At 41.4% G+C, this 144,179-nt stretch overlaps 2 long non-coding RNA genes across 2 annotated transcripts; both read left to right on the forward strand.

Moving 5' to 3' along the window:
• Positions 1-20,933: 20,933 nt before the first annotated feature.
• LOC142108494 (uncharacterized) lies at positions 20,934-73,609 on the forward strand. Its single transcript, XR_012680164.1, has 3 exons — positions 20,934-21,014; positions 21,721-21,793; positions 73,475-73,609. It is a non-coding gene; the product is annotated as an uncharacterized LOC142108494 (long non-coding RNA).
• Positions 73,610-80,273: 6,664 nt separating this feature from the next.
• On the forward strand, positions 80,274-82,629 carry LOC142108713 (uncharacterized). Its single transcript, XR_012680204.1, has 3 exons — positions 80,274-80,361; positions 81,050-81,826; positions 82,339-82,629. It is a non-coding gene; the product is annotated as an uncharacterized LOC142108713 (long non-coding RNA).
• The last annotated feature ends 61,550 nt before the right edge of the window (positions 82,630-144,179 follow it).

Genomic DNA, 144,179 nt, shown 5'->3' on the forward strand with positions numbered 1-144,179 from the left:
CAGTCTGAGTTGAACAGTTGCTGGAAAATTAGTTAGCAAACAGGCAGAGTTCACCTCCTGATTTTAGCTTTTAGAGTCCTGACCCTCCTGTTTTTAACCCTTTCCACTCTTATTTGATGTCACAGGGTCCACAGATGTTTCACACTTCCTCTGAGCTGCCTTCCCCTGAGCCCCTCCCTTTCTAGACACCACAGCAATAACAGATCTGGGTACCCTGCAGCATTTAAAAACATATTGGCCCGTGGTTGTTCAATTGGCCCACTGATGACAGACCAGGTTGGCACGATATTCCCAATGTAAGAGCCCTATACTGGGCCCTATACATGACCACCCCCCCTCCCTATCTCATGATTTGATGTGTAGGTCTTGATGGCTGATCCTGTAGTTACTGATGCATATAAAGAGTATAATTCCACCTAGTTAATAACTCTTACTTCAGTTGGCGGCATGGCAGATGACATTTTTTTTCAGCTGCTGCAATGTTCTACAATTGGTCGTTGAATGTGGAAAATGCACAGATATTTTACGGGCCACAAACAACAACATCTCCTGCACTGAACTCTCATTTTTTAAGAAATTCTGCACCGCACAATTTATTGCGTGTGCAACGCATGGAACTTGTTGAAATTCACTCAGTTGCAATTGTCGAAGTCAACAAATTGGTTAAAGTAATTTCAATTAATATTGAGCAAACTTGGTTGTCTTTGTCTAAAATATGCGTAGAGAACGCTATGGCGTGTAAGAGCGTATCCAGCCGCAACACGTGGCAATAACAGTTTTTACACTTTTGTATACATTAGCACAAACACACATTTGTAAATAGTACACATTAATCGTAATTGCAACACATAGTTATTTATGTCTAAATATAGTAGTGTTTATGTGTAATATTATAAGTTATATGCATATTAGTGCTACATATGGTTCAGGTTAAAGGAAATGTGTCATGTCTGATATCATATTAATCCCCTTTACATCAGCAGCTGTCCGGTGCATTCGGCGAAGATATCGCACATTGCATACTCTAGTTATTGATGTTAGGGAATAAACCTTTAATATGATGCTGACTATAAAATGCTAATAGACTAGTTGTAATTGGAGTCTTGGCGGGAAGAAAGGATCACATCCCCTGGAGAGATGACCCCCACCTTTCGATTCTTTAGTTTGAACTAGCCTATGATCTGCAACCCCATGGACCTTCCTGAAGCCTGGACCAATAGAAGCAAGCCATACCATCTGCATTGTTTTACTGTATTTCTGTTTGCATATAAGCAGTAGCTTTCATCTAGTGTTCAGTCATCTTGACCACAGACTTCAGACCTGAATGACTGTTCACTGGATCCAGAGCGCCTGCGATAAGTAACGGCTGTACTTATTATTATTTCGCTTGAATTATTCTGCTACTTTTTGAGAATAAATATTTATGCGTTGGAAACACAAATCGAGATTCGACAATCGTTATTGAATAGCGACAAAATGTGCATAACAATTTGGGGGCTCGCGGCAGAGGTTACGTTGCCGGACGATACGCAAGACCAACGGATTTCGGCTCCGCAACAAAGGGTTGAGGCGCGTCATATACGGGTAAGAACGCAATGTGTTCAAAACCTGATTTTTACTCTGTGTTGTGAAACCGAATGGCCATTTTACATAGGACAAAAGAGAAAACTGTTTCTTTTTATTGTCATATTGCGTTTTAATATATTGTATTGCTTAGCGTATGTGTACTTCCTGCCTAGCGTATGTGAACTTCCGGTAGATTTTCCACGTTGTTAAACAATCGTTTTCGCAACTTGGGAGCACGGGGAGGAATTAAGTTGGTAAGGCTGGTAATTGACTTTACCGGATGCTGCCAGTTGTAATAAACTCAACAGATTTTGTTGGAGAGTCAGGGGTAATCGAGGAGCTGATAACCCTTTAGTCCGCATTGCTATTTCTGTATTAGGGGTCCTTGTTTATGACGAGAGGAAGCGAGTGGACATGGCTTATAGCAAATACGTCCACAGGCCGGTAAAATATCTCTAGCGGTAGATTGCAGGTGGCAGAGTGTTGAAAGTAGAGGCAGGATATTGTGATATTTCTGGAACCCTATTTTGTGGCAGGATATTGTGATATTTCTGGAACCCTATTGTTCAGCATGGGTGCTAAGCAGACACTAGAGATAGCCAAGGTACTGCCTAAGGAAGGGCCTATTGGTTCAGCGAGGTTTCTCATGTGTAAGAAGTATGGTGCATACGCAACACGTGGGTCAAGATGACCAAGGATTGAGTTAGGCCTTTCCCAACAATAGGGAGTTTTAATGCAGAGGTACTAAATAACGTAAAAGATAAAGTGTGGGTGATTAAGTCAACGAAAGTGAGAAATAAACATAATGATTGTTTGAAATTGTGGCAAATGGAAGGCAACACGAGGCAGGGAAGCGAGTGCACAGCGGAAGTAGGCGTGCGAAAAGCGTGCGCACAACGAAAGTAGCCGTTGAGAAGTGTGGAGAACTCAGCGCAAGCGCGCCCCCGCCACCCTATGTGGTGGGAGGAGTAAGTACAGCCGTTATTAAAAATGAAAAAAAAGGAAATTGCTAAGTTATATCCTGTTTTAAGTCAGTTTAAAGCAAGTGTTTCTGAAGAAGAGGATGAACCCACTGTAATTTCAGCCATTGCCCATGTTGTTAATATGCTAGAGGTTCAGCGTAAGTATGGAAAGGGGGCAATGACTGAGATAGGTGAGAGTAGAGTGACCACTAGGAGGGAAAACCTCCAAAATATTGAAGTAGTTAATCCTGAAGATAGTGAACCGGTGGGTACGTATCCTGTCCACACAATATCAGTTCCCAATGGGAAAGCGGATAAGGATGGTGTAGTTCCTTTAAGAAATGTTACAATGCATTGTCCTTGGACTAGATCAGAATTACGTTCCATTATGACTGAATTCCCAGATCCTAGAAAAGAGTTGGCTAAGTGTCAGAAGTTTGTTAAAGACTTAGGAAATGCACACGAACCAAGCAATAAGGATTGGCGTGTGGTGATGAGGGCATGTCTTCCTCCTAATACTAACATATAAAAATTTATTAAAGATTGTTTGTTGGAGGAAAACGACACCATGACAGATGAGGTTAATCAAAAGAATATAGAAAAAATTGTCTCACATTTAGCCATCTATTTTTTCAGTAGTAGTAAATTGGCGTAAAATTTTCACCATTAAGCAGAAAGATAGTGAAACTGCAGCAGACTATTTCGCTAGAGCTCTTGCATCAATGGCTCAGTTTACTGGGATATCAGATATAAAGGAGCAGTGGCGGGCTGGCCCGGGGGGCAGCAGCCGCTGGGTTAGACGCCTATTAGGGCTGGGGGGTAGGCCGGCCGGCCACCCCCCGGATGCAAAAAAAATAGTATCTCCCCCAGCAGCCGCATCCGATGTCATCAGATGCGGCCGCGTCAGCGCACAGGCGGCCGCATCACATGACAGGGGATGCGCCACGCCTCTCCCAGCCTGCGCCTGTAAAGGAGAATCCACATCATAGGGAAGTAGCTGTAACGGTACTGATGGATGGTTTAAAGGAAAACCTAAAGACAAGGGTACAGACCTTAACACCTGGTTAGAGGGGTAGCACGGTAGGTTCTCTTAGAGCAGGGGTGTCCAACCTTTTAATTTCCCTGGGCCACATTGGAAGACGACGAGTTGGTTTGGGGCGCACATAAAATACACTAACACTAACGATAGCTGATCATCCAAAAAACAATAGAAAACATAGTTTACATATTAAACTTACTTGGAAATGAAGTTAGTGAGATGTTTGACATTGTTTCTGAGCCACCAATGCTTCCATATTTGCTTCGATGGAACTTGTTGCATTTCTCAGTGAGTTCTCAAGGTGCTCATCAGATATTTTGGTTCTAGTTTTATTCTTCGTGTGCTTCATCCTTGAAAATAGTTGCTCACAAATGTAGGTGCTTCCAAATAGCGATGACATGAATAAGGCATGATTGTGAAGAGAGGGATATTTTTCTCTGGGTAGATATATGTTATAGAAGTCCATTAAAGAGACGTGATCAAATTTTTCTTTCAGTTGAATGTCAGATTGGAGCTCTATGCATTCCATTTGAAAATTGCCAGGTAATTATTAGGAACTCCCAAGTCAGTACAGTGAAACTCGGGAACTACTCAGAAGGCCAGGTGTTCGCTGGAGCCCCTAGTGGTGGGGACAGACTGAGCTGCGGGTCGACCGAGGGTCGAGTAGCGTATACTGACTTAAAGGAGTTTCCCAGGAGTGATTGGTGGACGGTATATAAGAGAAATCCAAGGTCAAAAGGTCACAGGCACAGATGCAATATCCAAGGGCAAGCGAAGGGTCAGTCAAACTCACAGGCAAAGAAGCAAAATCCGAATTCCAGGCAAAAGGTCAAGGTCAGAAGAGAAGGTTCACAGGTCCAATAACAAGCAGGGGTCAAACACGGGTGGTCAAATCTAAGGTAGCAGGAACCTAAACAGATAGTACAAGCAGGCAGCAGGACTGAGGACAGAACGCTATAACCGGCAATGAGGCATCAGCCCTCATTGCCTTAAATGCAGCCCAGAGCCAATCACAAACAGAGCCACAGTTGCAGACTAATTGCCAGATACTAAAAGGCCAATCAGGGCTTAGCCCTGAATCTCACACCTGCATGCTAAAGACTGCTAATTCAGCCACAGGCTGAATCTAACTATTAGTCCCTAATGCGCGAAGGAAGTGACGTCCCGGTCGTCATAGCGACGGCCGGGACGCTGGGACCGACAGGATGCGAGCCGCGGCGGCTGTGAGTACCGCCGCGGCTCGTGACAGTAATATGTTCATGTCAACTGAAAATGGAGTTGCAAATATCAGAAAAAATTATTCATTTTTTCTAAAATCTTGAAACCTGTTCTCAAATTCATGTACCAAATCGAAAAGCAAGGCTGCATATTTTTTGGTGTTCACATGACCATGTTTAGCCAATGTGCTGAAATGCATAAAATTGCTTGCCTTAATTTGAGAGTGCAATAGTTTCAGTTTCATTTCGAACGCTGTTATAGTTTGAAACATTGTACTGATCAATTGGTTTTCACCTTGAAGACGCATGTTTAACTCATTTAAATGAGTGGTCACGTCGACTAAAAATGCCAAATCTGTGAGCCAGTTTTCATCGTCAAGTTCAGGCACACCTTTTTTTTTGGATTCCATAAACGACTTGATTTTATTTCGCAAACCATAAAATCTTTCCAACATTTTCCCTCGACTTAACCATCTTACTTCAGAAAAGTAAATTATGTCCCCATACTCAGCATCCATACATTTTAGGAATTCCTGCAATTGGTGATGATTCAATCCCTTGGACCTTATGAAATTTACAGCCTTGATGACAATCTGCATGACGTTAGCCATCTTTAAAGCTTTTGCACATAAATTTTCTTGGTGTACTATGCAGTGATATTTCATCATACGGTAATTTTGGGAGGCAATTGCATCATTTTCTATCAATTTTACAAGTCCATCTCTGTTACCTATTATTGCAGGGGCACCATCAGTAGCTATGCCAGATATGTTGTCAAAGGACAAAGAATATCGTTGTAATGTATTTTTCACTGCTTCATATAAATCTCTTGCTTTAGTTGTGTCTTTTAATGTAACTAAAGAAGCCATTTCTTCAGTGATATTATATTCGTCATCAATGCCTCTAACAAAAATTGCCAATTCAGCTATATCCGTTGCATCTGTACTTTCATCTATCGCCATAGCATAAAATTTAAAAATAGCAGCTCTACTCTTTAAAACTTTTTCGATGGATTTTCCTATATCATCAATTCGCCTGGCTATAGTCTGGTGAGACAAACTGATTTTTGAAAAATCCCCTTTTTTATTCGGGCAAATTATATCAGCCACGCTTTCCATACATTGCTTAATAAACTCACCATCGTAATACGGTTTCGATTTTTTTGCTATCAGGTTTGCAACCACATAACTAGCTTTTACAATAGAATCACTTTGAATCAATACTTTTTTTAAATAATTTTGTTCAGATGCTAGTTTTTTTTGCAGTTCAGTGATTTTGGGCTAGATTTACTAAGCTGCGGGTTTGAAAAAGTGGGGATGTTGCCTATAGCAACCAATCAGATTATAGCTTTCATTTATTTAGTACCTTCTACAAAATGACAGCTAGAATCTGATTGGTTGCTATAGGCAACATCCCCACTTTTTCAAACCCGCAGCTTAGTAAATCTAGCCCCTTGTCTTTACACAAATTCCTTCATACACACTAAATTGCGCAGCATGTCTTGTCAGGTAATGCCTTTTCAAATTGTAGTCTTTGAAAACTGGCACTAATTCCTTGCAAATTAAGCAGATTGCCTTACTATTTGACTCAACAAAGAAGTACTCACCTGTCCACTTTTCTTGGAACACTCTTCCTTCATCTATAATTTTTCTTTTTTGGGGTTTGGTTTTCTTTTTTGACATGTTAGAAGCCATGCTGGAATTTAAATGAAAAAAAATACTTTTAGAAACCATAGTTTCATAATCAATGTGATTACTATGTGCACTATGCTGTGGATTTCCCTTTCAATTTAATGGAGCTATGTGGATGGAGGTGAGCGACAGGAAACTACCAGAAAGTGGCTTACCTGGGAGTAAGGATGCTGGAATGAGGGCTGTCTGCCTTTAAGGATGCTGGAATGAGGGCTGTCTGCCTTTATGGATGCTGGAATGAGGACTGCGGTAATGAAGACCTGGAAAGAGAGAGGATCTTGGTTAAATAGGGAGCTATGTGGATGAAGGTGAGCAACAGGAGACTACCAGAAAGTGGCTTACCTGGGAGTATGGATGCTGGAATGAGGGCTGTCTGCCTTTAAGGATGCTGGAATGAGGGTTGTCTGCCTTTATGGATGCTGGAATGAGGACTGCGGTAATGAAGACCTGGAGTGAGAGAGGATCTTGGTTAAATAGGGAGCTATGTGGATGGAGGTGAGCGGTAGGAGACTACCAGAAAGTAGCTTACATGGGAGTAAGGATGCTGGAATGAGGGCTGTCTGCCTTTAAGGATGCTGGAATGAGGGCTGTCTGCCTTTATGGATGCTGGAATGAGGACTGCGGTAATGAAGACCTGGAAAGAGAGAGGATCTTGGTTAAATAGGGAGCTATGTGGATGGAGGTGAGCGACAGGAGACTACCAGAAAGTGGCTTACCTGGGAGTAAGGATGCTGGAATGAGGGCTGTTTGCCACACACACTATTAGCCACACACACTATTGCTGTTACACTCAGCTGTCATATAAACCTGCTTTTCAGTTGGCAGCAAGATGTGCACTAGCACATAAAGTACTTGTAACTACTGTGAATATATTAACTCAGATTAAATACTCAATTTAATTAATTCTGTCTTTTAGCACTGATTTAGAACCTATGCTAAAGAATTAATCTTGCTCTCAATTATTGATCTTAGATATTGGGTTGGTGAGGCGTATTGGATTTATTTTACTAAACATCTGGCTTTATATAAGTAGTTTAAATACAGATGACCTATGTCTCTATAGTTATATTTTCATATAAAGTAAAATGATGGTGTTAGTAAGTTAGGAGTGGGTATATTTAGTGATTTTGTATTTGAGTAGCATACAAAGTAATGAGTGGCATTAGCCTTTTTTTTATGAACTAATGTGCAGATACCCAATGATATCAGTTCCTTTCTGATCGATCAGGCTCAACTGTGGCACAGAAGTACTCAGAGGTTAAATGGCACATGATCAGTTCACATCTGAGTAAATGCAGAGGACCAACCCAAAGGAGTTAATAGTAAAGCACAATGTTAATGAAGGTAGTTAATTATAATAATAATAATAGTAATGTATTTAATACAGTAATTGTCCATTAATTAATTAATTACCTGCTGGCTGGCATTAAAGGCACCCGCGCTGCTGGAACCGCTCCTCCTAGCATAAGCGTGCCCGTGAGTGACGTCATCGCGCCCCTGAGCATTCATGATGTCATCGCGCCCCCGCGCCGTCATCGCGCCCCCGTGCCGTCATGATGTCATCGTGCGCGTGCGCGATGAATGAAAAAAAACATGCCGGCGCTTCTGTGCAGGGCAAACGGGCGGACCAGCCCTGCCGCAAGTTAAGCATTTTCTTTTCTTTTTATTTTCCAGGTTTTTTTCTCCCATTGACAGCGCTGCCCCTTGCCACAGCTGGGCCACATTCACAGGCGTGTTGGGCCGCATGCGGCCCGCGGGTTGGACAAGCCTGTCTTAGAGAGATTGCCGTGGAACACGACAAAAATATTTTTAGGAAGAGGGAAGAGAAGAGTGACAGGTTGATGACGGTGAGTATACAAGCGTTAGAGGGAATACATACACGACCACCAGCATATAACCCAAATGAAAGGAAACCTAGAATGTTGAGATGTTATAATTGCAAAGAAGAAGGACATATGAGGAAAGATTGTAGAAAGGGAAGATACAATTCTAATGGAGTGTCACATAGATATCCTCCAAGGAGCAATTCACATAGACTAGAAGACTCACATCTACCCGCACATGTAATAGCAGCAAATGCTGCGTGGGTAAGATATAGTCAGCGCTAGGGGTCAGGTCATACTTGTAGTCTACAGCCAGTGAGGTTAACTGAGAGTCTGAGAGAAGAACCAACAATGATAGTTGACATAGCTGGTAGGAAACAAACTTTTCTTGTAGATACAGGGGTGGCCAGATCTGTGATAACCTCTCCTTTCAATCTACAGGTGACCAGTAAAACTATTTCAGCTATGGGGGTAACGGGAAGAGTGTTACATTTTCCTTTAACTAAACCCACAGAAGTTACTATCGGGCCCCTGCATGCCAAGCATTCGTTTCTCTTGGCTGCAGCGGCTCCTACTAACTTGCTGGGAAGAGACTTGTTATGTAAAATGGGATGTGTCATATACTGTACCCCATATGGTGTATTCCTAGATATACCAGAGAAGGTCGTGCATGAGGTATAGGATATTTTGGATACCCCTCAAAGGTTAATGTTGCACTCTACTGTTATAGAACAAAGTCCATCTCAAGTAAAGGGGATGTTGATGGAAATACCGGGTTCCCCATGGACCAGAGATGGACAGGACACTGGATTGATGGCAAATGTAGCTCCTGTGATGGTAAATCTAAAAAGTGGTAGGAGAGCTCCAAAAATTCCACAGTATCCATTAAAACCAGAGGTGGAACTAGGGGTATATCCTGTTATTGAGAGGCTGTTGCAACAAGGGATTTTAATTTGTACATCCAGCACAGCAAAAAGTCCCATTTTCCCTGTGAAGAATAGTGGGGGGAGGGACTATAAATTAGTCCAGGATTTAAGGGGACTTAATAAAGTTGTTGAGAGCCATTTCCCTGTAGTGCCCAATCCAGCTGTCATCCTCATGCGGATTCCACCGTCTGCTAGTCATTTCACTGTCATTGATCTATGTTCTGCTTTCTTCTCAGTCCCTCTTCACCCTGACTGCCAATACCTTTTTGCATTCTCCTACAGGGGGGTGCAATATACAGGGACCAGACTTCCCCAGGGGTTCAATGACAACCCCAGTATTTTCTCTCAAGCCTTACATGACTGTTTACAAACTTTGCAGCCTAGCAATGGGTCTGTTCTAATTCAATATGTGGACGATTTGTTGTTGTGTTTACATGATACTAAATTGTTGTTGCTCTATCTCTCACAAACAGGGCACAAAGTGGCAAAGGACAAGTTACAGCCATGTCAGACTAAGGTCAAATACTTTGGACACTGCCTCACCAAGGGGCTAAGACACTTGACGACCGACAGCATTAAGGCCATACAACACATGACTCTGCCGCAGAGCCAGAAGCACATTTGTACCTTCTTGGGGATGTGTGGATACTGTAGATCCTGAATCTCAGGTTTTTCTATTCTGGCATTACCATTGCAGGAGCTAGTCTCTTCCTCAAAACCAGAACGTGTCGTACACACAGAGGAGTCAGAGCAAGCGTTCTTTAATCTCAAAGATAGTCTGACTAGAGCACCTGCATTGGGAATACTTGATTATGAAAAGCCTTTTGAGCTATACTGTACTGAAGCTGATGGTTGTGCAGCAGGTGTCCTCACACAGAAACATGGTGATGCTAGCAGACCGGTAGCATACTACAGTGCACAATTGGACACTGTGGCAAGATCACTCCCAACATGTCTCAGAAGTGTAGCAGCAACTGCTCCTCTGGTAAGTAAGAGCAAGGACGTAGTATTAGGACATAATTCAACTGTCTATACACCCCATGCTGTATCAGCTCTGTTAAATTCAGCTCTAACCAGACATGTTTCTTCAGCTAGATTCACAAAGTGGGAACTAGCTCTGATGGCACCCTCAAACATCACCATCAAACGATGTAGCACCTTAAATCCAGCTACATACCTTCCATATATGTCTCTAGAGACACAAAGGGTGGGAGGTGAGGAGACACTTGGTGATGATGAGTTTGGCAAGAGTACTGATACGCATGACTGTATGGAATACCTGAACCAGACCTTTACTGCGAGGCCCGACATACGTGACACCCCCTTAGAAAATGTAGATTTTACATTTTATACAGACGAGAGTTGTAATAGACAGGCAGAGACAGGAGAACTATGTACTGCTTACGCTGTTGTAGACAATCAGGATGTTGTAGAAGCTGAACCCATTGGCCCACCTCACTCAGCTCAAGTGGCTGAACTAGTAGCATTAAGGAGAGCATGTGAGTTGGCAAAGGGTAAGTTAGTTAATATATATACAGACTCTAGGTACGCCTTCGGGATAGTGCACGATTTTGGGGCCCTTTGGCATCTTAGAAACTTTACGACTGCAGCAGGCACGCCAGTGGCACACTCACAACACATAAAAGGACTTTTGACAGCGATACAGTTACCCAGGACAGTAGCCGTCATAAAGTGTAAAGCCCATACCTCTGAAGAAGACCCGGTGTCATTGGGCAATAACAGGGCAGACGAAGCTGCTAAATGGGCAGCAGTGCAACCTATGACTGTATCGACCGAGACTATGATGGTTTTTCAGACATTAGACATGCAGAAATTAATTGAAATGAAAGATTTGTGTTCCCTGCAGGAAAAGGCGGTCTGGAAGGCGAAGGGATATGGTCAAGAGTCCTAGGACTCTGGAGAGATGGACAAGGTAAGCCTGTAGCTCCCCGAACATACTATCCAAGCCTGGCTGAAGCAGCACACGGTCTGCCTCACCTGGGTAAAGAAGGTATGTGCAAACTGGTGAGAGCATACTGGTGTACTCCTGGATTTTCCTCTCAGGCTGGTAAGAAGGCAATGTCATGTCTTACTTGTTTGAGAAAAAATGTCGGGAAAACTATTCCAACTGAGCCATCCCACATCCCTCCTATAGACGGACCTTTTCAGGTAATACAAATTGACTATATCCAATTACCACCTTGCAGGAATCTAAAGTATGTGTTAGTATGTATTGATGTGTTTTCCGGTTGGGTAGAAGCATATTCGGCAGCCACTTATTCTGCTGTGTTCACTGCAAAGAAAATTGTACAAGAGTTTGTGTGTAGGTTCGGTATCCCTAGAATCATTGAAAGTGATAGGGGTACCCACTTTACTGGTGATATCTTCCAAAATATGTGTAAGCTCATGGGAATCAGTAGCAGACTTCAGACCCCTTACCGACCGCAAGCCAGTGGTAAGGTGGAAAGAGTAAATGGTACTATTAAGAACAAGCTTGGTAAGATAATGGCTGAAACAGGGTTGGCGTGGCCTGAAGCTTTGCCAATAGTCCTCCATAGCATCCGAACCACTCCTAGAGCTCCTCTTAATCTGTCCCCCTTTGAGATACTGTTCGGCCGACAACCTCATTTGATCGTGAGTCCGCAAGACGACTTAAAGTGTTTTAATGAAGTGACTGTACAATATCTTATAAAAATGAGCAGACAGCTAAAGCAACAACAACAAAAACTAAAAATGTTGTTACCTGGTATGCCAGAAACGAACTGTCATGATGTTGAACCTGGGGACTATGTTATGATCCGCAATTTCTTACGCTCAGGTTGTTTAACAGACCGTTGGGAAGGCCCGTACCAAGTGCTGCTGACCAGTACCACATCACCGAAGGTTGCAGAGAGATGGACTTGGGTCCATTCCACCCACTGCAGGAAAGTCAGTAACCTGGAGAAAGTGCGAGTTAAAGACCGATGACACCGATCTGTCACTCATAAACCTGTTCCGGAAGATCTAAAGCCTGCAGTCAAGACACCTGAACCAGAGACGTTGCCTCAGAACTATGGGCCCGATACCTCAAAGTACGCAAACGCATACGCATCTGCTAATTGGTTGTGCGCATGCGCGAAACGACACATGAGATGCGCAAAACGCCACATATGCTACGCAATCACGGCAGATACTACTCTCAAAGTCAACGCAATCTAAAAGTTCAACGCAAATAGATATGAGATGGCTGCTGACCACTTGAGAACAAAGGGGTGGGAATGGGCGGAGAGTAGGCGCGGACTGGGCGGAGATGAGATATCATTTTAGTAAGGTAGGCGTTATGCTTTTTCATTTGAGAAGAGTAGGCGTTCCCTCTGTGCAGTTAAGTGAAACGGACGTCACTCCTGTCTCAAATCTTTCACAAAAGTTAAGGAAGGCCAGGGTCATGTTTAAATCCAAAGCACCTAGCGCAAACAACTGTTAAAAGCCTTTAGAAGCATACTCTGCATATGAAAAATAAAAAAAAAATATGCTAAACAAACACACATATTAATATTTGGTATTTTATTCACAAATGTAAAAAAAAAAAAAGAAATATATAATATAGTGCACTATGCTGCTTGCTGCCTCTTCAGTAAAGAGGCCTGGCTTTTATAGGCCTCTACACTGCAGTTTGGTATGCTAGGCAGATATATTTTCTACTATCACTCCCTATTCATTCCGGCTGCCAAAATGGAGTGCACACTCCATTCCCCATTTATTGCAGTTTCCAAAATGGAGTGCACACTCCATTCCCCATTCATGACAGTTTCCAGAGTGGAGTGCACACTCCATTCCCCATTTATTACAGTTTCCAAAATGGAGTGCACACTCCATTCCCCATTCATGACAGTTTCCAGAATGGAGTGCACACTCCATTCCCCATTTATTACAGTTTTCAGAATGGAGTGCACACTCCATTCCCCATTCATGACAGTTTCCAAAATAGAGTGCACACTCCATTACCCATTTATTACAATTTCCAGAATGGAGTGCACACTCCATTCCTCATTCATGATAGTTTTTAGAATGGAGTGCACACTCTATTCCCCATTTATTACAGTTTCCAGAATGGAGTGCACACTCTATCCCCCATTTATTACAGTTTCCAGAATGGAGTGCACACTCCATTCCCCATTTATTACAGTTTCCGGAATGGAGTGCACACTCTATTCCCCATTTATTACAGTTTCCAGAATGGAGTGCACACTCTATTCCCCATTCATGACAGTTTCCGGAATGGAGTGCACACTCCACTCCCCATTTATTACAGTTTCCAGAATGGAGTGCACACTCCATTCCCCTTTTATTACAGTTTCCAGAATGGAGTGCACACTCTATTCCCTATTTATTACAGTTTCCAGAATGGAGTGCACACTCCATTCCCTATTTATTACAGTTTCCAGAATGGAGTGCACACTCCATTCCCTATTTATTACAGTTTCCAGAATGGAGTGCACACTCCATTCCCCATTCATGACAGTTTCCGGAACGGAGTGCACACTCCATTCCCCATTCATGACAGTTTCCAAAATGGAGTGCACACTCTATCCCCCATTTATTACAGTTTCCAGAATGGAGTGCACACTCTATTCCCCATTTATTACAGTTTCCAGAATGGAGTGCACACTCCATTCCCCATTTATTACAGTTTCCAGAATGGAGTGCACACTCCATTCCCCATTTATTACAGTTTCCAGAATGGAGTGCACACTCCATTCCTCACTCATTATAGTTTCCAGAATGGAGTGCACACTCCATTCCCTATTTATTACAGTTTCCAAAAGGGAGTGCACACTCCATTCCCCATTCATGACAGTTTCCGGAATGGAGTGCACACTTCATTCCCCATTTATTACAGTTTCCAGAATGGAGTGTACACTCCTTTCCCCATTCATTGTGGCTTCCGGAATGGAGTGCAGCGTGCATGATTTAAACATTTTTTATTTTTTTTTATAGCACTAATAGTAAACGTTCGCATAAATATTGATGTTAATTCTCTTTACAATCACCACAACCACCATTCTAATTACTGTCAATGTGAAATGGATAATGTGACACTTGTTGATGGTGCTTTTGCATGCAAAACCACTATGAAGCAAAATTACACGCAGGCTTGCAAGGTAGAATAGGTAACTGCTACGCCAATGTACAAGTGATGAAAACAACATGTCAAGGAAATGTCATAGAACTACAAGCTGACTACCTACTTCAATCATGAGTTGTTTTTCATAAAACTTTGTTAAAAGGCCAATACTTAGAAATATTAAACACATACAGATTTAGTACATGCAGAGTGAAAATGTCTGCATATTGAAATGTAGCCATGTATATTAATATAAACCCAAAGTATAATAATATTGCTAGCACTTCCAATTATTCCTTTGGCTCTAAGGTGATTTTGGACACTTAGGTTTTCCCACTTTTGCCAGTAGAGATTTCCTATGTCTTTACAATCATGTAATTTGCACCAACTGCTTTTCTCTGTTGTAGCTGACCACACTGTTCAACATGCATATTACACACTAAAACATACTAAAGCACTCTTAGACATACTTACCTACTTTCTTCAGCTCCCTTCCGGGAGCCAGCCAGTGGAGGGGGGCGTGAAGGGGCGGGGTGGCCGAAATCGCGTCATTTCGGCCCCGCCCCCTGTGACATCATGACGCAAATTGCGTCATTTGACAGCGGGGGCGGGGCCAAATGCCGCGATTCACCGGGAATCGCGGCGTTTGGGATCTAATTCTGCCCACTTCACTAGGAAGTGGGGCACTTCCTAGTGAAGTGGGCAGAATTCGGGAGATTGCCACACTCGCCCGGGAGTCCGGGAGACTCTCACAAAATGCGGGAGTCTCCCGGACATTCCGGGAGAGTTGGCAAGTATGCTCTTAGATAAATGACAGAGTGTAGATAAAGTGAAACATGGAAAGAGACAAAGTTAAGCCACGTACAGGCATCACTCAGGGTTCACACTCTTTACCTTCTCATTGACAGCTCGTTTCTTTAGCCACTAAGGCAGTGATGGCTAACCTGTGACACTCCAGGTGTTGTGAAACTATAAGTCCCAGCATGCTCTGCCAGCTATCAGCTAGTTATCTACTAGCAAAGCATGCTGGGGATTGTAGTTTCACAACACCTGGAGTGTCATAGGTTAGCCATCACTGCACTAAGGTATAGTTCAGATGGAAATACCCACACCAAACTGCACATGAACTATTTGCACACAAAAATGTCCTTCAACAGAATTAATTGAACACTTGAACACACCTTCTTAGTAACAGACAGAAAGGATCATGTTTGGTGATGTGAAAATCAAGAAAGCAATGTGTAGTCTAATGAATATCAGATATTTATACTATAAGAACTAAACACAAACTTGTTTTAATCAGTATAAAATAAAAGAGAGTTACTCATAACCACCATTGCATAGACCCAGCATCAGATCTCGTCAGCGGATACCTGGCCTATACACCTGCATATACTTAGCTCATTACAATCACCTATAAAATACACCCTCATGCACACTAAAAGTTTGTTAGATTAGAAATCAATAGATAGTACTGTGTTTTGCAGCAGCTGCAGCAGTAGCATGCACACCGCTGCTGCTGCTTTCCTTAATTGCATTTTATTTATATTGAGTGTTATTTAAAGTTACTTTAAATGTTTTCAAGATGTTTGATGTTACACAATAACAGTGCATTTTGTATTGCTGGTTTAATGAGCATTTTAATGTGTCTAATTTGACTATTGATTTGTAATCTTTTTTTAGGGGTGTGGTGTTGTGAAGCATTTCAGTCTTATACCTATTATTTAAACTTATGTGGTATAGCAAAATTTCCATGGTGCATGTTTATTCAACAGATCACCATCCCTCACGAAAATGTGGACCCTGGACACCTAACTTTCAACATTGGTTTGCAAGGTAAAAAAACAATCAAATATAGCTTGTCACACTTGGGGTAGTATCTGTCAGTCCACACAAAGTATTGTATTGTGATTTATCAAAATGGATTTTTATTTTTAATAAACAAATACAAATGTTGGACGAGATACTTGGGAGGGAATCAAGTGTACCTTTGATTTCTGCTAAATAGAAATGCTGCTGAAATTATGGAGCTTATCAGATGTGCCTTTTATAGGCAGAACAGTTTGAACAATAATGTTGATGATTGTTGTGTTTATAGCAAAACTAAAGGCTTTCCTTTGTGTACTAACAGGCCTTGGCTGGGACATGTCTGCCTCACCTGAAAATAATAATTATTCAATTGCAAATGTCCATTGCATCCAGAAGGCAACTGACATGGACTTGTAGGCTTTTTAAGCTTGTAAGTATATATTTATGGTCCTATTATGTCATTTGTGGACTTGTGTTACAGTTAAGATAACATATTGTAGATTTTAATGCTTGAAAGTACAGGTGTGTACAAAGAACACAGGCAATGATTTTGTTACTTTAAATTGGCCCAAGGTTGTTTGCTTTCTATCTGATATTTGAAACATAGAAGACAGGCATTATGGGTTCCAGCATGAGCTGCCTTGCTACACTTCTAAGCATTGCTTAGAAAGGAGTTGTTAATAGTTTTTAATGTTTCAGTTGCTTACTGTAAATGTATTATCCCCATTTATAATGTAGAATGTTTTGGAGATACTCATTCAATTGTAATTCTCTGCTGCTTTGGACACTGATAAACACGCTACACATCCTTTACTCCATTGTCCATCTAGACACAGGTATCTTCTGGGTCACTTGCTACCTAGATAACTGCTCCTGTACTATAGGCACCTGTTTAAAAATCTCCCTTCCAATATCGCTCTCTATTGAGGTTTGGCAAGAATTAATTTTGTGTACAAATGATGTAGATTAATATGGAACACCAGCTGTCCCAATGTTTGGGAATGCAGTGGATGAATGAAAGTATCTATAGTGTTTGGAATAATATGTAAGAGTAAAGGGTTGTTGCTGGTTGAAATGTTACTGTCACAGAAACAGTACTTTGGTGAGGGTTATTTGGTGCTGTGGCTTATGCACAATCAGAGCTGGATTAAGGCTTCGGGGGGCCCGGGGCACTTAGGGGCCCCCCTGTCTTAAGATCTAAAATTAAGGGCATAGTGACACATCCTGCATTACATCACGTACAGCCCACAGTATGACACTTACAGCTCTCCCAGAGGGCTCGCTTAGGTTTTCTGAATAAGAAAAATCATTGCTTCCACAAACTAAAATACTGTACATTAAAACAATCATCAAAACACCCTATTAAAATGGGTATTGACACCACACATTAAAACTAGCAATGATCCCGCAAATTAAAATACCATTGATAATGCATCACTGGGCAGTGCCAGGCCATCCTCCTACAGACAAAAAAAACTGCATTGTTGTGTACACCATTGAACGGTCACCAAAAATTGGGATTGTCCCACTAGAATCACAACATTTCACAGACTTTGCTGCTCTCTCCTACCTGTTCTTCTCACTTTCACCACCTGTGCTGCAGGTTTCTTTAGTTGCGGCTTGTCTGGATCCTGGAATGTTAGGGGCCCTATTTGGAGAAAAAAAATGGGTACATTTAGAAAATTACAGCCACCCCCGGCGTTAAATCAGTACCACCCATGATTAATAATTAGGCCTTCCTCCAGCCCTAGGATTAAAATAATAGTATTCACATTTAATAAATAAACCTATTTCCTGCAACCGTCACTGACATTAAATAATTCATAGGCACATTTAATAAAGGGACCTCATTCTCCCCAAACCACCCCATCTTAAATTAATTGTCCACCCTATTGTGTCTCTCTCTCCCCTTTTTCCTCATGCTGTGCCTCTCCCCCTTTTTCCTCCATACTGTGCCTCTCTTCTTTCCTATTTCCTCCATACTGTGCCTCTCTTCTTTCCTATTTCCTCCATACTGTGCCTTTCTGTGTTATTCACTTTTTTTTTTTTACTTACCTTTCTGTTAGCTTCTTTCTTCTCCTCTCTTCTGTCTTCTTTTTTCTTTCCTGGTCCTCTCCGCGCTGCTTCTCACTAAAGGACAGGCGTGACTTGATGACATCACGCCTGTCATTCAGTATCAACAGTGCAGGGAGGAGGGACGCCAGCGCCGCGGTGAGGTGAGTAGTGTATCTTTTTTTTTTTTTTTTTTACTACCCGGCTCCCCCCACCAACGAAGGGAGCCCCGAACCCCCCCCCCCCCCCCCCCTCCAGCTAAAAAGAAAAGTGTAAAAAAAATAAATAAAAAATCAGTAGAAGTTATGCGCGCGGCGGGGGGCCCTTTGGAGAGAGGGGGGCCCAGGGCACGTGCCCCCTGTGCCCCCCTTAATCCGGCTATGTGCACAATAGGCAATTTGCACATTTTGTAACTTTATTTTGTGGTGGGACTTTCAAGGCACAAATGATGCAAAACACACAGCTAAATCAAGCTATATTAAAAACTCTCAAGGTAGTATTACAGAGAGTAATGTGTTGAACCTTACAAGACACTTTCCAGGTTACATTACAGGGGACACCTTCATGTGCACCAAGGCATATACTAAGTACATTCGTATACATTGTACGTGAGCTAATCTTGCTGAAGCAATGTTTTGTTTTTACATTCAACAGGCCAAGCTGGTGTGCCTTTTGGAGTTCAGCAGTTCGTGTGTCACTACCCGATGAAGTATTTCTCCAATGCTGCTTATGTTTCTTGACTTTGCCCAAATTGTCTACTCTTGATGCAAGTAACTTGGGCACACAGACCACTGTCTTATTTGCTATGTATTCTGCTGCAACTATAGAATCATGTTTGTTAACAATAAATGTGACAATGCATGAGTGTCATCAAGCACTCCCAATCAAGTATCTGCTGACTACTACACTGCTGTGCTTTGTATTGTCATACACAAAGCTCCATACATAGTCCTTTGGGGCATGTTTAGGCACATGTCTACTTGCTCAATATATTGAGGGCATGTTTGGTTTTTGGGCCATTAGCCACATAATGGCCCTCCCCTGAATTCACACTATATGTAGTAGTTTTAACCTTTAATATTAGAGATATTTGTGTATTTAGTATAGTCTCTTTGCGTGTTGCACGTTTTAGAATGTGGGATTGTGCACATTCAACATTGTCTGAGTACTTATAGAGATGTCCAAAACACCTCTGTCAGTGTTTCTTAAATGTTGATGGCATTGGCTGCCACACTTCCTAGACTAGGACCTATTGAAACCAACAGGCCCAAAAAACACTTGCAACTCATAGTAACATAGTTGATGAGGTTGAAAAAAGACACCAGTCCATCAAGTTCAACCTATTTTGGATCTCCTGCAATCCTGCACTTATATTTGAAATTGATCCAGAGTAGGCAACTGCCAATCTGTTTCAATTGTGAAAATCCCCCCAGACTCAATATTGTAGTCCTATTTTTACCCTATATCCACTACTATCCTAAATTTTAATTAACGGTCGTATCCCTGGATACACCTTTCCGCTAAAAATTTGTCTAACCCTTTCTTAAACATATCTATTGAATCTGCCATCACAACCTTCCCTGGCAATGAATTTCATATCTTGACTGCCCTTACTGTAAAGAACACCTTCCTTTGCTGGTTGTGAAATTTCCTCTCCTCTAACCTTAGGGGTTGACCACGTGTCCTGTTTATAGTCCTTGGGGTATAAAGTTCCCATGAAAGCTCTCTGTATTGACCCCTAATGTATTTGTACATAGTAATCATATCTCCCCTTAGATGCCTCTTTTCTAAAGTAAACATGCCTAAACTGGCTAACCTTTCCTCATAACTTAATGACTCCATACCCTTTATCAATTTTGTCACCCTTCTCTGAACCCTTTCTAGTTCCAAATTATCTTTTTTATAGAGTGGTGCCCAGAACTGTATTGCATATTCAAGAGGAGATCTTACCAACGATTTATACAGTGCATGCCAATACTTTGTTTGCCCTTGCAGCTGCTGCTTGACATTGAGCACTATTGCTAAGTCTACTGTCTACGAGCACTCCCAAATCCATTTCCATTATAGATTCTCCTAAAGTACTCACTATTTTTGTATCTAACAAGGTTACCTATATATATATATATATATATATATAAGAGAGAGAGAGACATGGGAACTCCTTTGGTAATGCACATATGAACGGCTTCTTGCCTTGTACTTTGCTTTATTTGTCATATATGTAAGTCACATCACTCTTGCACCCCATTCTTTACATTAATTAATTACAACTTATGTCAGTTGAGTCCCAGGTCCCCCATGACTGCTAGTGCTTGGGATAGACTTGCCTTTTAAAGCTGTGTGCAGGTAAGCCTTCAGCCAGTCCTGGCGCTTGCATTAGGTAACCTTACGTAGTTGCCTAAGGCGCAGCTGACTAGATTTTCTAATCTAGTCAGTGGTTTGGGACACAGAGGTACAGCGACGGAATGGCGCCTGCTGTTTTGGAGTGGCTGTCCTGTTGTTCAATAGATGCGCCCGGCCCGCGCCGCCCCCTGTACTCACACATGATCACTGACGTCAGTCAGTGATCACCCTCTACAGCACACCTCTGTCCAGCAATGTGCTGGTCCCACCCCCCATGTTCTCAAATTGTCTGTCACCGAGACAGTGTGTGTAAAGTTATTTCCCAGAGCCCCCTCCCCTTCCTGCATGCACCACTCCGCTCCACCCCCCTCCTCTGTATTTTGGAAGCCAAGGAGCATTTGGGCAGCCATTGCAGAGGAAAGAAGAACTTTGAAGAGCCCCCTGCATCCTCTGACCAGTCTCTTCTGGAGAAAAAACAGGAAGTAAATACAATGTTATTTTTTTTTTTTATTTATATTTTTTAAAAAAAGGGGTGCACAAAGCCCAATGCAGGAAGTGGATAGTTTAAAAAAATAAAAATGAGGAGGAAGGGGGGAAGGTGATTATTATTTGACAACTCATGCTGTTTATTTGATTTTAAAACTATGGTGGAGAAAATGATTACTTTATTGGCACCTCATGCTCTATATTTGACTTGCAATTGTCAAATATAGAGCATGAGGTGCCAAATAATAGTAATTTTTTACCCGTATAGCTTGCAAATGAAATATAGAGCATATGGTGTCAAAAAAAATCATTTTTCTATGGTATAAAAATTACAATTTGCCACCTCATGCTCTATATTTGATTAGCAAACTATGGTGGAGAAAATGACTAAAATGACTTTGATTGGCACCTCGTGCTCTATATTTGACTTGCAAACTATGTAGTAGATTTTCTACACCATAGTTTGCAAGTGATGCAGAGGGGGGTGCAGTGGTGTGATGCAGAGGGGGAGCAGTGGTGTGATGCAGAGGGAGGGTGCAGTGGTGTGAAGCAGAGGGGGGTGCAGTGGTGTGATGAAGGAACATATGTGTGATGAAGGGACATGTTAGGGCCGCCCATTGCCTTTAACAAGTGCATAATTCATAGGCTTATTGTGTCAAGTTTTTTGTTCTGAAATCTGACACCTGGATTCCTTCCCTCTAGAAATCCTGTGTCTGCAGTGGTGTCTGGACAGCGTTCTGCATCAAACCTCACTGTATCTTGACCGCTGGAGGAGGTAAGGCTCATCTTTTTTTTTTGTTTGTAAACACAAAAGCACAAAGTCAAGTATGTAAGGGTCTGTGAGGCGGGTATTTGGTGTGTTCACGGGGGGCAGTATTTTAAAATTTTGCCTAGGGCGCAGAGAAACCTTGCACATGCCCTGCCTTCAGCCCAGATAAAAAACCATAGCATTTGATCATGTTAGGACTGACCAGAATGGGAAGACTCTGACGTGAGTTGGTCAGCTTAACATATATTGCAATATGTGGAACTAACATTCCCTATATTTAATATAGAAAAGTAGTTTGTACAGCATTAATTATGTGTTTGGAGAGTGCAGAGTATCCCTGATCTTTGTATCTAAATCTATATCTATATTCTACTTTTTTTTAGTGATGTTGGGAAATCTCATGGTACCATTCTATAACTTGCAAAACGAAATTATCTGTTGATAACAAGGAGGAGACATCAACAGAACCCAACATTTTGCACAATTTGTTATGATAACTGGCCCAATTCTTTAGCTTAAAAAGAGAATAAGGATAAAATAAAGAGCCAGTCCTCCACATATCTGATTGTAATTTAATCCTTCAATTTAATCATTAGCATTATGGATTATAAATCATATGTCTTTATGTGCGCCATTTTAGTAATATTCTCCAAGGGGGTCACAAGCTTGAAGGTATTGTAACAGAGGGAGGCATTTAGCTGACAAGATGCAGAGAAAGTATGCAAGCAGAGTAAAACATTGGTGCAGTTATGCGCCTAGATTGATGATAAACCAGGTAAAGACTTATGTGTGACAAACAGTAGTTTACAGTTTGGTTAACTCACATGGTTTGAAAGCTCCTTCCTCACAGCAAACAAACAGGGTTTGTCTGTGTCAGTGCAAACAGAACCATTGATGGGAGTTTCCTCTTAAAGGGAAGGTGGGTGTGTGACCTGCCCATCAGGCTAGGGCTGGGGGAGGAGTGTCATGTCTAAAAGCTTGCTTGTATCTTTTGTTCAGTGAGACCAACGCTGGGGAAGCTGGCTGGTCCTTGTTTAGCTAGTGTGTAGGGTGTCCAGAATTGCTGTGAAATCTGTACGGTGTCAAAAACATTCATCATCCTGACAATAAAACTACATAAAAAGGAAGAAGTTGTTTGCGTGTGCTTCAGCAGTAGCGGGCTCTTGCCACAGTATGTTTACTATAGACCTAGGCAAGGAATGCTATAGAATAGTGGGAAAGCTTCTGGGAAAGCTTCCTTTATTTCCTGATAATTTCCCGATAATGGAGCATCATGCATAAGTCTATGTAAGTCATCCTTTATAAGCATAGAGAAGCACACACTTCCCTACATTTGCAGTGATTATCTTGCCTATGCCTTTTTTTTTACAGTATTTACCTCTAAAAGATCTTTTGATAATCACTGTTCTGTCCTCACTATAAACTTCCCTTTGGTCTGAGTATAATCAGACAGACGGCATAACCATGCCTACTTCAATAATCCAGTCTAGATGTGAAGAGCTGAAGAATAGTGTTAAATGTAGTAGAATGCAATTACAATATGAACAAATATGATGCCATGAAAACATGGCATAACTATAATTTGACAAAAAATCTTACCATCGAAGCTGTGCTGAGGGGAGAATATACTGCAGCTCTGACTTAACATGTTAGATTTAAGACGGTGACCTCCTGTCATTTACCCAAGGTGCATTGGAAACTAACTACGGAGGCCTGAGTGTTCAGTTAAGCTGATGCAAGGCTGGTCACTAGATGGAGAAATAATACATATGTAAAACAACAATGCTGGAGGCAAAGCAATCACCTTGATTTTGTTTATGACGTTTAGGCTCTGGCACTGTTTTAGATTGGCAATCCTCAAGGGTAAATGGTTTACATTTGGTCATATAAAATTAAGCCTGTGATTAAAGACTATGGGCCTGATTCATCAAGGTACGCAAACGCATACGCATCTGCCTTGCATACTTTGAGTGACGCAAACCGATATGCGAGTGAAATAAGCACCTCAAATACCAAAAACACACCCCCTTGTGGTCCATTACAACTAAGTGACGGAAATAAGCAGTGCAAACGTTAGAAAACACACCCACCTGCGGATCTTTAAACATGCTACACGCACAAGCGACGGCTCTCAACTGATTGACGGCAAGCTAAGCAATGCATACTTCACGCCCACTGTGGGAGGGGCCCACAGTTTGTTTGTACATAACACAACACAAAAGTCTGGGGCTTATTTTTAACAGATAGCTGTTTACTCATTAATCACTCACAAATAACAATGATGTGGAACACTCTGAATGATTGTTTTTCCTTTGCTACTAATTAGTGTAATACACACTTTTAACAAATACATAGCTCACGATCTTTCTGTGTTGAGGATTTCAAGTGGCCTTATAGTATGCAAAATGCATGGACATGGCTACATTAAAAACACAGGAATAACGAATGTATTAAAATGTATGTTGTGTAAATGCATCTTGCTTTTTCTGCAAAATGCATAGCATACTCTTCCATAAAGGATACACACAAGAGTGTATACAACCTCCCCGCAGAAGAAGGGTTTCTGTCTGGATCAGAACTCAGAAATGACTGTATGCAAAGTGGGACAGCTACCCACTATCCCAACCTCAGATGTTAAAAAACACACACAACACCAAAAATAGAGCATGCGTGCTACACAGACACCTCACACTTAATACTACTCTTAATTATTCACACAAATTACTCACAAATTACGCATTAAAATACTCAGCTCACTGGTTAGCAGTTTGGACTCACAACACAGCAGACATGAGTTCAAATACCAAGCATACCCATAACTAATGTGTGCACTGGAATCATTATCCTAACAAGAAACGCAGGTATGTGACACAATGGTTTCATTTTTTATTTTGGATTTTTTTATACACGCTCAACCATATTGTAAAATATGCCCTCTGATTTATCCAGTATTGAAAGAAAATCTTTATTTCGAGGGGAAATCCGAGAAGCCTCACGGCCTACACTTCACATGCACATTATTAGGTGCATGCTGACATTGATAATTCTGAATGGACTAAGAGGGGGGGGGAGTTGTAGGGGACAGCTTCCTTGAAGTTAAATGCAACATTGTCAGCAAATAGACTTTCATCTAGATCCACGGCGTACACGTTATGTCATGTACTCAGGCCGCTCTCCACACTCCAGTACCATGGTCCTTTGCTTCGCTTGCACTTCTGCCTTACACTATTGACGCCACTTCTGGGTACACTTTCGAGGTTCTCTTCAATGTGTGACTGGCTTTGCTCTGATACTTGCACGTTACCTTGGACTATCACTACAATGACATATGTATTTGAGGGGATTGGTAACTAGCTAGGGCGTTTCACCTTTTTGGAATTTTCCTTGCACACAGGGCCTACAGATGTAATACCTCTTATAGGGGTGGCTTGCTCGTGGAGGGCACATGTTTATTTGGGATTACATGCAAAGAGCAAATCACAATCTTTTATGCTAGTGAAATTATGATGGACTTCAAAACAAACCTTCTTATTTAAATGTTAATCTTTTTGGATTCTTATATACAATCTCTTTTGTCCTTACACCCACATGTAGGAGAATTAGATGAATAAAGACACACAAACCAAGGTTGTTTTTTCTTAAATGTATATAAATTTGGATATAATAACAAAAATTTACATATTTACATGAATGTTTAAAACTATTTACATTTAACATTTAAGGGAAAAAAAACACCTAATCATACAGGGTCGACCAATAGGCCTTTTTCTGCTCCAGCTCCTCCATGCATTTTTGCTGCTCCTTTTGGTGATGCTTTATTTTCTGGAAGGATGCAGCAATTTCCGCCCGCATCTCTGACAAGTTTGGTGGGGGGGGAGGCCAATTGTAAGCTTCCTCCATGTGTGCTGAAACAAATCAGAAAATAAACATTACATACATGTATACCTATTTTGACAAACAGACTGGATTTACTAGAGATGTGTACTGTTACATTACTTTCAAATGATAGGCCTCTAGGTACAAATGCATTTTGGCGCACAATAGACGTTGAGAAGGCTTTGGTGTTGCATTTGGATAGATGTTCTACATTCTGGTGTGGCCCGGGGAGAGGCCCGTGGACAGGGTGGTCTTAACAGCATTATAGGCCTCAAGGCAAACCACTACAGTGGCCCACTATCTACACAACCACTTACAGGAAGTTACAATAATTTGGTTTAGATTTCAAGTTAAAAAAAAACCCATTCATATACTGACACGTTGACAAGGCTATCGGGCACATTTGTGTTGCCCTGCCCTGCGTGGCCATGTGTTATGATGGCTCTGTCTGTGGTTTGAGTGGTTAAAGACATTGACATTTGTAGGGCCATTTAAAAGTGTGACATTTAGGCTACCATTAAATCAACATGTGTGAAAGCAGGTTTTTTTTTTTTCAAGGATAATGGACATCTCAATGTTATCCAATTATGTCCAGCACTTATAGCAAATACTTACTATCTCCAAAGGCCTCTGGCTCTTGGCTGGCCGATGCTGCCTCCTGCCGACTCTCCTCCTCCAGCACCACCACCGGCAGACGCAGCTGGTCGTCCTCCTGCTCCTCCTCCTCTGCCTCTGCCTTGTCGAAGTCGTATAATTGGATGAACGAAAGTATATTGGTTAATATTGTTTTATTGGCCGATTGCACTCAGTATGCCACGCTACACGTGGCATACGGCGATCGCACGGTAAAATACGCACGCACACACTCGCATTACAACATTTAGTTATTTATATAATTCATATTCATATTGGTTCCGTTACACTGTAATTTATGAGCAGATAGTATTTGGTTTATTATTAGTCTATATATATATATATATATTGATTATATGTACACTTCAGTGATATTCAAGGTTCAGGTTATAGGAAAGGTATCATGCCTAGTATCATATTGAAACCCTAATCATCAGCAGCTGTCCGGTGCAGTCGGCGAAGAGATCGCACATTGCATACTGTAGTTATTGATGTTAGGGAATAAACCTTTGTATGATGCTGGCTATGAAATGCTCACATCCCCTGGAGAGACAACCCCCACCTTTGAATTCCTTAGATTGAATCAGCCTATGACCTGTTTACCCTGGAACCACCCTTGTCTGGACCTACAGAAGCAAGCTACGTCATCTCTATTGTTCACTGTAACACTGTACTGTATATATAATAGCTGCACTCCCACCAGCCTCAGACTTCACTGATCACAGTATTCAAAGGTGAATCACTGTCCAGGGGTGCCCGTGGTTAGCGCAGCCAGCGCATGCGATAGCAGCGGTATGTATGTATCTTTTGGTATTTACTGTACTGTATCATAATATAATAATGTATTGAATTGTTGACTTTATATCTGCTAAAATAAATCACTTTGTGCGTTAGAAACACAATACAATCGCCTATGCAATGCTTATTTGAAAACGATAGAATTACTTTAATAGCCTCCACCACCGCCACTGCCTCCTCCTGTTGCTCCTCCTCCTCCGATGACACTGCCACTGGCACAGGTTCCTCCTCCTCCTCCGATGACAGTGCCACTGCCACTGGCAGTGGCACTGGCTCCTCCTCCTCCGATGACAGTGCCACTGCCACTGGCACAGGCTCCTCCCCCTCCTCCGATGCCACTGCCACAGGCTCCTCCTCCTCCTCTGATGACACTGCCACTGGCTGCTCCACCTCCTCCTCCGCTGCCTGTGCCTCCACCACTGCCCGGCGGCATTGCCGGCGTTCCCAGCGTGCCCGGTCTGTTGGGAAAAAGGAAATATGAAAAAAAAACCATGTTAACACAATCAACAGTTGAAAAAACTGATAGTATTATGACAATCAGGTGATCATACATATTTAATAAACTTTACATTGTCAGCAGACAGAAATATTAGCTACTAACAAAGCAAGGAGCTAAACATGATGAACACAAAGCATTTCACATGACCTGTCCCAATTTGTTTTATTTTCCATAGAGATGTGGAATTTCTCAGTGGCCTAGTGGTCAGCACTTTGCTCTCACGGCACTGGGGTCAGGAGTTAAAGTCCCTGATTATTGTTTCATATGTGTGGAGTTTGGTGGCTTGCTCCATATTTGCATGTGTTGTCTACCACACTCCCCAAACATACTACTGGCCGCCTAATTATTTTTTTTTTTCGAAATTGCCAGTAGTATGTTTGTTCATGTTGGTGAATTTAAGTCTGCAAACTCCCTTGGGGCTGGTAATGATGTCAATTAGTTCTCTCTTTACAGGACCACTGAATTAGTGGATGGATCTCAAAATCTTTGAATGATGAGTATACTTTGGAAATCACCCTTTGTTGGGACTACCTCACAGTCTAAATAGTCAGTTAAATAATGATTGATTAGCTATATGTAGTACACTCTGTAATCTGTTTGCATCTTATGGGAGCTTGTAAAAATTTGGCTAAACACTAAGGTGTTTGGTATTTGAAACATGCCTTTTAAATCTTTGCCCAATAATGACAACACATCTGACACTCCAAAATGTTTTTACGGTTAGACCAGCAAGTTACAGCACTCGGGGAAAGAGTTAGAATGCCTGATTCCAAAAACCACCCTTAATATTCCGATTTGTCACACAAAAACATTTAGGTCAGTAAATTGTCAGCAAACAAATGTAGGAGACAGGAGGCAAAGCATTTTGGGTGCACTGGAAGGGGCATGACCTTTATAGTGTGCTTGCACATTGTTATGTAGGCCATGTCAGGTGATTAGGGTGAACATATTTGCAAACATATCACACAGATATATGTGTACACATGGTTTTTGCAATTAATAGAGAACTCACTTATTCTAATCTCCCACCGGAGCTCTTCCAGAAGCTGGGGCTTGCGGCGCCGGAGATCGCTCCACCGCCGTTGCAGCTGCACAATAGTTCTCCGGATGTTATACCGCTGCCGGAGATGTCTGCGGATCCTTTCATAGGCCCGCAGCTTGACCTCGTTAGAGATATACCTCCCAAAGGGTACATTGTCCATACCCTCTGTGAGGACTCAATTCTCGCCTACTGAAAATAGTAGCCCTCATTTTGGAATGCTATCTCTCAAAATGGAGGGCTCTGCATTCCGATTGGTTCTCAGAGCACGTATGGGCGTCCGCACATCACACGCGGATCTTTCAGACACCTGTGTGTAATGGGTGCCTCTCCCACCAAGAACATGGCGCCCATCGCCGATGAGACGAGTACTCTATGCGTTGCAGTGAAAAAACATTAATGTACACCTCGTTTCTCTATTATATCAGTTATTTAATCCCACTTGTCCCTTTTTCTTCTCTCCTGCAAATTTGAAATTTCACTGAGCAGGCTCTGGCATACTGTGGACATGACAGTTTTTTGGGCCAGAACTTTGAACAACATGTGTCAACATTGTTAATACCAAATGGGCCTACCTGGAAAGGCATGTTATTGATGTGTTTTATTGAGAATACACATACAATTAGCCATTACGCATAAGTGACCAGTAGGAAGTCTCATACTAACCAAAAAAATATAACATACAGTGTATCTGACCAATTGTAAACATCAAATCCAACCCCAGTGTGGAACTGAGCACAGAGATGCTATGGGAATGAGTAACAACAGTGTTCGTATGTTATAGCAGTTATCTACATTACTATTGTTAGTGTGTGCTAGGCTAGTCCATACACTACATGGGGGACATTGGGATAGTAAGTAAATCTTACACCATATAGAGTAAGTTTTGTCCTGGTGTTAGCTTGGTTTTTATGCTGTCATCAGAAGGTGTTTGAAATGGAGTATACATTTGTGGTAGGGTAATGGCTTTTCAAAGTAGAACAGTACAAATGTTTGGGGAAGGCTTGGCCTACCTGTCATTTTGATTTAAATATCTGTCTTATTTGGTGCATGCAATTTTTGGACTCTAGAACAAGTTGTGTCATGGTTGTACACAGTTACCATTAGGCCTCTTGGTATTGCTTCCCTTTAACAAAAACCACAGTGGCAGTTGGTCACAGGATGGCCATGCAGACATGGCATATTCCTAGCCTATTAGCTAGGTAGCCGCACCAAACTCTGCTTATTGATTAGATTTATATCCAAACGCACCTTTGTGTCAACCACTATGTTTGGGGTTGGGTTTGGAATCTCACTACAGATTGTGTGCCAGTGTTCTGTACTTACTGCTTGCCAATCTGGAGTATGGACACTCTGCTGGGTGAGGAGAATGTAATTGTGGCCTCAGACTGCTATTATGTGCCACACTTTGAACGTATTTGAGCCACCTTACATGTAGACACATGTTAAAGCAGCCATTGGTCTTACTCTACAGAGAATAGTTCAAACATAGAAATTACACACACACACACACACACACACACACACACACACACACACACACACACACACACACACACACACACACCTTGCAGATATTCCCAACATGAATGTGTTTTAAGGCTAAGGTTAGTTTTTTGCAAGCCCCATTAGCAATGTGAATGCTAGTGCAAATTAATTAACTAATTCTTACACCCCAATCCAATATGAACATTTGAGTTCACATCCATAATACTTATACCTCTGAATTTAAAGGCCACTAAATATACAATATGACAGGTGTGTGCAAAGGAAAATCCCTAGATTTCACACACATTAAAAATGTTTATATGTGCTGCTGCAAAGGAACATTTCATGACTGCACCAATACACAATATAGTGAAAGTGTAACATATGAAAAATAGCGTATGAGGCCACCCAACAGTGCTGTCCAAAAGGGACATTTAAAAATATGTTGTGACCAACGCCAACAGATGCCTAACTTGCATCTGACTCAAAGACCTTGGTCTTGAATATGTGGACTTTGTGTGCAGCATTTGTCTGTGGCCACGATTCAAAACAAAGCTGCATTTGAGTTGCAAGTGTTTTTGGCCCTGTTGCCTTCTACAGGTCCTAGCCTAGGAAGTGTGCCATTCAATGCCATCAACATTTAAGAAACACTTTGACAGAGGTGTTGTGCAAATCTCTATATGTGCACAGACCATGTTGAACGTGCACAATATCACATTTTAAAATGCACCACAACCATAGAGACTATACTAAATACACAAATATCTGTAAAATTAAATGAAAACCACTACATATAGTATAAATTCAGGAGTGGACCAGTATGTGGCTAAGGGGCCAAAAACCAAACATGGCCACAATATATTGGACAAGTAGACATGTCCCTAAACATGCCCCAAAGGACTATGTATGGATTATTGGGTATGACAATACAAAGAACAGCAGTATAGTAGTCAGATACTTGATTGGGACTGATTGATGACACTAATGCATGGTCACATTTATTGTAAACAAACATGAATCTATAGTTTCAGCACAATACATAGCAAATAAGACAGTGGTCTTTGTGGCAAAGTTACTTGCATCAAGAGTAGACAATCTGGCCAAAGTCAAGAAACATAAGCAGCCTAGGCGCATTGGATAAATACTTCAACGTGTAGTGAGACACGAACTGCTGAACTCCAAAAGGCACACCAGCTTGGCCTGTAGAATGGAAAAACAAAACATTACTTCTGCAAGATTTGCTCAAATACTAAATTAAAGAATGTACTTAGTATATGCATTGGTGCACATGAAGGTGTCCCTTGTAATGTAACCTGGAAAGCTTGCTTTAGCTGTGTGTTCTGCATCATTGGTGGCTTGAAAGTCCTCCCACAAAAGATAGTTTCCAAATGTGCAAAATGCCTATTGACCACAAGGCCGAGCAGATAATTAATCTCACACATGTACTGTTGTTGACACTAAAATTTAAACCAGCACCACCACTTTACTGTAACATATTAGGCAAAACACTAGAGACATTCATTCCTCCACAGCATACCCCATGGCCACATCCTGCCAAACATTGGGGACAGCTGGTGTTCCATATTAATCTATATCATTTGTACACAAATGATTTCTTGCCATACCTCAATAGAGAGATATTGGAAGGGAGATTTTGCAACAGGTGCCTTTAGTACAGGAGCAGTTATCTAGGTAGCAAGTGACCCAGAAGAGACCTGTGTCTAGATGGACAATGGAGTGAAGGATATGTAGGGTGTTAATCAGTGTCCAAAGCAGAAGAGAGTTACAATTGAATGAGTATCTCCAAAACATTCTACATAATAATTGGGGATAATACATTTACAGTAAGCAACTGAAACATTAAAAAACTATTAACACAACTTCTTTCTAAGCATTGCTTAGAAGTGTAGCAAGGCAGCTCATGCAGGAACCCATAATGCCTGTCTTCTATGTTTCAAATATCAGATAGAAAGCAAACAACCTTGGGCCAATTTAAAGTAACAATCATTGCCTGTGTTCTTTAAACGCCTGTGTTCTTTGTACTAAGGGTATGCACCGGGCACTTTTAGTGTTTTGTGTTTTGGTTCTGATTTAGGGTTTTGGGTTCTGATTTATTTTTAAAAAAACATAAAATGTGCTAAAATCTAGTTTTTTGTTTGTTTTTCACTCCTACGCTATTATTAACCTCAATAACATTCAATAACAATAATTTCCACTAATTTCCAATCTATTCTGAACACCTCACAATATTGTTTTTAGTCCAAAACGTTGCACCGAGGTAGCCTTCTGGACTGCGTAGTGGAGTGGCCCCGGTACCCAATTTGGTACCGGGGACACAATACCTCCATCAACCGTCTAAATCCCACTCCACTGATGGCGGACACCGAACGCACATCTAACACCAACATTGCTGTTATTGATGCAGTTGTCCGCTTTGCCATAGGATGACTAGTGTCGTACTTGGTGCTCATGGCAAATGACTGTTGGACGGTGAATTGTTTGGTGAAAGACGTAGCGGTCTTACGACTTCCCCTCTGGGAAGATGACCGACTACCAGCAGCAACAGCAGCAGTGGCAGTAGTAGGCGTACCGCTGCAGGATTCCTTGGATGAATCCCGGATAGAAGAGGACTCAGTCTGGCTGGTGACATGGCCTGCAGGACTAAATCTGATGGAGATCGTGGAGGAAGTTGACGAGGAGGGTATTGGTGGTGTGTATCCAACAGGACCAAGGGATTTAGGTGTCCCTGAACTGATGACGGTCCTAGCCCCAGTTCCTGAACTAACCACTGAACTATGAAGGTTATTCAGGTGACGTATAAGGGAGGATGTCCCTAGGTGGCCAAGATTCTTTCCCCTGCTTATTTGAGCTTTACATAAGCTACATATGGCCATACATTTGTTGTCAGGATTTGGATAAAAATAACTCCAGACCGAAGAGGTGCATTTTTTGGTCTTCTGACCAGGCATGACAATGGGCTTTTTCATCCCATGGACAACAGCTGTTTCCCCCCCTGGTGCCTCATTTACAATAACCACATCAGCATCCTCATCATCAAGTTCCTCCACAGCGCCAGCTACATCAATAGCCTCCTCCCCGTGTACAACATTGACACCTTGATTATCCAAATCTGGATCTACACTGTGGGTGATCCTTCCAGCATATGCAAAGGGTGTGCTGCAAATGGTGGATGGAGTCACCTCTTCCTGTACAGTGATGGGAAGGTCAGGCTTATCAACCACCAACACCCTTGGACTCGCCTTGGGGATTTGTGATGTCATCTGTTTAGAAGACAGAGTTGTTTGCTGTTTTGTTGTTGTTGCTGACAGCATAACTCTCTTCAATTTATTTGAGAGGGGGGGAGGAGGAGGGCTTAGATCCTTGGGTGAAGCTGAACCACTAGTCCTGAACACGGGCTAGGGCCTAAGCCGTTCCTTGCGACTCCATGTCGTAAATGGCATATAGGCAAGTTTTCGTTCCTTCTCAGATGTTTTTAATTTTCTTTTTTTGGAAATTTTAGTCAACTTTGGGTTTTTGGATTTTACATGCCCTGTACTAGGAGATTGGGCATCGGCCTTGGCAGACGACGTTGATGGTATTTCATTGTCTATGTCATGACTAGTGGCAGCAGCTTCAGCATTAGGAGGAAGTGGTTCTTGATCTTTCCCTACTTTATCCTCCAAATTTTGGTACTCCATTATATGCAGCACAAGAGAGCATACCCCTAAACCACACACACTGGGCAAAGCCTTTATAAATTATCTGCGGCACAGGAGAGTACCACTGGACTGTAGTTATACAGCAGTACCTATTTTTAGTGACAGCTGCAAGAGTGAACGTAGTGTGACTTTGAATTGAAATAGTACTACCTATTTTTTGTGACAGCTGCAAGAGTGAACGTAGTGTGACTTTGAATTGAAATAGTACTACCTATTTTTTTTTTTTTTTTTAACTTCAATAGTATTTTTATTAATTTTTCAGAAATTATGGGGTACAGAATTAAGAAAGGGATGGGGGGGGGTAAGGAAAGGACACAAAAATAAAAAGGGGGAAGGTTTGAAGGGGTACATAGTGGGGAGGAACACCTTAAACAATTCTGCTGTTAAACCACATTGAACATATGAGGGGAGGAACCCAATAGGATCCCTTCCAATTCGTGAAAGTTACACTAGTCGAATGGTCACCAGGGAACTACTAATAGGAACATTGGGGAACTTCTCTAAGTGTAGGAGATGCAGGTAGTAAATCAGAGTCTATTCGATTTGGACACGCTCCTTCTCCGTCCGTAACATACACATGCCAGCTGAACCACTTCATTATCGGGGACGAGGTGGCAGTGGAGTAGGGCATCCCCTCTGTCTCCATTTCAAAGCTGAATTGCACCTTGGCCACTACTTTCGATATCAAGGGTATCTGTGGTGATTTCCAACCTTGAGCTAAGGAGGCCCTTGCGGAAATCAGAATATGGCTAAAGACATATTTAGCATGTGATGGAAACTGGGGGGGGGGGGGGTAGTGCTGCAGTAACGCGACCTCTGGGGTAGGGGAGAGATTTTGTCTAGTAACCTTATTAGCTAACTGGAAGATTTGTACCCAGAACGACTGTATAAGGGGACAGTTCCAGAATATATGTATCAAATCCCCTGGTATATTGCATTGCCGCCAGCAGAGTTTCGACTGGGAGGGCCACATTTTATGAAGTCTTGTTGGGGTAAGATACAATCTATTAATTAATTTTATCATCATTTTTGTGTGATTTATACATTTGGACATTCGGAATGAGTTTGTGAAAATGGCTTCCCATTCTTTGCTTTCCAACTCTAGTTGCAGGTCAGATTCCCACTGCAATTGTATTTTGGTTTTATTTTCTGATGTAGAGGGGAGGGTATAGCGGTACCAGAAGGTAATGCTGGCTCTATTATCTCATTTTGTTAATTTAGTGAACAGCAAGGGCGGAGGAGTTGTAATAGGTAGACCTAGTCTGGTAAGGGAGTTGAACTAGTGTCTGAGCTGCAGGTATTTATAAAATTCCTGGGAAGGGAGGTGACATTTTTCCTTTATTTGTGTAAAAGATAGTAGACTCTGATCGTCTAGTAATTTAGAGAATGAGGTTATTCCGTTTGATACCCAAAGGCTGAGATTTAAATTGGGAATTAAATTAGCCACTGCGGCTAAAGAGATATTTTTTGTCGGGACCATAGTCATAGAATTAGCCTTTAACACTTTGTCCCACACCACCAGGGAGTCCCTAGTTGTCTTTGGTAATTGGGCATTTACAGGGCGCCAATTTTTTGGAACCCAGATCAAATCTGCTAATGGGAAATGTGGGTTAAGAGCTTTCTCCATGTCTACCCATGGTTTTTGGTGCATTGGAAGTTACCAGTCACGAAGCTGAGAAAGTAAACAAGCCGCATGATATCTGTTCAAGTCTGTTAATGCCAAACCTCGCTGTTGTTTAGGCAAATACGTCTGAGAACTGGCTATTCGTGGTGGTTTATGTTTCCAAACGTATAATATCATAACCGAATGTAATTTATCTAATAAAGATTTGGGGATACAAACAGGAATAGTACGGAATAAATACATCATTTTTGGGAGCAACATCATCTTGAAGGCTGCAATCCTTCCCAACCAGAAGACCTCGCTGCAAACCCAGGATTTACTTAGAGTTGAAAGTTGGAGGGTTAAAGATGAAAAATTAAGATTAATCGTATTTTCCAGTGAAGGAGTAATCTGAATACCCAAATATTTCAGTGCTGACATCTTCCATGAGTAATGAAAGGATGTTTTAAGGAGTTGCACCTTCTCCTGGGGAATATTTATTGGGAGAGCTTCTGATTTAGTGGAGTTTAGCTTATAGTATGAAGCTCGGCTATATGTATCTAAAATATTATGAAGGGTCAGCAACGAAGTCCCCGGGTCAGTTACAAAAAGCAAAACGTCATCGGCAAATAGACATATTTTATGCAAGGTATTTTTAACAGTGGCACCAGGAAACAGATGTGAGGATCTAATGGCTATGGCAAGAGGTTCCATTGCCAAGACAAATATCAACGTGGATAAGGGACAGAACTGTCGAGTTCCGTTTGTGATCGTGAATCTATCCGACAGGAATCCGTTGCTAAACACTCTAGCTGATAGCCCTCACGAAGTCACCATGGAATCCAAACCGGAGAAGGGCCCCCTCCATGTAGCCCCAATGTAGTCTATCAAATGCCTTCTCGGCATCGAGGGAGAGGACTAACAGCTCAGACTGGGCCTCTGAGAACCATTCTATAATATTGAGCACTCTTCTTGTATTATCCGAGGCCTGCCGCCCCTGAACAAATCCCACCTGGTCTGGATGGATCAAATTTGGGAGAAGTCCGTTAAGCCTTTTGCTATCAGTTTAGCATATATTTTAATGTCAGAATTCAGAAGGGCGATTGGCCTATAATTGAGACATGATGCTGGGTCCTTCCCCGGCTTGGGTATAGCGATGATTCGAGATTCTAACATTTCAGAGGGAAATGACCCATGTGTTGTACCTGCGTTAAATAGTTGCTCTAATATTGTGAGGAGGTCTTCCTGAAACATAACATAAAAGCCATTGATATAACCGTCAGGGCCAGGGGCTTTGTCTCTTGGTAGGTTTTTAATAACTGTTTGTATTTCAGCTTGGGACCAGGGGACAGATAGGGATTTTGCAGTCTCCGGGTCTACTTTAGGGATATGCAAGCTATTTAGAAAACCATCTATGTCTGCCGGAGACGATTGATGCAATAGGCTATCCTCTTTCAAATTATAGAGTTTAGCATAGTACTGAGCAAACATATTCGCTATACTTTTAGGATTAGATACTTTTTGTCCACTTTCGTCCACTAGATGTTTAATTCTATGTTTAGCTCGGTGACCCCTACACTTTCTCGCCAAAAGCTTCCCCGCTCTGTTCCCTGCAACATAGAATTTTTGCCTAAGTTTAGTCAACGCTTGTTGTGTTTTGGCCATCAACAGTTTCTGAAGTTGACCTCGGACCAGTGTCAGTTCATTCTTTAGTTCAGAAGAAGGGCGTTGCTTATTTTGGGATTCTATGGTTTGTCATTTTAATTCTAGCTCAGTTTTGGCGATATGCATTAGCTCTTTTTAATCGGGCACCTGTCTGAATCGCCACTCCCCTCAATACTGCTTTCAGAGCACACCAGAAATTAAAAATATTAGTGTCCTCCGGGGCATTATTTTGACAGTATTGATGGAGATCGTTCTTGAGGTCTAACTTAGCTTCCAGAAGTGTCAATAAATATGCTGGCATGCGCCATGACCTAGGAGGGTCATACGGTCGGTCTCTATGCCACGTCCACAACACAGGAGCATGGTCAGACCAAGATATTGGTAGAATTTTAATTTGTTTAGTGGCCTGTAATGTCCACTTATCAGTTAAGATAAGGTCTATACGGGAGTATGAATTGTGGACTGAGGAAAAGTACGTGTAGTCCCTGCCACACGGTTCCGAGGTTCTCCAGACATCATACAGGTCGAACTCTGCTAACAACTTAGAAAAGGCTAAAGAAGGTCCTGGTATAGTGGGAAGAGTAGGATTATAAGGAGAGGATGGAACTGGGGATGACCTATCTAGCCTAGGGTCTGCCACAATATTAAAGTCCCCCATAACTATCAATTTACCCTATTTGTGTTTCTCTATTTCCTGGAACACTCTTCTTACAAAAGGAATCTGATGTGAGTTTGGAGCGTAAAGTGAAACCAAGGTCACTGGTTTGTTTTCTAATAGACCGACTAGAATCAAGTATCTGCCCGCTTTATCTGCTATGGTAGTCTTATTCACATAAGTAACTCTACTGCTAAATAGCAAGGCTACTCCATTACGTTTTAATGGGCCATTTGCCGTGAAACAAGTCGGATTATGGTTATCTCGAAGAATGGGGGGAGCTGCCGCCCTAAAGTGTGTTTCCTGCAAGGATACTATGTCGGCATGCAGCTTGTGGAATGAAGTTAGGGCTAGTCTCCTTTTATTTGGAGAATTCAAACCCCTAACATTTTGCGTAAGAAATTTAACCATTTAGAATAATAAGTGTGTCTATTAATTTATACTGTAAGTAATCTATTGCCCTGTGGTCATTCTTAAAACGGGGTACCCTGTAGCAATGTATATTAGAGTAGGGAGAATGGGCCTCAAGTGAGACATTGGTACCCAAAACAAGAGTATTAGAAAGGGCGACTTTAGTATGTAATGGGGTGTTCCTGATTAAGGGGGAAATAACGGTGGGAACGGGAAACATAGGGAAAAAAAAGGGGGGAAAAACTGAGATAACCCAAAACATTGGGTTAGAGTATTTGCTGGTAGGGAAAGGAAAAGACTAGCAAAATAAGTAACTTGGGGCGGGTCAAGCCAATTATGGCACTCCTCATTTCTGTCAACCCGACAAACCCCCGCAATTTTAAAGGATCTAAAATCCAACCGTATCAGATGGAATATATCCAGGGCAAAGAGATATATCAATCAAAACAACATATCAGCAAAACATTAACACAGTACAAAAATAGTACCTTAACCGTTAACTGTAACCTATATATAGACAGGTATCCAACTCTTTTGCTTCCAGGGGTGGAACGCGGTGTCCTCCAGCGACATCCAGCACCTGCAGAAGTAACGTAACCAGATATAAAGACACATAACACATAACTTAGTGAAAACAACAAGGCATTTTTAAGCATGGGAGCTTAGATGACTCCAGATAGTCCCTGGCGAGTCGTCCCCCGGAAACTGTAGATCATGTTTGAGTAGCCGCACAATCCGTATCCCGGAGATCATGTTGATATAGGGCTTCCCGAATATTTACTCAAATGTAGAGAGATCAGGACCATTAAGGCCCATTAGAATATTCATTTCGACCAGTCCTGTCTCACGCGGGAACTAGGAACTGAAGCAGGCTCCTGAACAGGGACATTCCAGGTTTTCAATAACGCTATACCGTTTTCAACCGAAGAAATAGTGTGAGTAGAATTATTCCTCCTAATGATTAATTTGACTGGGAATCCCCATCTATATATGATGTCTTGGGCTCTTAGAGCTTTCGTGATTGGTTGAAAGGATCTCCGTTTAAAAATCGTAGCCATAGAGAAGTCTTGAAATATCTGAAGATTCTGAAGGAATTCAGCTTTATCTTCCAATCTGGCTGCTCTCAAGATACGTTCTTTAGTTTGAAAGAAGTGGATTCTCATAAGTGTATTTTTAGGTAGGTCATCCGACACTGATCTTGGTCTGGGAAGCCTATGTATGCAGTCAACCATAAAGTCCTGTTCAGGCAATAGTTTACGGAAAAGATCCAATGCATAGAGGAGTAGTTCAGCTGAGGTAATGGAATCTGAAATACCCCGAATCTTGATGTTATTCCGTCTGGATCTATCCTCCATATCCGCAAATTTGTCCCGAAATTCTGCTTTCAAGGTTTCATGTTCCGTTATGAGATTATTGTGTGAGGCCGCCAGTTCCTCCATTTTGTCTTCAATGTGGCCAGTACGACCACCTAACTCAGCAACGTCCCTCTGTATCTCCCTGATCGACGATCTCATTTCTGATAGTATTTCAGATTTAAAGGTGGAGAACAGGTGCTGCATAGCCTTGATCGTGATAGGACCCTCAGAATCCGGGTTGTCAGTAGGGACCACACCGTGAGCTGCCCCCTGAGTAGCTGGCGTAGCATTGGAGGTCTTAGTCCTGGGTGTCTCCAACCTCTTAGAGGTACCTGCCTCCAGGGTAGAAACCTGTGGTTTGAAGAATTGAACTGGTGAAGCAGATGAGATGCCTTTCACATTTTTTTTCGGGGCCATTCCGGCGTCACTCAGGAAGAGCTACAATAAAATAGAAAACTTTCCAAGACACTGGTTGCGCAGGAGCACGTATTATGATAAGTGGTATGTTGTTAAAGCAGCGTTAGCTCTGGTCGGTTGACATTGAAGATAATTAGTTCAGAGATATTTCGGTTGACATGGGTAGAGGGACCCCCTGCAATTACGCCATGTGTATAAGTGGCTTAGGCATATTTCAAAGATGTAAAAGGCTCAAGGTTATCACAGAAATGAGCTATATTTTTAAAGCAGCCACCAGGTGGCAGTGTTGCCTTATTTTTGCCTCCGTCTAGAGAGAAACTGAAATGGAGTGTAGAGAGCACTTCAGTGTTACAGTGTTACAGCACTTCTAATGCCTGCTTTTGTGGGGGGACACGGGCACAATACCTTAGCCGGCCAGTCAGCAGCTCTGGTGGTAGTGGAGCAGATAAGACTCTGTTTGCTGCCATATACAGCAACTCCTCTCCCTCAGATCTGCATATCTGCATGTGCAGCGCCTGCTGAGTCGGTCCCTGCAGTTCTCTCCGGTCCCCAGCTGCCGCTGAACACTCTGCCGGGATGTAGCTGGCCTCTACAGGTAAGTGCAGTTCCCTGATATCATGGCCGGATGTGACCGCAGCCGGGCGCCATGTACAGCAGCAGGCCCCACACCTCTCTCCGTCGGTTTGCAGGCTTTCCTGTCACTCTCCGTGTGAGCAGTTGGCACACTTATCTAGCGGTCCGCAGCGGGGATCAGCAGGGTTGATTTGGGGTCTCAGAAGTCCCGATGTAAGTGGATTAGGGCACCTTTTCCCCGGAACTTTTTAATAAATGTTTTATAACTTTGGAATAATAATATAGCAGGTCTTGTACTTTGTACAATGAAGCCCCATTAATATCAACAATACTCTTTTACACTGGGATATAATTACATGGGCCAGATCAAACTATAATCATATGTATTTATTTGTAAAGGTGAACTTATGTCTGGCAAGCTCCCTTCTAATGTTTGCAAGGAGCTGCTGTTGCCTCCTATGGAGGTCACTCCAGCAGCACTGGACCTGAGCAACAGTCCACCTGCTGCCAACTGTGTACTATCAACAGTTCTTTTCTGCCCTATAGGCATTGCTCAAATATGTGGCTAAGGGACCCAAGCAATGATTCATGAGCTTGGTAAAGGCCAGCAATTCCTATCGGGAAAAGCTAGTCGTCCTCAGGATTGCATGAGACTTTCAACATTTTCCACACTAATTGGCTTGCAGGACATGTGTGGGCATAGGGAAGTCATGGATCCCTTCAAGACCATATCAGAAATAGTGGATACACTTTCCCTTTTAAATAGTTTTTGGCAGTATATAGAGCAGCATTCGTAACTTTGGATATTTTACCACAGTGACAGGACCCTAAGCGCAGGCATAAGAATAAATTGCGAGACCAGTGCAGACATGCCAGGGGAACAGGTGGCGGTCCCATGGAGTCTTTAGATCTCAACTCTCTGGAGCGCACAGCATTGGTTTGCATTGATGACCAACTGGTGCAGGGTGTTGGCCGGATAGATACTGGCAAGAGTCCCCCTCCCAATCACACAACAATCCCCTCCAGGTAAATTTCATATCAGTATACATGCACTAACTATTCAAATGGTTGTAATGCTGTGACTAAATAAATCTTAACACCACCACTAACAATGTATATATTCCCATCTTTTCTAAATGAATCTCTACTTGCCTTTTCACAAATGAGATTTCAATTTTTCATCAAAAACCCCACCAAAGCCTAGCACTCTAGACTTCAACCTAGTCAGACTATTAGTTAATCTAGCCATTTGGTCAAGTTTACTCTTTATTTTCTGTGATGATCGCTTTGCAGACTTAATAAGGTAGCATAGAGAAATAGGTAATTTGGCATCAAGCCAAAGATATGAATTTTGCACTTTATATATTATCAATTAATTTAGTCTATTTTGTTTCTCTAAATGACCCCACATATGCACACATGACCAAAACATATATATTTCACATGTGAAATGAATAATCGTATGCGGCCTCTATCTCTGTGTGTCGATGTAAAATGGGATTGAGGAGCCAAGGGCAGAAAGGGTAAGCATTGTCTCCTTTGAAGAGAAAAAAGAACAGTAATCACAGATGAGTATTCTTCAAACAATGGTATAACCAAGAAGGGAGAGATTTTGGCATGATATGGCGCCTTTCTAATCCATCAGTATTCCAAACTATTTCATGTAAGTACATCATAATGCAAAGAGTGTGAAAATTTGGCTAAGGGTCTAAACCAACCTTTTATTAATCCAATGTATACAAATCTATTTAAGGGGAAAAGGGCCTAACAAAAAACAATTAGGTGAATGACAAAAGTACCTAATAGCCATGAGTCTCCTTGTAGCCTAGCATCTCCTTGCCTCTGGGCTAATCTGTGCCACCTAAAGGCAAAAGAGTCATGTGTGCTGCCCAGCCATTTAGCAACCAGGTATCCAATCTGGAGAGATGCATCACATATAGCCTAGATGTTTATTGAGTGGAAATGCCTTTTTAATGGAAATTAGATGCATTTCCATCCAATGTGACCATGCCTATATGAGTGTCATCTCTTGCCCCTATAGTGTGCAGAAAGCCAGCTATGGTGGAAAACTGCCACTTTATGGGCACAAGAGACTGCTCATCAAATGACATATAGATAAATTGATGTATGCTCGACAGGAAAGCCTTCAACACCACCTTCAGCACATGACTAAAGGTGGGCTAGGACAATCCTGCAGCGACACCCATTGCTGTCTGGAATGACCCAGATGCACAGAAGTGTAATACCGCCAAGAGTTTAGTCAAAGTTGTTATTGCTGCAGGGATGTTGCACAGAGGATCTAGGATCCTCTGCACAATGCGCAGGGTGTCCATGATGACATGAGGTGGAAGCTGATAGCAACAGGTCACCTCAGCATCTGACATCTTAAAGAGGCTGACATGTTGATACTCTCCCTGGTTCGGCGATGGTGTACCAATTGTTATTTTCGGAGGGGACGACATCTGTTGTCCTCCATATTCATTGCTCCTGCAATGATTGGCTATATGTAAGAAAGATGGATTAAAAAAAAATAACACATTACCTTGTGCATTGTAGATTTTTGGGTCCCCTTTGAAATTACACATTATAGACCAAACATACTTACAGCTAGCAAAACTTGTTCCATGTTAATAAGTCAAGGTTTTAAGGTTCTGTATTAACAAAAAATTTAAAATAACAAATTCAGTATAATAAAGCGTGAATGTTGGTTTTTAAAAAGCAAATCTAATTGCAAAACAAAATTGCAATGTTAATGTATGCAAGTAGGTACACACATTTCTAAAAATATATTATAATGCAAACGTCTGCAAATGCTTTAAAGAGTCAGACAGACAATTTAAAAAATCCGCATATGCGAATGTATGCAATGCTTTGGAAATCAAACCTTACATCTGAAAAGAAGCATACTCTGGAGTACAGCAGGACTTGAATAAGCCACATCTGCGTGGGAACACCCTTACTGGACCTGGGATGCGTTTGTCCACACCTTATAACCCCCATTCCACCTTTCAAGTCATAGATATATTGCGTTCATTGGCGTAGGTCCCATTCTGGCGCATGTGCAGAGCTATTTAGTGCAAGATATGCCACACAAATGGACGTCTGAAAATTAATCAGGTCCAGAATGTCTGACCACAATAGTTCCTTTAATAAGTAGTCAGAAGTCACTTAGTTAATATGCATTTTTTCCCATTTAATTTTGTTTCTCTTTATCCTGTGGAGTAGGATTTTGACTATGAGGCTCCATGGCATGTTTTTTCCCCTTATGAGGCTATCCCATTTAATCTTCATACTCCACTCTCGGTATACTGGGTATTGGACAGTCTTTGACAACATCAGTGGCAAAAATGGGCTTTACTCTTTCTTTGATTCTTCATAAATGTCTCCTTTCCATTTGAAATGGATTTTAGGGAATGCCTCATTGCTTCTCCAAACTCAGTGAAACTCTGTGCCTCTTTTCACCCGTTTTTCCTCAGGTGAGAAATTCACCCCATATTGCTCATGATTTCAAGAGTTCCAGGAAATAAAATCCAAGTTGTTATCATCAAGAATCAGTGGCGTTGCTTGCTGGTGGAAGAGGGTTAATTAAACCTGATGAGACAAACATTGAAACATATAGGCTTTCCAGTAATTTGTGGTGGGCTGCTTGGAGTGTTCAGCTGATAAGAATCAATTAAGATCCCAAACTATCTCTAAAGAGCAAACCTTTTCTTATATACGTGATATTTATTGCAGTATATTACTTCTTTAATTGGTTCGATTGTTGGAATAATCGATTGGGAAGCCGTTCCTTGAACTTGGGAAGCACAAAGTTGATACAGATAGCTGTTTTCGTTTTTTCTTTTAGATACACATCTTAAATTTAATTCCTTGAATAGTATTCATTTCATCTACTCTATTACATTATTTTTCTATTTCTTTACCCACCTGAAGTTGGGTTTGCAAAAGATTCTGATATTAATTATCTCTGTTTCAGAAAAGCTTATTTATCATTTATTAGGAGTACCCAGTTGTTGTATCACTACCTTTTTAGATTAAATAATGAAAATGTAGATAAACATCAATAGATAGGGTGGTGGGAGGGTAAGTAGAATAAAAAAGTTATAATGAATATAATGAATGAATAAATTTTTTTAGAATGTAAAATAAAATAATGTTAATAATAATAATAATAATAATAATAATAATAACATTAATAATAATAATAATAACAATAACAATAAGAAGAAGAAGTAGAAGAAGAAATAAAATACATATATAATCAATAAAAAATTATATCAAATATAGAATATTAAATACATAAAATAAATGTATTAGACGTTAAAAGATTAAATTAAATGAATACAAATAATACAATAATTATTCAAATCAATTAGCATTCAGTAAATTCAATAATACTATATGTTATTTGCACACAAATGCCCCCGATCTGCCTTTCCAGATGTAAGGGGGAGCATGTAAAAGATATAACTCTAAGTACAGGAACAAGTTTTGTCGCATGTGCAGTGTTGGAAGGCACAAACTTTGTGTGCTTCCAAAAATCTTTCAGCTTCATGTGTATAGAACAGGCCTGACCAACCTGTGGCTCTCCAGGAGGGGCCATTCATTATTGTTCCTCCCATATTCGGGAGAGTATCCACATAACTTTCCAAAACAGAAAAGAAGACCCTGCTTTCACTTCCTTGTCTAGCGAGGTTTCTACCCAATCCATTTTGAAAAGAAAAAATAATATTTCTTCGAATAATTTTACAGGGGTTGATTGTTGGTGTGTCCAGGTGTGTAAAAATTTTTTTTGCGCTACCGCGCTAATCGCTGGCAGCAATTTGTTACTATCTACAGTTATTCTATGAGTGCTATGGAGGATACCAAATATAGCTCATTTAGGAGTGAAATAAAATGAAATAAGTCTGCATTACTTTCGCCACACCTATCACATTTGGAGTGTGTAGTAAGTCCTATATCATATATTTTTTAGGGAGACAGATATGTGCCATGAATGCTGGATGGAAGAAGTCTGCAAGATATTTCCAGTGTCTGTAATAAATCTTTAATCATAAGAGAGGGGAATGTAGCTAACCATCTGCCCATCCCTGTTGTAGATGAAGAAAAGATCAATGAGAGCATGTAATTGGTTGTAATATAAAGAAATGGCTTTGGTTTTAATATTTGTAGATCTCAGGAACTATCTACTAGGTTATTCCAGTCAAGTTCAGAAAATGTTCTAATCACAAAACTTATATAATGTTGAGCTTGAAACAATGCCAATGGAAAAGCTTTCATGGTAGGGTATTTAGCCATGACTTTTGTAAATGTTAGAGGATGTTTCTCTGTGTATTAGGCACTCAGTTATTCTGATTCCTCCCACCTTTCAGATCGAAAAAGGCTGCCACACCATCCTGGAAATCAGGATTTAATAATAGAAATAGATGTATATATTTATGTGTGTTAAGGCCAGCCTTGTGATGAATAATATACCAAACCATCCTTGTAGACCACAATAAAGGATTATATCGTAATTCCTGAGTGATCTCCTGGTCATGAAAGTGGAGGAAGCTGGTTAGATCCACGATGGTCATAAACTCACTTTCTGACAGTATGGTAATATAATGGCGCTACCCTGAAGCCAGTCCTTGAGATAACTCAACAATGAAGCAAAATTATTATTTCTAACATCAGGAAAATGTATCCTTCCATTTGATTTGCTTTGCTGTAATTTGATTTGACTGAGAGAGCAATACAGGAAGTGTTTAAAGATAATAGAGCAATTTGGGGAATGCTATCATCTTAACTAAATGAGCAATTCCTGTGTATGACAACATCAAACATTTCACCCATCCAAATACATTTCAATTCCTTTTATACAAGTTGAGATATCTAGGAAATATAGGTTATAGGTTTGTTAACTGTATGCCTAAGTATGTAAAATGATAAGGCGCCCAATGGAATGCAAAGTCATGGCCCTATCCAGGTCACCTGTTCCTCTCTCCTAGACACTGATTTGTCCAAGTTTATAGGTAGATCCTACATCGTACCAAAGGATTCTAAAATCCCCATTAATCCTGTCAAAGACGTTGGTGGGTTCGCCAAATACAAAAAGGCATCATCTGCAAAGGCCGTTATTTTAATCTCTCTCCTCTCTATCCTAATCTCCTGATAATCTTGAGAATTGTGTAATAGGCGCAACAAGGGGTCCAATGCTAGATTAAATAATATAGGTGATATTGGGCACCTTTGAATTGTGCCTCTATGCAGTCACCTCAATGCCTCTACATCCATTAATCAGTAGTCTTGTAGTGGGGTTAGAGTATAAGCCACGAATAATCCCTATGTAGTCATTATCAAAGGCCCTGTATCGCAGTATTTCAAAGGTGGGTAATTGATTAGATGTAACTACTGCGGTTATAGTGCTACGGTTGCCTCTTACAGAATGTCTTCCCCTAAGAAAGCTTATCTGATGTGGAGTGAGGATATCAGGTAGTATAGATTGCAATCTGTCTGACATTATTTGGGCCAGTAATTTGCAATCAGTTTTCAAGAAAGTGATAGGGTGGTAAGAGCCCATTGATTGCGGATCCCTGCCAGGCTTAAGAAGTAAAATAGTATGAGCCTAATTAAACCCAGGAAAGATGACACCCTGCCTATGAACAACCTGCTATGACTGTCTTTGTTTTGTAGCCCACATCTCCCCTGTGGGTTCTTTTCTAAAGGGTTCTTGAGTCATGAAAAGAATTACGGCATCGGTGACAAGGAGCTCCTCGCGATCAAATCTGCCCTGGAGGAGTGGCGCCACCTCCTGGAAGGCTCCCGTCATCCTGTGACGGTCTTAACGGACCATAAAAATCTGTTCTACATTAGTGAATCACGGGGTCTCAACCCACGTCAGGCACGATGGGCATCTTTCGTTTCTCGTTTCAACCTAGTCTTGACTTACCATCCTGGTTCCAAAAATGTGCGGGCAGATGCTCTTTCCCGCTCTTTCGACAATTCTGACCTATGTTCTCCCTCGGAGCCGCTACCCATCATCACCCCCACCAGTATTATTGCCCTTACCAGAACCTCTGCTAAAACACCCCCCAGAGGTTGCTCCTACTTGGAACCGAATTTGGGACCCAAAGCCCTACGGTGGGCATACTCCTCTAAACTATCTGGACATGCTGGCATCAAGAAGACATATGAGTTCCTACGTCAACGATTTTGGTGGCCAACCTTACATTGCGATGTTCGAGGATTTGTGGCTTCCTGTGCAACTTGTGCCCGTTGTAAAAATCCTATGTCAGCACCTTCTGGTCTTCTGCAACCACTTCCTATTCCTGATCTTCCATGGCAAAGCATATCTATGGATTTCATCACTGATCTTCCTGTTAGCAATGGGTTTACTACTATTTGGGTTGTGGTTGACAGATTCTCTAAGATGGCCCAATTCGTACCCTTGGTTGCTCTTCCATCTGCATCTCAACTGGCTACTATCTTCATCAAAGAAATCTTTAGGCTTCATGGCTGTCTTCGTGAAATCATCTCGGATTGTGGAGTCCAATTTGTGTCACAGTTCTGGAAGGCCTTTTGTAAGACACTCGGTTCCGAACTCAAATATGCTTCTGGCTATCATCCTCAAACCAATGGCCAGACAGAGCGCGTCAACCAGGACCTGGAAGTCTTCCTATGATGTTTTTCATCAGAGAACCAATCCAAATGGTCTAGTCTCCTACCCTGGGCAGAATTCGCGCATAAATTTCACCATCACGAATCCTCAGGTTCCTCACCTTTCTCTGTTGTTTATGGAACCCAACCCACCCTCCCTAACTTCTCCAGCCATATTCCATCTCTGGTTCCCGCTGCGGATACCCTGACTCGGGACTTCTCTCGCATCTGGTCAATGACCAAAATCAAACTCCAGGAGACTTCCCAACGTTACAAGCAAGCTGCTGATCGTCATAGAAGATATATTCCCTTGCTTCAGGTCCATGACGAGGTCTGGATGTCTACCTGCAACCTCAAACTTCGAGTACCCTCTCAGAAATTGGCTCCACTTTATAGGCCCTTTCCCTATTACTCATGTTATCAACCCGGTAACCTATAGACTCCGGCTGCCTTCCTCTATAAGGATCCACAATGTGTTTCATGTTTCCCTCCTCAAACCACTAATCCTTAATAAATTTCATCGCTTGCCCAGTCACCCTCCTCCTATTCGGACTGCTGTGGGCGAAGAATTCGAAGTCAGCCGCATCTTACATTTCCGTATCCTTCACGGATGGCATCAATTCTTGGTTAACTGGAAAGGCTTTGGGCCAGAGGAGAGATCCTGGGTGAATAAGAAGATCTCCACGCCCCACGTCTATTAAAACAATTCCTCAAAGGGAGATCTATCCGACAAATAGAGGGAGGAGGTACTGTCACGCGCTGTCCCTGTGTCGCGTCCTCCGCACAGGGACGGACGCCTGTGTCTGCCCATAGACGGACGGTTGCTAGGCAACCGGTCGTCACTTCCGGATCCCGGGAGCCGCGCGTTCCTTTGCTTAGCAACGGGACGCGATCCACAGTATCCGGCGGTGGTGTTCAGCGTCACCACCGCTGTAGGTAGTCCTGCCCCCTTCTCCTCCTATAAAGTTCAGACTCTGGCACCTAATAAGTGCCAGAGTATTAGGTCTCACCCTAGCTCCAGCATTCCTGTGTATTTCCTCATGTGACTCCTGTGTATTACCCGGCTTGTTCCTGACTACCCCTATTCTGTGCTCCCTGTGAACTGACCTCGGCTTTGTTATTGACCATTCTCTCCTGCGCTCCTGATACCTGACCCAGCTAGCCCCTGACTACGGATTTGGATTCTCCCTGTGGCATCTCCTGATTTCTCAGTTCTGACCCGGCCTGCCTGACACCGCTTCCATCCTATCGCTTCACTGGTTGCTCCCTCTGAGGACCATGACCTGCGTGTCTCCCGCTAAGACCATACTTCCTTGCGGGGGTTCCTGGCAAAGACCTGGGACACGTTAGACTCCGCACCTCTTTGGTGAGTAGTGCCAAAACCAGTAAGCAAATACTCTGAGTTCGTGACAACAGTGCTATCCAGTCGGAGTGCTGTGCCCAATCCGGGCTTCCCGTCAGGTGTGCCCAACTTGCAGTCCCAGTCGGGGACTCCTGCTCTGCCGTCCCAACCGTGGATTTCTGCTCTGCCGTCCCAGCCGGGGACTCCTGCTCTGCCTCCCAGCCGAGGACTCTCCAGAGACTGCTGCACAAGCTGGGCACTCTCCAGAGTCTGCTATTCAAATTTAGCGAATAGCCCGCGTCCTTGCTGTTAGAGTTTGTGTGGCAGTATTTATAATGGCAGTAATATATGCTTATTCCAAGGTTTTGACATCATGGACAGCAGTTTTCTTGCATTATGACCCCATTGAAAATATTTATATTTAGAGAACTCTAATTGAAGCCTAGCCTGGGAGAGAAGGAAGTTGTCCAGCATCTGCTTTGCCTGTAAATAATCTGTGAGAGAGGAGTCCCGAGAATTGGACATATACAATTGTAAGGTTGCCCCCAGTGATTTGTGGAGAGACTGATAGGTGGCATCGGATTCCGTCTAGATAAGAAGCTAATAATATGACTCCACATAACTTTAAGCTTGCGAGCAGGGCCCTCTTACCTCTGTCTGTCTGTATTACCCAGTATTGTTTTATTAATGTTTGTTCCCAATTGTAAAGTGCTACCGAATTTGCTGGTGCTATATAAATAAATGTTGATGATGATAACTGCCTTAAAGGCATTGCAGAATAACACAGGATAATGGCCAAATGAGAGGTTTTTAAAGAGACAATTCCGGCTGACGATCCGTAACCCTAACCCTAACCCGATCCTTAACCCTAACCCTAACAGTTACACTTACCTTACATGGCAGTCGGCATTGCAGCTTTAAAAACTTCTCATGTGGCGGTCGCCATTTTCAATTATGTCAAAATGCAGTGCCGTTATAACTTGGGATCGGGATCTTTCAGAAGACAGTCAGAGAGTTCTCTTGTCATGAAAAAGGTAAGTCTGGATTTTTTTATGTCGCTGAAGTAAAGTTCAGCGATATTTTGCCTATGAACTCGTTGTCGGTGTTATCTGCACCGTTAATATAATTACCACCGATCCTGATCATATTCTCATTTTAAAATAAAATCACTTTTTTTTATTATAGCTATACTGGCAAAGAGTAAGCTCTTGCCACCCTTAAGCTATTTAATTCTAGTAATGACAAAGATCCACTGTCAGCAAAAATACAAAAACTAAAAACAAAACCCTAAAATTACACTACTCCCCCCCCAAATGAAACCCTGAACCCAAAGCACACAACTTAATTGTGATTATTTTACAATTTTGTTTCAAAATGCCAACAACTATACTACTGAGCATGATAAATGGTACAACTGTGTCTCACTTGAGTAGACAGCTTGCTCTTTCTACATACATGTAGTGAGTAGATGATGAGGATGCCATCTTTCATATAACATCAGCAATGGAGGGTGAGAGGGGATAATCTTTTTATTTAAAATTACGCTATATTCCACTCTCAAAAAAGAAACACTGTTTAAAGCCACTGAAATCTAGCTTACTTCTGTAAAGCACAGTTGATTCCATCTCTAGATAAGGTTCTATAGCTCACATATTCTAGTGGCCTAAAGATATTGGGCCTGAATCATTAAGGCACAAAAGGAGTAGATGTTCTCTGGGACAAACCATGTTACAACTTAAGGGGTGCAAATTAGTTTATTATTTTGCACATAAGTTAAATACTGGCTGCTTTTTCATCTAGCACACAAATACTTGCTAGCTTTGTTATTACACTGAAATTTAAAGATGATATAGGACACGTCCTACCCCAAATATAAATCTGTCTCCACATTTTAAATTGACCTCCCCCTCCAATGCAACATGGTTTTGCCCAGGTGCAAATGTTACTCCTTTTTTATGCTTTGCTCTCCTTAATGACTCAGGCCCATTGACAGTAGAATCATGTGACCGTGATCTAAGTGAATCAATAAACCTAAACAATCGCCCATTATTTTCTGTATGAGCTGGAGAAAAAAAAGGAGACAGGAGGGCAATCTTCTTTTCAGTGAAATTTGTGTTAAGAATTAACTGCAGGGGAATGGAAAGGGTCATGTAAAAAATTATACATACTGGACAGGGGCTGTTTCATGGCATTTAGCAGGCATTTAGCAGGCCTAGGTAACTTGTGGAACTACAATTCCCAAGATGACTTGCCTGTCTTTGCCTATAACGGCATGCTGACCCTTGTAATTCCACAACAACAGATGTACAAGTAAATGGATTGCATTGGTTCAAGGAAGAAAGAAGATAAAGGAAGAAGAAAAACAAGAAAAGAAGATTATATTTAATTAACTGGTAAAATTTAAATTTATTTTAAAAATGTGTGTTTTATTTATTATATATTGCACAATGTTATTAATTAAATAAATAATAAAAAGGGCAACATGGCTCTATGGCAAAAAAAACAGTATGCCCCCCTCCAAAAGACTTCCTTATTGTCATTGCCAGTGAAGGCTGGTGTAATTTACAAGATTGAAGTCCAAAGGGAAGATTGAGATATACATCCTAGAAAAGGGGATCTGTATAGTGCAGGGTCCGAAAGTACCAACTGGTTTAAAGAAAATTATTAGGAAGACGTGGATATAGTTTTTTTTATTACATTTAATGACATTTTTTATTTAACTCTTTTTTCTTCTAATTAGGAACTGTTACATTTGCGGTACAATAACATTACGGCACATTTGTGCTTTTAGCAAAGTGCATTGTAACTTTCATTTAGGTCCTACCGGTATTATCTCTAACTTGTATGCAGAAGCAACACAGGTATGTACCCGTGTTATAGATATTAAATGTTAGCGTAGGTACCCATCTGAATGAGGTCACCTTGTTGTGGTAGATAAGCAATCACAATTTGATCGAAATGTGCACATAGAACCTCAGATTTTTTCCAGATATTATATTGTATATTACAGAGTCCAATACACAAATGTTTGTCATTGTGATTATCATGTCTTCAGTGTGTAAAATATGCTGCTGCATTTTATAGCTTTTTAATAAGCTCTTTTATTTTGGCATACTATAATCCTACCTTTGTATTTACTCAAAACCGATCCTGCATTCCTCAGCAGAGGTTTCTGTCTCGGAGGGATAGTAGTACTTTTGTGATTGCAAGCACATAATAACAGCTGGACTTCAACTTTACTACTGAAAAATACCCACAGTCACAGTAGTGATGCTGTCATTAGACAACAGAAACTGCTGCTAAGGAATGCCATGTGGTTATAAGTGGTCATAAGTGGTAAAGAAGTTGAAGTAGGGTTTTGAGTTTATGGATAAATAGACCAATTTCTCTCTCAGGTATAGGCTGTACAGTAGGGATCTCAATGGTGAGAGTGTGCGGTGGGGTAGATTTTAAAAAGAGCTGGGTGGAATGATGATAGAACAGTTTGCGTGATAGGGTAGGAAGGAGTTTGTTCTGAGTCTTCCGAACAAATAGGTGAACTAGAATAAATGATGTAGGAATATAATTTATCATCATCATTCTTATCATCTTAATCTATTATTTGTAAGATGTCAAAAAACTCTGAAGAGCTACAGTCAGGATGTCAAATAAAGGACTTGGCTAGGTCATAACTGGGCAATAAACTTAAAAGCCTTTAAAATGTAAGAAGGATTGGAACAATGGAAAAAGATAAGGGGCTTGTGTATATGTAAACATTTTTATATCTATTTATGGACTTACTCAAAACCAGTTCAGTCCCGCCAGGTTGGTGGAAAGCACATGTGGAAACAATTTTTAGAAAGGGAAACAGGAAATTATAGACTTGTGAACCTGTTTTCTGTGGTTGGTAATTTATTTGAAGGGACTCTAAGTGATGCAATTCTGAAATATATATTGTAGAAAATCATTTGATATAAGTATCAGCATGGTTTATTGAAAGGTTTTTTTTACATTTTTATGAGGATGTAAGTTTCAAACTGAATCTTAGTAGTGCAATTGATCTAATAAGAACTGAGGGTTGAATTATGCACGAGGGAAATTAAAGCTGAGGTTGGGTTCACAACTAGCTGCACCTCTCTAAAGGGTTAAGGAGCAGGCAAGGGATGTGGGTACGCCCACTGGTGGTGTCACTATGGGAAGGTCTATAAAAGTCGTTGGCTGTCTCTAAAGATCCAGGAAATTGCAAGGGATAAGTACCCACTGTGCCTCCTCCTGTCTGTCCTTAATGTTTTGCAATTATTTTCTAATTCTTTTGTTGTGGGGGTTGTGCTACCTGTTTTGCTGTTTTCTGCCTGTCTTATTCTTTTTTGGCATTTACTTTCTCTTTTCTGTACCCTTATACATTGCTGGTTTGTTGTTTTTGCCCCCCCCCATGACAATTTCTGTTTGTCCTGCCCCTTTTTGCCCCCCCTTCCCCACTCTGACCAAGGGTTTACTTAGCTTCATTGTCAGATTTCCCTGTCCAACGTGATCCGGGAGCATCTGGCGGTCTGAGATGACTTTCTCCCTGAGTTTGTGGCACACTCCCAATGTCAAGCAGGGAGTTGCAGCTCTTTACAGACGCTGTAGGGGTGGGTGGGTATGGTGCCTATTTTGCTGGTGATTGGTGTGCGGCGCCATAGCCCATTGATGAGGTGCATTCCTGGATGGACAGCTAACCTGGTCCTGCTGGAGCTTTTCCCTATAGCTGTGGCTGTCGAGTTATGGGCATCAAGGTTTTAGGGGAGGCAAATTGTTTTCTGGTGTGCTAACCTGGGCATGGCACATGTCATTAATCAGCAAAGTGCTTCCTTTGTGGGCGCACATTACTTTCGTTTGGGGCATTCTGAACTTGTTTCCATTAGAAGAGTCGGCTATAGTTGTGATGTAATTACCGCCCTAGTGGGGCGGCTTGTTGGTTGCACTCCTTTCATCCCAGAGTGGATGCATGTTCTGGGTTGCCCAGCATAATTGAACCTTGAATTGAACCTTGAACTGAACCTTGAACCTTGAATATTTGAATTGGGCCTTTCTGTACCGCCTACTGTTTTCTCCTCCACCATACAGTATTTTTAGTTCTAAATAAACTCCGTTATTTTTGCCACAGTTGTTTCTGGTGTCAAATATTTAAAGTAAATGTTAACAGGATAAGATAGATTATTTAAGATAAGAACATCAACAGTTAAGTATATTATATGTTTGGATTCTGTGAAAATCTTCAAATCTTTTCCACATAACATAGGATGAGAGTACTAGATGTACATGGGTAGAGAACTGGTTGAAGAACATTTTTGGTGTTTGGTATTTTTGGTGTTAGGAAAGAGTTCCTCCCTGCAAGGATAAATTGTCAATTGTCGATTAATTAAACTATAACTGCCGTCTAATAAAGCATGCAGCACCTTTATGTAGATGCTGACACTGTCACGGCTCTGAGGGTTTTTTGCAGATCCCTTACCTCTACTATAGAGAATGGTGGAGGTTGAACACAATAATATTCTCAGGATAAGTTCACGGCTTACAAGCACCAATAAAAACACAGGAGAAAGTAGTAGTGCTGCAACGTATTATATTGAACGTTGGTACAATAGGAATGGAAGGAATTAGATATATATATTGGCAGAGATGAATACACGGCAATTCGTTGTAATGCAGACATTAATCACATATGCTACTTCATAGTCGGTAACCCTTGGCAACAGCATAAGATGAGATGATATACAGTTCAACGCAGTGATCATAAACAAGAACACTAGGATCCAATAGAGAACCACACAGCAGATGAATGTGAATCACTGGTACAGCTTACAGTCCAAACAGAGTAGTATATAGAACTTAGCTGATCCGAGAGTAGAGATGACTCAACATAGCAGGTGGTACTGGAAACACTGTGATTCTTATTAAGTAGAACAGCAAGCGTTAAACATCACCCAAGGACTTGGATGAACACTGACACGTGCAGTAGAATGTTGCCTAGAAGTAGCAGAGACGTGAGTAGTATCTGAACCATGCGTGGAACTACAGGTAGCAGGATTCGTTGTAACTGCAATGGTAAGTTCGCTGTAGTATGAAGCAAATGAACAGAGACACGTAACTTGAGCCCAAGTATTAGCCACCGGCACAACAAGTAGTTCACAATAACAGTCCAGTAAACAGGTAACAGCAGAGTAAGGATAACCCGTGTCAGACGTGGAACTACAGGTGACAAGTAACTTGATAGTAGCTCTAACAGTGAGATACAGCGATCTTAGCCAGCCAGATGTAAAGGTGAACCAATAGATAAGGCACAGGTTTAGCAACAACTCATGATACTCATTCAGCGTGCAGATGAATAGCGGAGAGGAGTTCCGGCCTGCAGGTGAACAGCGGTGAGGAGTTTGTAGCTTGCAGATGAACAGCGGTGAGGAGTTTGCAGCTTGCAGATGAACAGCGGTAAGGAGTATGGTCCAGCAAGCAGGTAACGGACACACGGAATGAAAAGGTACATAGCCAGATCCAAATGCAACCAGAGTAACACGAAGAACAGGCAATGAGCCCATAACCATGGGAGGTTAATATAGTGCTCCAGGACCAATGAGGTTCGGGGGAGGTCCAGATCACAGTAGCCAGGAACACCTGTGAAAGTAATGTCTCTGAGGCCGAAGCAAGCAGAATCATAGTTCTTAAAGGGAAAGTCACAGCGCCGGCACCTAACTATGGGACCGGCGTGTGACAGACACATAGTGATTTATATATTGTTTGTTTGTGAGTGCCGGACATCAACTTTCTTTTGTTTGCACATGCACTTTAGTCTCAATTGTCCCTGGCTGCCGTCTCAAATTATTTTATTCACTTGCACACATTTCATTAATTTAAAGAAGCACGCCTTTTTCTCATTCACTATTTTCTAGTTTGTTTTTCTGGGAGTTGACCTCTCCCTCCAGGTGCTGCAGGCTTTTTAAGATGCAGGTTCAGGGAAGGTTTTAAATGTGACATCCAGAATATAAATTTGTATCACTAGCTTAGGGACTCACAGGATATGCCTTGACTCTGGCAGGTGAGCTTAACCCAATATAGCTATATTGTGCATAAAATTCTCCTTTATGTATATACGGACACGGGTGGGGTACATTTTCTCGGGTGCCATAATGCCAATAACAGTTAGGGCGACGTAAAAATTTTGATTACTATAAACCCGACAAGGAGGAAATAGCATACATAAAACCTTCCTTACACGCTTAATTGCCGGCAGATGTCAAATGCGACTTTCTAAAATGTCTCCATCAAGAAATGACATAAGTTACAATGGGCCTGCCACCTCAAGGAACAATGACCAGAGGAATCAGCCAATGGGGCGTCGAGTTCCTTGGATGTCACAACCCTTCGACCTATGGATGTGGACCTTAATACTGTATCGGTGTATCTTTGTGATATCACTGCTTTTAAAGATTGTACAGTGTATAAATTGTTCATACAACTCCAACATTATCAGCAGGGCTGAGAGAAGTTTGTCCCTATTAAGTAGGGACTCTCTTATCCATACAAATATCAATAAGAATAAGGCAGACCTTAAGAATTCCAAATTAAGATTAGTCGGAACCTTTTGTTCAGAGTGGAAGACGATAACACAAATTTTACAAAAACACTGGCACATTTTACAACTGGACAATGATCTAAAACAAGTATTAGAAGACAGGATCTCCATAACCTGGAGACGATCTAAAAATCTTAAAGATCATTTGGTACAGAGTTACCTAACTCCTAAAAAGAAGTTTTCAAATATGGCTCATGGTTTTTTCAAATGTGGTTCATGCAAAGCATGCCCAAATATGATTCAGGTTAAGGAGTATAGAGATGAATTTGCAAAAACATGGAAAATTAATAAGTACTTGAATTGCAATTCTGCTAACGTTATCTATTGCCTATCGTGCCCATGTGACTTGAAATATGTGGGAATGACCAGTAGACCCCTTAAAAAACGAGTCCTAGAACACATTGGGAATATTAAGAGAGCTGCCAATGATAAGGACAATTTTAAACAACTATCAGTACTGGCCAAACACTTTTTGTTATATCATCAAAGTGATTCCAGAGGCTTAACAGCATTTGCCATGGAACAAGTGAATCTAGGACTCAGGGGAGGAGACATCCAGATGGAATTATTATGAAGTGAGACAAAGAAAATCTTTTTGATGGGTAGCATGACCCCATGTGGTCTCAATGACCACAGTAATTTCTCAGTATTTCTAAATTAATGTATATAATTATAATTACACATTTGGCAGCACAAATTTTTTTTTATTTTTTTCTCTTGGATTCAGATGAATTATTTCAGTATACTATTCTCTCCAAGGAGACATTATAAATAGCATTACGTTTAGTTTATTTCTCACTTTTATTTTTGTTTTTTTCACTTTACATTATTAATATGTTTTTTCACTTCCTATTGTTCCTAGGACCATCCTATATCTATTACTTTTACACCTATTATCAGCCTGATGACTGATATCTTACACAATATAATTTGCATTTATAGTGCACTTAGCATATTTTTCTATATATATTTTTTTGCTCTATTAATCATGGATTCGTATATAAACAACAATTAGATTCACTTAGTGTTAATTGTCTAAGATCATATATAATAGTAGTATAATACTTAATTTTCATTGATCCACAATGTTGATACCACTTCTTAATTAGCTCACCCACAAATTCTCATTTTTAATTTTAATTTTATATTCATATTTCACTTTTTACGTTTATCTTTATATTTCATATATTTTTTTATTTTCATGTTTGTTTATAGTGCTATATCATTATCACTGTATGTGAAGATGAATGCACCTCCTACACAGTTCATGGTATGATTATACATTTACTGCAGTGAATACATGTCCATACAGCTAGGACCATGCCTCATCAATGTATAAGCCCCGATCTCTTATTCATCTCCCCGTATTTACCACATCTTATATGAGCAAACAGCTTTATGATAGCTTTTTTTAACTGCAGATGTCTGTATTAGCAGATATATTCTCTTTACTTACCTTCTTCGCTGTATCCTATTGAAACACAAAACAGCGATCATGAGCCTAGTGGAAGGGACTTTTGGCAACTTGTTGTTGCTATAACGTTGCTAAGTGTGACGTTGGAACAGTAGGAAGGGTCTCCACTTTAAATAGCCTATCCCAGCATTACATCGGCTTGTGTCACTCACCGGACTGTGAGTGCCTCTTCTCCCGTTGTTAGGAACCGTGGCCGCCCGCCATCCTGATAGTCTGCGCATGCGCAGCCTCTATGAACTCTTCAGAACTGTTGCTTTCAGTTAATTGGCTGATCAGGCAACACTCCCTATTTAAAGCACCTGTGGTCAATACCTTGTTGCCTGATCTTGGAGTCTCATTCCCTGTGAGTCTCTGAAGGTGTTCCTGTGTTTCCTCGTGTCTTCAGCTCCTGCTGATTCCTCGCTACTGCCTTGCCGGTTTCCAGACCGCTTCAACTCTCCTGTGTTTCATCGTGTCTTCAGTTCCAGCTGATTCCTCGCTACGGCATTACTGGTTTCCAGACCGCTTCAACTCTCCTGTGTTTCATCGTGTCTTCAGTTCCAGCTGATTCCTCGCTACGGCATTACTGGTTTCCAGACCGCTTCAACTCTCCTGTGTTTCATCGTGTCTTCAGTCCCAGCTGATTCCTGTCTACTGCATTGCCGGTTGCCAGACCGCTTCAACTCTCCTGTGTTTCATCATGTCTACTATTCCTGCTGACCTCCACAAGAATCATCATTGCTCCTCTCGTGTGATGTTCTCTGTCTGTGTGCTACACAGAGACGGATTACCGCTACCACTCTCCTGTGGTCTCTACTCGTGTCGGCGTTCAGCCGCTCAGCTATCCCTGTGTTTCTCTCGTGACAGCCTGCTCAACTGAACCGCGGTATGCTTATCTTTTATTGACTTTACCAGTTTATTGCATATCCGCTTGGACTGTGTTCTGCTCATCTACGGAGTCCTCTATCTCACGAAGTTATAGATGCTATTGACTTTGTCTCATATGTCCTGGATCTCAGTAGTGACTTTGTATCTCCAAGCAGCGCTAGTCATTTGCTATTGTATTATATATACCATTGGAATCAAGTTCCTTGTGCTCTCCGTGTTAGCTTTGATGCTCCATTCATCTACCCTAGTGCCTATCCTCACCTATATATGCAGTGGTACAACTTGCTGAACGCAGACCACTGACTCCCTGTTTCCTATTGGCACCAGTTACAAGTTTCCTCACTATAAGCAGTGGTACAATTTGCTGTACGCAGACCACTGACTTCACTACCTCCTATCTATCCCTGGACATTCCTCTCACTATAGCAGTGGTACAACTTGCTGTACACAGACCACTGACTTTCCTCACGTCTTCACGTCCATCAATATCCTCGTGTTCATATTGTTTAACTCATAACCTGTTACTGCTAGTCATAGACTTTCCTCGAGCATCCTCTCACCATCTGCTGATTCTCCTGTTCCGCTAGTCACCCTGCTACCAGAAGACCACTGTGTGCATACACTACTCTGGTAAGACTACATCTGGTGATATCCTGGGCAAAGACTCCTAGTGCCCGTGACAGCTTGCCTAAGAAAAAGCTAATAGCGAAACGCGTACGCCGCGGTTTTTGCTCGTTATAATTCAGAATTTATACTTTGATTCATGATATATTTAGACCAGAGAAGCTCACTCTTATTAGATAGGATAATGCTCCATCAGATATATTTAAGAGAACGGTGAATGCTGTTTTCAACTCTAACAAAGAGCATAGCCTCCGGCATATTATTATATAGACCAGCGTATGTGGGGAAGTTTCGGAGAGAGCTTATGACTAGTTTGAGAATGATGTGTTTGGAATAGCACCTATATTCAGTGCCGTTCTAAGACTACTATTTTTTTAATTTACTGACACTGTCTCACTGTAGCAGCTTCAATTATTTATGCCAATACATAGCAAGTGCATAATGAGGGTAGATAGGGAGTGATATATTTAGCTCCTCTCCCGGTTTTATGCCACCTGATCTCTTGCTAGTAATCTAAATTGGTGGGTGCATTCATCTGATCATTTAGATTGATCTCTCCATCCCTATAGAAAGGACCTCAATACCTTATATTACAGTCTACTCATCTAACTCCCACCTATACCGTATGGTAATAGTAAATATAATTCACGTGGTAATCAGGGAGAGTAGCCTTTGACCCTATACTATTTAGACCAGTTGTCACTCACCGGACTGTTAGTGCCTCTCAGTTGGGACATGGGTCTCTCTCGCTCCTGCCGGCGCCTCTCCTGAGCCACGGCCGTCCGCCATCTTGACTAAGATTGCGCATGTGCAGAAACCCTGAACTGTTAATACCTCGCCTCTAGTCTCATTGGTTAATTAATCATCTCTCAGTACTTAAGGCACCTATTACCTTTGCCTGTTCTTGGTTCTCATTCCTTGAGACTCTGAGGTGTTTCCTGCTTCTGCTCGTGTTATCCGTTTGCTCTGGACAAGTCTCCTCTCCTCATTGGTAGTAGAACTTACCCGCTGCAGACTACTCTCGCTACCTCCGTTACCTGCCTGCTTCTGGACAAGTCTCCTCTCCACATCGGTAGTAGAACTTACCCGCTGCAGACTACTCTCGCTACCTCCGTTACCTGCCTGCTCCTGGACAAGTCTCCTCTTTACATCAGTGGTACAACTTTCCTATTGCAGACCACTCACGTTACTCGTTCCACGCCTGCACCTGGACAAGTCTTCCCTTCACATCAGTGGTACAACTTGCCTACTGCAGACCACTCACGTTGCTCCGTTACATGCCTGCACCTGGACAAGTCTTCCCTTCACATCAGTGGTACAACTTGCCTATTGCAGACCACTCACGTTACTCCGTTCCACGCCTGCTCCTGGACAAGTCTTCTCTACACATCAGTGGTAAAACTTGCCTATTGCAGACCACTCACGTTACTCCGTTCCACGCCTGCTCCTGGACAAGTCTTCTCTACACATCAGTGGTAAAACTTGCCTATTGCAGACCACTCACGTTACTCCGTTGAATGCCTGCGCCTGGACAAGTCTTCCCTTCACATCAGTGGTACAACTTGCCAATTGCAGACCACTCACGCTATTCTGTTACACACCTGCACTGGACAAGTCTTCTCTACATATCCGTGGTGAAACTTACCAGCTGTAGACCATTCATGTTTCCTTGTGATATATCTACTACTCTGTATGGTACCTATTAGCTGGACTAAAGTCTACAAGTGCCTCTGTATTGTAGCTGCAAGTCGCTGACTCTTCTACTATATTGTTGATTGGTCTTTGCCTAACATTATCCAGTTATCAAGTACTGGCCTGCTATATGCTACCTGCGTGCTAAGGCACTTGGGGCTAGATTTACTATCAGGCGTGTTTGTAAACCCGCCGACTTTCGGCAGGGGTTAAGCCATCGCCGAATTTACTAAGGCTAAACCCGCCGTCCAAATGGCCAGAAATGATGTTTTGAAACCCGCCTCTGTATGAAGCGCCATGACAGTTTCAACAATGTTCAACATACAAACAGCCGGATTTACTATTAGGGGGTTTATAAAGCTGCCGGAAAACCGCCATTCAAACAACCAAAATGAAAGCGCTGCTTGTGAGCGGCGAGATTGTTCAAACAGTGTGCTGTTTCAGGTATTTGGTCAATCAGAACAGAAGGGAAAGGGCCATTTCATGTACAAAGTTAGCTCCTTTGGGATTGTATATGTTAAAAGGCCAGTGTCTTGTAATTGCAGTGTTTTTTTGGTTTCTTTTTCTCTTGTCTTTTCCCACCATGCAATTTATTTACTGATTTCCAAATTTGTTGTTTTTTATTTTAATATTGCAACAAATCCCTTAACAAAGTGTAAAAGCAATTCTAAATGTGCTCAATAAAGAATGAGTTTCTGGCTGATGACTCCATCCTCACACATCTGCACAGCACAAATTCAATGAGGCACATACCCACTAGTAGAGGTGTGTTATAGCGTACCTTTATACTTTGGTAAACTAGGTTCAGGTTACTAGAATATTCTGGTGGGGTGGCTATGTATGCACCTGAAAAGGGGTCTGATATTATCCTGGCTGGCTGTTTGATACATAATCTAGCATTACATCAACTTACCCCACCGATTATTGCAGTAGACAGTGAAGAAGAAGGGGTCCGTGTCACACCGAGAGCACAGAGGGCGGAAGGCAGATTAGAGTCCGTCTCATCACAAACTACTTCACATGTAAGTGCAGAATAGGAAAAACATTTATTTCTCTAAAATGTTTTTGATGTGAGTGCAATGTTTTTTTTTATTTCAATTGTTTTGTACATTGGAACCTTTAAAAAGAGGATAGTGTGTACTCCTCATGTGGTAAATATGAACATCCCTGGAAAGTGACAGTCAGAGGTCAATGTGTAAGTGATTTGAGTGCATAGTTTTTTTAAACATCAGTATACTCTTGTTTAATTAGCAGAAAAGAAACACTGACACCATAGAAATTTTACTGCATTTATTGCAGTACAACACAATAAATAATAAAGTATAATGCTTACACAAACTGAACAAAACATTAGGTAATAAGAATGGTTTAGCGCTAGCGACGCCTTTTTGCTGGCATATCGCTATGTCTTGCCCCACTCTCTCCTCTCCCTCGCCCACCCCTGGTGCGAGCACCTCTCCTTGGAGGAGTACTCTGTGCCGATCTGCTTGGCGTACTAGCGGTACTGGTGGTGGCCGATGAAAAAGGTGCAGGCAAGCGGGCAATGAGTTCCTGCTGTAGTTGCCCTTCCAGCCGGGTCACGTTCGCATTCCCCTCGCGAACGGAGGAATGTAATGCCTCCACAGCCCCAGTCATTTGGGCCATCTACAGATTTGATTGTTCCCATGCATTAGCCAGACGGTTGATTGCAGCAGGGATTTGGCTATTTGTGCGGTGTATCCGCCTCAACTGGGCCACAATTTGGGACATGTGGCGAGTTTGGCTCTCCATGAAGAATGTTTGCTGCTGCTGGAAAGCGCCAATAGACAGCGCCATTTCTCTGGCTGGGTCCTTACTTTGCGGTGCAGGTTGCTGGTGTGCTGGGGCTTCAGCAGGGCCAGGTGCAACATCCTGGAAACCAGACACAGGGTCATCCACTGTTTCCAGGGTGATTATCGTTTGCTCATCTGGCTCAGGGGACATTTGCAGGGACTCCGCCTGAGGTGCCTGGTATGAAGAGGGCCCTGTGTATGAAAAATGACGGTAAGTATATAGGATATAATATGTTTGTATATTGCATTCTGAACACTGGATAGGAAAGAATAATCTTTAGCAACTACAGATTGTTTCACAATGTTTGCATTCCTAATTTCTTGTCCTATGCTACCTGCTTCAGGATGCACTTTTTATCTTTTGAATACACATTATCATTTGGACTATGTATGGCTAAGGGGGGTAAAAAAGCAAAGTATTTTTAACCTACAAATATGAGGATTTAGTCAGCCAAATTCTGATAGACCGTGCTTTGGGGTAAACTAATACCATTTTAGTACTCCCTCTGTGTAGTACATGCTGGGGTATTTTGAGTAAACTGCGTGGTTGCAAAAGTGGAGATGTTGCCTATAGCAACCAATCAGATTGTAGCTGTCATTTTGTTGAATGCAATACATAAAGTAAAGGTATATTATGATTGGTTGGTATAGGCAACATCTCAGTTTAGTAAATGTAGCCCTAAAAACAAATTACATTGACAGCAACATTTGCACAGAAAATCAATTAACTCCATTATTTCTCTCCTAAACATAAATCACGCACCTGCTTGCTCGTCTGTGCCCGAATCTCTCGCTGAAGGTGGAGGTGTAGGTCTCGGACTGGGACTGAACTGCGGTCCTGGCGATTCTGGATGTAATAGAAAAAGCATACAATGTATTTGCAGCAAAAAAACATTTTAAAAATATACAGTTTTTTTAAAAAATTTGTTTGCGAATAAAAAAACAATTTTTTTTAAAACAAAAGTCCTTTACAAACTAATAGAGTAAAAAATACACTTTTCAAAAAAAAAAAAATTGTAAAAAAATTGTTTAAAAAGAAAAAAGCATTTAAAATACTGTTAGGGTAAAAAAAACAAATAACTCCCCAACTACTTGGCCAAAAGAGGGCGAATCGGTATCTTGCACATTTATGCCCTTTACAATCTCAGCCGGCATTTTTCTGGCGCAGCTCCTCCTCGTAACTGGTGTACTCTACACAAAGTGGGGGGGCCACCACCCATGCGCCTTATAGACCTCCTTTCCTGGGCCATTTTTTCCTTCAGCCTCCTCTTAATGTCAGAGAAGAGCTTGCGGCAGTGTGCCACTGTCCACTTCAGTGGGCCCACCGCGTTCACGGCATCACAGACACGCCCCCACAATTGGTGACGCCGCCTTAGAGGAGTCCGGGCTGCCAGGTTGCCTAGGATGACCTCATAGCAAGGAATAATATTGTGCACCAATTCTCATCATGTGAGAAACGCACATTCCTCCCTGTCTTTGTCTTCCTGCCCTGTCCTGTCTCATCAAACTCTCCCTCTCCCTCCTCTGACCCCTCAACCTCCATCTCCCTCTCCTCAGCCTGTTCTCCCCTCCTATCTCTGGACATTTTCACACAGAAAAACACAAAACACTGAAGGACTGACAAACACAAAGGACAAACTAGACTAACTACAGACACACTCTCAACACAGGCACACACAAGTAACACAGACAAAGGACAAGTCAAATACAAAAAATACAAGACAGAAAATAAATGAGAAAATAAATGTACAAAACAGAAAAATACCACAGGACTACTCACACTTCAATCACTCCACCAATCCACCAAACTCCAACTCTCACCAACTCTCACAAAGCACTATCCTCCAAACTCCTCTCACAAAACTCCTCAAAACCCTATCAGAGAAAAAAGTGTCAGGCCAGTGGTTTATATAGGGCTTGTGATGTCAAATCTCCTGACTTTGAAAATAGCCAATAGTAACAGGCCAGGAGACAGGTGTAATTTTCAAAAAAACCGCCTTTACACGAAAGCGCCGTCATTTAAAGCAAAAGCGCCATGTTCTATTCAAAGCCGCCGGCGACTTTGAGCATTACATCCCGCCGTGACATCGCCGGCGGCTTCAAATTTAAGATAAAATGCGCCCATTCGTAAATCCGGCTGTTTGCAATGCAAATCCGCCGGAAAACTGCTGCGATGCATGGCGGCTCAAGTCGCCATGCATCACGCCTGATAGTAAATCAAGCCCTTGCACTCTTTCCTCATTTTATCCAGTTTACTAAACTGCTGTACCATCACAGTTCCACGGTGCCAAGACTCAGCATTTATACTATTGACATTCCTTTCCTTTATTCTACTGTATAGTTGCACTGATTCACCACACTACCCAGAGGTCCGCACTTCTGGTAAGTGTAGCTACACCTGGTGAATTCTGGGTAAAACTCCTAGTGCCCGTGACACCAGTCCTATAGGGGATTTAAGTGGAAGCTCTGGAGAGAATATATCATGAGACTAATGATGATCACTGGTTAAGAGCATATATATCCAGCTGGTCACAAGATCATCACATTCAGTACACTAATTTTGTATAAGTCTAGCTACTTTCATCCGAACTGTTTATATATGGCGAGTGTACAACGGGGGGAGATAAGGAGTGGAATTTTGGCATTATCTCTTAACCCGATGCTATCTGATCTCTGAAAAGGGACTATTATCAAACTAAACGAATATTTCATATATTAACTCAATCCTTTAGCAGATATATTAAAAATGAAGCCCTTAAGCTGAATGCAGATAAACACAGCTGCTTGTCACAAAGCAGGCACGGACAATACAGGGTTAAATGTGGGAGGTGTTTGGTTCCCGGATGTTAGGGGGAAGGTAGGAGGAGACTTTTGATATAAACCACTGACTAGGCAGAGCTATTTCCTCTTGTCATTGGGATTTCCCGCCCACCCTCCCTGTTTGCATTAAGTTAGGGCTTAGTAGAAGAAGAAATGGGAAAGGTTGGCAGGCAGGGGAGCTTTTACAATCAGCGACTAATTCATACGGAGCTATCGTTGATTGGCCGCATGTCACTGCTCCTTTTGAAGCACCCCGGCTCTTGGTACCTCTGTGCGAGGACCCCTTGACCTGCACTGTGCGCGTACGTCTTGGGGAGCCCAGAAGGGAGTGGTCACGATGACGCCAGATTTAGCACCGGCCAATCGTATAGGACTGTGGTGCCTGGGACCAGTGGTTAGTGCCTGTGGGCCATACACTGTTTGGTTTCGCTATTAGTTGTTAGCTGATTGTATCGCTCTCGCAGCCACCCTTTCATAGGTTAAATTATAGTAAACAAATAAATAAAAATAAATAAATAAATAAAAAGTTTACGTTATTTGCCACTATAAAGTTGTCGGTGTCTTTATTTGTAGTTAAGAATGTATAGTGATAAGATTAACGTTGTTAAGGTATAGTGTAATGCTGAGGGAATCAGCAGTCTGTAGTTTATACGTTTTGATCAGATAGCGCTAAGGATCTAAATACGAGCAGTACCGCGGCTGGACACTTTTTTGTCCATTTTATCAGTAATATGTTTGTCTCTCATGATTCACATATGCACTTTTTAATATTTCGCTAGTAGATTGTTTTAACACAATTATCAAATAAAGTTGTATTAACAGTTATTTTTGACCTATTATTTTCTTGGATTCCATCGAGGTGCCCAATGTAATCATTTCTTATCCTTTCTATTGGATTTTTGTACTAGATTACTTTTAGATAGAGAAAAGAACGCTACTCTAAGCGGTTCACGTCCTGGATATACCAGGGGTAGTGCCGCTAATTATTGTTGTCTAGGACTATACTCACTTTAACTAGGCTAGCCAAGTTAAATCTTGCACCTTGTTAATCGTCAGATATAATATTCATCTGTCTATCTAACTTTTAAATACTCAGTGTTATACGGTGTCAATTAGGACATCAAAAGAAATTATATAATCTTTATTGAGAGATTAACAATTCAGGATCTCATAACAATTTATTATTGTGATTATTGATTCACTACCAAATATATTTAACATAGCGAGGTGGGGCAGCAGCAGCTGCCAATTTTAAACACCAATCTTGCACTTCTGTCACTGTTCATTGTTGTTTTTAAATATTTCGCTACTGGTGGCTTATTGCCCATTTAGGGATTATTTTATTATATACCCAATAAAGTTTTTATTTTAAAATATTACTCTATTACTCTAAGAGTGTCCTCACTTACATTCCATGTTTTCTTTATTTTTCCTATTATTATCTGTGAGCTATACATGGTTGGGGACCACCACCCTAGTAACTGTTGAAATGTTATAATTCAATTATATATTATATACATCATACATGGTGAGTGATTGCCTGGTGCGGTGGATATTTTCTTGTCATAGATGTATTTGGTCGAACTCAGAGTCAGACAGGCCGGGGTTAAGGCAGAGTAGTCTGAGTTCTGCACAATACATTCTCGTTGCTCACTACCTGATATCATGGGCTTTCCACTCCATCAGACAAGTGCCAGAGTCAGACAGGCAGGATCAGGAGTAGTGTAAAACCACAACTGATACATACATATGGCGCTACCTTCACGCACACTTGAACCAGATGATGGATGGCCAAATGTATAATGACCATGTGTGATTCTCTGGAATGTGAAAAAATGCAACACAAAAGGAACTAATAGTGTAGTATGTTGACATATCAATTGGATAACCACATAATGCAAAAATGCCCGTGCTTGAATATGAAATACACGACACCCGTGACTTCACTCTATATGACACCCCTCCAGGGTATATGCTTACTAGGACCAAGGCGAAAACAAGCCCATCAAGGTAAAACGGATGTCCCACTCGTCCTCAGGTTGCACCAATGGTATCAAAAGCTCAAAGTAAAAAGGAACATATAGGATCTAGCGCATTGTCTTTTTAAATCAGATGATTTTGTACATAAACAATTATGCTCGTACCGGAAAAACAGTGAAAAAAGCACATGTATCAATGGAGATGGAAATGTCCACAATCTCTCACAGCAAACGGCCTCGTCTGAACATATGCGCTCCTCACAGTCCCGATATGGTAGCAGATAAATCCAACACGTTTCGACTTTGATGTAGTCTTTTTCAAGGTTAAAATTTCAAGTGTCCCGCACTCCTCTTTATACTCATTTGCGATCCAGACATACCTCCGTCCGAGGCTTGGTTGAATCACATGACCGGAAGTTCCGGGTTATCGTTATGGACCACGAATAGAGATCGATACAATGTTTCAATAAACCCTCATTGATAATACCTATCTAATACATTTGTGTACTAAACTATAAAAATCCGCAGTCTTTTATCACCTTCCAAGGATTGTATAAAGGGATCCATCTAGAACTCGCAGGACAGATGACAAAGCACAGACAAACACAACAGAAAAAGCAGTAAATGTTCTATCACTTTATCTCATCAAGCACATATTGAACACTATACAAAAAGTGAAAAATATATTAAAAACATGTCATAAAAATAGATGCATGCGATTCTAAAAATAATTATAAAAAACACTTTAGTTCAAAATCGGCATTTAACCCCTTTGGGTTCGAAGTATCTATGTTAAAAATCCATCTCATTTCGGATTTGGACAGATTGACAAGGACATCCTTGTTTTTCCAAGATTCTTCCTCTTTTTGTAATCCCCAAAAACCAGTTACATGCCTATCTGAACATGAGGGGTAAGATTTAAAGTGCTGTGAAAGTGCATGTGTTTCTAAGCCCCTTCTTATATTGTAGAAGTGTTCCCGCAGTCTCACCTTCAAGGGGCGAGTGGTTCTTCCTATGTAAATTTTGTCGCAACTGCATCTGATGGCATATAGTACATTGTTGGAATTACAGGTGAAGGATCAGGAGTAGAGAAGACAGCAAACAAGCCAGGGGTTAGGGCAGGTAGAGATATGAGAGCAAAATCCATTTAGCAAAGCAAAGGATCAGGAGTGGTGAAAACAGCAGAATCATTAGAACAACCCAGGTCAAATACAGAGAACAGAATAGGTCAGGACACAATGCACACTAGGTCAAGCAGGAACTATCACCAGCATTGGTTTGCTGCCAGGAAGAGATTTATAAAGGCAGCAGCATCAATCAGAAACTGCAAGATAATTAGCTGCATGGATGTGGTAACTAATAACACAGCTTGCAGACTGGGAGATGAAGAGAAGCTTGTTGCTATTTACCTAGTAACCAGCTGAATCAGTGAACTGCAAGACAGATCCTACACATGGTTGCATCAGTAATGCACAACTGACTGAACAGACAAACAGGAGAGAACCTGTTACTTAAAAATAGCATAGGGGATGGAGAGAACCCTGGAGGTGACATTGAATTCCAACAAGTCCTACCAAAATACACTCGGACACAAACCAAGGCGGGTGTCAATTCTTTGTCACACTCTACACCCTTATAGAGGGGCAGGCTATCATGGATACCTTTTTTCTGAGGGCAACTTTGTTGTCACATCCATAACGTGTTTACTCAGTATGACATACATAACTAGAATGCAGAACCAAGGACAAGAACTTTCCAGCTTGCCTAGCCACTGACTTCACTTCCTGCCAGGCTCTGGCAGGTAAAACATTTACATCCTTCTCTTCAAAATACAGATAGTGGGTTAGCCCTAAAGTGACAATGGGGTAGGATGGGGCGGCAGGATAATAGGAGGAAAGGTAATGGAAGAATTACCACTAAGTTACATAGTCGTTGAATTTCAGGTTAGGCTTAGACATCCAACTAGATCTTGTGATGATAGGAAGCAACACCAGTTGATGATTTCCCAAAAATTCACCTGAACATTCAGTCTTGACTCTGAAGGTATGGTTATGGGCCCACCAGATCTTGACTCCTGTGAAGTGTGAATGAGTTCTGGGTCAACCATAGTTGGATTGGTTGCTGGAGGAATTTCCTCAGGCACACTCAGCAGGTGATGTGGCACCCTCAGCTTGTACCATGTAACTTTTGGGACAAGCAGATTCTTGAAGGTGGCTGGTCCATCATATCCGCAAGGAGTTTGCATTCAGACTGCTTGACCTAGAACAAGATGTAGAAGACGATGTGCTGCTTGGTCATAACATTTTTTTGTTGAACAACCATTTTGATGTTAGTACTGTCTGTTCTCATGTTCATACTTGCTGTAGCAAATGTTGCTTAGTAACAGGGAGCTGCTCGACAATAACCGCTGGGCAGGTGATGGTAAACTATCCGGTGGTGTATTTTTGAGGTTAAGCAATGCTACAAAGATATCGCTCTTATCATGTATGCATTTTCCCAGCAGGTGTTTGACTAAACGGACAGCTTTTTCAGCTAGCCCATTGGATTAAGGATAGTGATTGCTGCTGGTAGTATGTTGAAAGTCCCAGGTATTTGCAAACTCTTTGCATTCTTGCCGTGAATTGCATGGAGTAGTCCATGATGAGTTGTTGTTGGATACCATGTGTAGGAAAGTGTCTCTTGAGTTTGGCAATAAAAGTAGAGCTGCTGAAATTGGGTAGGTAGTCAATCTCAAACCACCCTGAATAAGAGTCCACCAAAAATAGATGTTCTTGTCAGCACACGGTGCCTGCGGCCGCCGCGACTCTCACCTGGTTCTTGTAGGCGTCCCGGTCGTCGCTATGGCGATCGGGACGTCACATCCTGTGTTCACCCGGCAACGGTCGGACACTAACTACAGTGGCGCTGCATCCCGGCAGCCGGGGACACCCGGGCGCATGCGCAGAAGCGCCCACAAGCCTGTGGGCTGATTAATGTTGTAGGTTTGAACCTGCCCATGTGATATCAGAGCTAAGCTCTGATTGGCTGGTACTAGTATTTAAGGCAGTGAGGTCTGCACCCTCACTGCCGGTTATAGCGTTCTGTCCTTAGTTCTGCTGCCTGCTTGTTCTCTCTGTTGGTTATTATTACCTTGGATTGACTTCCGTGTTTTGACCTTTGCTTGTTCCTGGACCATTGAACCTTCGCTTCCGACCCTGACCTTTTTGCCTGGATTCCGGATTCTGCTTCTTTTGCCTGTGTGTCTGACCTTTCGCTTGTCCCCGGATTTTGTACCTGTGCTAGTGACCTTTGACCTTGGATCCCCTCTTCACTACAGCCCGCCAATCACTCCACTCCTGGGTGCTCCTGTAAGTCAGTATACGTTACTCGACCCTCGGTCAGCCCGCAGCCAAGTCTGTCCCCACCACTAGGGGCTCCAGCGAACACCGGGCCTTCAGAGTAGTCCCCGGGTTTCACTGTACTGGCTTGGGAGTTCCTAACAGTTCTATGATATAACATAAAAGGAGCGCAATGAAAAAGACTGATATAAAATAATTATATATATATTAATATATATATAAAATATAACAAGTGCAGACTCCTAAAATACTGGATGATACAAGAATACCAATTCCTAAAAAACAATATGTGCAAAAGATAAAAAAAAGTTAAATATAAAATATATAAACATATAAAAAAAATGCAAAAGCTCATTGAATATGTGGTAGCATTAATAAATGCTGTTATTATAGAGGTGATGCTCCAGACAGAATGCTGGTAGTGAAGCGCCAGATACAGACACTGCTGCCTGATCGTGTAGGGTAAGCTGGCTCTAAAACTATGCTAACTGTGCTCTTACCCTATTTCCTCCAGTAAACTTGCTGGTCGTCTCTTAGTGTCCGATTCGTAGTGCTGCTTTGCTGGACATTGCAGTCCCGATATGCTGGAACGCACTATGAAATGCACGCACTACCTGTATGGAGTGACATGGGGATCAAAATTAGTGTGGACTTCCTCTAACATGTTTCATCCATAAAGGACCTCCTCAAAGAGTAGTAGTTACTAGGTGGGAGGGCTTATTTAAGGTTGTTCTCCCGGCAGTTTTTTTCAAAAAACTTTATTGTTAAAAACACATAAAAACAGGTATAAAATCGTAATCTGAAAAAGTTTGGAGGCAAACAGAACCCAGTCTGTGTTGTGAGGCTTCTGCAGAGATCACTACTGATAAATGCACATTATAGTACTGAAGTACTGGAGAGCTTGTTAACGTGTGTTCACCACCCACCTTAGTCTTGCAACAGTTCCACAGGCAAAAGAGTCTGTTAACAGGAGTTTCAGGGAGTCCTGGTATCTCTCCACCAGCGTGGTGGGGCTCCGGGTATCAGTCTCCCCACCACTTGTGGGTGCTCCAATTTACCCAGCACCTGGCGAGTATCTCCTGATGGAGTGAGGTTATGACAGGTCCCCAGATGGAGCAACAGCATCCTTCCCAAGACACAGGACAGCAATGATCACTGGATCTGCTGGAAGAGCACAGAAACTAAACACCAGTCAACCCTGCACCATACAGGGAACCAATCCTCAGAAAATCTCCACACACCCCACCCACCCCTGAAGTGGATCTTTATATGCATGGTCAAAATCTGACTATTTACCTAGTATGACTATTTACCTCTGCATGATACATACCTCTATTTTCATAAATACTACTGTTTTTATCGTTTAAAATGCAACTTTTTACTTACAATGCTACAGACATATCTGAGATTCATATGAGTAAATAAAAGCCCAAGCAAGCTGTGCGGTTGTGGGCGGAGCTACGAATGCTGAGCGCTTTGAATCAGTAATAACAAGAAGCTCCTTCGAATTGAAGGCTTTAACCCTTCAATAGGCGATTGGGCTGTCGTTCCTCCGGCCATCAGTGCATAGTCTATGCCTCTCCGCCTATGGAGCGGGAGTGGGTCTTCCCCATCACACAGCCTTTCACTCTGTTTGTTTTTAACGTTACTTTATTCTATTTCTTTCTTGAACTTGACATTTTATTTGTCCCTATCCCTCCCACTTCAATTCCTCATTTTTATTGTACCTATCTTATAAAAAACAAATTTGCACTGCATCTAAAACTGTTATGTTTTTCCACAGCCCTCCCAGATATCTCTCTTTTCGAAATTCATCACCATGTCATCATCAAACATCCATACGGATCTCCAGTTCTACATCACCACAGAACCCATCTACAAGATAAGAAGATAATACACACAGTGCTTCATAGCAATGAGCAGATAAGTAATAATTGATTATGTATTAGACAGTATTGAAACAAAACTCATATTGCTCTCATGTGCGTTTCAGTCTATCAAAAATTTATAGTGATAGAGCTAATTTGGTGAAATTAATTAGAGTGGCAACTGCACACTAGCTCCAATTCAACTGTGCATTATTACACTACATAAAATGTTTACTTGTATTAAAAAATAAATATAAGACAGAAACCAGTTTAACTATTTTATTCTTATATATGCCTACAAGCATAGTAATAGTTTTTTTTAGAATACTACTAGATTAAACTCATTTATTTTATACAGATGATACATGACAGAAATCATACCACTGAATCTTTGTGGTAATGGTGGATAATGGAAGCAAATATGGCCTACAAAGGCAAAAAAGAAATTCAGGCCTAATTGTTGTAATTATAACCACAGAGTTCCCAGTTTTCCAAATTTCAGCATGTCTGTCCAAATTTTGCCCATTTTTTGGGTCCCAAAACAACCATCCAACATCATTCTAATACTGAGACCAACACTGTGACTTACTACAGAGGATGTGGGCCTAGGCACTCTATTAGTGACATCAATGGGAGAGCAAAAATCTGTCAGGAACACAGGATACAGCTGAGATGCATGCCCATTATTACCAGTGAATTATGTGTCTCTCACTGATTGTTGCAAGTCTGTGACGAATCAAAATAAAGTCAAATCTTATAAGTGGTACTGTGTTTAGATGCTGCCAATGTCTTTGAGCCTGGAGAATGGGAATATCTTTGGTAAATTATAAAAAAATTGGGAGTGATTTTGTAAAATGGATCAATATTTTTTATACCACCTGATAACCTGGGTTCTTGCAGGTAGCTAGAATATCTAAATCTTTGAGTTCCACAGAGACACAAGACCATGTATCCCTTGTCTCTGGTCTTATTTGTCATTGTTATTGGTGATACCCTTGTGTTTACTTACTGATTAAACAGCAACCCTACCTAAACATGCCCTCTGGCTATGTCTGTGGCTGAATTTAATTAAATACCGTATGGCAAGAGTACATATGGCTTTATAAAATTTGAATAATTTATAAAATTAAAAGTAAAATGGACGTTTGGCACACCCTGCCACTCATTCCTCCTCATAATGTAAATATAATACAAATTACACTCCTATCACTGTTATTTTATGTATTGAAACGATCACAAATAATTGTCTATAGCAGAATTTTTCAAAATTCCCACATGGTTCTAGAATCTAGGTCTCTATTAAATGATCCCGGACCAACACAATCTCTGTCTCCTCCTCACTCTAGATCCTTCCTCCCAAAACTGAGGTCCTGATTTCAGAAGGCTGTAGCTACAGTATACTGTAGCTTTTCCCCTTACAATCTGGGAGAGGTATAAACAGAAATTCAAACTCTTGTCAAATGCCACCATCCCCCTATCTCTTCTCAATCTGGAACAATCCAGCATTTCTGCCTGGTTTTGAATATTCTAATTTTTCCCTATATATTGGTAATCGGGTGATCGGTATATATTTATTCAGTAGTTGACCTAAGGTAAAGAGATACAGTTGGAGGACATATGTGTGACAAAATAATAGTAAAGAGACTGATTTAATTTACATATTTTGAACTGGTTTAAAAGACATCCTTTCCACAGCAAGCTGAACGCTGACAGGGTGTGTCTGTAATTAAACAGAGCACCTGCAAAGTACTCAATTTTAAAGGAAAGGTGGGAGTGTCATCTGTCCATCAATTTAGGGCTGTGGGATGAGTGTAAACTATTTAAAGCTGTCTTTTACTATTATGTGTGTGACAGATGTCTATGGACCTGGTCTATGTTGCTTTAGCTTTAGGGGCATAAGAAAATTTTGTGCAGACTTTATGTTATGAAATACTTTGCCATCTTGACAATAAAATGCAGTAAAAGCAAGAAGGTGTTTTCCTGTGTGAATCACCTGAAGTGTGCCCATGTCACAAGTGATGTAAGAAGTGGGATTCACAGGGAAGCAAGTTTCTGCTACCCAACCCACATAGACATTAATATGGAGGAAGTTTTTAAAGCCATTGTGAATGTGGCAGCACAGGTGCTACAAGTTGCAGAGTCACATAGGAAAACACCAGGCTCTTAAGGGAAGAGTTAGTCCAGGTGAGGCGGGACATAAATGTACCATCTGGTCCGGCTTCGCAGAAAATGTCACCAGCTGATGACATAAAAGCGTGTCTTGTGTGCTTTGAGAGAGCTGCAAATGGAACAAATTGGCCTCCTGAAGCTTGGGTTGAGAGGCTGGCGTCATATCTAACTGGCGATTTACAGTGGGCCTGGGATTATCCTTGATTAAAGTCTGAGATATCGGGGTTAAGGGGCCTATGCTGAGCCCACTCTGATTATTGGAGTTTTGGCAATCGATAACTGCATCCAGGGGTTGGACCGCAGATTACAAAGATGGCTGCTGCAATCAGACCCACAGACTTATGATGAGCTTGAAGAGTGGAAAGAGAGAGTTTTGTGCTTTACAGCAAATTACCAAAGCACCAGTGTTCATGGCAAAGCCGATGCCACGTCAAAAAACAAGTTTGACAATCCTTGCTACAGGGCCCAATGGTAAAACGTCTACTGATAGAGGGCTGGTTACAAAGCTGTCTAGTCCAAAGTGCTTTAAAAGTGGTGAGCCAGGCCATTTCTGAGTCGAGTGTCCTAAACTACCGGAACCCATGGACAGTTCTGTTGCACATGTTGGTCTGCTTGTCCAAGCTGTTATAATATGAGTCCCACATAAGGAAGTCCTTAATTGTTCCGGTGACTGTGCTAGTCAACCCAAATCTTGTCCTAGCTTTGTTTGACTTTGGGAGTGAACTTCATTGGTTTCCAGCTCTGCCGTGCCCAAAACCATAATTACTCGTTTAGCCCAAGGTGAAGGTCCTGTACATACATGGGACAACTGAGTATGAGAGAACACTTCTGCCAGTCACACTTAAAAGCAAAACAGTTATGGTAGTGGCTGCCATAATACCCAAACAGCTATATCCCCTTATTCCGAAGCAAGACTTCCCACTGTTTAAAGAAGTCCTTGGTGAGCAAGTCTGGCCGGACATGTCGGCAACTGATACAACAGTTGGAAACCCAGTCTTAAAGAATCTGGCTAAGAAACTACAATATCTGGACCTCAATCTTTGGGAATGACCAAACCAGAATGTTATCCTGTGGGTCACAGTGTCACGAATCACCCTACAAGTAAGCAGAACCTGTTGTTGGTGAGAGCTTTACCTTTATCAATGCCCTTTCTCATGGAACCAGATATGATCGCCGGCACTCAGTTGTTCCCAGGACTTATTCTCAAGTAGTGATAACGTAACACACGTAGGTGGGCAGCACATAGGACTTGACAGTGAGATGCTGAGCAGAGACACTGTATATATGGCAACAAGGATGCAGGATACACCTGGACCAGATAACACAGATATACTGAGTTACAATAAAATGTAGTACCAATCTCCACCAGTATAACTGCTTGGCAATGTTGAGTAGAAAATAGGTGTAGTACCAGTAGTGGCCTGTGTGGAGATAGAGCTGGAGAGCAACACAGTGCAAGGTACCTGAGCAAGATCGAGCTGGATTTCTGAAAGGAGAAACACATGTAACACAGGTGAATCTGATGGAGCAGATAGCGGGCACCACGATCCTGCAGCTGAGAGATGATCTCACAGACGGAAGGCAGAGTCTCAAAACAGACAAGGGACATTCCACGCACCAATAAATGTAGTTGAGGTCAAAAGCAAAAGGCAACAAACAGGAACAGTCAGGTCACAGGCAGAGGTCAAAACCAAATGTTAAACAGGTCAGACTATACACAGAAACAGTAGAACGGCAAAGCAAGCGTGTGAAAGCTATAACCACCAAAGGTTCAGTGAAAATGTCAGGTATTTGAAGCAACAGTAGCCAATCAGGGCAGGTGTCAGATTGAGCTGCAGGTGAGAGGAGTTCAAGTGATCACACCCTGGCTGACAGCAACACTGCAGCAGACAGAATGAAAACAGCAATTACTTACTGTTCCTAACACATGACAAGACTTCTACAAAAGTATCCCCATGCGAGGAAACATGTACTCTCCAAAGCAGCGTTGGCTGGTGAAGTCATGGGTGACCTCTCCCTGCCTGTCAGTGACGATATGGACCGATCCACAATACCAATTTTGTTTCCTTTGCAGGACTTTGCACATGACCTTGGGGAATCAATCCCATAGATTGCAAGCTTGCGAGCAGGGCCTTCTCACCTCTTTGACCTGTTTTACTCAGTTTGTTTATTAGTTTACTATGTTTGTCCCCAATTGTAAAGCGCTACGGAATATGTTGGCGCTAAATAAATAAATGATGATGATGATGATGATGACCAGCATAATGATGCAATGCTAGAACATGCATTTAAAAGTGTGACTAATGTGAATGGTGAAACAAAAGCCACGCTGCTTGCAGAAGACATACCTTATTTTGTTATTAAAAATAACTTTCTGTAGAGAGTTGGTTATGTACAGGAAAAAATGTAGAACAGTTAATGGTTCCTCAGGTTCATGTATCGCTAGTGTTAAAAGCAGCAGATACACATATCTGTGGGGAACATCTGGTCATGTCCCATTTGTTTTAATTGCACATTAAAGCACATGCTACGGAAAGCTGTGGTGCAGGAAAAAAATTATTGGGACACTCTTATCCCATATTTGATGTTTGCCATCCAAGAGACTTCAAGACTCAACAGTGTTTAATTCCTTTGATTTATTGCTCGGGAGTCAGCCCAATGGTATCTTGGGCATGTTAAAGGAAGGGTGGAAGCAGCAAGGCCAAAGGAGTCAAATATGGTACAATTTGTGTCCCAAATGTATGAGAGGCTTGGAAAGATAGGGTCCATTGTACAATAACAGGTACCGTATATACTCGAGTATAAGTCGACCCGAATATAAGCCGAGGCACCTAATTTTAACACAAAAAACTGGGAAAACTTATTGACTCGAGTATAAGCCTAAGGTGGGAAATGCAGCAGCTACTGGTAAATTTCAAAAATAAAAATAGATACCAATAAAATTACATTAATTGATGTAGTACCCCAAAACCCCAACAATTAATAGATTATTTTCTTAAGAGGTGGAGAGGTGGTGAATGCACTATGGCAACGGAGGTGTACGAGCAGCTGGGTAAATGGGAGTTAACCACACTCCTAAATTACTATGGTAGAGGGGTATGTCACCCTGCGCTCCAGTACACTGATGAGTAGTGACCAATGTGAATGAAGGGTAGGTGTGGTGGGCGGGTGATTAATGAATGAGTATAGATGTATTGGATTCGTACAGTATAAAGCAAATATAAACAGTAGACAGTATAAATATGGCACAGTATTAAACAGAGGTAAATGTTACAGTGTTCAACATGCAGAGCAGTATTTCTAATGGATGCTGAGCAAGTTAATGAATGGATGACAATCTGGTAGGTATTGCACTGATAAGTGTGTCCGTGCCGCTGGTAGATGGATTTAAATAGTGCTTCTGCCTGTATTAACTTTGGCAGCCTGGAATGCACAGTAGTTCAGATGTGACAAAAGTATGCCATTACCTTCTGATGGTAGTCAAACTACCATTATGGTGGATGCCAGGGGTCTTGTGCGCGGTCCTGGGTAGGTTGGGTAGACGCTGACCGCTCTGAGCAGGAGCGATGTCGATATGGCTGTGAGGTCAGGCGGGCAGCGGTGTCCTGTCCGGGCGGTGTGTGAGCTGGCACTGAGTGCTGGGTAGTTTCCCCGCTGGTGGCTCCGATCTGTTTTGACCGCGCATTTTTACCTTGTTTGTCTACAGCAATACACTTGTACCCTACTGCATACAGAATGCAGCAGTAGGGTGGCCAATACCGGGATTTGCATGAGCAGTCTAATGCCGGGCAGCATCTGTTCTTGACGTGGCTCTGCGCAGTGTGACGTGATGTCAGAGGTCACTCTGCACAGGCGCACCTGCACCACCCACCTTGCCCGCTCTGCTGCATCCTGCATTGCTCTCAATACGGCACCTTCTCTCCCCACTAGGGATGCCGCTCACTTAGATCACCCAGAGCATCACTCGAGTATAAGCCGAGAGGGGGCTTTTTCAGCACAAAAAATGTGCTGAAAAACTCGGCTTATACTCGAGTATATACGGTATATACTGGTATATACATGGTATATACCAGTATATACATTATATTTCAATATATTTTGATTGTATTAAGTGAATATATTTATATATTATTATTTATATATGGTTTTTATTATTTGGACCATATGTTTTTATTTTTACTTTTAATATTACTTATATTTGTATTTATATTTATTTTCGATATGGGTTGATTTTCAACGAATTTCAATAGAGACTGGAAGTATATGACCTAATAAGCTAAACATTTGTGCCCAATTAACTGAATAAGAAGGTCCCTATTTAAGAATAGCCGTGTGAAGTTTCAGCCATATTGCTTGAGATAGTCTGCAGGAGGCAGACGAAACGCGTCGCAAAAACTTCTATGTTGCCAGGTGCTCGTTTTCCCTTTGATATACTGGTTGTGAGGACGATTACAGCGTCTATATGCCGATGTAGAGGTATTATCCCAGCTCTGTTTTCAAGAGGAATCATTTTCATCATACTTCTGTTTCAGTCCAGACGGATTAGTTGGTGCGCACCACACAAGGACTCAGCCTGTATTCAAGAGCTGATGCGGTAAGGAGGCAAATGGTATCTTTTCTTTCCCCGAGATGGGTAAGCGCTGTTTGAATATGACTACATTGCCAGCTATTTATCTTCAAGAGCCGCTGTTACGGATAAAAAGCAAGTGCCATCCTTTATAATCTGCAAACAGATGAGCGCTGTTTGATTAACTTTGATTTATACTGCCGGTCATGGCTATATTTGTGTCTGTGGAGATTTCTGGATCCTCTACTCTTAAGGAGTACATATCAGACGCTGATTATTTATATATCCTCATATTATATAACTGGTCATATGGAATGAGTTATTTTTATAATAACAAGTCAAAACTCTTTGTATGAAGTGATATCAAGTTGCGATTTTAGAGCTGATCATTATTGCAACGAACTGTATACTTTCTTATGTGGTATAATTTATGGCTTTATTGGGATATATATATGCATATGTGGAATTGTCACAATACAGTGATTTTAATAATTATTAAATTATAACTATTTGTACAATTAGGAGTAATTTGTGCATTCTTCCTTTTTTCTTTTTGAGTTTTTGTCCATGACTCAGAAGAAAACAGGGAAGTCTTTGGACACAAAGAATCTTCAGCTTCCTCAGTTTTATCAGTGTCGAGGAATTAAAATCTAGTTCATACTACCCTTTAAAGTGTAATGTTAACACATGTCCTGCCACAAATTTCCGTTAATAGTTATCCATTTTTCCTCACTGTCATCACAGAAGACAACAGAAGACAACTGTTTATCGAGGAAGTACCTGAGCATGGAAGTACTGATGACACTGTGATCAATTTGGAGAATGTCTCCACTGAAGTCCATCCAACAGAAGATTTCTGTACAGTGGAAATGGAAGCCCACACAACAACAATAGAGGCAGAGGACGCCACTCAACCTGAATCTCAGCAAGACACAGTTCAGTTTCCGGACACCATGCAACCTGAAGAGGTAGACCCCGCCACAATTGAGGTCACGGACACAACTGAAGAAACCGCAGAACGGGTGAATGCACCTCCATCACATGCTGAAGTTCCTAACATCTCACCTGAACCAACACAGCGTGAGGAAGAAGGTCATGACTATGCAAGTTCACAGGACCAAGCCACTCGTTCCATGGTGATTCGCATGGTTTTGGACAAATTTTAGCCAATCAGAATCTCTTTGCCCAAACACTTTTGAACCAGGGAATGCGTCAAATGGAACATTCCACAGCACTCACAAATGTCACAGCATCAAATGTGGGCAACTGTGAATGAAATGTGGATCACACAGCAACAGGCGGCTGCAGCGAGCACTACAGTTTCTACGAGTCTGCAACTCCTGGGAAATTAAATGATGCGATGAAAAGCCCAAGAGAGTGGTGCAACACATTCCCAACCTGCTCGGCTACCAACCTCGAAAATAGCAATGCAAACAGATGAAACAGAAAGTGAACACCTGACAACTTCCACCAAAGAACCGCCTCATCAAGACAGAAGAATCGCCTGCCCTGCGCCACCGCAGCACATCAGGTAATTACTTTTGGAACCAGACATATATCTCTCCTTTGGTCCTTTCTATTAATTCATTTTTTCTCAATTTCTTTCTGTGACTGTTTCACCCCTATCTGGACTCCCGCAGCCTTCTTATCTTTTCTCCCTCTTTAATTAACTTTTAATATGTGTATTGTAAATCTCTTTTCTTTGAGGGGGGGGTTAGAGTCTATTGACAGACATTGGAAATTCAACTACAAACTGTCTACTCAAATGTTTTTTTAAGATAGCCTCTTCAACTCACAAGATACACAATGAATAAATGTAAATGAATCAGCATTTCTAAATGTAAGTATCTTAAAAATGAAATTAGTCCTAGTCATTGGGTCAAGTCAAGTTTTTTTTATAATTAAATGTTTGCTGTGGTAATCTTGTTAAATCTTCAAACTTAAAGTCTTCTTCTTTAAAATTCTAATACCCTATGCTATATTCTTGTGTTATAATGGTTACAAATATCTCATGTCCAAAATTTTTCTTTTCTTATTCAACAGATGTTACAAAGCTTCACAGTGAAAGCAAAACCTTGACTGAGTATCATCACAAAGAAAAAACATGCACTAACTGAAATTAAAAGAGAGTAACCTAAATTTGAGAGCATCCTACAAAGCTTTATGAACCATTTGAACACGTTCACCAAAAACTTTTGGCCGAAAATTACTCATTGTACAATATTATTGTAATAAAATATTTTTTGTTGATATAACATATATTGATAACAGTGGTTTTTCAGAATATATTGTTAAGGATTGTATTTCTAATAAATACTTTTGGCTTTCAAACTACACTGTCTGAATTCATTCTTAGTTAATTTTACTATGCAATTAATTAATATACTTAAGTGTTGCAAGGGGGCTATGGTTAATGTGGTTGCAGTGAATATTAACATCCGTATTACAAATGAATATCATTTTTGGGGTAATTTAGTTGTTAACTTCATACATAGTGTAATATAATTGTTCAATTTTTATCTAAAAAGGTTCTCCAATATACAAATATATATTTTAAACTCAAAAAAGGACATTACGACCTAAGTTGACCAACAATCACTTTATAAATTGAGTATGAACCCTAAGTATATCCCCTACATAGTAAGATTTTAACAATAACATTAATGAGCTTCCACTTAAAATAATAGAAAACATATTTTAAAGATTTATTTGCAACATAGACAATTATACAGATTTATAGTTAACTTTACCAACTGCTAATGAAAACAACTAGTATACTTCATTCCTGCAATTGCAATTTTGATTGCATCTTATTCTGTTGAATATTTGTTATGCAATATTATTATAGAAATTTGTAACTAAACGCTCAATTAAATTTATGGTGTGTTTAAACCGTATAAATCCTATAGTGTGTCCTCCAAGGATGGGCATTACTTGGCACATTACTAAATTTATTTTTTAATTTTTGAAAATTATATACTTTTTACAAACATGTATAAAAAATCACCACAAACACGCTACATAACATTGATAGTAAGATTTATTAACAACATTGTCAATGACCCACCAGTGGTATGAATGTGTCTTTAATTGAGAAATAAAAAATGTGAAAGTTTTAAATAATAATACATCCAAACACAATGTTTAATTTACTGTAGAAAGTACATTTATTAGATATGGAATAATGTTGTATTAAAAACATGTATAGCATCTGATCCTACAGTGTAATTCATTATACTAATTTCCCCCATTGTTTATTAAGAAATTCCTATTGTCTGTGGGTTACAGTCTCCACGTATTAACAAACTAAAAACCTGTCGCCAAATTTACAAGCTAATAAACTTCACGTGACCATGTCAATTGACGGTGTCTCTGTTACAAGTGTTAAATAGCTGAATAAAAAATATTAAAATACTGCAGAGACATGCAGTCTGACATTTGCAACTATGTGCTATCATTCAGACATTCATTCATAGTGTAAATAATTACGTAATGTAGGTAAATAGTCCAACCTCACATCTGCCCCTATAAAAACTTCTCCCGACCAGAGTTACATCGCCACTTATTACTACTGATCAAACTTGTTAATTCGTGTTGTATACCTGGCTTTGCCTGACTCTTTTGCAGACAACGGATTTTGCTATATACCCCTTTGGGATACGTGCTTGCCATTCTGCGGTTATCCACCTTTGTGACAAATCTCTGCAATTTCAAAGAATTTGTTTACACGTGGATTATTCTACTACCAAAATTATTGCCATCTCAGAAAGGTGGAAATCTACTTAACGTTGAAGGATTTCTTTTCACCAACAACAAACAGCGTGGAGAAAGTGTTATTGGCGTTGTAACAATGGCAGTTGTCGAACATGGGCCAACACCGTGGAATCTGCCAATAGCCACAATCTCATCTCACACACGGAGCATAACCACGCAGCGAGGGCAGAAAGAACTGATGTTGCCAGAGCAAGAAAAAACATCAGGGAACGGGCACGTAATGTGATGGAGAGACCTGCACAGATCATCCAGCATGTCACAGCTGAAATGGCATCAACAAGTCAGTGTGCATGCCACATCGAGCTGCTCTCAGGCAATCAGTGAAGAGAGTGACTCGCTGACATGCCGGCACAGCCAATTTAAAAGAAATAGATGGAGAGCAATTTCTCGGGAAGGACACCACATTTGGCAGTGAACGCATTTTACTGTTTGCGACTTGTGAAAATTTTGAAAAAATACAGGAGTCCGCATATTGGGTGATGGATGGCACCTTCAAAATGTGCCCAACATTATTTAGGCAGATCTACACCATCCATGCTATGGTTGATACAAATGAAGACACAAAACTTTTTGTGGCCATGGTTTATGGATTACTATCGAGTAAAAGCCAGGAGTGCTATCAAAAGTTTTTACAAGAACTACAGGATTATGCCATGGAATTTGACATCGACCTGGTACCACAATATATCCTCACCGATTTCGAGATAGCTGCAGTAAATGCGACCCAGCTCGAATTTGGAACCTGCCAGCATAAATGTTGCTTGTTTCACCTGGTCAGAGCCATTACTGTAGCATCCAGACAGCAGGATTAGCTCAGCTGACCCTGGTTTTGCACTCCACATGAGGCATTTGCAAGTCCTTGTCTTTTTTCCCCCGAATGAGATCCCATATGCTTTTGAAGTATTAAAAAGGCATTTACCTGAAAATGCAGAACTGGTTGTTCAATATTTTGATGAAACTTATGTTCTTGGTAGACATCACAAAAGAACTCACAGCCAATCTACAAGAACAGCAACGTTGTTCCTCCCCAGAATGTGGTCGGTGCATGAAAATAACAGTTTGAACATCCCACGAACAAATAATAAATTGGAAGGTTGGCACCAGCGATGGAACAGCATATTAGGCTAGAAGAAGTTAGGTGTGTATAACCTGATCACCTACTTCATTAAAGAACAAAACACCACAAGAGCCCAAATTCAGAAGGTAACTGGCAACACTCGAAGGACACCGCCACGACGGAAGCAAAAAATATGTGAAACTGCATTACAAACATGCATTGGTCAGAGGGAAACAGTAGACCTCATGACATATTTAAGAGGGATCACCTATCACTTATAAAAACGTTGGACGTGAAAAGAGAATATATGCAATGAAAGCTGCCCTCCCGCGAATTGCCCATAAGTCTGAACTTAGAGCAATGTCTGATCCTGTGCAATGTTGACCGCTGTGCTCACAAAATGAACAGCCAAGTGATGTGCTTTGCTTAAAATTGTGTTTCTCCTGCAGGAAATCATGTGCCAGAGATGGTCTTCAAAAACGTCTGGATGTCAAGCTGCCCTCCCACGAATTGCCCAAAAGTCTGCACTTAGAGCAATGTCTGAGCTATGCGCCACCACATGTTTCAAACCAGTTTTTAATGCTAGTTTTATATTAAATGTGATCTTTTTCTACCTAAGAAATAAAGGGCATGTTGTAGGCTAAGAAGAGTAGGATGCTGAATAAGAATTACTTCTAGCCTATGAGCATTTCAACAATCGCAAGGATCTATAAAATACAGTGGATGCAAAGTGTCACATGCCAGACTCCTGCTGTGTCCCCCCGGGAGCCGGCGTGTGTATCCTCTGCCTCCCGCAGGCTCCCCGCCAAGACCCTTGCATAAAGCTACTCTGACTTACCTCTCCACACTGCTGCAGTCCGTCCAGCGCTGCCTCTCTCCTTCCTGCTTCGGCGCTCAGTTGTTCTGCGCATGCGCAGAACTGTCAAACCCTTTTCTGTCCTCCTACTGCCCTCTATTGGCTGCCTAATTGGAACTGCAATATATCTAACCTACTGACCTAAACTCTGTGCTGGTTCTTTCAGTCAGTCTCTGACTCCTGCATTGGATACAGCTCCTGTGTCTTCTCATGCTCCTGGGAATTCCTTACTCTGCGTTGCCGTGTTCCTGCGCCTCCAGGCTCCTACGCTGCAGACCATTCCTCCTAAACCACTTCTAAGTGGCTACGCCGCAGACTATCCCTGCTAATTTCCTTCTAGTGGGTACGCTGCATTATTACCACTATCACTTCCGAGTGACATCCTAACTATTAACCACTTCCAGTGGCAACCCGGCAGACCATCCTGAATATCCTCTCCTAGTGACATTTCCCTGCTCATGCCTTCTCCGGTTGTCCGTAGCAACGGTCAGCTCTCCAGAGGCTACACCTCGTTTGTACCTCCCGTGAGCTCTATCTACGCTCTTTCTCTCGTGGTTCACTGGGAACTTTTCTAAGGGGCCGCGACCTGCAAGTGGAAGCCGCAAAGTCCATATTCCCTTGCGGTAATCACTGGTGAACACCTTTCGCTTGTTAGACTCCGCGCCCCTAGCTGAAGTGACGCCAATCCCGGTTGAACTACCAGGATCCAATTGTCCCTCATTGGTATTGTGACACAAAGTATGTAATGACCAATTTACTTTCCTTAATTTTAAACTAAATTGTGTATTTTCATTTTTTTGCTTATAGGGAAGAAAATATGCACCAAGGAAGCAAGTGTCTTTACGATTACATTAATGGATTAATCAATGCACATGGAGAAGAATATGAACATAATATTATTAAGGACGACAACTAGGGTGAGCATATGTATTAGATTTGAGTATGAAAATATAATATTTTTTTGGGATTAAGTAAGACAGTATTTAATTTTAAACACATTACCATTATTTGGACAGATATTAGATTGGATGGAGATTAGGAGTTTTTCTTATAGGATCCAATGTACAATAAAGAAGGATAACATGGCTATTATAATCTCTGTTCCATACAGAAAACTAATACAAAGACAAAACGGGGTCCATCACTGCTATCCATGAATATAACTGGCATATCGTGGAGTGATGGCAGAGGGCCTTTCGTTTCCTAATCAAATTTAAGTACTTATCTTTTAAGGGCTATGGTAATGATGTAACATATATATTTTTATAGTTTTGATTAAAAATTAAAGATGTTACAGTGATTGAAGTGTTTCAAACAGGAATTTTACATTTAAAGTGTGTCTAGGAATATTGATAATATTATCTATACAGTTTCTTATACTAGCAATGTGCTTTTTGTTTTTTAAAAATACAGTGGAAATGAAGAAATGAGAAAAACAGATTTATCTGAGGCGGAGAAATCCAAATAAGCATAGCTTAATTTGATTCTTAGGCTATATATGGCGGTTATCTGATGCTTGTATTCCATCAATATAGTGAGAAACGGACATGTACCATTTTATTGACTGGCAAGTGTATTTCTTAGACATTACTCATTTTTGGTGATATTAAGATCAGATGCACATACAGCTGTGCTTATTTGGGTTTCTCCGCCTCAATAGGGCGATTGTCTGATGTTGACATTCTAATTATATAGTGGATTCACTACAACCTCATTATTTGTGGATTTCCTTTGAAAGTGGTTCCCCGTGAATTATGCATGGAGTTGGACTGAGCTACTAAGTTATATTTGATTTGCTGTTTTCCACCAACTAGGATTAATTTTTTATTTTTTATAACACTGTCAATTGCATTTTTCTTGTCTTTTGTATTTTAGATATTGTATTAAACGTTTACATTTATTTTATATTGTTACTGGTTTTTAGTTTAGCGCTCTCTTTTTTTCTGTTTGTTTCTTGATGTACAGGTTCCAGAGCCTGTTTTGAGAGCTGCAACTAAACCAACCAAATAAATTAAATTAATTTATTATTATTTAATAAGGTTAATTAGTGTCCATTTTTTCTATTATATCTTTGTTTTAAATAATAATTGGTTGTGTGTAAAACAGTGACCAAATGTTAATGTAAAAATAAGAAATAATTAGAATAACATGTATATAACAGTATTGCACAATATGGTTATAGAGAATTTTCTATTTAAAAATGGTTGACAATATAATCATAAAAAATAATTATATTTATTGTTTAAAATATATACTTTAAAAGGTATACATCAATTTGCTTTAATTTACATCTGAATTAATATAAGCATAGACAATTATACATTGTAAATGACAGCAGTTAAAATAAAATATTGGTTATTAATAACAGTTCCTCCAAGAACAAAAGATTAAGGTATAATTAAATACCAATTATGAACACAGCGAAACATCTGATGTATTATTGGTATTAAAAACATACTAACTGGCGTAATGCTTTGTGAGATTTACAGAAAAGGGTAGAAGCAAACACGGCTAAAGAATACATGAAAGCATACAGTAATAGCATACATGGTCGGGAAAAGTATATATGTTCACCTAAGTTCAAAGTTATGTTAAAACTCTTATGGCCCTAACACCTTTGATTGTCAAAAAAAAACCTGAAAGTTTTACAAAAGATACAGAGACTGTAATATTTGATAAAGCAAATATATAATGTAGTAAATGGCCTTTATATTGTTAGTAATAGATTATTAATTTGGGTTTGTGTATAAATATAATGTGTAGGGTTTATAACTCAGTAGTGATTTTTTTGTGTAGACATTAATGTGTTGTTAATATTGTTTGTAGGAATTTATTTAGTAGTACTTTTAGATTTCTAGTTATTATTTCTAAGTCATTTTTATTTTGGTAGGCATTTATGTATTGTGGGTAAAATTTATTGTCGGATATTTTTTGTAGTGATTTTAATATTTGTAGGTAATATTTCTCAGTAGGCATTTCTTGTGTAGACATTTAGTATTGTCGTTCAGCTTTATTGTAGTCATTTATGCTATTGTTATTTCAAATTAGTGGGGATTTTATGTATGCCATTATATTATGTGAAGGTATACTATGCGTCTGTTTTACATCGCACCTACTATGTACCTGTCGCGATAATGTACTTGTAGGCATTGTCATGTAGTTTACTTGGGTGTTGTTAATTTCAGTGTCATGAATTCGTACCCAACACGAATAATTAACATATAATAACATCTTCATTCATTATTTGCTAATTACTACACCATGAGTGAGTGCCCTTTCTCCTATTTTATCATATATACTGCATATATATATATATATATATATATATATATATATATATATATATACATACACTGTGTATATGTAGTAATGTATCTATCTATATCTATCTATCTATATATATATATATATATATATATATATATATATATATATATAAACAAATGAGAAAAAGAAGCGCCAGAACATAGTGTGATATTGCCAAGTTAGAGCAGTGATCAGATTGATTATCAAATTATCCTCGTACCAGATGAATAATATAATTTCGCTTATCTGAGATAGTATCCCTCTGCGAACTTCTATGATGCTGATGACATTCAGCAGCTTCTGAATGTTCTTTGAACCTGGTTATATGTCTATGTGGGATATAATTTATAAGTCTCAAGTGATACTGTTTTAATAATATATATATATTTCTACTATGACATTTATAATGAGATTACGCCAATGATCTAGTCTCTCGATTGTTAAGTCTCCTTTGATATTTTATCCATTTAACCAGAATTTACTGAAACAATTGCCTATCATATCTATTGTTGTTACACATGTATTTGTAATAAATTTTATATCGATTTGAGTCTTGCGCTATCTTATCATATTACAGTAGTTTTTACATTATTGACGGGTCCAGACCCCATCTAGACAGCTGCATCTCGATCGATTGATATAGGATAACTAGCGCCCCATACATGCGTGTTTGTTTTGATATTGTATTGTTTTTCTGGCTGCATTGGGGGCAGCTTACTTCATTCTTTGGAGATTGGAGATCTATATAGGGGGGCTTGTTTTCCCTTAGTAATATCAATATGGCACCACTCCAATGTATTCACAATAGGTTGGAGAGGAGGCAGGGTTACCTTACACGTGTGATTCCCTCACCTCCCAAGATTGCATCTAATAATGATGTAGATATGTATCGCCTTTTTAATAAGCTTGAAACTTTATGTTTAACGGAAACCAGACACTGGTGGGATCAAATTTCTCTTCAGAAGTATGTAGACAACAACATCATCCCAAGAGGTCTTCGTATATTCAAAACTGCCTCTTTTCAGGATGACTATTGTTTTACTAATGAATGGAATACTATTTTAGATAGCTGTTCGATGAGCCTGATGAAATTGTTAATTAATTATAGAAATTGCAAAATAGACAATACGCAGAAGGAAATTGAAAAGGTTCAAGAATCCTTGAAACCTTTTGAGACTCATGAAAGTTTCAAAGAGAGAGACCTTAAGATTAATAGACGTATGGTCGAATCTGAACGATCTTTGATATCACGTAAGGAAGCTAAATTTAGGAGAGACTGTGAGGATTACGATATGGAGAGAACCAGGTCTTATAATAGGCCCTCTGACAGACACCCTAGAAGTAGAAGCAGGCACCCTAGAAGTAGAAGCAGATCAAAAGCTGAATATCCCAATTTTGATATTAAACCACATAAACTCACTTCTGGGGGCATACATGGACCACGGGACATAAGTCCTAATAGAACGGTCTGGTCCGGACAATCACGGAGGAAGGGTTCTTTTAGGGAACAGCATAATTTTGGTCCCAATACACGTCTACATACCTCTGCTTCAGAGTTTCTACAAAGAAACAGTAAAATCAATACCTCTCTGTCTGAGAACCGTGCAAGCACTGCATTAGGTACTACCAACAGCACTCTTCACAGAAGTCAATCTATAGAGGACCTTGGCGGTTCGGCTACCTCTATGGCCCCACAAGCCATAGCTGCTCCCACAGTACTTCCTCCTCCCCCCTCCTCCTCTGTGTCTTTTTTAGGGAAGGGTCATCTTCCCAATCCATATGCATTAAGAGCAGAAGAGTTAAATTCACCCACCCTCAAAAGAACAAGAGAGGAAGAATACGAGGTTCTAGAGGAGGTGCTACCAAAACACACAAAAAATGTACGCCGCTATTAAGCGGTAAAGGTATATTTAACCTCTCTTCCAAAAAATTAACACAAGCTGATCTATCGTTGTTACAAAAAGGTCTTAAGTTTGCACCCACAATCAAACCAAATCTGTTCAATTTATTTGTGGATCTGAATAGATTCACCAGGGCCCTGAGTAGGAAACGCTATTTTGCTATCAAAGCTATTAAGAAGGCGAAAGCCGATCTACTCCCTATAGTTTTAGATAACGGTGACAATGTAGCTTTGTCTGAGTTAGAATCACTACGACGGGACAATTGGAACTCTGATTCCACTTCCGAGATTGAATTATTTAATATTAATACTTCTACATCTGTGCATAAGTTTAAAAATCCTTCTGACTTTTACCCCCTGCAGCATAGGGGTCCTTTTATTGAGAGTTTTTTCAAAAGCACCATGGAAGACTTTCAACATATTTGCGAATCAGCTTCACACAAATCATTTAGGGATAACTTGACCCCTCAAGAACGACTAGCCATTAAGAACCTGATGGAAGACAACACCATAATTGTTAAACCGGCAGATAAGGGTGGTGGCACGGTGATACAAGATGTTATTGATTATCATGCGGAAGCAATGAGGCAGTTGAACAATGATCATTTTTATGTTCAATTGTCCTATGATCCTACCTTGTTGTTCCAGGAGAAACTTCATAATTTATTGGACCAAGCACTCACTTCAAGTATAATTTCAAAGGAAACATATTGGTTTTTATTTTCAAAATATCCCATCATACCAACATACTACCATTTACCAAAAATTCATAAGTCGCTTGTGTCCCCACCGGGGAGACCCATTATCTCCGGTGTAGGTGCACTGACTAGCAATTTGTCATTTTTTGTAGATACTCACCTTCAACCATTAGTAATAACACTCAAATCCCACATTAAGGATACCACCTCCTTTCTGCGACTGATTCGCAATATCAATTGGAAACCTTCTTTTTATTTTATTACCTGCGACGTTGAAGCCCTCTATTCTAATATACCCCATGATCTGGGCCTTGAGGCTATAAAACATTTTTTGAATAAACAAGAGAATTCAGACTACAGGTTATCAGAATTTTTATTACGTTCTATTGAATTCATTCTGCATCATAATTATTTTTTATTTGATTCTAAGTTTTATTTGCAGACAAGAGGGACGGCCATGGGGACCAGGTTCGCCCCGAGCTATGCGAATCTCTATATGGGGCTTTTGGAGGAACGACATATATGGGATTCGGCTTTCGGGGCGCACCTGGTCCTCTATGGCCGGTATATAGATGACCTCTTTTTTATCTGGGATGGGGACCTCCCCACCATGCAATCATTTTTTGATCACCTCAACTCCAATACCTTTGGGCTTCGGTTCACTACATGTTTCCATCCCACAACGATTAATTTTTTAGATATTACAGTCAAGGTTGTTGATAACCAAATAACGACCACTAATTATTCCAAAGATGTAGATACTCTGAGTTTTCTTCATTATAAGAGTAACCATTACAAACCCTGGAGAGACAACATTCCCAGGGGACAGTTTTTGCGTCTGAAAAGAAACTGTTCACAGCCTGAGGAGTTTATAATCCATTCTAAAAAACTCTATACAGCATTCCAGGAACAGGGCTATCCTGAAGTTATCCTGGATAATGCACTTTTGGATGTTGACAAAATTGATAGATCGGAATTACTGGTTCAATCAAACAAGAAAAAAGTTAAGCAACATGACTCCAGAACCTTTACATTCGTTACACAATATAACTGTGCAGCACGTGACATCAAAAGAGTCATTAATAAAAATGTCTCTTTGCTAAGATTGGATAATTTTATAAGTAATGATATTAAGACCAACAACATGGTGGTCTTTAAAAGATCTAGAAATCTTAAAGAAACATTAGCTCCGAGTCTATTTAAACACTTTGACAAAATTAATCATTTTCCTAAATCTATTGAACCGGCCACTAGATGGCTTAGCAGATCTAATGGGTTCTACAAATGTGGGAAACTCAAATGTATCACATGTAGTTTTACTGATCACAAGGTATGCAATTTTTCATCATTCACAACAGGTGAGAGTTTTTCTATCAAGAAGGTCATGGATTGCCAATCCACTTTTGTAATCTATCTTATCAATTGTGTCTGTGGAGTCCAATATGTGGGGCGCACTACTAGAACACTAGCTACACGCTTTTTGGAACACAGACGCAATATAATTAATAAAGTCAGAACGCATAGTCTCTCTTCACATATCAATATTTGTCAAAATAGCAACTTATCAGGTCTGAAAATAAGAGCAATAGAACATATTGAGAAAACCAAGAGAGGAGGTAATAGGTTCAAATTATTGTGCAAACGTGAAGCTTTTTGGATTTTTAAACTCAATACCATGTCCCCACAGGGCCTGAATGATAGCATAGAACTTAATAACGTTTGAACACATCACTCACGTTATCCTTTTTCATCTTTAGGCTCTCTAGACAGTCAAGACACACTTTTTAGTTTCATATTGACACTATTAGAGTGTTTTCTATAAGGCTGATCCGATTTCCTTTTTATTTATTTTTCATTTTATTATTTATTTTTTATTTATCATTTATTATTATTTATTTTTTATTTTATTATTTTTTCTTTAATTAATTAAATTAAACCATATTCACTTTTATTGTATTTTACTTTATCCATGTTACACTTTATGGTTCCAATCTCTAAGAATGTTTATATCCTGTCTTATGTATTCATAGATACTTATTTAGTGGCAACGCTTGTAACTTTATCTATATTTTAGTCTGGTTACTATATAAATTAGCGAGGGTTATCTATAGCTTATACTCAAGGCGTTTTATAAATATACTATCCAATAGCTTTTTGTTATATATTTGGTTTTGGTGTATCCAAATCTATGCATTATGCTGACACTGTCTTATATACATCAAGAAGGCATTTTAATTAGGCATACTAATGCCATCATATGCCATTATAGATATTTAGGTATATTAGGTTCTGATGGATGTGAAAACACATTATTCTTATGTTGTGGGCTAATTGAAAATGTAGTCCGTAATTATTGTAGCTTGGGACACCTGAGCAGGACTGCATGAGTTCAATCAAAGCTACACGAACACTCTGTTTCAGATTGGATAGTTCCTGTCACGTGACCGAACGATACAGGTATTTGACAACCCTCCTGCTTGTGGCTGCTTCATTATTGCCTCTGAGGAAACGGCAAGCTAGTGCCGAGAAACGCGTCAGGCGGAGTTCATCATATCTATTGGAGACTTGGAGACGTGGCATCTCTTCATTCATACCCCGGGGTTGGATAAAGTTTTTTTCTCCTTTTTTTGTGATTAATCTGAAACGGATGCCGATACGGCATCATCTGCAGGCGGAGGACACTGAACCTCACTTATACATACCATTCTCTGTGATCCATTCCAATGGACGTTGATACAACCTAAACCGCGGCTGGAGGACACTGAGCCCGACGTGCAGGTTTGATGCTTATACCTTCACCCACATTATTCATTTTTGCTGACTACAATTTTACTCTTAGGAGCATCCAGAGCCGGGAACAGCTGCTGAATTTGCTCACTAATCAATTTCATATACCTCCTTTTTAGTATGTTACACTTTTTTTTATTTACTTGGATTTATCTATGTTATATGACACTCTAAGGAGATTGACTAAATTGAAGTGCACATCTAAATCAGTCTGGAAATTAATCTAACGAGACTGACATTCAAGTTGAAGCCCTTTGCGGTTTCCTTGAACTTACACTTCAACTGATGTTCTAACTGGAGGCTATCTAAGTGTGCTTTATCACTCGGAATTACCTGCATATCTTCATTGTCTATTGCATGCGGTCAATTGGACAATAGTTGCTTTTTTGTGAGGTCTAAAACCATCTGCATAACGTTAATTATAATATTAACCTCATAATAGCCTATTCTATGATGCTGATGACATTCAGCAGCTTCTGAAGGTTCTTTGAACCTGGTTATATGTCTATGTGGGATATAATTTATAAGTCTCAAGTGATACTGTTTTAATAATATATATATATTTCTACTATGACATTTATAATGAGATTACGCCAATGATCTAGTCTCTCGATTGTTAAGTCTCCTTTGATATTTTATCCATTTAACCAGAATTTACTGAAACAATTGCCTATCATATCTATTGTTGTTACACATGTATTTGTAATAAATTTTATATCGATTTGAGTCTTGCGCTATCTTATCATATTACAGTAGTTTTTACATTATTGACGGGTCCAGACCCCGTCTAGACAGCTGCATCTCGATCGATTGATATAGGATAACTAGCGCCCCATACATGCGTGTTTGTTTTGATTTTAATATTTGTAGGTAATATTTCTCAGTAGGCATTTCTTGTGTAGACATTTAGTATTGTCGTTCAGCTTTATTGTAGTCATTTATGCTATCGTTATTTCAAATTAGTGGGGATTTTATGTATGCCATTATATTATGTGAAGGTATACTATGCGTCTGTTTTACATCGCACCTACTATGTACCTGTCGCGATAATGTACTTGTAGGCATTGTCATGTAGTTTACTTGGGTGTTGTTAATTTCAGTGTCATGAATTCGTACCCAACACGAATAATTAACATATAATAACATCTTCATTCATTATTTGCTAATTACTACACCATGAGTGAGTGCCCTTTCTCCTATTTTATCATATATACTGCATATATATATATATATATATATATATATATATATATATACACATATATATATATATATATATATATATATATATATATATATATATATATATACATACACTGTGTATATGTAGTAATGTATCTATCTATATCTATCTATCTATATATATATATATATATATATATATATATAAACAAATGAGAAAAAGAAGCGCCAGAACATAGTGTGATATTGCCAAGTTAGAGCAGTGATCAGATTGATTATCAAATTATCCTCGTACCAGATGAATAATATAATTTCGCTTATCTGAGATAGTATCCCTCTGCGAACTCCAAATCCTTCTTATGCAGATTAGGGTATTCCAGACTAGAACTCAGATAGAAAATAGCAAACAATAGAGTAGTGCGTTTTAACAAAAGTGAAACATCATTTAATTCATAAAATTGTATCCATAAACAGCAAATTCAATGCCCGTACATTATATAAAATCAATTCAAGCTTATCTGTGCACTAGAATCATCCACAGTCCAGTTATGATCTCGCCAGACACCGGTAATCCTGGCTCCTTGACATCAATATACCGACAGGGGATAAGATTCCTCAGCCCTTTTCAAGTAAGTGACAATAGCGTCCTCAGCTGGGGATTCCAAAAACGAGTGCACCTCAGAGAAGATCCTTGACGCGTTTCGTCTATCAGACTTTATCAAAAGGATGTGGATGATTCTAGTGCACAGATAAGCTTGAATTGATTTTATATAATGTACGGGCATTGAATTTGCTGTTTATGGATACAATTTTATGAATTAAATGATGTTTCACTTTTGTTAAAACGCACTACTCTATTGTTTGCTATTTTCTATCTGAGTTCTAGTCTGGAATACCCTAATCTGCATAAGAAGGATTTGGAGTTCGCAGAGGGATACTGTCTCAGATAAGCGAAATTATATTATTCATCTGGTACGAGGATAATTTGATAATCAATCTGATCACTGCTCTAACTTGGCAATATCACACTATGTTCTGGCGCTTCTTTTTCTCATTTGTTTATTTAGATTGTACATCTGCAAGCTGATGTATCAAAGGGAAGCAGCCTAATGTATGTGATTTTAAATATTTTGAGCACAGGTTTTTAAACACGTGATCATTGGTGTTTGCACTGAGCGCCGTTGTCTTTTTCACATTGTTTTAATATATATATATATATATATATATATATATATATATAAATATATATACATAAATATATATATATATATATATGTAGATAAATCTATATATGCACACACATACACAGTATATATGTAGCAATATATATATATATATATATATATATATATATATATTGTAACAAAGGGAGACATTTTTCTGACAAGAGGCAGATAAAGTATACAAACAGAATAAAACATTGGCACAGTTATGCACCTAGGTGGAGATTAAACCAGGTAAAAACATATGTGTGGTTTGGAGTGTGTTAACTTACATGATTTAAAAGCTGCTTCCTCTCAGCAAACAGACAGGGTGTGTCTTAGTCTAAACAGAGCCAGGGATGGGCGTTTCCTTTTAAAGGGAAGGTGGGTGTGTCACCTGCCCATCAAGCTAGGCCTGTGGGAGGAGTGTCAAGTATAAAACCCTGCTTGTTTCATTGTTCAGGGAGATCAACGCTGGGCTAGCTGGCTGATCTGAACAGAGAGCTGGACTATGTATAGTAAGCGTATAGGGTCTCCATAATTGCTGTGCAAGTATACGGTATCAAAATATTATTAGCATCCTGACAATAAAGAACCATAAAAAGGAAGAAGTTGTTCGCGTGTGCTTCACCAGTAGCGGGCTCTTGCCACAAGTGGTGTCAGGAGTGGGATGCTCCGGGAAGCAAGTTTCCGCTACCCAACCCACGCAGACGTCAACATGGAGGAAGTACTGAGAACTCTCGTGAATGTGGCCGCTGCGCAGCAACAGCAGCAAGCTCAGATGCTACAAGCCGCCGAGGCACAGGTGGAAAACACAAGGCTCTTAAGAGAAGAGTTAAGCCAGGTGAGGCATGATAGAAATGAACCACCTGGTCCTGTACTCCTGAAAATGTCACCAGGTGATGACATAGAAGCGTATCTGGTGTCCTTTGAGAGACTTGAAAAAAGGGCAAAATGGCCTCCTAAAGATTGGGCTGAGAGACTGGCGCCATATCTGACTGGTGAAGCTCAGCGAGCTTATATGGATCTAGATGAGGAACGGGCCTCTGATTATTCGTGCCTAAAGTCTGAGATATTGGCTTGCATTGGAGTTTCCGGGCCAGGCCGAGCCCAGCGCTATCACCAATGGCGCTATGATAAAGAAAAAAAGGTCAGAGCGCAAGTCGCTGAGCTTTCTAAAATTTTAAAGAAATGGCTGCCGCCCGAGGAGAATTCGCCTTCTCGGATTATTGAACTTCTGGCAATAGATCACTGCATCCGGGAGCTGAACCGCGATTTGCAAAGGTGGGTGTTGCAATCAGACCCACAAACTTACGAAGAGTTTGCCACCGTGGTAGAAAGGTTTTGTGCGCTACAGCAAATGACTAAAGAACCTGCATTTGTGCCAAAGCTGCTGCCGTGCCAAAAGCCAGGTTTGACAATCCTTGCTACAGGGCCCAATGGCAAAACTGCTACGGACAAAGGGCCAGGTGCAAAGGTGTCTAATCTGAAGTGTTTTGAATGTGGTGAGCCAGGCCACTTTAAGGCAGAGTGTCCTAAACTACCGGAACCCATGGACTGTTCCGTGGCACATATTGGGCCTGCATTTCCAAGCTTTTTTACCATGAGTCCCACATTAGGAAGTCCTTGTTTGTTCCGGGTGACTGTGCTAATCAACCAAAACCTTGTTCTGGCCTTGGTTGACTCGGGGAGTGAACTCTCATTGGTTTCCAGCTCTGCCTTACCCGAAACCATAACTTCTCGGTTGCCCAAGGTGAAGGTTCTTTGCGTACATGGCACGACAGAGGAGTATGAAAGAACAATACTACCAGTCACAATCAAAGACAAAACTGTTATGGTGGTAGCTGCCAAAGCACCTAAACTCCCATATCCACTCATTTTGGGGCGAGACTTCCCACTGTTTAATGATGTCCTTGGTGAGCGGATCCGGCCGGACATGCCGGCAACTGATGCAACGGTCGGAAGCCCGGTTTTAAAGGAACCGCCTAAGAATCCACAACATCTGGACATCGATCTTTGGGAACCGCCAAACCGGAATGCCATCCTGGGAGTCACAGCAGGAGTTCCACAAAAGCATCCACCTGTGGGTAAACATGGACAGTCCAAACTAGCATTGGTCGGTGATGCCGCAGATGAGCCCACCCCGCCTGTCAGTGAGGATACGGACTGGTCCGCAATACCAATTTTGTTTCCTCTGCAGGACTTTGCTCGAGACCAACTTAATGATGCCACTTTGGAACATGCCTTTAAAAGTGTGACTGAGGTAAATGGGGTAGCGAAAGCCGCCCAGCCTGCAGAAGGTATACCATATTTTATTGTTAAAAAAAATTTCTTGTATAGAGTTGCTACTGTACAGGGGGAAAAAGTAGAACAATTAATGGTTCCTCAGGTCCATGTATCCCTAGTGTTAAAAGCAGCACATACACATGTCTGTGGGGGACACCTAGGGGAGGATAAAACACGGGAACGAGTTCTGCTTAGGTTTTACTAGCCCGGTGCACACATGGCAGTGAAAAAGTATTGCCGGTCCTGTCCCATTTGTCAGAGAACCTGTCCCAAACCCATGTACAGGGCACCTCTCATTCCAATACCAATAGTACAAGTTCCCTTTGAACGGATAGCTATGGACCTTGTGGGGCCACTGGAAAAATCAGCACGTGGGCACCAATATATACTAGTGGTTCTTGACTATGCAACCAGGTATCCAGAGGCAATTCCCCTATGAAACATAAAGTCCAGCACCATAGCTAAAGAACTTGTATTGATGTTTACACGCTTGGGAATACCCAAAGAAATTCTCACAGACCAGGATACTCCATTCATGTCTAAACTGATGAAGGACATGTGCCAGTTGCTAGGGGTTACGGCGCTTCACACCTCTGTATACCATCCACAAACAGATGGCTTGGTGGAATGCTTTAACCGCACATTAAAGCACATGCTCAGGAAAGCAGTGGCTCAAGAGACAAAAGATTGGGACACTCTTATTCCCTATTTGATGTTTGCCATCCGTGAGGTACCTCAAGCTTCAACAGGGTTTAGTCCCTTTGAGTTATTGTTTGACAGCCCAGGGGTATCTTAGATATGTTAAAAGAAGGCTGTGAGCAGCAAGGTCCCAGGGAGCCAAATCTGGTACAATTTGTGTCCCAAATGTATGAGAGGCTAGGAAAGATAGGGCCCATTGTGCAGCAACATGTAAAAGAGGCTCAGGAACGACAGAAGAAAAGTTATGACAAAAGTGCTGATGTTCGATCTTTCAAGCCTGGGGACAAGGTCCTAGTCCTGGTTCCTTCCCAGGAATGCCAACTTTTCGCCCATTGGCAGGGTCCATATGAAGTTCTAGAGGCTGTCGGTCCTGTCAATTACAGAGTCCACCAGTTAGGTAGGAGAAGGGAGGAGCAAATATATCATGTGAACCTCCTTAAACCCTGGCATGATGAGGAAACCTCTCCTCAGGTAGTGAGTACTGCCATTGAAAAGTCTGAAGTGCCCATGGAGCCAGCCTTGTCCATTCAGCAGAGACAACAGACTGAAGAAATGATTCGCTGGAACAGGGATGTCTTCTCTTCCATTCCTGGGCGCACTACCTTAATCGAACACGACATTGTCACTGCGCCAGGAGTCATTGTAAAGCAGAAGCCGTATCGTATACCAGAAGCCAGACGGGTGGACGTGAGAAAGGAGGTTGAGAAGATGCTCCAGTTAGATGTAATTGAAGAGTCCACTAGTGAATGGAATAGTCCCATTGTGCTTGTCCCGAAACCCAATGGGACAATTAGGTTCTGCAATGACTTTAGGCGCCTTAACAGTATGTCGCAGTTTGATGCCTATCCAATGCCACGTGTGGATGAACTAGTGGAAAATCTTGCTGGTAGCAATTATTTAACAACCCTTGATCTAACAAATGGTTATTGGCAAGTTCCCCTGACTTCCACGGCCAAGCCAAAGACTGCATTTTCCACCCCTGATGGTCTCTATCAATATAAAGTCCTACCCTTTGGGTTGCATGGGGCACCTGCCACCTTTCAAAGGGCTATGAATAAATTGCTACGACCTCACACAGCTTATGCAGCCGCTTACTTGGATGATATAGTGATTTATACCTCAGACTGGGGATCACATTTAGCCAAAGTTGAGGCGGTCTTAGCCTCATTAAGGTCAGCAGGGTTAACAGCTAACCCAGAGAAATGTGCCATAGCCATGAGAGAAGCCAAATATTTGGGGTACATTGTTGGTCGAGGGCATGTAAAACCCCAGCTAGACAAAGTGGAGGCAGTCAAAAGTTGGGCAAGACCAGAAAAAAAGTCGCAGTTAAGAACCTTTTTAGGCTTAGTAGGTTACTACAGGCGGTTTGTAAGCCACTTCACCAATAGAGCTGCTCCACTTACGGACATGTTAAAAAAAAGTTGTCCAGATAGATTAACTTGGTCTGATTCTGCAGACACCGCCTGGTCTGATCTTCGGTTAGCTCTTTGTTCCTCTCCAGTTCTACAAGCACCAGATTTTACCCGGAGGTTCTTCCTCCAAACTGATGCTTCTGGTGTTGGCTTAGGTGCAGTCTTGTCACAGGAGAAGAATGGAGTAGAAAATACTGTCCTGTACTTAAGTCGTAAGTTGCTGCCAAGGGAACAAAAATATGCCACTGTGGAGAAAGAATGTCTCGCCATAAAATGGGCTACAGAAGCTCTGCGCTATTATCTTTTAGGCAGAGAGTTCACCTTAATAACAGACAATGCACCATTGAGATGGATGCAGAGCAACCGGGAGGTAAATGCCAAGGTAACCCGCTGGTTCTTGGCACTGCAACCTTTTAAGTTCTCAGTAGAACATAGACCTGGTATTCTGCACAAGAATGCAGATGCATTGTCAGGAAAATATGCGCTCCTCGCAAAGTCTGCGTCCCCCTACTTGAAGACGCTAGGGGGAGTGATATGTAACAAAGGGAGGCATTTTTCTGACAAGAGGCAGATAAAGTATACAAACAGAATAAAACATTGGCACAGTTATGCACCTAGGTGGAGATTAAACCAGGTAAAAACATATGTGTAGTTTGGAGTGTGTTAACTTACATGATTTAAAAGCTGCTTCCTCTCAGCAAACAGACAGGCTGTGTCTTAGTCTAAACAGAGCCAGGGATGGGTGTTTCCTTTTAAAGGGAAGGTGGGTGTGTCACCTGTCCATCAAGCTAGGCCTGTGGGAGGAGTGTCAGGTATAAAACCCTGCTTGTTTCATTGTTCAAGGAGGTCAACGCTGGGCTAGCTGGCTGATCTGAACAGAGAGCTGGACTATGTATAGTAAGCGTATAGGGTCTCCATAATTGCTGTGCAAGTATACGGTATCAAAATAATATTACCATCCTGACAATAAAGAACCATAGAAAGGAAGAAATTGTTCGCGTGTGCTTCACCAGTAGCGGGCTCTTGCCACAAGATATATACATACTATATATACAAAGTTATTCGGACGCTTGACCCTTTCATCAACAGGGACTATGATGACATTGTATTTAAATACATATACTTTAATATGGAGTTGGTCCCCCTTTTGCAGTGATAACAGTTTCGACTCTTCTTGGAAGGCTTTCCACAAGATGTTGGAGTGTTTCTGTGGGAATTTGTGCCAATTCATTCTGTAGAGTATTTATGAGGTCAGGCACTGATGTTGGATGAGAAGGCCTGGATCACTATCTCCGTTCCAGTTTATCCCAGAGGTGTTTGATGGGGTTGAGGTCAGAGCTCTGTGTGGGCCAGTCAAGTTCTTCTACAGTAATGGCCGAAAGTTTTGAAAATGACACAAAAATTATTTTTCACAAAGTCTGCTTCCTCAGTTGTTATGATGGCAATTTGCATATACTCCAGAATGTCATGAAGAGTGATCAGATGAATTGCCAATAATTTCATAGTTCCTCTTTGAACAATGAACTTTATCCCAAAAACAACATTTCCACTGCATTTCAGCCCTGCCACAAAAGGACCAGCTGACATCAGGGTCAATGATTCTCTCGTTAACACAGGTGAGAGTGTTGACAAGGACAAGGCTGGAGGTCACTCTTTCATGCTGATTGAGTTAGAATAACAGACTGGAAGCTTTAAAAGCAGGGTGGTGCTTGAAATCATTGTTCTTCCTCTTTTAACCATGGTTATCTGCAAGGAAACATGTGCAGTCATCATTGCTTTGCACAAAAAGGGCCTCACAGGCAAGGATATTGCTTCCAGTAAGATTGCACCTAAATCAACCATGTATCAGATCATCAAGAACTTAAAGGAGAGAGGTTCAATAGTTGTGATGAAGGCTTCAGGGTGCCAAAGAACGTCCAGCTAGCGCCAGGAAGGTCTCCTAAAGTTAAAACAGCTGCGGGATCGGGGCACCACCAGTGCAGAGCTTGCTTAGGAATGGCAGCAGGCAGGTGTGAGTGCATCTGCACGCACAGTAAAGCGAAGACTTTTGGAGGATGGCCTGGTGTCAAGAAAGCCACTTCTCTGCAGAGGGACAGACTGATATTCTGCAAAAGGCACAGGGATTGGACTGCTGGTGTAAAGTCATTTTCTCTAGTGAATCCCCTTTCAGATTGTTTGGGTCATCTTTAAAAATGCTTGTCCGGAGAAGGAAAGGTGAGCACTATCATCAGTCCTGTGTCATGCCAACAGGAAAGCATCCAGAGACCATTCATGTGTGCGGTTGCTTCACAGCTAAGGGAGTGGGCTCACCTGACTGCTGCCATTCCTGAGCAAGCTCTGCACTGATAGGAGTGGGCTCACTCACAATTTTGCCTAAGAACACAGCTATGAATAAAGAATGGTATCAAAACATCCTTCATGAGCAACTTCTTCCAACCATCCAAGAACAGTTTGGTGACGACCAATGCCTTTTCCAGCATGATGGAGCACCTTGCCATAAGGCAAAAGTGATAACTAAGTGGCTCAAGTGGCTTAAGGATCAAAACATCGAAATTTTGGGTCCATGGCCAGAAAACTCCCCAGACCTTAATCCCATTGAGAACTCGTGGTCAATCCTCAAGAAGAAGGTGGACGAACACAAATTCTGACAAACTCCAAGCACTAATTAGACAAATATTGACTCTTTGCATAAACTTAATGTAATTGTCAATAAAAGCATTTGACACTTATGAATTGCTTGTAATTTTTCTTCAGTATACCATAGCAACATATGACAAAAAGTTCTAAAAACACTGAAGCAACAAACTTTGTAAAGAATAATACTTGTGTCATTCTCAAAACTTTTGTCCATGATTGTACACCAAACTCATCAAACCATGTCTTTGTAGTCCTTGCTTTTGGCACTGGGGCACAGTCATGTTGAAATTGAAAAGGACCTTCCCCAAACTGTTGTCATAAAGTTGAAAGCTTAGCATTGTACAAAATGACTTGGTATGCTGAAGCATTAAGATTGCCATTCACTGGAGATAAGGGGCCTCGCCCAAACCATGAAAAACAGTCCCATATTATGATCCCTCCTTCACCAATCTTCACAGTTGGCATAATGCAGTCAGGAAGGTAATGTTCTCCCAGCAACTGCCAAACCCAGACTCGCCCATCTGACTGCCAAACAGAAGCGTGATTCGTCCCTCCACAGAACATATTTCCACTGCTCCACAGTCAAGTGTCGGTGTGCTTTACACCATTCTGTTAACACTTGGCATTAGTCTTGGTAATGCGAGGCTTTCATGCAGCTGCTTGGCCGTGGAAACCTATTACATTAAGATCCCGCTGCACAGTTTTTCTGCTTACATTAATGCCAGTGGAAGTTCTGAACTCTTCAGCTACGGAGTCAGAAGAGCATTGGCAAGTTATAAACACCATGCGCCTTAGCAGTCGTTGACTCCGCTCTGGGATGTTACGTGGTCTTTCGATTTGTGGCTGAGTTCCTGTTGTTCCTAAATGCTTCTACTTGCTAATAATATCACTTACAGTTGACCGTTGAATATCCAGCAGGGATGAAATTTCACAAACCATCTCATTGCAAAGGTGTCATCCTATCACAGTTCTACGCTTGAAGTCATTGAGCTCTTCAGAACGACCCATTTTGCAGCACAAATATTTGCAAATGAAGTCTGCATGGCTAGGTGCTTGATTTTATACACATCTGGCAACTGAAATGATTGAAACACTTCAAATCAATAATTTCCATCAGCCACATTAAAACTAGAGATGGCCACTGACCGCCGTGTTTTCGTTTTGTATTCGGTTTTGGATCTGGATTACCGTCGTGTTTTGGTTTTGGTTTTGCAAAACCGCCATTGTGTGTTTTGGTTTTGGTTTTGTTTGGTTTTATTTTGCTATTTTGTTGGAAAATCAATGTTTTTGGGCCTAAAATAACCCAATTTAGTGCTCCACCTGTTTCATAGATAAGTAATCTAATTGTAAAGCTAATAAATTATCAAAAAAACTGTTTAATTCCTATAAGGTAGGCCTTCATTTATTTTACACACAAAACAGATTGTCTTCCTCTCCATCTATGCATATTGGCAATGCAGCCATCATCTTTGGATGTATATTACACCCTACACTTATAGTTAAATATGTAAATAAATGGAAAAAGGCAGTTTGCTTTCTGTCTCTATAGGCCCCCCTACACTTGTTGAAAAAACCCAAAAATTCAGCCGTTATAGACTGTACAATATTAATTGAAATGGACAAAGCCAGTTTGGTTTCTGGCTCTCTAGGCCCCCCTCCACTTGTCGAAAATACAAAAAAATTCAGCCATTATAGACTGTACAATATTAATTGAAATGGACAAAGCCAGTTTGGTTTCTGGCTCTCTAGGCCCCCCTCCACTTGTCTAAAATACAAAAAAATTCAGCCGTTATAGACTGTACAATATTAATTGAAATGGACAAAGCCAGTTTGGTTTCTGGCTCTCTAGGCCCCCCTCCACTTGTCGAAAATACAAAAAAATTCAGCCGTAATAGACTGTACAATATTAATTGAAATGGACAAGGCCAGTTTGGTTTCTGGCTCTCTAGGCCCCCCTCCACTTGTCGAAAATACAAAAAAATTCAGCAGTTACAGACTGTACAATATTAAGAGAAATGGACAAAACCAGTTTAGGGTCACTCTGTCTATGACACCCTACCCTTAAGGAGAAATTTCCCAAACAGCAGCTTTTCAAGACGGTATGTGATATGCAAATGCCACAAGTCCCTTTCCTCTTTGGGGGTAGATTGCACCCTACACTTACATAGAAAGTTTTAAAACAATATTATCGTCATCATCTTCAGCTTCATCCTCACCCTCATCAGTGTGTACGTCATCACAGACTATCAATTCATCGCCGCTTGAATCCGCCATTAGAGAACCGTCAGTGCTTGGATGTCTTGGATGGTGAAGGCCTTCCTCATGGAAAATGTAGTTCATTTTTATAAACATAATTTTCTCCACATTTTTAGGAAGTAACCTTCTACGGCGATCACTGACTAAGTTCCCTGCTGTGCTGAGCACTCGTTCAGAGTACACACTGGAGGGTGGGCAGCTTAATTATTGCAAAGCAAGTTTGTACATGGGTTTCCAAATGGCCTGCTTTTCTTCCCAGTAAGGAAAGGGACTGTCTGACATTTTCATATCAACTACCTCTTGAAATTAATCCTCCACCATCCTTTGCATGTTTATACTCGTGTTGGATGGAGTTATGGGCAGAGTGACACATTTTTTTGAAAAATCCTTCAAACCAGCCCAGATGTTAAATTGTTCTGGTCTGCCCCCTGCGTCTTCCCTGCTATTTTTTGGGAAATTTAATTTTTTACGAGCAGCAGCAGCTTGAGAAAGTGAAGGAGGACACGTCGTCAAGCCGAGGAACAGTTCAGCGGCCAACTTGCTGAGCAATAGCTCCTTGCAAAAGTTTACATCTCGCTCATTTACAAGTAAAGACTCAATGTAGGTCTTAAACCTTGGATCAAGCACAGTGGCCAAAACATACTGATCCGAGTTTAAGATCTTAATAACTCGAGGATCATTGTGAAGCGAATTAAGTACTTGATCGACAAGGCCAACATACTTTGCTGAATTGCTTGCTTTCAACTCCTCCTTCATTTTCTCAAGCTGCTTTTCCAATAGTCTAATTAAAGGAATGACTTGGCTCAAACTAGCAGAGTCTGCACTCACCTCACACGTCACAACTTCAAATGGTTTCAGCACCTTGCACAGCACTGAAAGGATTCCCCACTGTGCAAGAGTGAAATACATCCCCCCTCCTTTCCCAATGTCATGGCTTGTGCAATATGCTTGGATGGCTTTGCGCTGTTCCTCCATCCTCTGAAGCATGTACAGGATGGATTTCCACCTAGTTACCACCTCTTGCTTAAGTTGGTGGCAGAGCAAGTTAAACTGCTCTTGGAGCTGCTGTAATCTCCTACATGCTGTCACGGGCACTAGGAGTCTTTACCCAGGGATCACCAGGTGGTAAGCTTACCAGAGCAATATAGATGGTAATAGTGTACTCTGGTAGCAGGGTGATCACGGAACAGGCAATAGTAGATGATGAGATGCTCAGGAAAGTCTATGACTAGCAGCACTGGTAATATGGAGGTGATAATACACGAGGAACTGTATGGACAAGGGCAAGTGGAGGTAGTCAGTGGTCTGCGTTAGCAAGTTGTACCACTGCTATAGTGAGGAGGAATGTCCAACAGAAACGAGGAGGTGATGAGAGTCAGCGGTCTCACATAGCAGTGGTACAACTTGCTACCGCAGACCACTGACTTTCCGGATACCTCCACTTGGATTCCATTCCTTCACTCAGACAGCGGTACCACTTGCTATCCGCAGACCGCTGACTCTCATCACCTCCTCGTTTCTGTTGGACATTCCTCCTCACTATAGCAGTGGTACAACTTGCTAACGCAGACCACTGACTACCTCCACTTGCCCTTGTCCATACAGTTCCTCGTGTATTATCACCTCCATATTACCAGTGCTGCTAGTCATAGACTTTCCTGAGCATCTCATCATCTACTATTGCCTGTTCCGTGATCACCCTGCTACCAGAGTACACTATTACCATCTATATTGCTCTGGTAAGCTTACCACCTGGTGATCCCTGGGTAAAGACTCCTAGTGCCCGTGACACATGCTGTGGCTAAATGCCTGAAATGGCCTGAAATTTTACACCGAAAGCATCTCCTGCACCTCACGGCTATTTCGTAGGAAGCTCTGCACCACCAAGTTGATGATGTGAGCAAAACAGGGAATGTGTTGGAAATCACCCAGCTGTAATGCTCGCACTATATTGTTGGCGTTATCAGAAATGACATACCCTGGGGAGAATCCAAGTGATATAAGCCATGTATCAATCACATCTCTCAGTTTGCGTAACAAATTGTCAGCTGTATGCCTGTTAGTGAAGCCGGTGATACAAAGAATGGCTTGCCTGTGACAAATGTTACGTAGTGGTGTACATGCTGCTGCTGTTCCTGCTGGTGAAGGTGAATGACCAACCCAGTGGGCTGTCACAGTCATATAGTCTTTGGTTTGCCCACTTTCACTTGTCCACATATCTGTGGTTAAGTGGACAGTGGGCAGAATGGCATTGTTCAGCGCAATCTCTACATTTTTACATACTTTTTGGTATAGTTGTGGAATTATTTTACGGGAGAAATGGTGTCGCGATGGAATTCTGTAACGTGGACATAAAACCTCAATTAACTGTGAAAAACCAGCTGCATTTATTGTGGAGATTGGACGCAGATCTAGCACTAAAATGGCAGCCATGGCGTCTGTGATTCGCTTGGCGACTGGGTGACTGCTGTCATATTTGGTTCCCCTAGCAAATGATTGTTTCACAGTTAATTGCTGAAATGTAGGACTGCTCATTTTCTTGACCTGCCTCTTGGCTGACGATTTCACCCCCAGCAGCAGCAACAGCAGCATCAGCAGTGGGACTAACGCTTTCTTTAGAGGAATCAATAATAGTGCAGGAGTCATCCAACCTTAATAAGTGGGATGCCGGGCTAACTCCGAGCGGTACTGAGGATATTGACGAGGATGGTGTGGTGGGTGTATTTTGTAGCCGTCGGGATGTCAGTGAGCGGAGGGTCTTAGCTGATGGTGGAGTGCTTGTAATTTTTTAGGAAGAACTTTCAGCTTTTCCCAACACTTTGCTATGCACTTTTGTTAAATGGCGTAACATAGACGAGGTTCCAAGATGGTTAAGGTCCCTCCCTCGACTGACTGTGGCTTGACATACACTACAAATGGCTATACAATTGTTATATGGATTTGGGTAGAAATAATTCCACACATAAGAATTGGATTTTTTTGTTTTATGCCCAGGCATGACAATGGCCTTTTTCTTGTCACGTGCCAGAACTGCTGCCACTGGTGCAGGACTTATACAAACAACTTCATCAACATCCTCATTAGCACCCTCGTCGCCTACACAAATCTCCCCCTCATCCTCTTCTAATTCCAAAGTAGCATCCTCAATTTGTGTATCACCGGCTACACTCGGGCTATTAAGGCACACATCAGCAGAATGCTCATGATTAGACATCCCACTGTTGGATGGACTCTCCCAGCCTCGGACTGGCCTGCCGGACAGCCGCACTAACCCCCGGTAGGCCCCGCTCGGTTGAAGCTCTGCCCCCTCCGTTGTTAGGGCGGAGCTTACCAAACATGGCTGCTTTTACACAGAAAGTCAGAGAACAAGATCATCGTGCAAGGGGGACCAGCAGAAAATATCTGTGGTTTTGTTTTGTTAATGTGACCTACAGTGACCCTATGTGTAACGATCCTGGTAATGAACTGCAACTCCGTTGCATGCACGCGTTCCCTTATCACCAGCAATAAATAGTATCTGTTTCTCCGCTTTGACGTGGGGGTGACATGATGTGAGCCAGATGCTGGATCGCACAGAATCTACAAATCATCCATGTGTAAAACAGGGCTCTGGAGAACTAAACACCCTTTCGGCTGGGTCTCAGACATTACATCGCTGGCTGGCCTGGAGAACGGTGAGGGCTTGCATATATGGCAAAATATATATAAATATATATACACAGATCGGTACATAGGTCTCAGATACTCCCCACAAGAAGCATTCTTGTATAGTGTTTGAGATGCAGAGCTGTGTGATTTTATATATATATATATATATATATATATATATATATATATATATATACATATATATATATATATATATATATGTATATATATATATATATATATACACATAATCACACAGCTCTGCATCTCAACCCTGCAGACTTACCAGAAATATACAGTATCTGGCTTCACCCAGAAACCCAACAACAACTGATTTTATATATATATATATATATATATATATATATATATATATAATTTTTATTTTTAGTTATTTTTATTGTTTTTCATTCAACTCTTTGGAAACCCCCCCTTTAAAAATAATGCGTTTGCCCCTGAACCATCATCACAACACAGATGCAGGTAAATTTCAATTTTATTTTATTACAAAAACTCTCAATAGTGTCACTCACCGGACCGTGAGTGCCTCTTCACTGGTGCGTGGCTCTCCAGTATTCCTGCCAGCACCTATCCTGAACCGTGGCCGCCCGCCATCCTGATGGTCTGCGCATGCGCAGTTCCTAAGAACTCTTCTGACCTTTGCTTTTAGTTAATTGGTTGATCAGGCAACGCTCCCTATTTAAAGCACCTGTGTCCATTACCTCGTTGCCTGATCTTGGAGTCTCATTCCCTGTAAGTCTGAAGGTGTTCCTGTGTACTTCTCCGTGTCTTCAGCTTCCTGCTGATTGCTGCTCAACTCATTGCCGGTTTCCAGACCGCTTCAAGTCTCCTGTGTTCTACTATGTCTTCAGTTTCCTGCTGATTCATGCCGGTTTTCAGACCGCTACAAGTCTCCCGTGTTCTACTATGTCTTCAGTTCCCTGCTGACTCCTGCTCTAATCATTTGCGGCTTCCAGTCCGCTATTACCTCCAGTGTTCTACTCGTGTTCGCTATCTCCAGTGATTCCTGCATTGCTCATCGTTGTTCTACCCGTGTCAAGTTCTCTGCCTGTGTGCTGACCCGGACCCTGATTACCGCTACCACTCACCTGTGGTTTCTTTACTCGTGCTGGCGTGCAGCCGCTCAGCTGTTCCTCTATCCTCTCATGGACAGCCTGCTCAACTGAACCGCAGTATGCTTACTTTCTATTGACTGTATTCGTTTACTGCATATCCGCTTGGACTGTTCTCCACTTACCTACGGAATCCTCTATCTCCCTGAGACTGTGTTATTACTCCGCATATCTGCTGGGAAGTTTACCTATTTGTTCAGTCGTGAGATACACATGCTAATTGACCTTCTACTATTAGCCTGGATTCCAGTAGTGAATTCGTCTCTGTCAAGCAGCGCCTGCCACACCAACATAGACTTGTGCATATTGTTTGGGATCAAGTTCCTTGTGCTCTCAGTGTCTACATTCTATGTTTCCACTCATCAACACTTGTACACCTCCTCACCTATTAAGCAGTGGTACAACTTGCTATACGCAGACCACTGACTTCCCTGCTACCTACCTGCACCTGGACAAGTCTTCTCACCATAAGCAGTAGTACAACTTGCTATACGCAGACCACTGACTTCTCCGCTACCTACCTGCACCTGGACAAGTCCTCTCACGATAAGCAGTGGTACATTTTGCTATACGCAGACCACTGACTTCCCCGCTACCTACCTGCACCTGGACAAGTCTCTTCACCATAAGCAGTGGTACAGCTTGCTGTACGCAGACCACTGACTTCCCTGTTACCTTCCTGCACTTCTTCACGTCCATCAAGATTCTTGTGTTCATATCTACCTAATCATTAACCAGATTGCTGCCAGTCATTGACTTTTCTACTTGCATCCTATCACCATCTGCTGAGTCATATGTTCCGCTAGTCACCCTGCTACCAGAGGACCACTGTGTAACCCACACTACTCTGGTAAGAAAATCATCTGGTGATATCCTGGGCAAAGACTCCTAGTACCCGTGACAGTAAGATCAGGCCATGACAGACCCAGGATCGGAACCAACAGCTAAAGAGATGCTGCAGTATCTGGTCACCCGAATCGAACAACAAGATGTTCGCCAACAACAGTTGTTGCAATTTTGTCAGGCTTTAGCCTCTCAAGGAACCCCTGTGCAAAATGTAGCAGCAACCGTTGAGCTTCCAGTATCTCCATTTCCTTCCCCAGTGCCATCCCAGGTGTCCATCGCTTCCACGCTACACCTGCCTACTCCTTCTAAATATGATGGAGATCCCAAAACCTGTAGGGGCTTTCTTAATCAATGCTCCGTTCATTTTGAACTTCAACCTCATAACTTCTCTACTCATCGTTCCAGAGTGGCCTATCTCATCTCTTTGTTTTCCGGACAGGCTCTCGCATGGGCTTCCCCTCTGTGGGAGAGAAATGACCCTTTGTTGCAAGATAGTGCCAAGTTTTATTTCCACGTTTCGAAGTGTGTTTGACGAACCTGGTCGTGTTATCTCTGCAGCTTCCAGCATCCTCCGACTACGCCAAGGATCTCGCACCGTAGCTCAGTATGTCATTCAATTTCGGATACTTGCCTCGGAACTTCAGTGGAACACTGAAGCCTTGATTCCCGCCTTCTGGCAGGGGCTTTCTGATAAGATTAAAGACGCACTGACCTCACAAGAACTACCCTCCTCCTTGGATGAGTTGATTTCTCTTTGCCATCGTGTAGACATGAGATTTCGTGAGAGAGATTCCGAGAAAGTAACTTCCTATGAAGCCCCTCTTCGCTCAGGACCTCAAGTTCGTCATGCTCTATCTCCAGTAATACCTATGGAGGTAGGTCGCTCCAAATTAACATCAGAGGAGAAGGAACAAAGAGTAAAAAATAGACTCTGTATCTATTGTGCTGATTCTACTCACATGCTCAACTCATGTCCTAGGAAGTCGGGAAATGCCAGGCCTTAACCAGTTCTGGAGAGGTAAAGTTAGGGACCCTGGAGTCCTCTCCATGTTCCACGAAAGTGAAAGTTTATGCTTTTGATGTTACCATTTCCTTTGCTACCAAATCCTTTGACACTCAAGCACTTATAGATTCTGGAGCTGCAGGAAATTTTATCTCTAGTTCCCTAGTGAACCAATGGTCCCTACCAGTGATTTCTTTAAAGGTACCCATTACCATTACTGCTATCGATGGATCATGTATAATTAATGGTCTCATTACTCAGAGTACGCCTCCATTGACTCTTCAAATTGGAGCCTTACACCAGGAAAAAATTTCATTTCTAATTCTTCCTGTTACTACCAGTCCTATCGTACTAGGCCTTCCATGGCTTCAACTTCATACCACTCAAATTGACTGGAACACTCCTCAAGTCACGTCCTGGGGGTCTGAATGTCATCATCGTTGCCTTTCTCAAGTTGTTCCACTCAAGATACAGCAATCCTCCATTTCATCGTGTCCACCGGGTCTTCCTCCACAGTATGCTTCCTTTGTCGATGTATTCGATAAGCTTCAGTCTGAATGCCTCCCTCCTCATCGTTCTTGGGACTGTCCGATTGATCTACAACCAGGCAAGACTCCTCCAAGGGCCGTGTGTATCCACTTTCTTTACCTGAGACTCAAGCTACATCTGAGTACATTAAGGAGAACCTCCAGCGAGGATTTATTCGACCTTCTTCCTCTCCCGCTGGAGCGGGATTCTTCTTCATGAAAAAGAAGGATGCGTCATTACATCCCTGTATAGATTTTCGTAGACTCAATGCCATTACCATCAAAAATCGGTATCCCATTCCGTTAATTACTGAGCTCTTCGATCGTATCAAGGGAGCCCGGATCTTTACCAAGCTGGATCTTCGAGGTGCCTATAATTTAATTCGGATCAGGTCCGGAGACGAATGGAAGACCGCTTTCAACACCAGAGATGGGCATTATGAGTACTTAGTTATGGCCTTCGGGTTGTGTAACGCTCCCGCTGTCTTCCAGGGTTTCGTGAATGAGATCTTCCGGGACCTGTTATATGTTTGTGTCATCGTCTATCTGGACGACATATTAATTTTTTCTCAGGATCTGCCCTCTCAGCATCAACACGTGGCAGAGGTCCTTTCCAGACTCCGAAGAAATTCTTTATTTTGCAAATTAGAAAAATGTTCATTCGAGTTGCCCCAGATTCCATTTCTGGGATATATTGTCTCCGGAGTTGGCCTTCAGATGGATCCAGAAAAGGTGAATGCTGTATTACATTGGCCCCAGCCAACTACTCTTCGTGCAATCCAACGTTTTTTAGGTTTTGCAAATTATTACAGACGCTTCATTCAAGATTTTTCGTCTATTGCAACTCCTATAGTGGCCCTAACTCGCAAGGGGGCCAACACTAAACAATGGTCCTCCGAGGCCCTTCAAGCTTTCCAGTGTCTCAAAGAGTCCTTTTCCTCCGCTCCTGTTCTTCGACAGCCTGATGTGACGCTTCCCTTCTTCCTAGAGGTAGACGCCTCTAATGTTGGCTTAGGAGCCATTTTATCCCAAAGATCGGAGCAACAAAAATTCCATCCTTGTGCCTTTTATTCCCGGGGTCTTCTACCCGCGGAGAAGAATTATACCATCGGGGACAAGGAGTTGCTGGCCATAAAAGCAGCATTAGAGGAGTGGAGATATTTGCTGGAGGGAGCTCGTCATCCTGTAACAATTTTTACAGACCATAAAAATTTGTCATATCTACAGTCAGCTCAATGTTTGAATCCTCGTCAAGCAAGACGGTCTCTTTTCTTTTCTCGGTTTGAACTTATTATAACCTTCAAACCAGCTGCAAAAAATAAAAAAGCAGACGCCCTGTCCCGGGCATTCGTGACGTCCTCAGACGTTGAAGATGGTCCTAACCATTCTATATTAGATCCCAAATGTGTTTCTCTGGCTGCTTCATCCACCAAGGTGCTACCATTTGGGAGAACTCTCGTGCCTCCATCTCTTAGGAAGAGAATTTTGTCTTGGTTTCATTCTTCACATTTTTCTGGACATTCTGGTGAACGCAAGACTTTCGAAATCCTTTCTCGAAGCTACTGTTGGCCCTCTATGAGGAGAGATGTCAAAGACTTTGTGGCTGCCTGTGAGTTATGTTCCCAGTTTAAAACTCCCCGCAGAACACCAGCGAGTTTACTTCAACCACTACCCATTCCTTCCAAGCCTTGGACCCATATTAGTATGGACTTTGTTACAGATCTTCCTCCTAGTAAAAAGTGTAATACCATTTGGGTAGTGGTGGATAGATTTTCGAAAATGGCACATTTCGTTCCTTTGACCGGTTTACCTTCTTCATCTACTCTGGCTGATCATTTCACCAAAGAGATTTTTCGAATTCATGGATGTCCTTCTGAGATTGTTTCAGATAGAGGAGTGCAATTCATCTCCAGATTCTGGCGAGCCCTTTGTAAGACCTTGGGTATTCGATTATCACTCTCATCTTCCTACCATCCTCAATCAAACGGACAGACTGAGAGAGTCAATCAAGATCTCGAGACTTTCATAAGGATGTACTCCTCAGCCAACCAAGACAACTGGGTAGATTTGTTCCCATGGGCTGAATTCGCTCATAACAACATGTATCATGAGTCATCTTCAAGAAGTCCATTCTTTGTGGTTTACGGTCACCATCCGTCTTTCCCGGAATTTCCTGCCCTCCCTCCCACCCAAGTTCCTGCGGTAGAGACTGTTTGTCAGACCCTCAAAAATATTTGGTCTCAGGTTAAAACCTGTTTAAAGAAGACATCTTCCAGATATAAGTCCTTTGCAGATAAAGAGACAGGCTATTCCACCACTTAAAATTGGAGATCGTGTATGGCTATCAACCAAAAATATTCGTTTGAAGGTTCCATCTATGAAGTTCGCTCCTCGTTTTATTGGTCCATATAGGATCACTCAAGTGATAAATCCTGTTTGTTTCAAACTTCTACTACCTAAGAACCTTCGTATTTCCAACGCCTTCCATGTGTCATTACTCAAGCCTCTTATCATCAACCGTTTCTCTGTTCCTCCTTCAGCACCTCAGCCAGTTCAAGTTCATCAAGAGGAGGAGTTTGAGATCACTCATATATTAGATGCAAAAATTTTGCGAGGAGTTCTTCGTTTCCTTGTTCATTGGAAGGGCTTTGGTCCCGAAGAAGATTCGGGTAGAAGATCTCAACGCCCCAGCTCTTCTAAGAAAATTTTATTCTAAGTATCCGGGCAAACCCGGCTCCATGTGTTCTGTGCCCACCTTTAAAAAGGGGGGTACTGTCACTCACCGGACCGTGAGTGCGTCTTCACTGGTGCGTGGCTCTCCAGTATTCCTGCCAGCACCTATCCTGAACCGTGGGCGCCCGCCACACTGATGGTCTGCGCATGCGCAGTTCCTAAGAACTCTTCTGACCTTTGCTTTTAGTTAATTGGTTGATTAGGCAATGATCCCTATTTAAAGCACCTGTGTCCATTACCTCGTTGCCTGATCTTGGAGTCTTATTCCCTGTGAGTCTGAAGGTGTTCCTGTGTACTTCTCCGTGTCTTCAGCTTCCTGCTGATTCCTGCTCAACTCATTGCCGGTTTCCAGACCGCTTCAAGTCTCCTGTGTTCTACTATGTCTTCAGTTCCCTGCTGATTCCTGCCGGTTTCCAGACCGCTACAAGTCTCCCGTGTTCTACTATGTCTTCAGTTCCCTGCTGATTCCTGCTCTAATCATTTGCGGCTTCCAGTCCGCTATTACCTCCAGTGTTCTACTCGTGTTCGCTATCTCCAGTGATTCCTGCATTGCTCATCGTTGTTCTACCCGTGTCAAGTTCTCTGCCTGTGTGCTGACCCGAACCCTGATTACCGCTACCACTCACCTGTGGTTTCTTTACTCGTGCTGGCGTGCAGCCGCTCAGCTGTTCCTCTATCCTCTCATGGACAGCCTGCTCAACTGAACCGCGGTATGCTTACTTTCTATTGACTGTATTCGTTTACTGCATATCCGCTTGGACTGTTCTCCACTTACCTACGGAATCCTCTATCTCCCTGAGACTGTGTTATTACTCCGCATATCTGCTGGGAAGTTTACCTCTTTGTTCAGTCGTGAGATACACATGCTAATTGACCTTCTACTATTAGCCTGGATTCCAGTAGTGAATTTGTCTCTGTCAAGCAGCGCCTGCCACACCAACATAGACTTGTGCATATTGTTTGGGATCAAGTTCCTTGTGCTCTCAGTGTCTACATTCTATGTTTCCACTCATCAACACTTGTACACCTCCTCACCTATTAAGCAGTGGTACAACTTGCTAAACGCAGACCACTGACTTCCCTGTTACCTTCCTGCACTTCTTCACGTCCATCAAGATTCTCGTGTTCATATCTACCTAATCATTAACCAGATTGCTGCTAGTCATTGACTTTTCTACTTGCATCCTCTCACCATCTGCTGAGTCATATGTTCCGCTAGTCACCCTGCTACCAGAGGACCACTGTGTAACCCACACTACTCTGGTAAGATCATCATCTGGTAATATCCTGGGCAAAGACTCCCAGTGCCCTGTCACGGGCACTAGGAGTCTTTGCCCAGGATATCACCAGATGATGAAAAAAAATAGTAGGGCTCTCTACTCCTCTTATCCACTCCCACCTCATTCACCTGTGTGTCCTAATAATATAAATCTTGGATGTTCTGTACTATGCTTTATTTGTGACATTTAACTTGTCATCATCAACATATTGTGTTTATATGTCCATTTTTCAAAACATCTCAGCAGTTTATAACGCTCCTTCACACTTAACCACAGTAAGTCACTGCACACCTCCTGCATACTCTCACTATAAAGTACCCCGACAATAATGGCAATGATGTTTCTGGTTTAAGAGCTATCATCTGAAACTTTAGGGGCTGCCACACCTAAAAACCGTGCGGTGACAGTATAACTTTCATTGGACAAAAGTATTTTAAGGTTGTGGCAGTATTGTTATACATAAAGGGCCAGAATTATGTCCGAATTTAAGATGCATTTTTTTAAAAAAGAGAATGCGTCTTTACTGTAGTTCCGGCCATATTCAAGTACAAGCGTATCTCAAGATACTCATCGATTTGAATCCGGTTGTAAGTACGCTGTGCCTAAACAGTACTTGCCGTACGTAGACGCAGAGAACAGACTGCGGTATACGCACATGCGTAAGTACAATAAAAGGTGATATCATAACACAGAAGACGTTTATTTGAACATAAAATAAAATAACTCTCAATGCTTGGTCCTCATGTCCCTGTTTCCAGTCTGCAACCACTTTTCCAAAAGGCTGTCTTTCCTATTAGGAGGGTGGCTACAAGACTCTGCGCTTTTAACACTCTATGAAACTGCTCCTAGAATGGAACAGTTATAGTTTCAAAATGTTCACCTCATGACGGTAAGCCTGTTATTATTACACGTTGGATCCTGCAAATGGGAAAAATACAATATTGTTTTTTGAAGTTGTTTATTAAAGCATAACTATCATTCCCTAATAATAATAGCATCAATTTCTACAATGAAATGTTCTGGTTGCAAAGAATTGGTGGTTTGCTTTATGACCTGTGCTAAAGTATAACTACATGGTGACTGTTCTGCCCAATCTAAGGGGCAAGTCAAGACTGTGTGCTCTTTATATACACACTGCATTCTTTATATACTACACTATGGTGCTAGCTCTCCTTCGCAGGCTCACCACTCCCCCTCTAGTGTCTGGTCCCGCCTCTATGATGGCTGGCCACACCCGCTATGGTGGGCCCCTAGCATTGCAGTCCCCCGGTGGGCCCTTCATGCTCCAGTCTGACACTGGACTCTCCACAGGGATTGGTGTCATTTCTGAATCAGAGCAAACATTATCATCTAATGCCTTACTGTTATCTTGCAGCTCGGCTTTGACGCGTAACAGTAGTTGTGCACCAATTGTAGGCTCAGTAACTTTTTGGGATCTGCCACTAATAGCCAAAGGTGAAGGCCTCATTCTCTCTTTGCCACTGCGTGTGTAGAATGGCATGTTGGCAATTTTTTTTTCATCTGCACTTAACTTTTGCTCAGTAACACTTCTTTTTTGCTTCAACACAGTAAAAAAAATTTTTGTTTTGGTTTTTTGGACTGATTTCGAAACACTGTGTAGTTTGACATCGCCTTGCCCAGATGACGTACTGGGAACACTAACATCAGGACTGGTGACAGAACCTGGTTGCTCATTCTGATCATATGTGGACTGCTTTGAATCCATTCTGAGCCCAAAGCACTGTGGAGTGCTAAAAATTATTTGGTAGATATTGCTGACAGATAGTAATTTTGACAGCCAGAAATATTTATGCACAATTATGGGGGACACCCCAAAAGCACTGGGGAGTGCTAAAAATTATTTGGTAGATACTGCTGACAGATAGTAATTTTGACAGCCAGAAATATTTATGCACAATTATGGGGACACCCCAAAAGCACTGTGGAGTGCTAAAAATTATTTGGTAGATATTGCTGACAAATAGTAATTTTGACAGCCAGAAATATGTATGCACAATTATGGGGGACACCCCAAAAACACTGGGGAGTGCTAAAAATTATTTGGTAGATACTGCTGACAGATAGTAATTTTGACAGCCAGAAATGTTTAGGCAAAATAATGTGGGACACTCAAAAAGCACTTCTCTTCTATAGCGATTTTTGTTAGCACAATTGGATTCAGAATATTGTATTCTCTGTCCCTGCTCTAATCAGCCTCTGACTACACCCTGCTCTCTCCCTCTGCTCTCTCCCTCTGTCAAATGGCGATGGATTGCTGTGGAGGCGTGTATTTATAATCTTCAAGTATCGCGAGAACCGAGCCCCGAGATCCGACGACGTCACAATGACGTTCGGCCTCGATACTCGGATACCCAAAGTTTGGGTGTGCTCGGTTCTCGGGGAACCGAGCCCGCCCATCTCTAATTAAAACCACCTGCCTAATATTGTGAAGGTCCCCCTCATGCTGCCAAAACAGCTTTGACCCATTGAGGCATGGACTCCACAAGACCTCTGAAGGTGTCCTGTGGTAGCTGGGAAAAAGACGTTAGCAGCAAATCCTTTAAGTCCTTTAAGTTGCAAGGTAGGGCCTCCATATATCTGACTTGTTTTTGCAGCACGTCCCACAGATGCTCAATCAAATTGAGATTTGGGGAATTTGGAGGTCAAGGCAATCCTGCCGAAAGAGGCCACTACCATCAGTGAATACCATTGTCATGAAGGGATGTACTTGGTCTGCCACAATGTTTAGTAAGTGGTGCATGTCAAAGTGACATATGAATGTCAGGACCCAAGGTTTCCCAGAAGAACATTGCCCAAAGCATCACACTGTCACTGTTGGCTTGTCTTCTTCCCAGGGACAGATTGGTCATAGGGGGTTTTCCAGGTAGGCCGATGGCCAAATGAGACTCACCATAGGCGCCTGATGTATTTTTTGTTCATTACATTTTTGTTTTTTGTTTTTTTTAGCACTGGGCACCAGCAAAATTTGGACAATCAGGACCAGTTCAACACAGGGACGTACTGGGGGGAGGGGGGGGGGAGTCCAGAGGTACCAGCAGGGGAGCAGCATTGTGGTTTGTGGCTGGTGCCGGGAAGGGACCCTCCTTCTAGTATCAAGTCCTTCTTATCCCCCCCTCCCACACACACACACACACATGCACAGCCTTGTCTTATCCCATAATAATCAGATGTCCTATGGGATGTGCACCATGTGACAGGTGCCATGCCATGTGTGCAGTGCAGGAAGCGCGACTGGAAGTGTGAGGGGGGCGGGGGGCCTTATGTCAATGTAGTGTGTGTGTTATGGAAATGTAATGTGTGTGTGGGCAGGGGGGTTTATGGCAATGCAATGGGGGTGAGGATAGGGAGGCTTATAGGGTGATTTGGGGCTATTCATTGAATGTGGGGCTGAGATTGAGGATGAGGGCTATTTATTAAATGTGAATATTTAATGTCAGGGATGATTGTGAGAAATGGTTATATTTATTAAGCTTCAATGCTTTTTATTGCTGGACCGGTTTGGGAAATAGTTGTATTTATTAAATGGAATACTATTGATTTAATGTTGGGGCTGGTTGTAGGGAAATAGATCTATTTATCAAATACATCTCTTTATCAAATGTGAATACTATTATTTTAATGTTGAGGTTGGAGTATTGATACTTTTTGATATTAGACTTTGTTTATATATGTTCTTTTCTTTTCTCACTTTATATTGGTTATTACCAGAGTTATAGATTGTTTTTATTATTTTATATCAGCTGTTCCTTGGTAATTGAGGTTGATTGACAAGAGCTGGATGGATTTGCTGTATATAATGGAGGTCATAAGAGAGTGAACCTCATTCTATTTTTGATAAAGTCTGGGTTCAAGAGACGAAATGCATCAGTTATTTTACACTAAGATTGCTGTTTCAGTTATCTGATATTGGATATTTACACTGGTACCAGTTTTTTCCCTCCAGTATTTATGTGCCCTAATTGAGCTAATTGGAACTTGCTACCAATACTGAAAGCAATCTCTACAGTTTTTTGCATGTGAAGACCTACTCACCTTTGCTAATACGAACAACACTGACGGTGAGGAAACATGCTGTGCTATTGGGTAACGTTCTCGTTGTGTACAGAGCACCTGGATGAAGTCATAACCTGGGAGCTGCAGCATTGGAACCACTGAGAGAATTAAGTGAGCTATATAATTTATTTCCTATGCAAGTCCTTTGCCTTTGACATTACATACGGATTTGGACGTGGAATACCAATAATATACCAGCATTACTTTAATTGCTATATATCTTTCAACTTATGGGCCGATTTGCTGGATATATTGGAGGGATTTTGTTGTGATGATATCTTTATATGAACTACCAAATATTTACTAGTTACATGGACATACTCATGAATTTAGTCCGTTTATAGACACCATTTGTGATTTCATTTATACAGCTTTTAGTTTCAGTGTTTTTTAAATGTTTGGTTTCAATCACCAATTTACCAATTTATGAGGCCTATGTATTAGATTTATTGAGACATTAAAAATATATTTATTTATATACTATTATCTCTGGGTTTATGTATCCAACCATGGTTTCCTTTGATTTTTCTAGTTAAGGCCACACCTAGATATCACTATTCAGTGCTGGGTTTTTTTTGTCTGGGGTTTTGTTGATTATTGGCTAGCAATTGGCCCTGCTTTGCAGCTGCAATTTGTGTTTATTTGGTGTGGTGCAGCCCAGCGCGGGGTTCCTTTTTATTTTTTTGTTCATGAAGTTGGAGGGAGGAAAAATATTGAATGTGTGTGCTATTAATTTGTGCTATTAGGTGTATGCTATTTGCTGTTTGGCGTTTTCTAAATTTTAAGTACCCATTTTTTTCCAGCTAGGACTCCCAACATTCCAGTATCCAGACAAGCAGCAACTGAGGTAAAGACACCAGCAGCCAAAGGTAGGGAAAGCAACAAGAACAGGATACACATACTCAGGTACATACAGTGGGCGCACACTTGGCCCTGTCTACTATTTATTTGGGTTCGCCTACATGAGGCTACATTCAGACTTTTAACCAGGGCAACAGTTCCCAATCCGGTCCTGCTTCTTCCCATAGTGCATCCTGGTGCCATCTCTTCCCCAGGTAAACGTTGAACACGCACCCGGCCATCCACATGATGAAAAAAAAACCTGTGATTCATCAGACCAGGCAACCTTCTTCCATTGCTCCATGGTCCAGTTCTGGTGCTCTCATATCTATTGTAAGTGCTTTCAGCAGTGGACAGGGGTCAGCACTGTGACTGGTCTACGGCTATGCACCTCCATATGCAGCAATATGCGATGCACTATGTGTTCTAACACCTTTCTATCATAGTGAGCATTAACTTTTTCAGCAATTTGTTCTACAGTAGTTCTTCTGTGGATTTGGACCAGACGGGCTAGCCTACACTAGCCACACGCATCAATGTGCCTTGGGGACCCATGACCCTGTCAGCGGTTCACCAGTTCTCCTTCCTTTGACCAGTTTTGGTAAGTACTAATCACTGGATACTGGGAATATGCCATAAAACCTGCCATTTTGGAGATACTCTGACCCAGTCATCTAGCCATTATAATTTGGCTTTTGTCAAAGTCGCTCAGATCCTTATATTTTCAACATTTTTTCTGCTTCCAACATGTCAACTTCAAGAACTGATTATACACATATTCACATGCACCTATATATGTCAATAAAGTTATAAGTAACAGTATAAATGGAAAAAAAAATGATGGTAATAATAGTAGAAGTCAAAATTAATATAAATATAAGTATATGTTATGGCTCATGGCTGTTCGATAAGCTTATAGAACCAGACTGGAAGAGATCTTCACCAATAGCAGCCCCCTTTCCCATGGAACTGGTATGTCCGGAGGTACTTGGATGCCCCCAGGACTTAGCTCTATAGTAGTAGAAGCTTATCAGAACAAACTGTAGTGCCAGGTAGAGAGTAACCGGAATACTGGAGGCGAAAACCAGAGACAGTCAAAAGCTTGTGGTTCAGATGCGAGCAGTATAGCAGAGGGACAGGCAAAAGGTCAGAGCAGATTGTATACACGAGTAATCCAAAAACAGGCATAGGTCAGAGGGCACAGGAGTTCAGGCAGGGTCCAAAGTCAAGTCAAACGGTCACAAAAGGAAATCAAGCTCAAGGTAGCAGGAGATGCACAGGCACAGGGGAGCTGGTCAGCAATTTGTGCAGGCACAGAGAACGCTATAACCGGCAGGAAGGCTAAGCCCTCCCTGCCTTATATACTAACATGTACCAATCAGATTAGTGCAACTCATGTGGCCCAAATCAGCTCAGCAGTCTGTTAATAAAATGTATTGTTATACGCACGCGCCAGGCTTCTCAGCTCAGCTAACTGGGTTGCAGAGCGTCCCTGCCATTGCCATGGTGATGGCCAGGGGAGAAAACAGGAAGTGATGATGCAAGGAAAAGCGAGCCACTGCCTGCCGTGGCTTTTAACAGTATAAAAGTACTAGTAAACATATCAGTAAAATTAAGAATAAGGGACAAGTTAGTTGAGTAAATGAGGGTCATGTCAGGCTCACAGGTCAAATGGCATGAAATATTTGAATAGTTTCAGTTGACCTAGTGTGCCTTGTACCCTGACCTGTTCTCTTATCAGTGTTTGACCCGGATTGTTTAAAGGAGTATGCTGTTTTCTCCACTCCTCACCCTTGGCTTGTTTAATCGACTCTGCAGGCATATCATTACCTGCCCTGACCTCTGGCTTGCTTAAAGGATTCTGATGTATCCTCATGCTCCAGATCTTGGCCTGTTAATTACTTTGCATTTACCCAAGCCTATCTGGCTCTCAGTCTTGCTGCCAACATCATGTGTGCTCACTACCTCTTATCGTGAGCTCTCTGCTCAACCGGGCCAGTGCCAGATTACTCTGTATCAACCACTGACTGTCTGACTCTGAATTCTGCTGTTAACATTCTGGTTAGCATGTTGGACATAAGTGTCTGAGGTCTGTGTCTCTTGTGAAGCGGATACACCTGCTACTCATTCAGACCTGGACGCATCTTCAACTCTAAATATGGCCTATATACGCATAGACTTATTCAATCGCAAGCTAGTCTTGCATTCCACTCTGAATCAGTCCCAATGCTATCAAAAACTTTTCTGCAAAACAGAACATCATTGGTTGGCAAAAATATTGCACTCTTCATAACTTTCTCAAATATATACCTGTCTGCCATTCCCACTGAGCTGCTCTGGACACTGACAACTAATCCATCAACTCCATTTAGACTTCTAACCCCAATTAGCTTATTAATGCATGTAAATCTTTTCTTAACCCTCCAAACCAAACCTCCTAAAACTGACCAAGATCTCGCTTCCAACTTCAAGGTCAAGATTAACAAAATCCAATATGAAATGGTATCCTTTTTCCTGAGCAACAACTGGCTTGAATGCTTTCCTGCACCCTTTGGAACCTTCTCTTTATTTGATCCCATAAATGACATAAATGAAGATGAAGTCTCTATTCTCTTTTTCTCCATCCGTTCCACCACCTTCTTTCACCTCATAAATCAGTTGATTGCTGTCTTCTGAGCTCTTCCAAGCCTTATCTAACTGCACCAACATACAGCTCTTCACTTTTCTCAAAATATCTCCCAACTTGACCCTTCCACTCTGCGCAAGATCTGCAATTCTTATTCACACTCTTTACTTGCTCAAATTCAGGGTTAAATTACTTTTTTAATCCATCCACTGGAATTCTCTCCCTTGAATAACATGACTTTCCCTAGCCTCCAAACCTTCAAGTGTTCTGTGAAAATTCACCTCTTTAGGCAAATTTATCAAGTTCCCAGAAATTCCTATTCACCTTTTTAAGCTATTCTACTGCTTACACAGTTCAAGTCAAACTTACTTGAATTATTTTTCTATACTCTGACAATCAACTGACACTCAAACCGACATTTATGTGTGACTGGAACATACAGTATAGTTCCACCATGCATTTTCCTCATCTGCCTGGACCAATATACAATCCTTGGCCCTTAACCCATGTACAAAACTCCTATTTTCTTATAGATTTTAAATTTGCTAGCAGGGCCTTATACCACTTTATTTGTTTATTGATTTGCTGGTCCAATATACTGTATATAATTGATTATATTAATAATAATAATAACAACAATAATAATAACAACAACAAAAATAATAATAATAATAATAATAATTGTGATTTTAGTATTCCCATTGAAAACCTACCTATTTCTGCTGCCACAAAACTCTTGCTTACTTCCTTCTATTATCTCTCCCAGTGGACTTTATTTACTACCCACAGTTGTAATAACTTCTTTTACTATGTTTTCTGCTACTTCTGCTCCATATTTATGAAAATGAAAGTACTATGCATACTATGGTTACATTCTCCAGAACCAGGTATTAGAAGGATTCTAAAAACTATAGGGCTCCATTTATAATACTATTGGTTAGTGATGAGAAGTGTATTTTTTATTATTCTATTATAAGAAGGTGTAAACAGAATAGCTATCAAATCTGTACAAGTACCACTGTGATACTTGATAAAAAGACTTCTCTATGAAATGACATGTGGAAGCCTTCGCCGTCTAAAAACAAGACCTATATGAAAGTTTAATTTAGCTTAAAAGCACTCCGTATATTGACATTTTATGTAAATCTTTCACTCGCTTTCTTTAGAGTACCAAAATAAATCTCAAATATTGAGGGATTCAGCAGGGCCAAAAATACTTCATTGCTGGGCCCCATAGAAGAATTGTGGGAAGGGCTCAGCGCTGCAGGTCCACCATACTGAGGACCCCACTCTGCTCTTCTGGTACTTCATTGTGCATGCTAAGAAGAGGCCCTAAATGAAGCTTCACTGCACATGTTCCAGCCCCAGCACATGCTCAGAAGAGCAGAGGGCCTTGAAAGGGTGTTACAGCATTACTGGGCCATCCTCAGCTCCCTGCTTCATTGTGGTTGCATCCCCTGCAGTGGTGGCTGATTTGTGGGAGTCAACTTGGCAATATTTTAAGTCTATACTAATTTGGCCATAATTTTATAATCAATGTTTAAGAAAGTTATAACCCCCCCTTCTCCAAGAGGGGTATTAATCAGTTAAGGTAAAAGTTTCTTGAAATAAAACCATTGTATCATTATTTAAAATTACAGAAAGTTAAATTAAACTCAATTGTTAAACCAGGTGGCCCACGGGGACATAAAAAACACTTTAAAAAGCAGAAGTTCTCCAATAGTGTATAGTCTTTTTTAGATTTATTTAAAGAACCAAGTATTGTGCTGACAGTAATTTTCCAGGAAGGCATCACATAAAAAAGATGTTGGTAAAAACTAAAAGTTGAATTTAAAATACCCCCAATGGACGATTCATCTCTAAGTTTTAACTTTAAGTTTTTTATTTACTTTTCTGAAATATGTGAATTATTTTTCACCATCTTGGAGAAGTTGAACATATTAATTAAAATTAATTTATTTGTCTTTCTGCTAAATAAGTCTTTTTATTTCACTGTTTACAGTCAAATTGTTATTTAACCCTTCTTTCAATTTCATAAGCTTAAATAGTCTGTAATTTTGTATTGTAAGAAGAAATTCATTATGTTTTCATTTCCCTTTTTTACCTGCTTTTGTGATTCAAGGTTTTATTTTTCATTTTGTGATCTCCCACAAGTTTAACATAAGGCTTGTAGGGTTTTTTCTACTCTTGACAAGACTGGTAGATCTGCACAAACAACTCTCTAATTAGAGATCTCCGAATAAACAGGGCTTAAATTCTCATGTAAAAAATAAAAATTATTTCTAAAATTCATTCTAGAAGACCATGTGGCCCCTTGGCCTGCCAGGAATAGCTCCTTCCAAGACTTTTCCAAGTATTCAGGAGGTGTCATTTGTTGCTAGCCATTAGGGTCCTTTTTATAGGAGTCCTCAGCTACTAGCCGCTAGGGGGCTATTAGGAATAATGCTTCTGCTGACACCATCCAGGAGTACTTGATGGGGTCTCTATCTGCTATCATTTTTTATTGCCTATTTTTACACTGTGTGAGGAAATCAATGTTAAATGTTTATACTTATAGGTTTTAAAATATGATATTACAGAACTGTATATATAATGTACAGCAAGATGCAGAGCCACATGTAATTGTTGAATAACCACTACTCATGAGATATTGTCCCTTCAACTCTCAGACAATACTTAAACTACATTACTGCCACATGTTGAGGGATACATGTTTGGCTGGGTACACACTGCAGAAAAATTTGAATGATGTAATATTGTTAAACATTATACCATCAACTAAAAAAAATAGTCTCAATCGTCACGCCGATTCTTGTGTAAACACTGTTGAAGTTCTAGACAAATTAGATCTGTGCTCTTCATCTGTCATAATCTTCCAGAAGCAGCCAATCACAGAGATTAGTTATTGATGAGCTCTGTAACCCTGTTGCAGAGTTCTATGTGGGACTACACTTACACTCCCTTCTTATTTAATTTCAAACCACAACAAATCACCAGGACGGGCTGCCTGTGATGCGTCTTCTCATTCAAAACAAAGCCCCTGTTTAAAATCGGCTCCTGAGATTAACTTCATAGGTCTTAGCAAGTCACTTAACCTCACTGTTCCTCTGTGAGTCTGTGTGAGTGTACTACAGCCAGATGTGCATGCCGAGCACTGACAGACACTATCCATTGTCAAAAGATGGGCAGGCCTCCCCTCCACCAGAGCCCCAGCCGATGGGTAGAGTAGAACAAGTGCAGCACTCGAAAATGCTGGGTGAGGTGTACAGGACTGAATTCGACCAGCAGAGACAGAAATAGGAATGCATTACCATGGACAGGAGCAAGCCGTGTTTATTGCAGAGAATGTCCTCATATCTTCTGTATTGTCAGATGCTAGCACTGCTGTTTACTACTAAAATGTTACCCAAATTACCAAAAACCCAATTACCCAAATGTTTGAGAGATAGTTTCCTGCTACTTGCCAAGACTGATTTCCAGCTCTGGGTAATCAAGCTTAGGTCTGCTATGGTGCATTTAAACCTCTCTCTATACTTAACTTTTAATAGTGGTAAGCAGCTGTAGCTCTTGAGATCTGACAGTTTGCAGATCTGTAGAGAGCGATAGAGAGCGCAAGGTCAGCAATCCACATATTGTTGCATCATTGAACGAGCTTTATAGTTCAGTTTAAAAATCTACTTCAACGTTATAATGTGCTTTGGAACGATAATTGTTCCTCATTGCAGGGTAAACACTACTGTGATATTGGGACAATCAGTCGTTTGTCATCTGATTGACCCGATAACACAGGTCTGCAAAAAAAAAATTTTGGACAGCTGTTTTGATTTAGTTGACTGATGCTTACGTTTTTTGGTGCGCTGAATCCAAAAATGACAGCCGTTTTGTCCTGGGACGTCAGGTTTTCGAACAAACGGTTGGTCATCGTTTAAAAAAAATCTATTAACGCAAATATTTTGTTTACATGAAAAATATTAACTCATTTGCACAGGTGACGACAAAATTAACACCACACTCAAGTAGATTGCTTGTGAGATCGTCTTTTTTTAAACTCTAAACTTCTTTTTGAGATTTTCCTCTTGTAGGTGGCTTCCGGAAGATCCCTGTACAACATCCAGCAGTAGTCAGCCATCATCGTAACACTCCATTTTCCTTGATACCTTCTTTCCATTTCTTTTATATCTTGATGGAAACGTTCTCCCTGCTCTTCACTCACTGCTCCCAAATTTTCAGGAAAAGAGTCAAGGTGTGAGTTGAGAAAATGGACTTTTAAGCTCATGGAGCAACCAAGCTTGTGGAACGCTTTCAACATTGTTTCCACCATTTCCTTGTAATTTGGGTCCTTTTGGTTTCCCAAAAAGTTTTTTATGACCACAGTAAAGGCAACCCACGCTTCTTTTTGAGTTGGAGTCATTGAACTGATGAAGTCTTTGTCGGATATGAGTTTTCTAATATCCGGGCCAACAAAAACCCCCTCTTTCAGTTTTGCCTCCGTTAAACCTGGAAACTTGGATCCCAAGTACTTGAAGCATTCGCTATCTTTGGGAAGTGCCTTAACAAATTGCTTCATTAATCCTAATTTTATATGGAGTGGTGGTAATAAAACCTTCTCAGGGGGTACCAATGTATCACTGAGATCATTCTTTTCACCAACAACTAAACTTCTTGGTCACCAATTTTTTTGCTTCCAGTGATTTTGTCGGTCTCTACTGTCCCATAAACATAGAAAACAAGGGTATTTGGTGTACCCAGACTGTTGTCCCAGCAGCATACACAATACTTTTAAATCCCCACATACCAACCAGTTTTGGTTTTGATAACCCACTTTCTTGAGTACCAACTCAAAGTTCTCATAAGTCTCCTTCAAGTACACTGAATGAGCAACAGGAATGGACGCATAACGGCCACCATTGTGAAGCAAAACTGCTTTTAAGCTTCTTTTGGAAGAGTCAATGAAAAGCCTCCATTCAAAAGAAATAAACTGAATGTGAAACTGAGCCATCAACCCCTCTAAATCAGAGCAAAACACCAAATTGCCCTCATGAAAAATGTAAGACAGAAAGTCTTTTTCCCGATGTCTGTACCATGCAAAAGATGTACCTTCCATCAACAAATTTTTGTTTTTAAGTCTAGAACCAAGTAATTCAGCCGATTGCTTAGGTAGATCTAGGTCTCTCACCAAATCATTGAGTTCCTCTTGAGAGAAAAGTTTTGGTTCGTCAACTTCAACATCTGAAGAATTTGATCCATCTTCAGGCTGAGGTACAGTTCCATTCTCGTCAGGCCAATTGACTTCATCCAGGTTTGTAGGAGGGTCAGGCACAGGGACATCTGGACCATGGGGAATGGGACGAATAGCAGAAGGAAGATTGGGATACGTGACGGTGCACTTCCACTTTGAATTGTACCCCTTCACATCACAGGAACAGAAATAACAATCATCACTATGATTCTTTTGCTCGTGCCACATCATAGGAATTCCAAATCGAAAAGCTTTCATCTTACCTTTTGACCAATTACGAAGATCTTCGACGCACCGCTTACATACTTTATGAGGCGCCAAAACTTCATCTTGGTCACCAAGTTTTAATTTAAAATAAACTAAATAAACTTTCTAAACAAAACCCGTAATATTCAACTGCTGCTTTTTCACCATGAACTCTCCACATATGAAACAGAAACTGTCAGACAAATCTACACTCTTGGAGGCATTGCACTAATTTTGAACCACACAGACAATAGCAGGATGATGACTGAAATGAAATACAAGATTGTGGAGGAATCAGAGAACAAGTTAATGCATGAAAGAACATGTCCGGGCAGGCCCTAGCAAGCACACCTAACAATGCAGTGATCACCATCAGTACCAATAAACATGTATTTTCATGTTTTTGGGAGCACGGGCAGTGAAAATAAATTTGTTTTTCCATGTTCAGTTTTTTTCCCCAAGTATGATGAATTTGAAATTTAGGGTTTTCCAGCTACCTGTTTGACCAAGGCACATTTCGATTGTGAAAAAAACTGATGTCCCAGGAAAAATGGTGGTCATTTTCGAATTCAGCGCACCAAAAAACATAAGAATCAGATAAAATTATGAAAAACAGCTTTTTGGTTGCAGACCTGTGTAATCTGCTGACAACTATGTCGTCTAAGTCTAAGTGCCTTAGTCTAATGCTTGTGAATTTAGAATTTTCTGTAGGTTAATTTAGCAGTGTTATAAACTCTAACAGAACAAGACTTACCCTATGAATCATTAAACAGGTTTTCAATAGATTGCTTATCTGCTCGATATGAGTCGTGTAATAGTAGTTTTTAAGAGCTCTTACTAATATGTTTTACCCATTTATATTTTTAATGCGCAATACAACTGCAAATGTTAATTTTATCTCCTTTTATTTACCTCTTTGTCTACCTTCTTACAGAAAATGTAGAAACTGTTTTACAATATATACTTTCAAAATACACTTAGAGATCCCATTACTCCAAGTTACATAAATAAATAATAATTAAATAATAAATCAGGAAGCTCCGGTGGCATCCTGTGATGCTGCACCACTGGTGCTAATCATTGGCTCCCTACTACTATTTAAAGAAGTCTCTGGCATCATGCTGGTGCCAAAGTATTGGCTCCCCCAACTCCAGCATTTCCTATCTTCTTGCTTTTATTACTATTTTCCTGTGTATGACCCAGCTTGCTCCTGACTATTTCTGAATAATCCCTGGTTCTGATGATATTCCGTGTTTGACCTATACTGTTTGACTACCCTTTTGGATCCTCTTAGTGTACTGCTGTTGTCCGAACCCTATTAACCCGGCTCATCTGTAACCACTCTTTCTGGATTTCCCTTGTGTACCTCTGCTGTCTGCATGTTACCTACCTGTCCTGTCTAACTACCCTCTACTCTCCATTGCCTCGCTGGTGGCTCAGTTGGAGGACTGTAACCTGCTTGTCTCCTGCAGAAAAACCCAAACTCCCTTGCGGGAGGTCACTGGTGAAGACCAGAGGAGCATTAGACTCCGCATCTCTCTCTTGAGCAGTGCCAACACCAGCAGGTACCCTTCTGAGTCTATATTCTGTGACAGTGCATTCATAAAGAACTTGCTAAGGATTCTGGGACTAAGCAGGGGCTGCCATGCCTCACCCACTGTGGTTGGGTGAGCATAATAAAGAAATGCACCAACATCACATGTTGTGCTGTTTAAAATGTTTTAAAAATGCATTATATCATAGTCTTTATATATGGAACGTGCACATAGCAATTGCTTCTGATAAAATCAGCTTTGTTCATTTTTTTTTTTACTTTTAAATTTATTCTTTTAGGGCTCCTTCAGATAAGAGTATTCTCCTGGGACAAATTGAAAAACCACAAGAGAAATAGAGCAGATGAGAGACTGATCCCCACTCCATGCTGCATATGCATCTCACATAACCAATGAAAGCAGCATCAAGTTGACCACTAGAAAAGCATGTCTGACTTCATGGTTTGTGGTTGCCACTGTGTTACATACATAATTGGGGATCACCATGTGTGGACCTGTTAAGTGCGTATTGTCGCTAACCAATAACGATTGTCAAACCTCGATTTGTTTGCAACGCACAAAGATTTATTCGCAAAAAGTAGTAAAATATGTTCAAGTGAAGTGATAATAAATACAACCGTTACTTATCGCAGGCGCTCTGGATCCAGTGTGCAGTCATTCAATCCTGAAGTCTGGGGACAAGATGTCTGAACACTAGATGTGAAGCTGCTGCTTATATGCACACAGAAATACAGTAATACAATGAAGATGGTATAGCTTGCTTCCATTGGTCCAGGTTTCAGGAAGGTCCAAGGGGATGTCAATCATTGGCTAGTTCATCCTAAGGAATCCAAAGGAGGGGGTCATCTCTCCAGGGGGTATGCTCTGCTCTTCCCGCCAAGATTCCTTAGTCTTAAGTAGTTCATAATTCCCTATCATTCATAACTTGTGTATGCACTCTGCAATTCCTTCGCAGAGTGAACCAAACAGTAGGAAATGTAAAGAGGTTTATTATGATACCACTCATGATATGATTCCTTCAACCTGTTCCATATATTTCACTAATATGCATGTAACTTTAATATAACACATAAATACTACTATATTTCGACATAACTGACTATGTGTTGCAACTACCATTAATGGGTACTATTTTACAAGTATGCATGTTTGTGCGAATGTATGGTAAAAGACCAAATACTGTTGCTGCCACGTGTAGTAGCTGCGTACGCCCTTTCACGCCGTAGCGTGCCCTTGTACGCCGAAGCGTACCGTACGCATCTTTTCAGACAAAGACAACCAAGTTTGCTTGATTTTAATTGAAATGACTTTATCCAATTTGCTGACTTCGACAGACCAGATAAAGATCAACTGATGTCGATCCAGCACTATTTCCTCATGGATTTATTGCACTGTGTGCAGTTTGGAAGGCAACTAGAACATACTCTGGATGATCACTATTGTCACAGCACTGTTGTACTGTTTATATTTTGCTCAAGACATTTTCTAGCGTTTTGGAACAATAATTTATTGCAGTGATAAAATAAATAAAAATGGAAAAACATCTATTTTCAGTAGCAACAATTATTGATTTGAGACAAAAAAGAGTTGTGCTAAAAATGATTTCTTCTACAATAGGGTTTCACCATGTATATGCGCTTAGGTCATCATAATCTCTGGCTATAAGTATAGTTTACAGGCTATTGTTCCTCTTAGCTAGGACAACATCTCTCATTTTATGATAATGGTCAAAAAATAAGAAATCTGTATTTTTCAAACTATATTTTGTTCAGAGTTTGAAGACAACTTGCAAATTGGGAGGTGTTCCATTTCCCTCCTAAGTGTTTGTCCACTTTATAACTGGATTTACGGTATAATTATCTGTATTAAGCTTTGTAATTATAAATACTATAGTAACCTTGTAACATAGTTAATGAGGTTAAAAAAAGACACCAGTCCATCAAGTTCAACCAATTTTGGATCTCCTGTGATCCCTCTCTTATATTTGAAATTTATCTAGATGAAGCCACTGTCAATCTGTTTCAATCAGTAAAAATCCCTCCTGACCCAATATTGCAATGCTTTTTTTTCCCTATATCCACTACTATTCTTCATTTTAATTAAAGATCGTATCCCTGGATACACTTTTACACTAAAAATTTGTCCCTGGATCCACTACTGTTCTTCATTTTAATTAGCGGTCATAACTCTGGATACCCTTTTCTGCTAAAAATTTCTTAAACCCTTTCTTAAACATATCAATTGAATCTACCAACACAACATTCCCTGGCAGTGAATTCCATATCTTGACTGCACTTACTGTAAAGAACCCCTTCCTTTGCTGGTTTTGAAACTTCCTCTCCTCTAACCTTGGGGGGTGACTGCGTGTCCTATGTACAGTCTTTGGGGTAAAAAGTTCCTGTCAGGATCTGCCTGCAAGCTTTTGCATTACATGCTGCTTTGCCTGGCAGCTCCTGCCTTTTGTCCTTATTATTGTATTGCAGCAATACCTCCGATTACCACACGTGCTGCTATTGTGCCTTTCTTGTTTGCATTAGGGGTTAACTTATTCACCAATTATCCCATGCACCTGGGTGTGTTCTCATTTCCCCTATGAATACCTGTCTCCCCCAGCATTCATTGCTGGTTATTGATGTTACACTCTGTTGGTCACTTCCTCCTGCTGTGCTCCTGGGTTTATGCTGCTTGAGATCTCTACTTACATTCTGCTGACCTGTTTCATCTGTGAACCTGGTATTTACCTCTGCATTTCCCTGTACTTGCTGCCTGGAATCTTTCCACACCTCCTGTTTACCTGCAACTGCTGTATACCTGGTAATTACTGCAAGTTCATTATTACATCATCTGTTCAGACTCTTCAGCAATAAACATTAAACTGGACCTGGGACCTGGATCTTTATTTATCTTAATATTATTCAGTTGTGTTTGGACTTCTTCCATTGTCAGCCAAGTATTAATTAATAGAACCGTTGCATTTCCATTTTTATGCATTATTCCTTCCATTTTTTTCTCTCTAGTAAATACTGAAGAAAAGTAAGTGTTTAATACCTCTGCTTTTTCCTTATTATTATTAATCCATCCACCCATCTCACTTCCTATATTGTCTTTTGTTATCCTTTTGCCATTTATATTTTTAAAAAACGTTCTATGGTTTGTCTTACTTTCTTTTGCAACTTGTTTTTCATTTTCTAATTTAGCCAATCTAATTTCCTTTTTCTGTGATTTATTACTGTGACTGGATCACTATTAAATAACTTTTGGTATAAATTTATTTAAATCAAATAGCGTAGGGCGCTTATTTATATAATTGCACGTGCACTTATTTTTTATATTGTATATATTGTGAGATAGGAAATCGTTATTTCTGAGACCAGGGTAGAAAATTTGTTTTTTCTGTTTACCCTTGCTAAAGGAAATACCTTATTTGTATTGTGATGTGGGAAACTGGCTTGTTTTTGGGTTCTGTTGTTCTGTGTTTATATGTATTCTGAATGATCTGATGAAAGGCCCCATGTTAATCAGATATTTTGATGTGTGAGGGTCCAACATTGAAGGCAGGAACTTTTAATTAAGACTGGCTCCTGGATTCTCTGCATCTGAAAACCAGGTGCAGGACATCGCAGCGTTTCTAGAATTTCACATATAAGTGTAAATATGGCTAGCTTTCCAATGAATGTAAATTCATGTTTGTGTAAATAGAGTACATCCTGATGCTAAAAATAGCCTGTGTAAGAACTATATAAAAGTTGAGCTGTTTGAGCATGTAATGTATTCTTCTGATTTCAACTGACCTGATAACTGGGACCTTTAACCAGTGAGAGCAAATAAACATCTTGCTTCAAGACCTACTTGAAAACATCTTTAATATTGCTGTAATCCTGTGACCTGCAGATTAGATCCTAAATCTAATTCGTTCTCCAGCCGTCTGAGGTTTGGACCCAAGCTTTTCCAGTACCACCGCTCTGCCTGCTACCCATGCAGCCCTGGTTAGTGTGATAGGCCAGGGGGGATCCATCCACAGCAACCCTGATCTATAGTGAGAGGTCAGGAGTACCAGCCCGGGTACACCAGAAACGAGGTACAATAGCAGCGCCACTTACCCAGAAGGAACGTGGTTCTGAGTGCCATAAAAGGAGCTCAGTGGTGGCAGCATTGTAAGCCCCTCTTACTGCGGAAAGAGGGCGCATTTGAGATAACGAAAGGGAATGGTGGCAAAGTAAGCCCAACCAATTCCCAGCAACAACAGACAATGAATTACATTCATTGTACCAACAGAAGGACTCCTCAGTCCCTTCAGACTTAATCAATTTAAATGCACACTTCTTCCCTTACCTTTTTATTTAGCCACATTGGTTTAGACTTAATTCTTTTACATTTCTTTCCCACAGGAATGAACTTATACGTGTATGTTTCCAACAACATTTTAAAGACAGCCTATATTTTCCTTCAAAAACTGCACCCAGTCTATGCACTTTATAGACTAGTATATTAAAATTTACCTTTCTAAAGTTTAAATTCCTAGTTGATCCCTTATACGGTTTCTTCTGGAAACTAATTTCAAAAGAAACTATATTATGATCACTGCTTCCCAAGTGCTCCCTCACTTGAATATTTGATATTATGTCTACATTATTTACTAGGTCCAGTATAGTCCTGTTTCTAGTTAATTCCTCTACTAATTGGGACATGTAATGGTCTTTTAGCGTGCTCAGAAACATGTTGCCCCTAGCTGTACCACAGGTCTCAGTACTCCAATCAATGTCCAAATAATTAAAATCCCCCATAATTATAACTTGACCTAGTTGTGTAGCCTTTTCAATTTGCTGTAGAAGTTGGGCTTTCTCAATCATACTGATATTTGGTGGTTTATATCAGCAACTTCTCTGAAACTTTTCCTCCACTGGATATTTCCGCCCACAATGCCTCTATATTATCACTAAGATGGTTGTACATAATTTCCTGTATACTTGGTTTTAACTCTGGCTTAATATAAAGATATACTTCTCCTCCCCTTTTATTTATCCTATCCCTCCTGGGGAGAGTATAGTCCTCCATGTTGTTTGCCCAGTCATGTCTTTCATCCCACCAGGTCTCCGTAATACCTATAATTGTCACACTTTTACACAGAGAATATCACTGACTGGTATTAGCGCTACTAACCTGAGAGGCACGGAGTCTAACACACCACCAGTGTTCACCAGGGACCCCCGCAAGGAGGTTTGGGCTTGGCTACGTGCGATGTGCAGGTCGCGGTACTCCCAGGAAGTCACCAGTGCAACGAATAGGGTAGTCAGACAGGCCGAGTCAAAACCAAGGAAGCGAGGTACCACGAAGAGTAGGCAAGAGTAGTCAGGGACGGTCCAAAGGTCAATACCAATACCAGTGCGGGCAGCGAAGTACAAGGGAAATCCGGAAGAGAGGTCAACAGGAATGCAAACTAAATGCTGGAGCAGGGCAGAACCAATACTCTGGCACTAGACAGATGTCAGAGGCTGCTTTAAGTACTCTAAGGTGCCTCCTGATTGGGTTAGGGAGATTTAGGCGGTTCAGACATGCTGGCTGCAGACAGGTGAGTAGAGATAGAGTTCTGCTGCTAGGCAACAGGACGTGGATTGCGGAGAGAAGGTGCCCATCTCCGGCGCCTGTGGAGAGCGTGGAGACGGCACCTGACAGTATCCTCCCCTTCTTTCTTACGGGTGGTGCAGGAATCCCGCAGAAATCTTGCCAACAGACGTGGAGCATGAATATCCTCTTCATAGACCCAAGATCTCTCCTCTGGGCCGTAGCCCTTCCAATGGATGAGAAATTGGCGTTTTCCTCTAGAGATACGAGATTCCAGAATGCGTTCTACCAGAAATTCTTCACCACGAATAGTCTTGACAGAAGTAGGTGGAGAGGTTTTGCTGGAGAATTCGTTGAGAATGAGTGGTTTAATCAGAGATATATGGAAGGTAATATGAATCCGCAGGGAAGCTGGTAGATGAAGTCTGTAGGTGACAGGGTTGAACACATGAGAGATGGAAAAGGGTCCGATATAGCGTGGAGCTAATTTCATAGTGGGAACCTTGAGTGTAAGGTTGCGGGTAGCTAACCAGACTTTGTCTCCTACCCGAAGTACAGGGAGATTCCTTCTATGCCGATCTGAAAAGTGTTTGTAACGGTCAGAAGCTTGTAGTAATCTGGAACGTACTTGGGACCAAATTTGAGAAAAATTGTGTACCATATTCTGCGCGGCAGGTACCGAGGAATCCGAAAGATCAGAGAAGGTGGAGAGAATGGGATGTCTCCCGTAGATGGTAAAGAAGGGAGAGTTACCCGTAGACTCGTGTTGGTGGTTATTATGGGTAAACTCTGCCCAGGGTAAAAGTTCACTCCAGAACGAATGTTGATCCGAACAGTAGCACCTCAGAAATACCTCCAGGTCCTGATTGGTCCGTTCAGTCTGCCCATTAGTTTGCGGGTGGTACCCGGAGGAAAATTTTAGGCTGATCCCAAGCTGTTTGCCAAAGGATCTCCAGAATTGGGAGACAAATTGGACTCCACGATCAGAAATGATGTCCCTCGGGCAGCCGTGAAAGTGAAAAATCTCTCGGATGAACAGGAGAGCCAGCTGGGAGGCAGAAGGTAATCCCTTAAGGGAAATGAAGTGGGCTAATTTCGAAAAGCGGTCAACCACCACCCAGATGGTGTTAAAGCCATGACAGGAAGGTCTGTAATGAAATCCATGCTGATACTAAGCCATGGAAGGTCCAGAATGGGCAGAGGATGGAGAAGATCGGCAGGGGGTCTCCTCGGGATCTTGTGTTGGGCGCAGACCTCACAAGCGTGGATGAATTTCAGGACATCCGAGGGCAATGAGGGCCACCAATAAAGGCGAGATAGAAGAGCAACTGTCTTCTTAACCCCAGCATGACCAGCGAATTTGGCGTTATGAGCCCATCTTAGGAGTTCAATGCGTAGATGTTCCTGTACAAAAGAACGACCGGGAGGAGGAGTCTTGAAAGAGGAATGGGTCAAGGCTACAATTGTGGAAGGATTGAGGATAGGTTTGGCAACCATAGATGACGAGACATCGAAGAAGTCAAAAGATCGAGATAATGCGTCAGCACGCAAATTTTTGGTACCGGGCCGGAAAGTTAGTATCAGCTTGAATCTGTTAAAAAATAGTGACCAGCGGGCCTGTCGAGGGTTCAGACATTGTGCAGACTGCAAGTATGTGAGATTTTTATGATCTGTATACACTGTGATGGGAAAGCGCGCCCCCTCCAACAGATAACGCCATTCCTCCAGGGCGGTCTTGATGGTGAGAAGTTCCTTGTCCCCAATCACGTAGTTGGCTTCACTGGCCGAAAATCTTTTGGAGAGAATACCACAAGGAACAGGAAGGCCTACAGAATTCTTTTGGGACAGTACTGCTCCAATCCCAACAGAGGATGCGTCCACCTCTAGGAAAAACGGTTTATTTTGATCGGGTTGAGATAAGACGGGTGCAGACAAGAAGGCCTCCTTAATGGCTAGAAATGCCCGTACAGACTCTGGGGGCCAAGAATTGGATTGGCCGCCCCTAAGAGTGAGGAGAGTAATAGGAGAGATTAACGTAGAAAACCCCTTAATGAATTGGCGATAATAATTAGTAAAGCCAATAAAACGCTGGGTAGCCTTGAGACCGGAAGGTTGAGGCCAATTATAAATAGCCTCTGATTTGCTTGGATCCATCTGAAGGCCGGAGCCTGATACAATATATCCTAGGAAGGGTACTTGAGAGCAATTGAAGAGACATTTCTCGAGCTTGCAGAATAGGAGATTAGCACGTAAACACCTCTTTGACATGCATGAGATGAGTAGACAGGTCTTGGGAAAAGATTAGGATGTCATCCAAATAAATAACCATATTTCATTCACAAAGCCCTGAAAGACCGCTGGGGTGTTACTGAGTCCAAACGGCATCACCAGGTATTCATAGTGGCAGTCTCTGGTATGAAATGCGGTTTTCCACTCGTCTCCTCTGCAAATTCTGATTAGGTTGTAGGCTCCCCTGAGGTCCAACTTAGTAAAGATCTGTGCCCCTCGAATACGGTCAAAGAGCTCCGAGATTAAAGGAAGGTGGTAACGATTTTTAATCGTGATGGCATTTAGTCTCCTGTAATCAATGCACGGTCTGAGAGAGCCGTCCATCTTCTTTACAAAAAAGAAGCCTGCCCCTGCTGGAGAAGATGATTTCCTAATGAATCCCCACCTGAGGTTCTCAGTAACATACTCCGACAAAGCCTGTGTCTCGGGCAAAGACAGCGGATATACCCTGCCTCTAGGAATGTTCTTTCCAGGGATGAGGTCGATGGGGCAATCCCAAGGTCAATGAGGAGGAAGGATTTCGGAAGCGGTTTTAGAAAACACATCGGCGAACTCAGAGTAGACTTCAGGAAGGCCCACCAGGAAAGAAGTACAGAGACTGGCCAGCTTGGGTTTTGATGGGAAAACGGATCTCAGACATCTTTTATTGCAGGATGAACCACAGCAGATAACTTGAGCTCGCTGCCAGTCAAATTGTGGAGAATGGAGCTTCAGCCATGATAGCCCCAGGATGATAGGGTTAACCGATTGGGGTAGCACAAGGAAACTTATACTCTCGGAGTAAGGTGCTCTATCTCCATCCGGAGTGGGGAAGTAGAGAGAGAGATTGAGCCATTGGAGACTATTTTCGTCCACAGCAGTGAGCATCAAATGTTGAGCCAAAGGGATAGTATCCAGACAGAGTTCGGTCACAAGTTTGGAAGAGATGAAATTCCCTGCGGACCCCGAGTCCACAAAGGCCCAGGTAGTAAATGGGCCATTAGGGAAAAGCAAGGTGACTGGCATCAAAAACTCTGACTCCTTCCGAAGGTAGGGAGAAAGGGACTGGGGTCCTAGGTTGACCTCCCTGTTATCACCTAGGAGGTGGCGTTTCCCGGCCTCTTGGGACAAACGGAGAGAAGATGTCCTGGTTCACCGCAATACAAACAGAGGCAGTTTTTCATACGTCTCTCACGTTCCTCTGGGGACAGGCGAGAAGGGCCGATCTGCATAGGTTCTTCTGCAGGTGGAGTACGAGAAATAAAGTTGGGTGCTAGACGAGGAAACGGCCGGCGAGTGCGGTCCCGTTCGAGAGCACGTTCCCTGTGGCGGATGTCCACCTTAATACACAAGGATATGAGGTCATCCAGATTGGAAGGAAGATCACGAGAAGATAAATCATCCTTGATACGCTCATTAAGACCTTGCCAAAAGGTAGCGATGAGAGCTTCATCGTTCCATCGGAGTTCGGCTGCAAGGGTCTGAAATTGCACCGCATATTGTCCAGCTGTAAGAGAGCCTTGGCGTAATCCCAGAAGACCGGACGCGGCCGAAGAGATTCTTCCGGGTTCATCAAATACCTTGAGGAATCTTTCAATGAAGACCACAGAATTTTGCAGTATAGGGTCATCTCGTTCTCAGAGAGGGGAAGCCCAGGCCAATGCTTGCCCTGAGAGGAGCGAAATCAAATAGGCCACTTTAGCTCTTTCTGACGAGAAATTCTCCGGAGCCAATTCGAATTGAATAGAGCACTGGTTGAGGAAGCCACGGCACTTCAGCGGATCGCCATCGTATTTCTCGGGAGGAGGAAGACGGAGGCCTCAAACGGTAGCACCCCTAGCAGGGACGGTAGGATCTGATGCAGCAGAGGATGTGGCGGCCGAGGAAGTGGTAGGTGGCGATGCTTGTAAGGAGTCCAGATGGGAGATGACTCCCTGAATGCATTGCAATAATTGTGCTTGGTTGGATTCTTGTCGTTCCACTCTCTGACCCAAGTGAAGTAATAAGTCACGGGCCAAAGGTTCGTCTGGTCCCCTCATGGCCAGAGTATTCTGTCACACTTTTACACAGAGAATATCACCGACTGGTATTAGCGCTACTAACCTGAGAGGCGCGGAGTCTAACACACCACCGGTGTTCACCAGGGACCCGCGCAAGGAGGTTTGGGCTTGACTGCGTGCGATGTGCAGGTCGCGGTACTCCCAGGAAGTCACCAGTGCAGCGAATAGGGTAGTCAGACAGGCTAAGTCAAAACCAAGGAAGCGAGGTACCACGGAGAGTAGGCAAGAGTAGTCAGGGACGGTCCAAAGTTCAATACCAATACCAGTGCGGGCAGCGAAGTACAAGGGAAATCCGGAAGAGAGGTCAACAGGAATGCAAACTAAATGCTGGAGCAGGGCAGAACCAATACTCTGGCACTAGACAGATGTCAGAGGCTGCTTTAAGTACTCTAAGGTGCCTCCTGATTGGGTTAGGGAGATTTAGGCGGTTCAGACATGCTGGCTGCAGACAGGTGAGTAGAGATAGAGTTCTGCTGCTAGGCAACAGGACGTGGATTGTGGAGAGAAGGTGCCCATCTCTGGCACCTGTGGAGAGCGTGGAGACGGCACCTGACAGTATCCTCCCCTTCTTTCTTACGGGTGGTGCAGGAATCCCGCAGAAATCTTGCCAACAGACGTGGAGCATGAATATCCTCTTCATAGACCCAAGATCTCTCCTCTGGGCCATAGCCCTTCCAATGGTTGAGAAATTGGCGTTTTCCTCTAGAGATACGAGATTCCAGAATGCGTTCTACCAGAAATTCTTCACCACGAATAGTCTTGACAGGAGTAGGTGGAGAGGTTTTGAGGTTTTGAGGTACCACGGAGAGTAGGCAAGAGTAGTCAGGGACTGTCCAAAGGTCAATACCAGTGCAGGCAGCGAAGTACAAGGGAAATCCGGAAGAGAGGTCAAACAAGCCAAGGAGTCTATACACAGGAGTTCAGGAACAGGAATGCAAACTAAATGCTGGAGCAGGGTAGAACCAATACTCTGGCACTAGACATGTTTCAGAGGCTGCTTTAAGTACTCTAAGGTGCCTCCTGATTGGGTTAGGGAGATTTAGGCGGTTTAGACATGCTGGCTGCAGACAGGTGAGTAGAGATAGAGTTCTGCTGCTAGGAAACAGGACGTGGATTGCGGAGAGAAGGTGCCCATCTCCGGCGCCTGTGGAGAGCGAGGAGACGGCACCTGACAATAATATTATATTGCTCATGCATTGCTACTAGTTCTAACTCCCCCATTTTACCTTTCAGGCTTCATGCATTTGCCATGATACACTTAAGTCTATTGCCTCCCTTAGGTATTCCTTTTAGCTTTGATAACACTGTTATTCTTATTTGCTTTAACAAGGGCCTTTCCTTAACGGCTACGCTTCCCTTACCCCCTCTCCACCCGCTTGACTCTTGTTAAATTCCTCCTTACTACTCTCAATGTCTATTCCGTAAGTACCTGGCTTGCCCCTCTCCCGAAGCCTATACCTTCCAATATTTTAATAATTTCTGTACTAAATGATCTAAAAAAAATTGAAAGTGTTAATTAATGTTTGTCTAATATAGCATATATTCTAGAAAGCAGTGTATTAACGATTTGAATAAAGTATTACAATGTGTTCGTTTGTATATCTGTGTTAAATGCTTTGTGGTGAGCTAGAAGACAATTACTGTGGCGATACAGTGTGTGCAATTATTTGGGTGTAATTCCACTTACTTATAGCAACCTGGGTGAAAGGTGAATGTGAGTCTTAATGGTGAGATGGATTAACACCATGCAATAGCACACAAGCCAAATGTGCTGAGAGTAGGTCCATGACAAATTAGTTCCTTACCAGGCTAGTGGGTGCAATGACCAGACTGGAACAAGGAGAGAAAGTCATGACAACTCGCAGTTGTTAAGTACTGTAAACGGTGCCAGATATCTTTTTTGATCTCTGACACGCTCACCAATTTTTGGATTACAGGCTGCCTCAGCATTTGCATTTGTACATGGTAATTAGCTGGAATCGCAGAAGTGTTTGGAGCACTTTAATGTGGCATTGAAATCCATCCAAGTTTGACACAGCAGAGTGGATTGTACTATGTTTGAAACAGCCCCAACATTCATGTCATGGTGAAGCTGTAGAATATGTCTTCAGCTTGTATAAAGACAGCTGTGGGGACGTAAGATGATGAAAATGGTGGTCATTTTATATCTTCATTAATCATGGAGCAAAAGCAA

The sequence above is a fragment of the Mixophyes fleayi genome, chromosome 12 (assembly GCF_038048845.1).
Source record: "Mixophyes fleayi isolate aMixFle1 chromosome 12, aMixFle1.hap1, whole genome shotgun sequence".
NCBI classification, from domain to species: domain Eukaryota; kingdom Metazoa; phylum Chordata; class Amphibia; order Anura; family Limnodynastidae; genus Mixophyes; species Mixophyes fleayi.